The 144,179-nt window shown below is 41.8% G+C and overlaps 1 protein-coding gene and 2 long non-coding RNA genes across 9 annotated transcripts; 2 read left to right on the top strand and 1 right to left on the bottom strand.

The window, feature by feature from the left end:
* The first annotated feature begins 18,944 nt into the window (after positions 1–18,944).
* LOC104002687 (uncharacterized) lies at positions 18,945–21,187 on the top strand. The gene is made up of 4 exons (XR_010152642.1): positions 18,945–19,382; positions 19,490–19,791; positions 20,629–20,794; positions 20,983–21,187. It is a non-coding gene; the product is annotated as an uncharacterized LOC104002687 (long non-coding RNA).
* An 8,127-nt stretch (positions 21,188–29,314) lies between these two features.
* Positions 29,315–47,762, bottom strand: DYNLRB2 (dynein light chain roadblock-type 2). Of its 7 annotated transcripts, XR_010152641.1 has the most exons (7): positions 47,631–47,717; positions 45,358–45,433; positions 39,054–39,221; positions 38,087–38,191; positions 36,565–36,757; positions 33,808–34,615; positions 29,315–30,038 (listed from the first exon to the last, which is right to left on the bottom strand). XR_010152641.1 is itself a non-coding variant. In XM_511124.7 (4 exons), the coding sequence occupies exons 1-4, from the start codon at positions 47,631–47,633 to the stop codon at positions 38,148–38,150; spliced, it is 291 nt and encodes a 96-aa protein (XP_511124.2). In that variant the 5' UTR covers positions 47,634–47,717; the 3' UTR covers positions 38,062–38,147. The 7 variants fall into 7 exon arrangements, 3 of the variants coding, with proteins under 3 accessions (XP_511124.2, XP_003952941.1, XP_009429565.1); XR_008539833.2 differs by lacking the exon at positions 29,315–30,038 and having other exon boundaries at positions 32,538–34,615; positions 47,631–47,762; XR_008539834.2 differs by lacking the exon at positions 29,315–30,038 and having other exon boundaries at positions 32,538–34,615; positions 47,405–47,691.
* A 6-nt stretch (positions 47,763–47,768) lies between these two features.
* Positions 47,769–101,041, top strand: LOC104002686 (uncharacterized). The gene is made up of 4 exons (XR_675071.5): positions 47,769–47,880; positions 59,940–60,084; positions 96,083–96,278; positions 97,269–101,041. It is a non-coding gene; the product is annotated as an uncharacterized LOC104002686 (long non-coding RNA).
* The last annotated feature ends 43,138 nt before the right edge of the window (positions 101,042–144,179 follow it).

Raw genomic sequence — 144,179 nt, 5'->3', positions numbered from 1 at the left:
TAGTTTACATGACGGTTCACTCTGTGTTGTACAGTCTGTGGTTTTGACAAATATGTAATGTCATGTATCCATCATTATAGTATCATACAGAGTAGATTCACTGCCCTAAAAATGTCTCCGACGCTCTAGCCGTTCATCCTTACCTCTCTCCTCTGAAACCCCTGGCAACTTTTCTTTCTTTCTTTCTTTTTTTTTTTTTACTATTTCTATAGTTTTGCCTTTTCCAGAATTTCATGTAGTTGAAATCAAGCAGTATGTAGCTTTTTCAGATTGGCCTGTTTTGCTGAGCAATATGCATTTAACTTTTTCCATGTCTTCTTTGTCACTTTATTAAAAATTTCTTTTTATTGTTGAATAATATTCTATTGTATGGGAGGCCAGTTGTGGTGCTGCATGCCTGCAGTCCCAGCCATTCAGCAGGCTGAGGCAGGAGGATTGCTTGAGTCCAGGAGTTCAAGTATGCAGGGAGTTATGATCACACCACTACACTCCACCCTGGGTGACAGAGTGAGGCCCTGATGTAGAAAATAAAAAAACAAAGAAACTCTATTGTATTGATGTCCCATAATTTTTTATCCATTCACTTACTGGAGGATGTGTTGGTTGCTTCCAAGTTTCGGTAATCATGAACAAAGCTGCACATAAACATTCATGTGCAACTTTTTGCATGAACGTAAGTTTTCAACTCATTTGCATAAATACCTGGGAGTAGAAATACTGGGTAGTATGGCAGGACTATGTTTAGCTTTAGCTTCGTAAGACTGTTAAATTATCTTCCAAAGTAGCTGCACCATTTTACATTCCCACCAGCAATGAATGAGAATTCTTGTTGCTCCACATCCACATCAGCGTTTGGTCTTGTCAGTTTTTTGGATTATCATCATGGAGGCCGTTTTTAAATTTTTATTACTACAGGGGAAGCTCTCTCTTCCCCTTCCCATGTTTCTACTTCTGCTCTTAGTGTAGGAACCCCCACCAATGACTCAGAGGTGCTGGCAAGACAACTTGCACTTCTCTCTACTCCTTGTTCAAGTTTCTCCATGGGAGACGGGGGTGCCCCTCTGATCAGTGAGAGCCTGACATGCACTAGGCCTTGTTGACTGGGTCCCAGAGACAAAATACACATCTCTTCCCTTGGCTGGTGTGCACCCCTGGAGGGAGGGCTTCCATTCTTTATCTTTTCTGCCTGAATAAGAGGAATAAGAAGAGAAGGTGTACTTGGGAATGAAAGGTAGACAAGAGGTCCCATTATATTTTCTAGTCATGCTGTACAAGGGAGCTCAACTTGGAAGGTTGTGTGTCCATTAATCAATCCTGAGATCCCAATTTTTACCCTTTATATTTCTTAGCTGTGGAATGAGAGAGATTAGTTTCCCCCTCTTCTTCAACAATTCCCACATCATCACCACCAATAGCAGCAAAAACAATTGTTCCTAATACAGTTATAGTATTATTAACACAATGCAGCAACCAGCACCATTGTTGCCTATATGTAACATATCAGGTGCCATAGTCAGCATACCATCTGTAGTAGATGATGATTCCTCACAATGAACCCAAGGGTTATGTATCATGGCCCCCAAGGAACTTGGCTCTTGGCTCCAAGAGATCACACAGCCAGATAATGGCAGAATCATTCTTGGAAACCATCTGTATCTGAATCACAAGCCCATAGTAGTTCTGATAGCGCCTAGCTCAAGGTGGGGATGGGGTGGCCCCTGTACCTCGGAAGAAGTGAGGGAGAATTTGTCTCCCTCTTCAGCCCACTGTCCACTTTTACTCAGGACTCACTCAGAATAGTTTTCCCTGTCAGCTTCTGAATTTGATTGTTATCAAGGGAGAGAGAGATAATCAATTGAGTACCTTCCATACCCTGGGTGCCACACACTGACTTTTGTATCTGTTGTTTTGTTTAGTTTTTACAATCAAGCAGTTGGTTGGAGAATATTATGATCCTCCTTTTACAGATGAGGAAACTGAATTTCAAAGAGGTTAAGTAACTTTTCCAAATCCATTCCTAGTCTCAGCTAATAAATGGCAACTGCTGGGAATGGAGTATGGAGTCGTCTCATTTGAAAAACTATGATCTTTACACTTGGTTTTCTCATACACTTTGGTCACAGGATCCTTTCATGCTCTTAAAAGTGATTGAGCTGTAACCACTAATGAGTTATCAGATTTATGATCACCATTCCTGTCAACTTCCCCAATCAGACATCTTGTGCCTTCTCATGCTAGGACACACCACCACTGAGAAAGCACCCTTGCAAGTATTATCCCACCTGGGTATAATCGTGCCTCTAAATGAAACTTCTAATGTCCAGGAAATACAGAGGACAGAGAAATATGTTAAACAAAACTCCATCAATGCAATTAGTCAAACCTAGAATGTAGAAAACCACACAAAATATTTCAGCATTAGGTTTTATAACCAAATGAATTTGAAAGAAAAAAATATCAGTGGGATGGGATTACCTAGGAGGCATATCTACCAATTGCCATATAAGGACTACTTCGGATCCCAATTTAAATGAAAAACTGTGTATGTGTGTGTGTGCCAATCTGAAATATTGGAACAATGAATATTTCATGATATTAAGGAATTATTGTTAATTTTTAGGTGGTTAATCCTACTGTGGTTATACTTTAAAAAATATTCTTATATTTAAAAAATAAATATAATTAAGGATTCATGAAAAAAATGATTGAAGAACCCAAAGAGGTTTTATGTATATGAGTGGTATCTACTGATATTTAAGATATTAGAAATGTAATGAAGAAATTTTAAAAAGTATTAACTTACATAAATATAACAATAATAGACCCATTACATATTGACATGAATAACATTTTTATGAAAAACAACTGCATTTTCCAGAATAAAAAAGCAGTGAGAAGAGTGGCATTCTTTTGTATTTTTAAAAATCTTTTAAATGTCTGCTGTAATAGATGACAGGTGGATTTTATATCTGCTTCTGTATTCAATCTGTTGTGATATCACATATCATGTAGCTTCTGGAATATTCAACCAGACCCTCATGACAGTAAGAATGAAAAAAGTAAGCAATGCCTTAGTATTATTAATATGAAAATAGCCTTGACTTCACAGGCTCCCTGGAGGGGTCTTAGGGACCCCTAGAATTTCCCAGAAAATACTTTGAGAACTGCTGCTCCACACCATGCATCATCCAAGAGAGTGGTGTTGGACACACCACTTTTGGGGTTACAGTGGTTAGCACTATGATCCTAGACTGGTAGACTGGCAGTTAGGTAGTAATGGTGTGTCGACCAGACTTTTGACTCAGAACAAACTCACAGATACGGCTATTCCTGGTCCAAAATTCATTCGCAAGGAGTAAGAGAATCTGTGAGCTTGAGGAGTGCTGATGATAAAAGACAAAGTATAAGACATCTCAAAATCATCATCATGACTACAAGACATTGAGCAATTGCAAAGTACCTTACTGATCATATTTCCTCCAGTTTTTAGATGAAGTAGGAGAACCCCAGGTAACTGATTTGCCACTGTCACACCTGTGTTGATGAAAAGAGTCAAGCTCTGTGAAATATTTGAAGAGATTTATTCTGAGCCAAATATGAGTGACCCATGGCCCATGACGGAGCCCTCAGGAGATCCTGAGAACATATGCCAAAGGTGGTCGGGCTACAACGTGGTTTTATACATTTTAGGAAGACATAAGACATCAATTAATACATGTAAGCTGTACATCGGTTTGGTCCAGAATGGCGGAACAACTAGAAGTGAAAATGAGGGAGTGAGGGGGTGGGGTGAGGTGGTGGTGGTTGGGGTGGAGGGGTAGTTCCAGGTCATAGGTAGATCAAAGATCTTCTGATTGACAGTTGATGGAAAGAGTTAAGTTATTGTCTAAAGACTTGGAATCAATAGAAAGGAATGTCTGAGTTAAATAAGGGGTTGTGGAGACCAGGCTTTTATCATGCAGTTGAAGCTTCCAGGTAGTAGGCTTCAGAGAGAATAGATGTACATATTTCTTATCAGACTTAAAGAGTCTTTTCTATCAGTCTTAAGGTTTGTGTTGATATTAATACTGGTCAGCTGGGCCTGAATTCCAAAGGGAGGAGCATGTCCAACTCCTGCTTCCCATGATGGCCTGCATTAGTTTTTCAGGCTAACTTTAGAATGCCCTTGGCCAAGGGGAGGGGTCCGTTCAGATGGTTGAGGGGCTTAGAATTTTATTTTTAGTTTACACCTGGTACACAGCAGAGATGGGCGTGAGGCAGCAGGTGGGGAAACTTTTCTGCCTAGGTACAGCTTGGCTCCATCCCTTTACAGTCTCTGCTCTGGTTTTGTTGGTGTGGCTGCTCAGCAAATCATGAGATAAATGTGCAAAAGTCGTGGAATTGCAAGGTGTGGCTCTAGAAAGATTCAGTTTAGGGGTTTTTCTATGGCATTCCCTATAGACAATTTTGAAAAATACCCAGAAACAGCTCCATGCCTGGAAAGGAAATGCCAAAACCAGCCTGATTAAGACTGAAACTCCAGATGTCATCAAATTTCCAAACATGTGCATTTCTTGGTGGGTGACAAGCAGTAGCCTGGGTGCTGACTCACCAGGCTGGGATCCAAGTGGCTGGGGTTGTTTCCCACAAGAATGGTTCATCAGCTGGTTGCCATTGTGCCACTGCTGTGTTGGCTCTTCTCCGGCCCAGACAGTCCTCACCATTTCCGAAGGTCCACACTGAGGTCCACACTTCTTCATTTGAAGCACACGTAGGGCATGCACATCTGGCTTTGGAGCTCTTGGTTGGCAAATCAGCAGCTCATCCTCTGTCTAATGAACCCATGGGGTTGGGACACAGAGTTGAAGGGGTGAAGTTCTGCATCTGACCTTCCGTGAATCCTTTACCTTCTTATTGCTAAAGCATCGTTGAATTTTAATCTTTCTCTCAGGCTCCTATATCCAGTTAACAACCAAGTCCTTTGAAACCTGACTCCTCAACATTGTTCTTATCTATCCCTTCCTCTCATTCCTATCATGGTAGGTTCTTTCATTTTATCTCCTGATTCTCTCTCCTAGCTGGTCACCTACCCTTCAGTCTAATCCAGCATTTCCTAAACTTTACCTTTTTGATTTTGTCCACATCTCTCTCCCATCTGTAGTATTCAACCTTACACGTTTGTTTACATTGACTGCATTTATTATATAAAATCTAACATTGTACTGTCTACATAAACACCTGTAAAACATATACACATAAATTTTCTAAAAACTTAGCTAGTAAAATAAACCTGTGCACAACATAAAGACATAAAATACTGTGAAATATCTCCATTGGTGCATGGAACACTCTTTGGGAAACTCGAAACCCATTCTTTACTCTGCAGCTGGGGTGGTCTTTTTATTAATTTAAAATTTTTTATTATTAAATGTTTTTATTTTAATAGCTTTAGGGGTACAAGTGGTTTTTTGTTACGTGGATGAATTATACAGTAGTAAAGTCTGGGCTTTTAGTGTACTCATCTCCTGAGTAGTATGATGAGTACTTGGGTACCCATCACACTACTACATTGTGCCCGAAAGGTGATTTTTTTTCATCCTTTACCCCCCTCCCACCCTTCCTCCTTCTGAGTCTCTAATGTGATTATACCACTCTGCATGCTTTTGTGTACCCATAACTTAGCTCCCACTTATAAGTGAGAGCATGCGGTATTTGGTTTCCCATTCCTGAGTTACTTCACTTAGGATAATGGCCTCCAGTCCCATCCAAGTTGCTGCAAAAGACATTATTTCACTCTTTTTTTAAATGGCTGAGTAGTTTTCCTTGGTGTGTGTGTGTGTGTGTACACCACTTTCATATGGTATATACATACATATGTATATCCATGCCATATTTTCTTTATCCACTCATTGGTTGATGGACATTTAGGTTGATTCCCTATCTTTGCTACTGTGCATAGTGCTGTGATCAACATATGAGCAGATATCATTTTTATATAATGATTTCTTTTCCTTTGAGTAGATACCCAGTAGTGGGATTGCTGGATCAAATACCAGATCTACTTTCAGTTCTTTGAGAAATCCAGGAGTGGTCTTTTAAAAATGCAAATTTGAATACATTACTCTACAGATTAAAATCCATTGAAGGCTTTGTACCAGATTCAGTTTAAACACCATCCTGTATCTGAGCACTTGCGTTGCTTTCTAGCTGGGGCAGCCCTAGCAGCGTCTTATATTGTTCCCTAGTTTTATAGCCAGGTTGTTGAGGCAGCAGGTGGGGAAGCCAGGTAGTAGGCTTCAGAGAGAATAGATATACATGTTTCTTGTCAGACTTAAAGAGTCTTTTCTGTCAGTCTTAAGGTCTGTATTGATGTTAATGCTCGTCAGCTGGGCCTGAATTCCAAAGGGAGGAGCTTGCCTCTACTGTTGCTCCAAATCCCAGTTACTGTTAGGGTCTCTCCGGCCATGAGCCTGCATGGCCCACTTTTCTCCTGCTCAGGGGCTTCCTCCAGGTGCAAGACACTGCATGATCCACCTGGTGTTCCCACATGCCCAGTGCTTACACATCAGAAGTGCAGGAGTTAATCACCTATGGGGCAAATGTTGACCAATGCCTTACGGAAGCCTTGTATAAAGTCCCCTGTCTTCCCTCGCTTAGATGGATGTTTCAGAGATGCAATCTTTCTCACGTTCTCTGCAAAGATGCCTGGTAAAGCCAAAGTCATGAGCAGTTGGGTAATGACGTCCTTCTATTTGCTCCCAATGCCTCCCTTACTTACTCCCCCTTTCCCTCACTTCTACTTCCCAGGGATTGCACTCCCTGGAAAGCTTTACCCTCGGGCTCAGTTTCCTAGGGAACCACGGACTAGAAGTTCTCATTTTGAGGTCTTCATAGACCTCATCTCTTCTCATGATGCCACTCCTTCTTCTCCCTGTACTCAATGTTCCAACTTCTACAATCTACTCTTGGTTTCCCCTACCAGCCAGCAGTCCCATTCCTTTGTTTACACTGTGTCCTTGTCTTCAAAACCTATTAATACCTATTATTCTATCAAGACTTCACTCAGGGATCACCCCTCTCCCCCACCGCCAGGAGCCTTCCCTGATCCTCCTCCCCTCTCCACATAGAATTAATCATTCCTCTTCTTCACCCTGTTGTATTCTTCCAGAGTTCTCTGATAGCAGCTCCACTTGGTGCTTCGTTGCAGGTACTTAATTCATGCTCAAATGCAAGTTCCACATGGGAAGATATTTTTTGCATTTTGTACATTTTTGTGCCCATTTTTTGAATAAATGAATATCTGACCCTTTCAGCTATGCGACTATGTTTTGCACATCACAGTATCTCCAAACGCCATCCTAGGGCCTTTGTAGGGTGTACAGAGCAGAAGCTCAATACATATTTGATGAATGCATGAGTGAAATTTAGCCTAAATCATTGAGCATGTATTGAACAATCATCATGAGCAGAGATGCACCCCTCATGCTAACCATTTGCCTCAACAATGCACAAAGTTTCTCACAAAAAGCAGCCAGACGCTGCGGATGAGTCATTTCAAAACCAACCCAGTACTAAGAAGACAACCGCAAGCTTTGAGTTGCTACATGGCTGGCCAGAAGCTTGATCTTCTGAGTGTGAGTCCCAGCTGGGAAGCACAAACTATTGTGTTCACCCCAGGAGTCAGAAATGTCTGGGCCTGTCTAGAAGATGATGGGATGGCCTCATGGAGAGTCTTTGCTCAGGGTCTCCTGGGAAAGAAACATTGTGAAGGAAGATTGAATCCAGGCCAAAAGCTTGCTCCAAGAACAGAGGTCCATATCTGAGGAAGGCGCATCCCCACTGAACTCCTCCTAGAGCAAGGCAGCTATGGTAAAACCTGAGCACAGAACCAAAGAGCTGCTTCATATCAAAACTTGGTGAGGCGCTGCAAGCACAGAGCCGTGGTGTTTTTTAACCAGGGAAACAGGATGTAGCCCGAGTGGGGATAGGTACTTTCCCACCTGGGGTGGTTGTTGGAGCCCATGATGGCGTCAAGCTAGAGGACATAGTGCAGTGCAGTGGGGCTTTGGGAACAGCGATGGACGCTCCCACAGAGAGATGGCGCTGGAGTTGGTGAGCAGGAGTATATGGCAGGCTCCATGGACTACCTAAAAGGGGCTTGTTCTTGAGCTGATGTATGATGCCCCTGGTAGCATATAGTGGGGATAATGGGAAGATTAAGTCAGAGAAGGAAAGTTTTGGTATTGCTATTGCTATTTTATATTTTTATTGTTGTGTCAAATGACCGTAGGTTCTGACATATATATATAAACCATTGATAATTGATTTAATTATATAATTTATGTAAAGTCTTAACCCAATGTCTGTACATAGTAAATGCTCAATTGCTTTTAGCTATTATTATTATTAATGAAGGAGATAGTACTAATTCATCCAGGCTGCTATAACAAAATACCATAAACTGGGTAGCCTATAAGCCACTGAAATCCATTGCTCACAGTTCTAGAGGCTGGAAAGTCCAAGATCAAGGCACCAGTAGATTTTATGTCTGGTGAGAGCCTACTTTCTCAGATGGCACCTTCTCACTGCGTCCTAACATGGTGGAAGGAGCAGGGAGCTCTCTCAGGCCTATTTTATAAGGGCACTGATTCCATTCATGGCGGATTTGCCCTCATAACCTAATCAACTCCTAAAGGCCCTGCCTCCTAATACCATCACCTTGGCAGTTACGTTTCAACATAGGAATTTTAGGGGAACACAAAAATTCAGACCATAGCACCAGGGTCGGGGATAGAGAAATGGCTTTTGATTACAATTGCTCTGACCCCTGTTTTTATCTCTGGACTAATAATAGGGCCGGGGATCACATAGGCAATGTTTAAATATGTGTGTTGAAGTTATTGAAAAGAAGAAGGAGAGAGAGAGACTCAGAATAGAGACTTGCAGATTCTAGTTTCCATCTTGGTTCTACCCACATGGATTGAGTGTCACCATATGTCCCTGGGCTAGGCACTCTTGGCTTGCCGTTGTACTTAACCCTTGTGGAATTTTTCTGAGTCGCAATTTTTCCCTGTGAAAGATAGGGAAACTGAGGCTTGGGGACTGGAAGATATCTAGTAAGTCTTGCTCTCCTGTGAAATATAGGGAAATTGGCCGGGCACGGTAGCTCAAGCCTGTAATCCCAGCACTTTGGGAAGCTGGGGTGGGCGAATCACCTCAGATCGGGAGCTCGAGACCACCCTGACCACATGGAGAAACCCCATCTCTGCTAAAAATACAAAATTAGCCAGGCATGGTGGTGCATGCCTGTAATCCCTGCTACTCGGGAGGCTGAGGCAGGAGAATCGCTTGAACCCAGGAGGCGGAGGTTGCAGTGAGCCGAGATCATGCTATTGTACTACTCCTGTCTGGGCAACAAGAGTGAAATGCCTTCAAAAAAAAAAAAAGAAAAGGAAGGAAGGAAGAAGGAAAGAAAGAAAGAAAGAAAAGAAGGAAAGAATGAAAGAGAAAGAAAAAGAAAGAAAGAAAGAAAAAGAAGGAAAGAAAGAAAGAAAGAAAAAGAAATATAGGGAAACTGAGGGTTGGGGACTAGAAGATACCTGGGAAGCCTTCCTTTCCTGTTGTAAGAGGTGATGAAATGAAGACTCACCTGGGTAAAATCACCTGCCCAAGGTTTTGCTTACCTTATAGATGAAGGAACTGAGATACAGGAAGCTTAAGATGGTAGTCTGAGATCTTAGGCTGGTTAGAATCAGCAGCCAGTGCCAATATTTGAACATCCTCTCTGACTTCAAATTGCTTTATAGCCCACTCTTCTGTCTCACGCATGAGAAAGGCCTGGAGTGTCTTGGCCCCAGTGCAATGGAAACAAAAATGGAGGCAAAGTGGGTTTGGATCTGACCTCCCATCTGTGTCCCTGGCTTTCGGAAGCCCCCTGGCTTTCCCCAGCCAAGGGAAAAGACGCTCGGTGAGCTGGAGAAACGGTTTGGCTGAATGTTCTAAATTTAGAAGGGGACTTGGAGGCACCCTCAGTGGCTTTTGACTCGATCCCAAAGTTGAAGCCTGTTGGTGTTTTTCCTCTTTGGTTTCCCTGCGGGGCAGGAAAGCTGCTCTCTCTCAGGTTCCTAAGGGCTCAGTCACCAGCGCCAGGTTTATAAATACCCTCTCCCTTCCCTGGCAGCTCTCACCTCAGCAGATCATTGGTGATTTCAGAATTCCTTGTAGAGTCTTTACACTCTGATGCACCAGGGTGATAACCCGGGGAGGGTCTGTGGCAGGGGTGTACCAAGACCCTGAAGAGCTCATACCCACCTCGCTGTGGCCTTGCCGAGCAGTGCAAAACCGTGTGGGGAAGTAACACACTCCTTTGTCCCACTCAGGAAAAGGGCTTTGGAGGTTGGCACTGTGTGTCATTAAAGGGGAGAAAGAAAAGGTCATCGAGGGAGTGCTTGTGGGGTGCTGTATGTCGGGCCTGTGAAAAATGGTTCAATACTCGCTGATAACGTGAGCTAATATTGACTGTGGCTGGGTGCCAGCTCCACATGAGGCTTTTCCATGGACTACTGTATTGATGAACTCATATGCTTCCATGGATTCCCTACACTGATCCAGGGACAGAAATGGTTCTATTTTATGCGTGAGGCACTGAAGCCACAAGTGGTGGAGTTCTCCCAACCACTTAGCTGGTGCACGCAGGCATCCACATTTTCTCTCTTTCTACCATGCCATGTTGAGTCTGCTTATTGTGCCTAACTTGCAGCACACTTGGCAACTAGGCAACCTGAAAAGTTTTGAAGTTGTGTAGACTGGCATTCAAATCACAGCACTCCCACTTGTTCCTAAGAACCTGGGCAAATTCTCTAAACTTATCTGAGCCTCAGTTTTCTTATTTGTCAAATGGAAATGAGGTAGAGTCAATGTGAAGACTAACTGAGATTAAGACATTAACTTGAGAAGTAGTATGCCCTGAATAAATAGTAGTGAATAATAATAATAAAGCTAATATATATTCATTCCTTCATGTGTCAGGCTATGCTTTACATGTTTTATTTAATGATCTTAGCCATCTTAGGCAGACATGCTTTTATTAATTTTATTTTTCAAAAGAGAAATCTGAGGGTCAAAGAGGGTAAATGACTTGCCCATGGCTTCATAGCTAGTAAGTGGTGGAATGTGGATTTGAATCCAGAGAATGATTCCAAGTTCCTGTTCTTATTTCATCGATAGTGACTTTATCATCAACACTATCATTGTTCATCATTAGCTGCATCATTGTCTGTCATCATCACCATCACCACCATCATCACCATCACCATTGTCATTATCACCATCGTCATCACCACTGTTACCATCATCATCATCACCATCACTATAGTCATCACCATCTTCATCACTATCATCATCACCACTGTAGTCATCACCATAATCACCATCACTATAGTCATCACCATCTTCATCACCATTATCATCACCATCATCATCATCACCATCACTGTAGTCATCACTGTCTTCATCACCATCATCACCATCACTATAGTCATCACCATCTTCATCACCATCATCATCACCACTACAGTCATCACCATCTTCATCACCATCATCATCATCACCATCATCATCATCACCATCACTATAGTCATCATGATCTTCATCACCATCATCACCATCACTATAGTCATCACCATCTTCATCACCATCATCACCATCACTATAGTCATCACCATCTTCATCACCATCATCACCACCACTATAGTTATCACCATCTTCATCACCATCATCATCATCACCATCATCAACATCATCACCATCTTCGTCATTACTACCACCATGTTTATCACTATCATCACCACCACCATCACTACTGTCATTATTGCCACTTTCACTATCTTCATCATCACTGGCACCACCACCATAACGATCATCATCATCATTGCTATCATTATATGATTATTGCTATTCTTTAACTTGCCCTATTAGCCCAGGACCTCCTCCAGGGTAGGGATGGTGCCCACACCTGGCTTGGGCTTGGCTCACAATAGGGTCTCAGTATATATCTGTGGGTGGGCTGACTGACCTGTGACTGACTGGAAACATGAAAGGGGGATCCTCTGTGAACTCAGCTCATCCAAGAGGCTTCCTCACCCCTTAGCCCAGAGAAATGGAGGGCTGGTTGAACTGAAGGAATCATTGCAAAGGAGATGGTTAGCAAAAAGCCCACAGACTGAGTCCTACATTTTCCCTGCACTGTCCAATGTGGAAGACACTAGCCACATGTGACTTTAAGTACATAAATTCAATTGATTAAAATTAAATAAAATTGAACATCCTGTTCTGAAATTGTACTAACTCACACTTGTGGCTAGCAGCCACTACATTGAATAGCGTGAATATAGAACATTTGCATTGTCCAAAAGTTCTGTGGGACAATGCTGTTCTAGGAGGTCCTGATTTTAGTCCCATTGTGCCTGCTAAGTACACTCAATCTTTTCAGACCAAGAGGCTGGTCTGGGGCTTGGGACATATGCTTACTGTGGCCAACAGTCCCTAGTGGGATAGAGAAAGGAGGCAGAGAGAAGCCCCCCGTGGGCCCACCAGTCTTAGCACCATATTGCACAGTCACACTGGGCCTGAGGTGAAGTGGTTAAAGGCATCAGCTCTGAATCAGGGCTCAGAGCTGCCATTTCCCAGCTGTACAACTGTGACCACATTAACACACCTCACTGGGCCTCAATTTTCCCAGTTGTGAGATGGGTGTAATATGACTTTGCAGGGATTTCTGGGAAAATTGGATGAGCTGTATCTAAAGTACCTTTGCAGAACAGATGGGGAAGATGTGTTAATTCTCCTCCCTTCATAAGGGAAGAAGCCTAGGTATGTGTGTTGTGTGGGGGTGATCCTAGCCCCTGCCCCACTTCCAACAGGCTCAAAGACAGAGTGGCCCTATGCTCTGCAGTGGAATCCCCCTGCCCTCCCTGCAGCCCACTCTTTTATGTTTACAGGTTTGATTATTTCTGTGAGACAGAGGATCATGGGCCTTCACCAGCAAACCAAACACAGCACTTTCCCCAAAGGAGGGAGGACAAAGGGACATTGGGTGCAACAGTTCTGGCAGCTACAGGAATGGACTGCCTCCTGTCCCTCTCACCTTCTTGCCCCCCACCCTCAGTCTCCCTTGCTTGAGCTATGTGGCCGTTTCCGTAATAAAAATCAGCACCTCTGTGGCTCTGAATTTCAAACTCAGTAGTAACAATCACAGTCACAGCTACTGTTCACTGAGGTCAGTGTGCTAGGCCCTGTTGGAAGGCATTTACATACAATACTGCATAAACCCTTTGGCAGGACACATTATTGGCCCATTTCACAGATAAAGAAACGAGAGTTTCACTAACATGCCCAAGATTTCGTGGCAAATAAAAATGGCAGAGCAGGTCATAGAATTCAGGTCCATAGGAAGCCAAAGGCTGTGTTTTCCCGACCATTCCACATTTCCCATGGAGTCTAGAAGGTGGTATGTGTGAGAGTGATTGGCACAAAGTAAGAGCTTTATAACTGTGAGCACTGGTTGTGCCTGGGGTCAAAAGCCAGGCTTTGGGGTCAATTCGGCTTCGAAGGCGGGCCGTGTGTGGACTAGCAGTGGGATCTTGAACAAGTTGCTTAACATCTTCTAGAAGCTCCTTTGCTTTCAGTTTCATTCATTATCTGTGAAACGAAGGTGGTAATTAAACCTCATAATGCTGTTATGAGGATTCGGCAATGGAGCCTTATGTTTGACAGTGTTTGGCCCATGGTGAGTGTTCTGAGTCCATTAGCAACTTCTGCCTTTGTAGATGTTTAGGGAGCTCCTCTCTCTAAACCAGGGCTTCTCAACTGCAGCACTGCAGATAACTTTGGGCTGTACAATTCTCTATTGTGGGAGCTTATCCTGGGCATTGCAGGGCGTTTAGCAGCATCTTGGCCTCCACCCATTAAATGCCAGCTGGAGCAACCAAAATTATTTCCAGACATTGCCAAACTTACCCTGGGGGCTAAAGTCACCCACCCCTGTGAGAACCCCTGCCTTGGCCACACTCACTGCCAGATTCACTGAACAGGGTGCATGCACTGTTCATACTCTGGGTTTCCCTTCACTGAGTAGCAGACAAAGGCAGGGAGGCTCACGTGGCTGGGGGGCTGCAATCAGCCTGTGGTGGCCAGTGTTGTTGCCTTTGGAGGATTGGCACCCAGCTCACCATTTCAGCCAGCAATTATCTGAACAGAAGTGCTCTAATTGCCTGAGGATCGGGTTTCCTCTGGGGGTCATTTTTTTCAAGTCTCCTGTTGTTGTTTATTTATACTCATCCCAATGAAAAGCATGTGCTCAGCTGCATAGAGTGTTAATGACTGGTGGGTCGCTCCAGACAGCGCCTGGGGAGACGTCTGCAAATTCATCCTCCAGAGGTTTCTCATCCGCTGGATCTGCTGGCAGGGCCCTGGTGGGTCTGAGGTGGAGTGTGTGTGTGTGTATGTGCATGTGTGTGTGTATGTGCATATGTGTGTGTGTGTACACTGAGAAATAGGCGTTTGTTGCCTCTCTAAGTTTGCACTTGTAATAACACAAGCGTCTCCCCCAAGGAACTTTCTTTCTTCTTATCTGGCCACTAGACTGGGTCTCTGCCAGCTCAGACTTCCTACACCCCATGCCAGGCCCCTGCATCTTTCAACTTGATTCTTGGGGTGCTGAGACCCAAGGCAGTCCCAGCTGGCTCTCCCCCAGCAGGGGAGCTAACGCAGTTAATGAGGAAGACACACTTGTGTGTAGGACTTCATGGTGAACAAGCCACTTTCTCTTTGGTCATCATCATGATAAGGATATTAAATAAGTCATCTTTATTCAACACTGACTCTGCGCCAGCCACTATATAGGGCTGCGTTCCTCCTTTCATTCATTCATGCATGCATGCATTCCTTCATCCAAACTGATAAATATTGAGTGCTGCCATAGCCCAGCCATCATTCGAGTGCTGGGAGACTGAGAAACAACTGCCTCACTCCCCGCATCAACCACACAATTGTAGGCAAATAAATAAATAAATGAATAAGATAATTTCAGTTACTGATAAATGGTAGAGATGAAATAAACCAGGGGAACGTGATAGAGATTTGCCAAGGACAGAGGGGCTTTTTTTTTTTTTTTTTTTTTTTTAACATGCAGATGTCATCAGAGAAGACCTCAGACCAAGCCCTTAAGGACAAATGACAAGAAAATTCCTGGAAGAGAAACAGCCCAGAAAAATGCCTGGAGGTGGCAACATGGGTGAATTGCTCAGGGAAAAGAAAGACATCCAGGGTGTCTAGAGTCTAGAGAAGTGGGGGCAAGAGGGGGACATCGGAGGGAGGGTGTACTCAGAGAGACTAGGAACTGGACTTCTTCAGCCATGTTGAACAGTTGGAATTTTGTTCTAAGGACGATGGAAGCCATTGGAAGGTTTTCTTTGCCAAAGTGATGTGATGTGATAGAAGGTTTTATGAAGCCCACGTTGTCTACTGTGCAGAGAATGGAGTAACAGGCCAAGAGGAACCCTAGGGAGACCAGTTAAGAGGCAGAGACAGTGAAGAGGTGGGTGAGTTTCCCATTGCTGCTGTAACTAGCTTACCACAAATCTCATGTGGCTTAAAAAACACACACACCCATATTTATTATCCCATGGTTTTGTAGGTCAGAAATCTGACATGGGTCTCACTGGGTTAAAATCAAGGTGTCAGCAGGACTGTGTTCCTTCTGGAAGCTCCAAGGGAGAATCCATTCCTTGCCTTTCCCAGCTTCTAGAGGCTGCCTGCAGATGCAGGTTGTGACTTCTCGCTCATCTTGAAAAACAGAAATATAGCATTTTCAAATCTCCCTCCTCCTGTCTCTCTCTGTCTCTCCCTCATCATCACCTCTTCAGTAACTCTGACCCTCCTGCCTCCCTTTCCTAAGGAACCCTCTGATTACACTGGACTTGATATAGTTTGGATCTGTGAGCCTGCCCAAATCTCATATTGAAATGTAGTCCTGAGTGTTGGAGGTGGGGCCTGGTGGGAGGTGACTGGATCATGGGGGTGGATTGCTCATGAATGGGGACAGTACCATCCTCCTTGGTACTGTCCTCTCGATAGTGAGTGAATTCTCATGAGATCAGTTCATTTAAAAATAGGGAGCGTCTCCCTCTGGCTCTCTTGCTCCTGCTTTCGCCATGTGGGGCGCCTGCTCTCGATTTGCCTTCCACCATGAAGAGAAGCTTCCAGAAGCCTCCCCAGAAAGAGATGCTAGCATGCTTCATGTACAGCCTGCAGAACTGTGAGCCGATTAAACCTCTTTTTTTACAAATGACCCAGTCTCAGATGTTTCTTTATAGCATTTCAAGAATGGACTACCACCGGGCTCATCTAGACAACCAGGATAATCTCACTATTTCAAGGTCCTTAGCTTAATCACATCTTGACAGTCCCTGTTGCCATGTGAGGTCACCCAGTCACAGGTTTTGGAGATTTGGGTAGTGGGCACCTTTGGGGCCTATTATTCTGCTGATCCCGGGAAATGAGCCACGATGGAGGCTTGGATGGTGCCAGTGGGACTGGAGAGCGTCCACTGGGGATTTATTTTGAGGCAGAACCACAAAGACTTGCTGATGGAGGATGTGGGGCTGTGAAGGAAAGCCCAGAATGAAGAAGGTGCCCTTTACTGAGATGGGGAGAGAGGGCAGGCTTGAGTGGGGAGGAGAAGCTGATCAAGGGGTTTTGTGGCCATGATTATTTTGAGTTGCCCGCTGGAGAGTTGAGGGGACATGTCCAGCAGGCGGCTGGATGAACGAGCCTGGAGTCAAGGACAGAAGCTGGACTAGTGATGTGAGTGTGGGGATCTCCAGCCCAGAGGCAGGATGTAGCCACGGGACAGGATGAGAGCACCCATGATGTCAGGAAGAACAGAAGGTCATGGGCTTTCAAAGATGGAACCAAAGAGCAGAAGCCAGCAAAAGTATACACCACTCCTAAAACACAGATCTGACCTCATCACCCAATGCCTAGACACTTCTCTCCTCTCAGCAGTTAGTTTCAACATCAGCACTTGGGGATAGAGATGGTCCCCACCTTGAGTGAGTGCTCACTCTATGCCAAAAATAGTGCTAAATTCCTTACATACATTATTGCATTTCAGACCCCCTTTTTTCCCTTCCTCCTTCCCCATTTTGGGGGAAGCGTGGGAGTGATGGAAGTAGGTTGAGTGTGGAGGGTGGGAGTGATGGGGGTGGGGTTGAGTGTGGAGGGAGGGAGAGTGGGGTGGGGTTGAATGGGGAGAGTGGGAGTGGTGAGGGTGGGGTTGAGTGTGGAGGGTAGAAATGGTGAGGGTGTGATTGAGTGGGGAGGGTGGGATTGGTGGGGGTGGGGTTGAGTGTGGAGGGTGGAGTGGTGGGGGTGGGGTTGAGTGGGGAGGGTGGAATGATGGGTTGGGGTTGAATGGGAAGGGTGGAGTGGTGGGGGTGGGGTTGAGTGGGGAAGGTGGGAGTGGTGGGGGTGGGGTTGAGTGGGGAGGGTGGAGTGGTAGGGGTGAGATTGAGTGGGGAGGGTGGGAGTGATGGGGGTGGGGTTGAGTGGGGAGGATGGAGTGGTGGGGGTGAGATTGAGTGGGGAGGGTGGGAGTGGTGGGGGTGATATTGAGTGGGGAAGGTGGGCGTGGTGGGGTGGGGTTGAGTGTGGAGGGTGGGAATGGTGGGGGTGGGGTTGAGTAGGGAGGGTGGGAGTGGTGGGGGTGGAGTTGAGTGTGGAGGGTGGAATGGTGGCGTGGGGTTGAGTGTGGAGGGTGGAAGTGGTGGGGGTGGGTTGAGTGTGGAGGGTGAGAGTGGTGGGGGTGGGGTTGAGTGTGGACGGTGGAAGTGGTGGGGATGGGTTGAGTGTGGCGGGTGAGAGTGGTGGGGGTGGGGTTGATTGGGGAGGGTGGGAGTGGTGGGGGTGGGGCTGAGTGTGGAGGATGGAGTGGTGGGGGTGAGGTTGAGCGGGGAGGGTGGGAGTGGTGGGAGTGGGGTTGAGTGGGGAGGGTGGGAGTGGTGGGGGTGGTGTTGAGTTGGGAGGGTGGGAGGGTGGACTAGTGGGGGTGGACTTGAGTGGGGAGAGCAGGAAACCACTTAGCCTTTGTTGATTTTTCCAGCCAAGGCAGGAACTTTGTCTTTTTATTAAGATCAAAAGGAATGCATGAGGGGTGTGGACAAGGGCTGGCGGGCTGCAGGTGGAAAGTGCATGCAGTGGGAACATGCAGCCATGAGGTCCAGGGTGCATTTTAGAGAGGACGGGTTGGAGGTCATGGTATGGTCCGGAAGAAAGGTCAGGAACTGGAATCATGGTGTTAGTGGTTTAGAAAAGTGGTCCGATGCCAGAGGCTAAGTTACTTGGCTTGGTTCACACATCAGCAAGTTCAAACCGATTTCAGTTGTGCTCAAAGCCAATATGCTAAGTCACCATAATTTAACAACAGGTTTCCCCTCAAGGTATCATGACATTATTTTTTTGGGTCTCAACCAACCAGCATTTGTCAAAGAGAGATGGAGAGAGAGAGAATGAAAAGAAGGAAGAAGGAAGGAAGGAAAGAAGGAAGGAAGGAAGGAAGGAAATATAATAGAATAAAATCACAGTTTATTTCACGGAGTGAAGGAAGGGTTGCTGCGTGCAAATGTGTTTCTGTGCTGTATGCTTATCTGCAGATGGATGTACCGGGCTGTGATATGAAACCTATTTTTATGGCTGGTTGTGGCTCCTCTGAGCTGCTATTGGGTTTGCCCTCCACCCCCTCTCACGCTGACTCTGGGCCCTTCAAAATGAGTCATAGAGAGTCATTACCACTCCCCCCCACCCAACCCTGACTCTGCTGTACACCTCATGGTTTCTGATAATACAGCATTGTGAAGTCGGGGGAAGGCTGGCAGAGGGGCACAGTCTAGTCTGTGACCTGAGCCATCATGGTAGGGCGTCCAGGGTGAGGGGAGGGTGGTGTGAATCCCCAGTAATGCAGGTCCTTTCCAGGCCAGGCCCCTAGTCCCCAGGAGTGTGGGGATGCCTGAGGTCTACTACTGCCTTATCCAGAGCTGCCACCCCCGGCGATGACTCAGAGTTCCTGTGGCCCCAGCATCATCCCTCCATCCCTGGCTGCGAGGCCGGAGCAGAGTTGCAGACCTGAGAGGCCTTGAATTTGTTTGATATAGGACTTTGCCACCAGACAAAGTGCTTTGCCTGTGAGGTCTGGCTTGGCCTGGCCTCTGAGAAAGAACAAACACAGACCTCACTGGAAGGAACCTGGAGAACGGGAGAGGAGAGGCTGCTGCTGTCTGCCCTCCCAGCAGCAGATATAAAGACAATGGGCTTCTAAGTCCCCTAGAGTCCCAGCTGTGTAATTTAAGGCGAGTTCATCTCTCACCACCTCAGTTTCCTCATTTGCTGGCACCTGTCTTTCTCCTTCATAGCCATTGTCACTGTTGCAATGATATCAACAATGCTTACATTTCAGATGGATCCCCAGCTGGGTTGAAAGGAACGTCAAGACCCTTCCTTTCTTATGACCTATGTATCAACTCCCTTCTACCTTTCCTCCCTCCACTTGGAGCCAGTTCTAGTTGGTGAAATGTAGCCAGAGGTTCCTGGAAAGGCTTTCCTTCTCAAGTAAAACCTGGCTCAGAGAAAACCACTGGTCTCTTTCCTTTTCTTCCTCCTGACATGAACATGGGGCAGGAAGGAGCATGGAGAAGACAAGAACAAGGCTCTCAGAAGGAACTGGTGTGGCTGGAGCCATGACAACTGGTTGTGGAGGGGGTGAGGAGGGTGGGAGAGGTGGGAGTGTGGTTGAGTGGGGAGGGTGGGAGAGGTGGGGGTGTTGTTGAGTGGGGAGAATGGGAGAGGTGGGGTGTGGTTGAGTGGGGAGGGTGGGAGTGGTGGGGATGTGGTTGAGTGGGGAGGGTGGGAGAGGTGGGGGTGCGGTTGAGTGGGGAGGGTGGGAGAGGTGGGGGTGTAGTTGAGTGGGGAGAATGGGAGAGGTGGGGGTGTGGTTGAGTGGGGAGGGTGGGAGAGGTGGGGGTGTGGTTGAGTGGGGAGAATGGGAGAGGTGGGGGTGTGGTTGAGTAGGGAGGGTGGGAGAGGTAGGGGTGTGGTTGAGTGGGGAGAATGGGAGAGGTGGGGGTATGGTTGAGTGAGGAGGGTAGGAGAGGTGGGGGTGTGGTTGAGTGGGGAGAATGGGAGAGGTGGGGGTGTGGTTGAGTAGGGAGGGTGGGAGAGGTGGGGGTGTGGTTGAGTAGGGAGGGTGGGAGAGGTGGGGGTGTGGTTGAGTGGGGAGGGTGGGAGAGGTGGGGGTGTGGTTGAGTAGGGAGGGTGGGAGAGGTGGGGGTGTGGTTGAGTGGGGAGGGTGGGAGAGGTGGGGATGTGGTTGAGTGAGGAGGGTGGGAGAGGTGGGGGTGTGGTTGACTGGGGAGGGTGGCAGTGGTGGGGTGTGGCCTGGAGATACAGCAGCCACTTTGGGACCATGAGGATATTTGAAAGACGTGAAGAATAGAATGATAGAAGCACGTTTGTGACATTGTGACATACAGCAGACTGTATGCCCACCTTTCGATTTCTTACCTATTTAAACACTGAAATCTGGTCTTTTACTTGTAGGCAAATATAATTTCTGACCTATGTAATGATGTATGCACAAGAAGCCTCTCTTGAATGTATTAATTCAGCAAACAGTTATGGAGTCCTTACCATGTGCTAGTGGGACTTTGAAGATGAATCCAAATTTGGATCCTGGCCTGGAAAGGCTCAAAGCCCAATATGGGAGGTAAGAAATGTAGAATCCATATAACGATGGGGTCTCCCCGCCCCTTAAGATCTAGTTATGAGTAGCTGCAATTCCTGTGAATTCCAAGGTGGTTTCACCACCTCAAGTTCACCTTTAGATCTGACTTCTGGCTTCTTTTAGGAAGTTCCCATCTCTAAATCTCATCTCTGTTCCTTTATTTCTGCCAGCCTGGATACAAATGTGAAACTTATCTTCTTTTATTAACCAATCAACCACCTCCTGCCAAAACAACATCAGCAACAACAACAAAAAAAAACAAAAACAAAAACAAAAAGAACTCTGTGTACACAAGACCTTTGTTTCCACAGCAGACTTGGCTAAAGGTTTGGGCATGCATATGCATACCCCCAAAATTAAAAATGGAAAATTGAACACTTCTATCCTTCAAAGTTATTTGTTCTCTCCTACAGGGTCTCGCTTTTATCTCCGTTCTTCTCCCTGCACTCCCACCACCTTACTTACTCCCATGGCATGCTACATCCTTGAATAAATATGCCCAAGGCAGATGTGGTAATGAAGATTGGTTGAGAATTCTGAAGGCAGACGTCCCAGACGCCAATCACACAATTTTTCTGTGGCTCACTTTTCTTATCTGTGAAAAGGGAGCTAGTTACCACCAGCCCCAACCCCAATCCTCTCCCCGCCTCACAGAATGGGGAGAGGATTCAGTGGGCAGTCCCTGGCATAGGGGTCACAGGCTCTACGACACCAAATATCATTCATATTCTAGTTCTGTATTCTGTGTCCCCTATTGCCCCAAGATAAGTTCATTTAAAACAAAAAAGCTTCTATCTCAGGTAGAAAACCCATCATCACTAGGCATTGTCTTCCAGTGATTCTGAGCAGAAACAACGGGGAACGTATGTCTTCACTGTGACTCAGCGAGCAAAGAGATGGAGTCTTTTCCAAGAAGAAAGTGGGAGATTTGGGACCACTGACATATTTGGCCCACTGATTCCTTTCCCGTAGACCAACACATGTTCATCAAATTGAATCACTCTTATGGGGAACTTAATGGAACTCTAGTGCCCATTGCATTAGTTTTTGATGATGGAATTCTCTTTCTTTGTGAACTTGAATGTGAGGGGTCTGGCCACCCCTCTGAAACTTCTTTTTTGAGATAAAATCATGTAACATAAAATTCACCCTTTTAATTTGTACAATTCAGTGGTTTTTAGTGTATTTACAATGTCATGCCACCATCACCACAACCTAATTCCCAAACATTTTTATCTCCTTAAAAAGCAGCCACTCCCCATTCCCCCATCTGCAGCCCAGGGCAATCTCTAATCTATGTTCTGTCTCTGTGGCCTCTCAGAGACTTCTGGCACCAATCTCTCCAGTCCATGAGCTGGGAACTCCCTTTTTAGCAGATTTGGCCCTGACACCTGCCATCTTACCTTTGCTCCTGGACACCCAGATTGAATCTTCCCTAAAAACCAACTTCGCATTGTTTGCCCAATATTTGAACCTCCTTCCTATATTTGTGTAACTGCTCAACGTATGACTCCTTGTAGGAGGAGTCAGTGGCCATCTTTCTCTATTAAGGCTCAAGAAGATAGATTCATGCTTTCCCAGACTTCCTTGCAACGAGTCCTTAGATGGGTGTGCTAGGCTCAAGCTCAACCAGTGACTATGAATCTGGAGCCAGTGGCCTGAAAAGTCAGGGGTAGTGAAGAATCTTTGCTGTTAGTGTGGTGGTAGCAGTAGTAATGTCAAAGGCCTACTGGCAGCAGGGCTGTGGGCCCATGGCAGCGGGACCATGCTCAGTGGCACTAATGTCCGCATTGGGCTGGCTGATTCTGATTTTGGCTGTCTCTTAGACTCTCTTGCTCCTGGGCACTGTTTAAGCTGGTCCTCCAGCCTTCTTGGCTATTGAGTGAGCTAGATCGTATCTTTAAAATAGATTTCCTTTCAATTAAAATCATCCAGAGTTGGTTTCCATGCTTGCAGTCAAGGACCCCATCTGGAAGAAGTATTTTATGAGTAGAGTCTTAACCAGAACGGGTCATAGGGTTTTGCCTCAGAATACTGCAATTAACAGGGCACCATATTTTGAAGCTTGAACTCCCTCCCCCATGCTCTTCCTTATTCCTGTTGCAGTGCTGAGCTGGCCTCTTCTTCTGAGACCAGTACCTCAGCAGCAGGTGAACAAAGACAGAGATGGAGACTTAGGATCAAAGGCACTGAGTGCCTGACTAGGGGTCCCTCTGTGAGGCAGGAGAACAAGCCCCTCCTCTGTTTCTTTGAATTTCCTTGTTTAGAAACTGAATTTCTGGGCCAGGTGTGGTGGCTTACGCCTGTAACCCCCGCACTTTGGGAAGCTGAGGCGGGTGGATCACCTGAGGTCAGGTGTTTGAGACCAGCCTGGCCAACATGGCAAAACCCCATCTTTAATAAAAATAGAAAAAGCAGCCTGGCATGGTGGTGGGCGCCTGTAATCCCAGCTACTCAGGAGGCTGAGACAGGAGAATCGCTTGAACTTGGGAGGTGGAGGTTGCAGTGAGCTGAGGAGCTGAGATCGCACCGTTGCATTCCAGCCTAGGCGACAAGAGCAAAACTCCATCAAAAAAAAAAAAAAAAAAAAGAAAAGGAAAAGAAAGAAAGAAAGAAAAAAGAAAGAAAGAAGAAAGGAAGGAAGGAAGAAAGAAATAAAGTAATTGAGTTTCTGGCTGCTTGTTGTGGGTTGAATCATGTCCCCACAAAACACATGCGGAAGTCACACCCCCAGTATCTAAGAATCTGACCTTCTTTGGAAATAGGGTTGGTGCAGATGTAACTAGTTAGGATGAGGTCACACTGGAGTAGGGTGGGCTCTTAATCCAGTAGGGCTGGTGTCCTAGTAAGAAGAAGGAGGATGACACAAAGACACACAGGGAGAATGCCGTGTGACCCTGAGAGCAGAGGTTGGAGTGGTGCCGCTACAAGCTTGGGATTGCCGGCCACCACCAGAGCTAGAAAGATATAAGGAGGGATTTTAGCTTCAGGAACGATGAGGAGCATTTATGTTGTTTTAAGCCACCCAGTTTGCAGTAAAACTCAAGGAAACTAAAACATCTTTTGAATCCAAATTCCTGGCCATAGCTCTGCTTAACAGGACAGCCTTGGAAGCAGACAGAATGGGGTTTGAGTCTCAGCTCTGTTACCACCTGCTGCATGGGTTCGGAGGTAAGCTGTTTACCTCCTTGACATCTCCATTTCCTCATCTGCAAATCAAAGATGAACATAGCTTCTTCAAAGACTGTTAAACATTTAGAGGAGTGCATGGCACATAAACGGCAACTATTAATATGAAAGAACTGCTTCCTGTCAGTGTCTGGCCCTGATGGTCGCTTCCTGTTGAGGGAAACAAGTCTAAAACCTGCTCTTAGAATACAGATCAGTGCCACGGATTATTCAGTTACAATGAATTTTCTTTTTTTAAGAAAAGAGATAATTCCGCGTTTGCTATGTTTTTCCTTCCTATTTTTAACATCTATCTGTACTTTTAGATTATGGTGCAGGTAGCCCTCTTTCCCAGGAAAAGTGGGTGCTTCACAAGGGGTGCCCACTGTTGCCCAAGGACAGAGCCTCCTCCAGCCATCCAGGGTAGAATGGGAGAGGGTGCAGGTGCTGCCCAGGCCAGTAATCTAGCTGCCGATCTGGGGACACTCAAAGCAGCTGGTGGCTTTAATATCCGCTCTTCACAGCTTCATCTCCACTCGAGATGGCTGTGCTGATTGTAATGCAATAAAGCTGGAGTTTTGCGGGGAGAATGCTGTCCCTGGTTATTTCATTTAGAAGCCATCGTAATACTCTTCAGGGAGAGATAAGAGTGATTTAAGTAATTCAGGACTCCAGGAGTCCAGGACATTTATGGCTCCTTCTAACCCTGGGGAATTTTATGATTTGAGGCCTGTGGCCACAGAGCAAAGCCAGCCTGCTGTTGATATGGGGAACAGATTTAACAGGTGTGAGCACCTGTCGGTGCCAGGTGATTTTTACACAACTATCCATGTTTACCTTGCAACAACCTTTAGGGAACATCGGGCCAGGTACCCTAGAAGTGGACCCTGTATAAAGATTCCTATGGACGGGCGCGGTGGCTCATGCCTGTAATCGCAGCACTTTGGAAGGCTGAGGCAGGCGGATCACCTGAAGTCAGGAGTTTGAGACCAGCCTGGCCAACCTGGTGAAACCCTGTCTCTATTAAAAATACAAAAAGTAGCTGGGCATTGTGGCAGGTGTCTGTAATCCCAGCTACTCGGGAGGCTGAGACAGGAGAATTGCTTGAATCTGGGAGGTGGAGGTTGCAGTGAGCTGAGATCATGCCGCTGCATTCCAGCCTGGGCAACAGAGACAGACGCTGTCTCAAAAAAACAAAAAAGAAAACAAAACAAAAAAATCCTGTGCATGTGACTTATTAAGGAGGAACTCCCAGGGAAAACTGGCAGAGGAGAGGGGGAGAGGGGTGAAAAGAGAGAAGCCCAGGAAGAGTGTGATTTCAGGCCGAGACCTGTGGAGGGAAGCTTGAGTTTGCTCCTGCAGGGGAACCCTGGAGCATACAGTGCACCTGCCCTGGATGCCAGAAAGCTGGAGTTCCATACCCCTGCACCCAACAGTCACTGGCTCTGGGCCTTGAGGCTCAGCATAAATAAACTCCCAGGCACCTGTGGTTCCCATCTGTGCCTGTAAAAGGCTTTAGCAACCCAAGGGCAGTTGGATGCAAAAATACCCAAGGCCAGCAGATGAATATTGAGCAGGAATAAACAGAATACAAGGACATCTGGGTGGAAGTCACCAGTGCCTGCACATGGAACTATGAAGATCACCATTTTTCAGATTAAGAAACTGAGGCTCACATTGTGAAATAGCACTCTCTGGAAAGGTGAGTGGCCGGGTCTGGATTTGAACCTATGATTCCAGAGTGTTTGTTCTTTCCACTGCGATTGCTGGATTGCTGGTATCTGGGGACCAGTGGCTGAAAGCATTGACTTCTCTGGTTTCTTTTTTCTGTTAAAAATATTTATGTTAGTTTTTATGCCTAAAAAAGCAATGAATAGCAACGAGAACCAGTGATTTATGGCTCAAGCATAATATGGACAAATCTCACTAGAGTTCTGATGATTGAAAGAAGCCAGACACAAAAGAGTGAGATTCTCTTTATACCAAGTACACACACACACACAGAGAAAAAATTCTTCTCTGGTGATAAAAGTCAGGCTCTTGGTGACTCTTGGGGGTGGGCATTAGGGACCGAAAGGGAGCCCCAAATGTACCTTTTTGGAGCTGGTCATGTGTAGGGTCTTGATTTGGGTGTTGGGTTCACGAATAGGTTCAGTTTGTTAAAATTACTCAGGCTAGGTACTTAAGTGATGTGTGCTCTTTATATGCATGTCATGTCTCAATACAAATTTAAATTGAAGAAAAAAAGTGTAAAGGTGGAAAGGGAGAAGATAAAATTGGGCATAATCCCACTCATGCAGAAATCACTGTCATTAGCTGGGCATGATGGTGGGTGCCTGTAATCCCAGCTACTTGGGAGGCTGAGGTGGGAGAATCACTTAAACCTGGGAGGTGGAGGTTGCAGTGAGCTGAGATCCTGCCATTGCACTCACTTCAGCCTGGGTGACAGAGCGAGACTCTGCCCACCCCCACAAAAAAGAAATCACTATGATTAATGTTGTCTTGATGTATATCTTGTAAAATGTTCCCATGTGTGCACACACACACAAACATGCCCACAAACACATGTGAGGGAGTTTCTGGCTATGTTGGAGGTGATTATCCTAACCTTGAGGGTGGAACATCTTGTCTTCTGTATTGACAGGAATAGAAAGTACACCAGGTCAGTGGTCTGGGAAGAGCTGGAAAGGGATAGGTCCAAGAGAACCCAGATGTCCCGAGGATCTGGAAGGTGGAGCTCCCAGTGATGAGTGTTTTCATTTAAAGCGTGTGTCCCTATTTGCATCCCCACCACTGCCGATGTGGATTGTGGCCACATTCACAATTCGTTTACTCTTTTATTCAACAGACATTTGCTGAGCACAGACGAAGTGCAGATACTGAACAATGCACAGGGTCTGGGGAGACAGATAGTGAGAAATAAGGCTTAGTTTCTGAACTCAAGAAGCTTTGAATCAAACAGTGCAGCTCTGAGCAAGATACTGCCCTCATAGGAACCTCGTTTTCCTTATCAGAAAAATGGGATTAATAAGGCCTGCCAGGCTAGGTAATTTTGAAATCAAGTGGGGTGACATTCATAAATAACTAGAACAAAGCATGGACTCCTTGACTCTACACTGCATTGCACACATGCTCTAGGAACCTGGTTTGAGCCCAGGTTGTGTTCACACTGGGATCCAGGCACATCTAGCCGATGACTAAGCTGTCTCTATCAGAAATATGTTTGCATGCATGTTTAGGAGCTCCCAGGAAAGAACTCACCCTAAGTGAAGAGGAAGTCATGACAAGCAGGCTTAACTCGGTAAGACCAACTTCTCTGAGTGGAAGAACCATTCTGATTAGAGAATGAGGTCTATACCTAGGAAACTTTCTGGAATGTGAAAACTCAAAGAGTAGACTTCCCAAGGTGCCCAAACAGGACTTCTATCTTCTAATTCCAGACGGACCTTGCAGGTGGCAATCGTGCATGGGAGGACATGGTGGTGGCAGGTGAGTGGGGTTGTATCCTCTAGTTCAGTGGTTCCTGTAGGAAGTGTCTGTGATGTTCAGAACTCAGTAGTTCTGGAAGGAATGGCATTGTCCTGTGGACATGTGAGTGCCAAGGGAAGAGGGTTGGAGGAGGTGTAGGGGAAGGTCATGGAGATGCCACATGGAAAATGTGTGGACTGGCTCACTGGCAGCCTGAGGCTCCCCTGGGAACTCACAAATGCTTGGGGGCATGAAACCTGGCTGGGGAATCAGGATTCCCTACTTTGGGTGGATTTTACAGGAGTCTGCTTTCTCTTTCTTTTAGTCAGGATGGGGGCATACCTTGACTTATATACAATAACCCTTTTCTCTCAGGGTTCCTGACTGTGGCTGTGGGTGGCCTGGACTTGGCAGTGGAGGGAGATTCATTCAGAGAAGAGGGATGGAGCTGCTATGTTCACCCACTTTCCCAATTATAGCCCCTCTCCTCCAGGGCATTTGCTGGGGGTGGGGGGTGGCGGAATAAAGTCCCCTGACTTGGAGTAGTGCTTCTCAAAGTTTAATGGGAATGAGAAAATCCTAGGAATCTGGTTAAATGCAGATTCTGACTCAGTAGGTCTGGGATAGGGCCTAGGATTCTGCATTTCTGACCATCTCCCAAGTGGTGCTGGTGCTGCTCTTCCCTGACCACACTTGGAAAAGAAAGACAGGAGAAGTGATAATCGGAATCCTGGGAATCTGGATTCTTAAGTACCAGGATTTTAAAGTATCATAACTTGCTGTTATGATCTGGCAAGTGTGGAAAACCCTGGAATAGATCATCTTGAAAAATAAGCTGAGATTTGAAAGGGTGTTTTTAATTCAAGTTTTTATGAAGTATCTACTTGGTGCTGGTTAGATCTGGGAGGGGCTTGGGACACTGTCCAGGTATGAGTGCTATGTGACTTTTCATTAAATAAAATCTGTGGGTTTTGGTGGGAGAAAATGCAGGGAGAAGATAGATCCTTGTTTGTAAGTCATTTCCAGATGTGAAGAGAGATGGGGAACCCACACAACTAACTGATTTTGCAGGAGGTGACCATGGTGGTAATTTCAGACACCTCTAAAGAAAGAATGAAGTCATCAGACTTGATGAGGGGAGTAAAGCTGGAAGGATCTAGGGTGGCCTGACAGTATCAAAACTTTCAAAAGGCCATCCCAGTTCTGACTTTAACCATTGCAAATGCAGAATTTGTATTGCTTAGTTCAGTGGTTTCCTAAGTCTGCTTGTATAGCCCTGGGGTTCCATGAGACTCTGGTGAGGACCACTGCGTGTTAAGTGTGGAGTGGCCAAGGGCAGGATGAGAGAATGGCATGGAAAAGGAGCCCCGTCCTGCTTCATGGAGAGGAGCTTTGCTGGCCTTTGATCAAGGTTCTGTGTGAGCAAAGGCTACTGTTTCCTAAAGCAAGGTTTGAAAAACCACTTGCCTAGAGCATGCCCTCCTTTGGGGTTCCTTCTGTCCAGATAGTGCTTTCTCTCTTCTTTCCACCGTAAACTCCTATTCCCCCTTTATAGTCCAGCTCAGGTGTGTCTGTCCTAATGCAGCTTTCCTTAAACACCATGCACACCAGCAGTCCTTTTTCTGCGTTTCCACTGTCCCTCATACTTCATGTGCTGCTATTAACTTACTGTATTGAACATGTACATCTCTGCATGCCTATTTCCCTTATTACACCAAGAGCTCCTTTAGGCGGACCTGACGTCACCCATGTCTGTTCATGGGCATAAAGTGTGCCTGGCTTAAAGCAATTATGGTTAAATGCTTGCAGAATGGGATGCCACCTGGTTAATGGTTCTCTGATTAAGAAGCACACCTTCTTTCCGTTAGAGCCTTAGATGGAGCCAGCGTTTTTATTAATTCAAGATTTCATAAATGGTTAATAATCTCTCTTTGCCTCTCCTGGAAATTGCCAGGTTTGGCAAGAATAGGTAAACATGTCCAATAATATCCCCTTTCCTGTCCTCCTGCCCTCACTGACGGTGTTGTGCTTTTAATTTTTTTTCTTGGCGATACTAGACATTTACTTTCCTCCACTTCCCCTGAGATATGATCGGATACCCAGTGCAAAGGTTCAGAGTTGGTGAACAACTTAAAGCTCATATTGAATAAAAGATCTGGCTGCCGGCACCATTTGGGGCATTGCAGTCTGATGATTCTTTTCCCAGAGATGTGGGACTTACTGATACAGGCCTCCCATTTATGCTCCCCAAAGGGTGCAGCTGAGATGGCTGGAGCCTGTTCTGAGAAGCCGGGCCTTCTGCTCTCCTGGCATTGATCAGGAGGCTCCAGATATTTCCTTGAGGCTATTCAAGAAGCAGAAAGTTGTGCAGGAGCAGATACAGAAGGAGGCCTGTGAGAGTCAGTGACCTGCCTTGATTCATTTTGCAATGTGAATTGAGAACTTCAAGCTTTGAAGCTGCTAATTAATTGGTCAGGATCCTGTCTTGAGTATTTTTAGGAGATTTAGCTAACTCTGTCTTCTTCAAAGGCACTGATTACCTTGCTGGACCTTTTTTGCAACCAATCTTGTGATCCAGGGAGCAGTGTTCCTAAAGTAGGAAAATAGGATGGGGATAAACATTGATCATTTAACCCTCAGACACTGGGCACCCACCATGTGCTAGATTTTTCTGCCAGGTACTGGGATAAGAATAAGGCAATGCAGAAGCTTAATGGACTGTCAAAAGCACAACCAGGCCGGGCGTGGTCGCTCACGCCTGTAATCCCACCACTTTGGGAGGCCGAGGCGGGTGTGTCACGAGCTCAGGAGATCGAGACCATCTTGGCTAACACGGTGAAACCCCGTCTCTACTAAAAATACAAAAAATTAGCCGGGCGTGGTGGTGGGCGCCTGTAGTCCCAGCTACTCAGGAGGCTGAGGCAGGAGAATGGTGTGAACCCAGGAGGCGGAGCTTGCAGTGAGATGAGATCGCGCCACTGCACTCCAGCCTGGGTGGCAGAGCGAGACTCAGTCTCAAAAAAAAAAAAAAAAAAAAAAAAAAAAAAAAAAAAAGCACAACCAATTCACCTTCTCTTGATTGTTGAGTCAATGTAGTTAGTCAATACAGACCAGAAAATCAGTCTGATGGATTGAATTAGTCAACCAATCTAGACAAAATAGAAAAGCTGGCTATATGTATAGGCAGAATGGGGACAGGGGAAGAAGGAATGTTTCAAACTGGTTATAAGTATAGACAGTGGGAGGAGGATAAATCATAGAACAAACTAGTTTTATGTGTAGACATAATGGGATAAAGTGTAGGCTTGGTGAACACACAGAATAGTAGATGTATTCTCGATGGGAAAGTTAATCCTTTTGGCAATTCCAGATATGAGGATGTTCCATGAATGGAATGGTGATCTGAAATCCTGTTGATCCATATGGATGGTTGGTTGCTGGAGATCTGAGGGGCTTTGATGAAAAGATTAGGAGTAACTTCTCTATCAGGTGAACCCCATCAGATATTGTTAAGTGTCAAAATTATGATATTGATTATATTTACAGTGATAACATAACAGCCATGGTGGTCATCTCTCAGCACTTATTGGTTCTCCAGATAGCATTGATGATGGTGATGATGATAATAGCAATAATTGTTGAACATCTACAAAATGTCAGATGCTTTCTATGATTTTTTTTTAGTCTCCTAACAACCTACAGTGCAGGATTCACGGCCAGTATTTTACAGGTAAGGATTCTGAGGTCAGAGAGGTTAATTTCCTTGCCAACTGTCTGGTGAATACGCCACGTAAAGGAGTGGCTACCAGTGTGTGCTGGAGTCAAGTATTGGGGTTTGGGTGCCTCCTTTGACATTTAAGAGCTTGACTGACCTTGGGCAATCTGTGAAACTTTTCTATGCCTTGGTGTTCTTATCTGTAAAATGAGACTGTTGTGAGGATTTAATGTGCCTGTCACATAGTAAATGATCAACAAATGTTAGCTGTTGCCGCTGCTGTTCTTCTTGTTATTTTTACTATTGATGGCCGGGCTGTGAGCCAAAGACAGACCTGTCTGGCTATAAAAAAGTGTCCTTTCTTCTGTACCTCACTGCCTTCTGGAAACAGGGGAGAGTAGGAAGTCAGGTTATTCCATACTGTACTTTATCCCTTTTTTCTAGTGTGTGGATCTCCACCACTCCAGACGCTCTCGGACACCAGGAGTGCTGCTTCGGAAATGCACCTGCCCAGAGTCCAGGTGGCCCATTCTTTTTGTAGCCAATGACAAAGGCAGATGCCACTCATCAGGTGGAAATAAACTAAAGTCTCTGCTCCCCAGTGAGAGTGACACCTCAGTGTCTCTCTGTTCCCCAGAGTCCACCTCCTGACAGGCCCATTAGTGCCCTGTCCTCCTGACTGGCCATATTGGAAGCTAGGGAGGGAGTGACCATGACCCCATTGCTCAGAGCCTCTGATTAATGCTCACTTCCTGAGCTGGCTGTGCTTCCTCCACTGTGTCTGATTAAAACAGCCAGGGGCGACCCAAATATAGCCCAAAATTGTTGGTTAAAGTCTTTTTGGTTTCAGGCAACAGAAACCTACTCTGGCAGTGTACACAAAATGGAAGACTTATTGTAAGACCTCAGGGCTGCCACATAGAATCCAAGTGCCAAAATGCAGCTGAGGACCAGAAAACTGCAGGGAGCCCCTGGAAGGAACACTGTACCTCTCGTTCCATGTCACAATGCACAACTGCAGCATTCTTTTCTTCTCAGAACTGCTTTTTTCTGCTACTCCCATGTGGAGCACACGGCTACCCCCAGCACCTGTGTTTTCCTGCACAGGTCAAGCCACATGGAAATTTTCTCTCTGTCTTCCACATCTAAATACTAAGGAAACATCTCTCATTGGCCTCACGTGGACCACGTCTTTACCACTGACCAACCTGATGAAACTGCATTTGCATATTACACATCAATATGAATTATAGTTGGGAATGTGGAAATGCTAACCAAATGAAAAGGAAAGGGATTACACAAAACTGTGCCCCACAGGATCACCACTCTGTAAACCTATTAATATTTACAATTAAAGATGAGAAGAGGCCGCAGTGAGATGCATTAAATGGCTTGTATTGTGGTAAACTTGTATTTTGCCGCTATTGCTATTATTAATAACAGTAATTGGCATGTATGCTGTCCTGTAGAGTTCAGAATTCAAGGCTGCTGTGGGTGGACATTCTTCACATTTGTAGACAGGAAAACTGAGGTTCAAAGTTGTTGACTCCGCTAGTAAGTCATAGAGTCAGACCCCAGATGTCATGTTCTCTCAGCTGTATCGTATTGTGTCTCAAGTTGTAAAGTTGACCAAAGAGAGAGAATTTTAAAATCAATTCTGTTTGTGGCAGGAGTGTTCTAGGCTGGTGACATCTATAGAGGGAGTCTTGAAACCATATATGGTGAAGGGAAATACAGAATGGAGGTTTCCTGGGGTAAGAAGCCAGGAGGAAGTAAGAAGATTCAGTGTTCTCTTCTATGGGTTCAAGGAATGGCTGGGTGCACGGCTAACCCTCTATGTCAAATCTTGGATAAGAAACATACCAGAGAAGACTTTGAACCTTATGTAGTCCAAACTGCTCAGGGAATGCCTGAGTTTCCATTATTAGAGATGCTTTTATGTTAAGGGAGCCTTCTAGCCCTATGATTCTCAGGATTTGAGAGACCAACTTATATTTGTAAGTCCCCCATTAGAAGAGATTATACCTCTCTGAAAACTGTTATGCCCCACATATGATCCATGTTTTCCTGTCTTTTTGTTTGTTTGTTTTGTTTTGAGACAGAGTTTCGCTCTTGTTGCCCAGGCTGGAGTGCAATGGTTCACTGCAACTTCTGCCTCCTTGGTTCAAGCAATTCTCCAGCCTCAGCCTCCTGAGTAGCTGGGATTATAGTCGCCTGCCACCACACCCAGCTAATTTTTGTATTTTTAGTAGAAACGGGGTTTTACCATGTTGGCAGGGCTGGTAACTCCTGACCTCAGGTGATCCATCTGCCTCGGCCTCCCAAAGTGCTGGGATTACAGGCATGAGATACCGCGCCCGGCCTTTCTTGTCTTTTTTTTTCAACAAAGAATATAAGACCAAATATTGGTTGAATGAATATCTATAGGCATTTCACCTACACATGTGATAGTTTCCATTTCAAGGACATTATATTATTTTCTAACATGAAAAGAGTGGAGATATTTTGCCCCATATCAAACACAAATTGGGGATAATTGTAATTTTTCAAAGACCAAGAGGGGAGACAAAGTGTCCAGCCTTAGTCTGTAGTAATTTTGGCTTTAGAAGAGAATAGGTAATGTATTTCAAAAGCCAGAACATACCCAGTAAAAGGGTCTGCAGGAGGCACCGCTCTGGAGATCTACGTGGGTTCCCGCTCATCCTCTACTGGGATAGTCCAGCTGTTCAGAGATGAAGATTTGGGAGCTCATAATGCTAATGATGTATAAATTCATTTTCAGCTATTTTATTAAGCTGGTCTTTCCAGGTTCATTATCATTAATATTTATGGTTGCAATATGTTCCTCCAGAGACTCTGCAAATAGCTCTTCTATTGTTCAGGTAAAATTTATAGCAAGTTAGGCTAAGAGGGAGCACTATATGAACCCAGGCTTGCACTTCCCATAGGAATTGAAAGCTTTGCTGATGGTTTTGGATGGGTGTGAATCTTCAGTCTATAGGTCCAGCCATCTTTTAGATATAGGTCATTAACTATGCTGTTATGAATCCAAGAGGGAATATGAAGTTGTATGTACCAGAAGGGAGAGAGGTGTGGTGCAAACTTCCTGAGGTCACATCCTCCTTTGTTGTAAGTGGCTCTGGCAAATTCTTCCTTTTGCTGCCACGGTCTCTGCCCCAACAAAGCCTCACAGTTTCCTCTGGATGCAAAGGTACAGGCAGGACTGTGACACAACTACTGTGAGTTTCCTGCCCAGTGGGATAGAAGTGTCTTCCTCCCCTGAAGAGTCCACATAGAGTTCTGGCACTTGTAGCCATGCCATCTGCACCTGCCAGAGATTTCACACTGCTATGTTGCAAATAGGGCTTGAAATTTCTGGCTGTGTCAGGAGGAAGGAAATGGCTTTACCACTTAGCCATGCATCTGATGACAAGCTCTGGGTGGGCAGGAAACTATGGGAAGAAGACAGATTTGGGTGTTAGAATCAAATGTTACCTCTGGAACACTTTAAAACGATGAGCTATTCTGTGCCTCCTAAAAACAATTTCTGGGGATGGTATGGAGGGTTCTTTCAAGGGCATGAGCCCCTGATAATGTCATAAGTGCCAGTTCGATAAGCACGGCCAGACCAATACAAGTCCACATACCTGATGTCTTAAAGACACCTGACACCAGGCTCAGGTGAAATCCTCACCTGTAAAACCAAAGGGTCAGATAGATGATCTCTATGGTTCTTTCCAGGTGTGATGATTTGAGACTCTAAAAAGAATGGATTTCCCTTCACTAGTGTATTTCCTTGTCATTTAGATTCTAGCAAGACCTTGTTTATGTTGGAAACTGTTAGCAGATGCCGAAGCTGTCCAGGGCTGAGTGAGTACCATGTTACTCAGGCTTCACTGCGCTGAAGGAAGAGGTTGAGATGAGGGCAGTCACTCACCTGTGATGAAGACCCACTCTGCAGCTTCATTTCCTGTCATTACAGACAGTGCCTGGGCCCAATCAGGAGGGGCTTATGGGGAATGGGGGGCAGGTGGCACTGGGGTCTCTAGGGAGAGCAAATACAAATTGGATACCACCTAGAGGTCGTGAAATGGAGAATAAGTTTCTAAGAACAGCTAAAAAACGAAAGAGACATGACAACCAAATGCAACATGTGACCCTTGATAGGCCCTTAGACTTTTTTTTAAAAAAAGCTATAAAGAACATTATTGGGACCACTGTGTCAATTTGAATATGATTGCATGTTATATGATATTATTGCATTAATATTAAACTTCTTAAGTATGAAATTGGTGTGGTGGTTATGTAAGAGGATTCTTTAATTTTGGAGAAATACCTGCTATTATAGTATCTGCAGCTTTTATATGCTATGTGTGTGTGCATATATATCTATATCTATATATAATATGTACTTACAGAGAGAGATGAAGCAAATGTCATAAAATATTAACAGTTGGTGAATGTAGGTGAAACTTGTATGGTGTTCCTTGTGCTATTCTTTCTAATCTTCCGTAAGTCTGAAGTCTTTTAAAATAAAAAGTATGGGAAAATGGCCCCAAAGTCAGCTATGTGCCATGGCATAGCTTCCTATCCTACAATCCTTCTGGGTTTATTCATCCCATAGGTTAAGGCAGACACACTCCTGTTATACTTTGGGCTCATCTCCTTATTTGCTCTGTTCTCTCTGCAGACAGAGTCAGCAACCTCCTTATAATTGTGTGGCTTGATGATGTGAGGAACATCAGAGTTATCCCTAAAACTCATTTATATGTGTCTTGGGCTACTCCTCCTCAGCACCCAAGTAACAGCCATTTTTGAGTGACGGCAACAGTGTCGGCAAAAGCAAACATTTGTTGAATATTCACTGTGTGCCAGATATTTTATCTGTATCAGTTCGCCTGATTCTCATAAACAAACCTCCGTTAGGTTCTCTTATCACCCTGTTTTATATATGAGGCGATGAGGCTCCTACTGCTGACAAGCAGTGGAGCCAGAATTTGAAGAATATAGGGCCAGTGACTCTAAAACCTGCATTCCTGACCACGATTGAGCATGTCTCGGCCTGCAGCTTCATTGCAACTACCTAGACAACATTTGCAAAATTTACACGTGCAGGCACTGCTCCCAGGAGTACGGAGTTATGCAGTGGGGCTCAGACATCTGTTGCATACAAAGGTTTGGCTGTTTGGCTTCAGTCTCCCTTGTCTCCCTCAGCCTTGGGTAAGTTCCGTCCATGACCTGTCTCCTCTCCCATCACCACTTGGGAGAGTAAATCCCTTTAACCTTAGGGATTTGGTGTGGCTCTTCCTTTCTGCTGATACCACCGTCTGTCTGGGTTGGCTCTGATAGTCTCACAGGGTACAAGTTGGGGCCAGTGGTGTGGCTGAACTAATAAACTTACCAGGCATCATTCTCATACTTGGCTTCACGTGGAGCTGTGGCAGAAGCTTAGGTGAAAGTGCCTGTGGACCCTTGCGTTGGGTAACCTGTGCCTCCTGTCAAGAATCTTCTGGGTAAGGAGGACAGAGGCACAAGGAGGAGGAGCAGGCTTCAGCTGTATCTGCAATGTTTCATTTCTTATTTTTTGGATGAATCTCAAGAGAATGATGCAGAGGGAAAAAGTCAATCCCTAAAGGTTACATACTGTATTTTTCCGCTTACTTTTTTTTTTGAGGAGGACAGAGTCTAACTCTGTTGTTGCTCAGGCTGGAGTGAAGTGGTGCAATCTCAGCTCACTGCAACCTCCACCTCCCAGGTTCAAACAATTCTCCTGCCTCAGCCTCCCGAGTAGCTGGGATTACAGGCACGCGCCACGATGACTGGCTAGTTTTTGTATTTTTAGTTGGGATGGGGTTTCACCATGTTGGTCAGGCTGGTCTCGAACTCCTGATCTCAGGTCATCTGCTTGCCTCAGCCTCCCAAAATGCTGAGATTACAGGCGGGAGCCACTGTGCCTGGCCTACATAACATTTTTGATATTAAAAAATTATATAAACGGAGGACAGCTTAGTGGCTGTCAGGGGTCAAGGGTTGGAGGGAGGTGCTACCAAAGGGCATCTGAGGAATACTGCTGAGATATTCTGTATCTTGATTGAGTCACTGTCAATTTCCTGGTTGTGATACTGTCCTAGGGTTTTGGAGGATGTTGCAACAGGGGGAAACTGTATAAAGGGCACACAGAATCACTATATTGTTTCTGAAAATTTCACATGAAACTTCAGTTATCTCAAAATGCAAAGTTTAGTTGGAATAAAAGAGGATATAAAGCAAATGTGGCAAAATATTAATATCTCTTCTCTATGGGTTTGGGGTGCATGGAAATCTATTAGATTTGTTATATTATTTTCATGATTTTCTGAATGTTTGCAACATCCAGTAAAAAGAAACCCCTCTGGAGTTACCTACTCAGCCTTGTATGTATGAAACCTTGCCTAAGACTCATTCCTGGTCCCCTCAGACTGGTGTGCTAGAAGCACAAGTCCGAGGGATGGAGGAGCTGCTTAGGTTGGCACTGATCCCAGTGGGAACCATGCTTCTGACTCCCTACTGTCCTTATTTAACCTGGGAAACCACTGAACACTCTTTGAGTATTGAGACTTTCTACTCTCCTTATAGCTCCCACAATGGTCTACTGAATCTCCTTGGTATACCATAGAAATGGGCGAAATTCTACTTCTGTACTTGATGACAGCTACTTCTAGACTAAAATAATTATCACAAGGAGCGCTGTCTTACTAGAATCCTTGGTTTTGTGTATTATAAGACAATAGAGACATATATACCAGAATTCACTTATTGTATCACTAAAGTACAACTTCAAAATATAATCAAAAGGGACTAAATGAGACATGCAGGACAGTTTAGATATAGAAATAGAAAAGAATGTTTGAAGGGTCAGTTAGATTGAAATAGAATTTTAATACTCATGAGAGAGCCAAGTGTTTCCAACCCAGTGTCGCTTAAACAGCCTTGGCCATCGCAGGTCTATTCACATGGATTCTGAATGACGATCAGAAGATATTCCTTATCTATGGAGAGATGGACAAAATGAATTCACCCTTAATTTAAATTTATTCAAGGAATATTTCAACTAGTCTGCTTTTTTCTTCAAAACATCACAGGGACCTTGTGCAGACAGATGGTTTCCCACCCTATCTGCACGTATGAATTACCTGTTCAGTCTTTAGAAAATACCCATTTCCTAGGGCCTCAGAGATTCTGATTTCATTGGTTTGGGGTGCAGTCCCAGGAATGGAAAAAATTTTAAAAAGTCCTCCAAGTGATTTGATGTGTAGCCAGGGTGAGGACACTGGTGTAGGAAAAAACTTTATTCAGTTTATAGGCAATTCTGATTTGATGGATTTGCTGTTACAGAGGTTTGTTCTAGATTAGTTTAGTGGCATAGGTCCCATTGTACAGTCATTTTGTAACATTGCGAACCTAATTCCTTCAGGGAAAGGAGTGTTTCTGTGGCTGATGTCTTCTGGTAGACCTGGGGGATGTACTTTCCTCACAGGCATGGTTTAAGAACCTACAGGCCTTGGGTTCACTGCCTACTTTATCCCCAGGACAGGGAACATTTCTCCCATTCTGCAGAGTCTGTATGCTAAGTTTGCTGAAAATGAGACGTACATTTTCTAAATTTTTTCATTACTAATAATAAATGCAAGTGGGCAAAATTCAACCTGTTCAAAAGTCATGGGTCATATTAATTGCTAATTTCATACAATTTTTTGGTTCGGATTTTTACATTCAAACATCATTTTGTAATAGAAGAAGATTATGTTTTATATTGTATACTAAAATCTGTACTTACCATTCATAGAAACAAGGCTTTTAATCTAGCAAATTGGAAAGATGATTTAACTAGGAAATGAAATGCCAAATTACCTGGAGCTACCATGATTTCATGTTTCTTTGATCTGATCCTAAGAAAAGTCAGGTCGTTCTGAGGATCAATATCACGAACTGTGCTTTTGGCTTTCATTGTCAGGTGATGAAGAAGGCCTGCATATTGAACAGTTGTTGAGTTGTCCAAGGTTGTTCGGATGGGAATACCTATTATGAAATTTAATTTTGGTTAATATTTTTTCTGATTAGAAAAGTAATAAGTACATTGTGGAAGTATTGGAAAACACTGATAGTTGTAAAGAAGAGAAAAACGTGATGGCTTATCCCTCTCTGGTAACAATTTTAGTTTATTTCCCTCAAATCCTTTTGTCACTACGTAGATTTTTAAGTATAGTTGTGTGAAACTATATTTACAAACTTGACTGTTGCTTTTTTCTTCATAAAATTATAACATACAAGTTGTCCTTGTTGACAATGTCATCCACATTATTTTTAATAACTGCATACTTCACTATTTTATGGACATATAATCAATCTCCTATTGTTTGGTCATTTGGTACCTTACATTTTTTATAGCTAATGGGGTGATGATGAACGTTTTTGTGCATAAATCTTTCAGAAGCCATTAACTGACTACTTGAGTACTAAGTTAACATATTTTTATATGAAATGCACTCCCCCGAACATCTTGTCTATAGTGAGTCTGCTCTGAAGTTCTTGATCTGTGACATGGTGTTAGTCTTCTTCCCTGAGGCCACAAACATAAAGGGATATCACTGCACATGCTAGAGGGTACATCAAAAGGGACTCCTCACACAGTATTTCACAAATCTTAAGTTTTATGTTAGAAAATGTGGTAATAAGGATATTGTAGTTTTGCTGTGCATTCCGTGGTTTGCACCCATTTTTGGCTTTATCACTATTAAATTTGGCTACTTGGGTGCTCTATTTTTTTTTTTTTTTTTTTTGAGACGGAGTCTTGCTGTTGTAGGCCCCCCAGGCTGGAGTGCGACGGCATGATCTTGGCTCATTGCAACCTCTGCCTCCTGGGTTCCAGCAATTCTCCTGCCTCAGCTTCCCGAGTAGCTGAGATTAGAGGCACCCACCACCACGCCCGGCTAATTGTTGTATTTTTAGTAGAGACAGGGTTTCACCATGTTGGTTAGGCTGAACTCCTGACCTCAGGTAATCCACCCGCCTCATGCCTCCCACAGTGCTGGGTTTACAGGCGTGAGCCACCATGCCCAGTCTGCTCTATTGTTCTGTTACATGAGTTTAAAACAGAAACTATTAAGTGGAAAATTCTAGCCAGAAGAATATGCAAGTGTAATTCAATTCAGTTGAAATCAATCTAACTCAACTTGGAACACCCAGCATTAATGCCTATTATTTACGAGGCACTGTGCTAGGTATTTTATATATATCGTATCTAATCCAAGATAGCCTTCATATTATTTTAAGAACTACTAGATAGCCAGGGATTTGATTTGCAAATGTGCTTTTATTTTAGGAGGAGATATGAAGATGAATTTGGAATTGCTATCAAATTCCTTAGGTATCCGTATTAAGGGCACTCAAGAAATGAGCCTAACATGGCTCCTGGTTTCCTTCAGAGAATGTAGGTCCAGAAACGATTAAACGAGACAAGCGCTTTCAAGAGTGGAGGAGTGTTACAAACTTAGGATTTTACCAGGTTTTCATAAAAATCTTGAAGACCATCAATTTTGACTTTGAAGACTGATTTCTCTTTCTTTTAAGATAACTGCTATGTCCAGAATGTTTTGCTAAACAGTATGAGGATAATATTTACAGGAAAACCTATTCAATAAATAAAGCATCATAAAAACCTTGCTAATCTTTCATTGTGATTTGTGGGCCACTTTTTCTCTGGAAGGCAGTCAGCTGTCTTGCATACTTGAAGGTCACAAAGCGTGGATCTTTAACAAGCAGAAAATGGAAATGTAGCAAGCATGCAACCTTTGATGGGAACTTTTTGACGAGCAGTTTTATTTTGCATCCTAAGTAGTGACTACCTACTAAGGGTGCAATGCTCAGTAGGAAAACAAGAAATACAACCAGAATAAATTATTTAAAATGTAGATGACAGGATTATGAATCAGATGCTCAGGTCTATTTAGTCTGTTCATGATCCAAGTCAATAAATAAAACAGCTAGCCTTTTTGAATAATAAGTGTGCACGGTGGAAACACATGGAGTTTTTCATATCCGCCATACACACTTGGAAAAAATCAAACAACAAATATTTATTGAACTCTTGCTTGGCACCATGTGAGGTAATTTAAAAAATTATTGAGAAGTAATTTTAGCACATGGTATAAAATTTACCCACTTCCCTTCTGAGAAACAACCACTGGTTTCTTAGAAGCCTTCTAGAGACATTCTAGGTCTATTCAAGAATGTATGTGTTTGTGTTTGTAATCTTCATCTTAATGATACCATTGTCTATTCTGTACTTTGATTTTTAAATTTAATACTCTTTGGAAATTGTTTGATTCAGTACACATAAGTCACTCATCAGTGACTGAATAACAGTTGGTTGAATGGGTGTTTTGTAATATACTTAATATGTCCTGCTGATGAGCATTTAGGCTGTTCCCAATCTTTTACTTTTGTAAACAAGGCTACAGAATATGTCCTTGGTCATCTCATTTCACATTTATACATTTATATATATGTGTAGGATAAATTCCTAAAATGAAGCTCCTAGAACAAAGAGCATGTGCATTCTAAAATCTGATGGCACTACTTTACAATATGACTCCCTGTGATCCTAGTAAGCCGGCACCCATTATTTCAATTTGTCATCTTCAACTGCACATTTGTGCTTTGGTTGATAGATTGTATTTCAAAATAAAAGGAATTGGCTGGATGGCTGTTACAATCTAATGAAACTCAAATGATAGATTGTTAGAAATGTCAGGAATATTTAAAATTAAGAGCCTGTAGAAATCAGACTTATATACATAAGAAAATACGACAGATCTGACTGCCTGGGTGACAAATATACATATTTGCCAGCATCTAATTCAATGATCAGTGTTGCAATATTGTAAACAATGAATGGTTTTATAAATGAGAAACCAATGCTAACAAAAATCTACTCTAATAAAAACGTGTAGCATTGGGCTAAATTGGGAAGACTACTTTACGGTCATCAATAGGAAGTCTGTGTTTCAGTAACAGTGAAACCGAAGGACTATATATAAAATGGCATATGATGATATCTAAATGAATAAGCATGGTAGAAGTCTGACCTAACCACAAATATAATCTGAAAATGCTAAAATGATTTGCCTTGATTTAGCAGACCAAAACCGCTAGTAGAAAACAAGAATACATAAAACACCATCTTAGTTAAATATTTTGGTATTAAATTTCATGGGACTTCCCAAAGCTGAAAAGCTACAAAGCTGCACTGACCTAAATGACGCTTTCATCTAAAATTGAGTAGGTTGTTGAAATTGAGTATTTTATTACATTCTGGTCACGTAGCTTACACCATATGCCATTAATAAACATCCTTGTTATATACTCTGGTTATTAACAATCCAACCATAAAAATAAGCCCCTCATTTATATTTTAGGGAAAAAAGGTTAATTTGGCTTTCAGGTAAAAACTCTTAAGTACCCAGAAACCTTGAAAAGTGTCCTGAATCCTAATACAAACTTATCCTAGTAGAGGTTAATTAGAAGTTAATGGGTATTGAAGGCTGGGCGTGGTGGCTCACGCCTGTAATCCCAGCACTTTGGGAGGCCGAGGCGGGTGGATCACGAGGTCAGGAGATCGAAACCATGGTGAAACCCCATCTCTACTAAAAAAAAAACAACAACAAAAAACTAGCCAGGCATGGTGGCGGGTGCCTGTAGTCCCAGCTACTTGGGAGGCTGAGGCAGGAGAATGGCGTGAACCAGGGAGGCAGAGCTTGCAGTGAGCTGAGATCTTGCCACTGCACTCCAGCCTGGATGACAGAGAGAGACTCTGTCTCAAAAAAAAAAAAAAAAAAAGAAGCTAATGGGTACTGAAAATAATATTTTGTTGCCTTCGGATAAGAGAAGTGTTAATTGAGGAACCTGAGGAAAATAAAGTGAAAATCACTTTTCATCTCACTACCCAGGGTGATCACTGTAACATATCCCTACCCTTCCTTCCCTATTTATTTGAAGTATATGTGTGCACCTGGCCATAGATAGGATTAGAACATGCAGGTGACCGCTTTGTTCTCTGCTTTTTTCATCTAATAGTGTGAGTAGTTTCCCAAGACACTAAATAGTCTTCAACCTTTTAAATAGAGTAATGTTCATCAAGTAAAATTACAGTTACTTTAAAAATTCCCCTACTGTTAGGATACATTTATTTACTTATTTGTTCTGTTTATTTATTTATTGCTATTATATATGATGCCTCAGTGAGTATCCTCATACCTAAATATTTTCTTCATCACTCTTTAGGATAAATTGCTAGGAGTAAAATTGTAGATCAAAGGGGGTGAATATTTTTCAGACCTTTGAGGCATATCACCAGGATTACCTACTTTAGACCAAGATCTTCCAAAGAATCACATTAGATGAGTGGTTCTGGCTGTCACAGGTGAATGCACCTGCACAGGGTTGAAGAGTGTCCCCCTAGACCCCCAAAATCCCCAAATTCAAGTTCAATATAAACCTCAGAAGGTGGCCTTATTTGGAAACGGGTCTTTGCAGATATAATTAGTTAAGATGAGGTCACATTGGATTCGGGTAGGCCCTAATCCAATAACTGGGGTTCTTATAATGAAACAGACAAACAGACACAAAGATGAGAATGCTACGTGATGATGGAGGCAGAGATTGGAGTGATGTGTCTATAGGCTAAGGAACACTAAAGATTGACAACTACCAGAAGCTAGGAAGAGGTAAGGAATGGTCCTCCCACAGAGTCTTCAGAGACAGCATGAGCCTTCGGACATCTTGATTTCAACTTCTAACCTCCAGAACTGGAAGAGAATACGTTTCTGTTGTTTTAAGTTAACAGGCATGTTGTAGTTTGTTACTGTAGCCAAAGGAAACTAACACACCACCTCTATGAAATCACATGGACGGCTCATCTTTGGAGCCGTGGCAGAGTGTATGCAAATACCTGGAAATAAAATCAATGCAACCAGATCCACGTACTAGGGCTGGAATGCTTCCTGGAAATATTACGCATAGTTGGTAACTTACCTGTAAGGCAGATCTTAAATCCTCTCTTCCCCCTGATTATTCAAGCTCGAAAATTTATTATGTTCTATTATCTCTCTCACTCATTTGGCCTTGAGTTGCTAGTTATAAAACAAATGTTTTATCTGTATAAATGAATTAAAAATCCTCACATTCTCATAACTATTTAATTACTATCAAGTATTGGGTATTATGCCAAGCACTCAACAATTATTGTCTCATTTAACAATGAAAACCCCCAGTAAAATAGGTTATTGTGCATACTTAGTGGTAAGGAGTTGTAGTTCAGAATTTAAGCAGACTTTCAGTTGGTAGTTGCTTAATAAATATTTACTGATGGATTTTTCCAAGGCACTGAGTTGGTAATAGGCCAATTCCATGGTTGCACCACAAATTATGTAAAGTAGCTACTCTTATTTTAACTAATGCTCTGGAATTTCTGGCACCCCTTTCCCTTACAAATGTCTGAATTAGCAAAGAAACTAGCAGGAACTCTTAAGAGGTTGCCACCATAGCTGAGCGTGGAGCAATGTGCCAAAGTAAATGTGATGTGGATTCTTAACAAGGATTGTGCAGCAAGAGCAAGTTTCTGGTAAGTCTACAGATTTCATAGTTGGAAATATATAGGGCCTTCTTATGCTATATCCACAAAGACTATATTATAAATGATATCGTTAATTCTCAAAGATTTTTAAATAAAATATGTTCAAGGAACAAGTTCCATTTAAAATAAAGACTGAAATTCTGTATGGTTCATAATGTTGAAACACAAACAAACTACCAACAATGATATTCTCCCTATCTTCTATATGATAGTTTTATTGGCACTTCTGAAATGTTGGAAGAGAATTACCAAAGCTTTAAAAAGTAAACAATGTATAGTGCTTCTTAGGAGTATATAGACATTTTTAGACATGTCTTATTCATATTTATGTCCCCAGATCTTAGCAGAGTGTTTGGCATATAACAGATACTCAATAGATGTTTGGTAAGTGAATGCCAGAGCTAAAATATATAAATATATTTTTGATGTCAAATTCGAAGATGTTTGTCTTAAGGACTAACACGGCAAACAGGTTCCTGGTTGGCTTCTGTGTGTCAAGAAGACAGCCTGTGATATATTTACCTTCTGCATTTACAACCATAGTTCCAATAACCCCTTTATGACTCTGGATCCTCTTTAAGGTTTCCTCCACCTCTGCCTGAAAGAGACCAGGAAGATAATTAACGAAAAGGGCCCTGTGGTAACTTCAACCCTAAGGACAATAATGTTTAGAAAGATACCTACTCTCCTATCTCCTTAACCTAAGGTGCCAGGTGTGATAATCTCAGATTTTTAAAAGACAGCTTTGAAATTGTCAAGTCCCACATAAATACCTACGTAAGACCTCCTGGATACAATCCTGACGAATCTCTTGGCTTGAACCCTTGTAGAGACAGAGAGCTTACTGCCTCACAGGAGTTCACTCCATTTTTATCTGTTTCCATTTACTAGAAAAGTATTCTTTACATTGCATGGAAACTTGTCCCAGATTATCTTTCATTCATTGACCCTGCTGTATTCAAATGAAAATTTCTTTTCTACATTATAGTGCTTTAAATATTTATAGAGCTATATCATGGCCTCCCTCTGTCTAAAAGTATTCCTTATTGAGAAATCTTATTTTCATGAATGTGACCTAATCAGTTGAGATGATTAAATTTAAAGGATAGTCTATAAAAACAAAGTATTCCAGGATTCTAGGATTTTCTTGATAACTATAGCTTGCGTCTCAGTGCAAGCTGAATGTTCAACTATGAGTGATTATTCTGGAATCTATTATTGTGTTTTAAACTCATTCGGAATCTTATGTGTAGAGTGTATTGTATGTTTTCTTCCCCTCTAGAAAACTCAAAGACAAGAATGATCTTTTCCAAACCTGCAAATTTTTCATGACTGAGCAATCACTGGATATTTTGAATTCTGCAAATTCTCTTGATGAGGGTTTGCTATATTCTTTTTTCCTCAGTATTTCACAGGTGAACATTTTGTTACTTCAAGATAGTTTTCCTTTGTACTTGGTATGGGCAGGAGCACTGATTTTCTCTATTTCAGCATCAGAGCCAATGTTTTCTTGACTTTCGGCATTTGTGTACTAGATTCATGATTCTTGCCATTATGAATGCCATGTATACTATTTATCTAGGTGTTCTTTAAATTATCTCACTGCTAAAAGCTTAAATAAATGCATTTTAAGAGGAAACCGTATGTCACTACCACAAATGGAAACCTGACGTTATTCCTCATAAATAGAAATAACTGTAAAATGAACAAAATGAACAAAATGAAGAGAGAGCCTATCATTAAATTCTACTGCAATGAAAGCTCTGAGCCTGAGGCCTGCTCTTCGGATGAAAAAATGGAAATTTCCAAATGACCGTGGTATTAAGGACCTAATAGCAACAGAAATTTTCTCCTGTATGTAGTCTGAAGGTTGAACAAAATGGAAGAGGAATAACTTTCTCACGATGTGATTCACTCTTATTTAGCATTTCTCGGCCATCTTATGTAGCAACGAATGTTTGCATCTGACTTTGAGAAACACTACACTAAACCGTAAGCGTTGAACAGGGGATCAATAATTCACTGCATTTTGGGCAATCTTTAAGACGATGTCCACAGCTTCTTACAGCCACTGTGTCCTCATTTATCTTTCTCCCTTTACGTATCTCCCAAACTCCTTTCTTTTCTTTCCCTAGCCTTTCCATTTCTCCACCCAGTTGTTTCTCTTCTCATGATTTGTAAGTGCTCCTAGTATAATTTCTTAATGCCCATCTCCAATCCCCGTTTCATTCTTCTCTTAACGCCCTTTGCTTTCCACAGTCTCTACTTTTTTTTTTTCTTACCTCTTTTTCTGGGGGGAAGGGGGGCGGGTCTCCCATCACTTCTTTCCTTTTTTTTTATTTCCCTTTCTTCTTTCTCAGTATCTTCCCTTCTCACCCTTCCATTCCCTTGCTTTCCCTGTCCCACCTCTTCCTTCTCTCTAAGGGTCTGATTTTTTTTCCTCTCCATCTCGGCCTCCCGCCCCCTCTTTGGAAACTTTCCTGGCTCCCCGGATTTCTCACTCCCCTGAGCATTCTTCATCCTCTCAATCTCTCTCTTCCCTTTCTCAACATCACCCCTCCCTATGTACCATCCCCGCGAAATCAATTCCCAAGACAGCTTCCACTCATCTAGACATCTTCTTGCCCCTTTCCAAGGTCTCCCTCTCGCCCCTCCAGGAAGATCCTGGAGCCACCAGCCTCCGCCGCGGCCCCTGGACCGCCCGTGCCTGGGTGGGCCCCAGAAGCTGGGTGCGAAGGTCCTTGCCGGTCGGCGTGCTTGGAACGGCGGGGCGTGGACGGAGACCCCAGATTTACCATCGCGGAGGCCGCGAAACTCTGGGCTCAGGCCGGCGGCACAGCCTCCCGGGATGTCAACAACGCTACCCGCCGTTGCTAGGAGACAAAGAAGGAAGTGGCCCCACGGAAGCGTCAGGGCTGCGCCTGCGCGCTCGCGAGTCGGCTTTTTCGCCCTGACCGCGCTCCTGATGCCTCCCGGCCGCCGTAGGCGAAGGTTCGCGGAAGAGGGGAGCAGACGCTCGCCTGAGGTTCGCCCAGTCCTGGAGCGGTGGGTCCCGGGAGGGAAGAGGGAAGTGGGTCAGGCTCCCGGCCTGTGTTTGTCCATTCATTCATTCATTGAGGCACGAATTAATGTAATAACCACTTATTCGTTCAAAAACTGCTGATTCACCACCCACCAGGTGCCAGGGAGACGGACAAAATGCACCAAACAAAATGCATGAAACAGTACTGGAAGCAGTAATGTCCACGTGTGATACTTGCCCTGGAGCAAGTAAGGAGGGGACAGGACCATCTGACTTCGGGGTTGGGCTGCTCTAGGGGTTTGGTGATAGTCTTAGCTGCCTGTGACCGTCCATTAGTACTGCCCTGTTCAGGGCAGATACTGTTCGCTCGCCTCCCAGTAGTTTTTATATTGAAGAAAAATATATCAGAGCATCAAATAGTACAACCTTATGTACTTAAAAAAATTACTTTCTATCTGTCTACTCTGAGATCAGTAGAGTAAGCACAGTTGCACATTTTATGTTCTCACCTAGTTATAGCACCCTCTTCCTGTTCTCAACTCCGTTGAAGAGTTGCTACTTGTCAGTATTTCTGTTAGTTGTCAGTATCCATTAGGATCTGTATTTTTGCCATTTTAAAAATCAACAGTTCTGAGTTACTAAAAAATTGCAAGTGGTAGTTCTGGAGGTTCTATACGTTGCCATAGAAGAGCATCTCATTGGGTGTTTAAGGAACTGTTGGAGGAAACACGTTAAAGATCAGTTAGGAATGGTGAGAAGTCACTTGACCTTTTGAGGGACATTGATAATATCCTTATAGCCTAGGAGGAAAAGAGCCACTATTGTACGAAGAAGCACAGCAGGAAAATTTTATGGCTGGAGTCATGTTATGACTTCCTGAGGTTAGAGGAGGACAAATATTGATTACAAAATACAAGCTGTAAGTTGGGAATGCATCTTCATAGGGACCATGCCATAACAACTTCCTGTAATACTGATTCTGTTTGTGCATCCATTTCCAGAAAGTAGTCTCACACTAAACAAGGCATGCATCGTGCTAGGAATGTCAACTGGATTCTGAATGGTCCATGTTAGGGGTGCTCTGGGACAGTTTTGAACTCATTGGCAGGCTTGGACTCGATGATCCATTTCAACTCCACATCTGTCATTTTATTATATTAACTACAGAAATACTCTGAGAAACTGTAGTTCTGCTCTAATTTTTGTTGAGGTGTGGGTGATTCTGATCACTGTAGTTCTCTCCTTTTTTTCCCTCCAAGAAATCTGTATATCTCAGAAAGCCAGTTCACTATTAATAGCCAAAGAATCCCGCTTGACTCTCAACACCCGGTACTCCAACAAAGTTGCTTTGGAAAGGACTGCTATAGCTGTGGGGAAGGAGTCTGAGTCTGGTGCGTGCGTGTGCGTGTGCATTTGTGTGCTTGTGTGTGTATGCATGCATGTGTGTACAGATCTGGCTCTTACCTGATTGACTATAGCTACCATTTTGCAGTAATACAAATAATAGGTCTTTACAGAAATACTGGCTGAGTTGAATGAAGACTGATTCTTGGGTTCTCTGGGTGTTTCTGATCAAGGAGATTCCACTTGATTGTGTAGCCGTTTGTTTTTCTTACAAAAATCAGTGACAGTGCACCATGTGTGATATGTCAATCAGCTTTAATGAAGGAACCAACTGCATATGCATGGAGTGTGAATTTCCTTGTTTCTGGAGTCAGGATGTCAAGCTCATTCAATAGCTGACAGCTGTAATTAGAGCAAAGAACGATTCTAGCATAAAACGCACTGACGGGAGAACCCAACTGCTGAAAAAGAAATAAGAAGTAGCCAAACTGACTTCCAACCAACAGTCAAGTTTGACTCTGTGCACAGAAAATCAATGAGGAGAACTTGAGCCATTTCCCCCTTATCAATTTTTCACTTCTAATTATTCCTTGGAGGTAGCTCGGTTTAATTTTCATGCCTTTTTTGGACCTGTAATGAATATCCAGAGCTGTGCTATATAAAGTGTCTTTGCAATGTCTTACATGTTTCCTACCCCATCCCCAATATATGTGAATTCCCCTTTTACCCTCTCCTCTTTCTCCCATCCACTCGGCCTTTCTTTTTGACTCACAATAAGTGCTAAATAACTTTGAACGTAAGTGAAAATATTAGTGAATAATACTTTTTGCAAGTACTCTGACTTAACCCCAAAAGTGATGCATGCAGAGACCAAGTCCACTATTTTTCACATATAATTTTGTTAGAAGGAGATGATTTTCTTCTGGGAGTCTCTCTTACTGTTTGATACTTTGCTACTGCTCTCTGGTTAGCTTGAAGAAATCCAGATAACTTAATGATCTTGAGTTTTTTTTTTTGGTATTTTCTATACCAACCCATATAGCTATCTTTGGCATTCTTGGCAGTTGGCAAATATTTATGAACTGGGCTGTAGAATAAATTTTGTGCGCATTTTCTCATAAGGTAAGGCATTGTTTGTCACTTACCAGAACTTCTCCTGGTATTCTACTGTTTTCCCTCCAGAAAATAGACACTACATTCTTCTAACATGTTCACAGGCCAGGCGTGGTGGCTTACATCTGTAACCCCAGTGTTTTGGGAGCTGAGGCAGGAGGATTGCTTAAGGCCGGTAGTTTGAGAACAGCCTGGGCAACAAAGCAAGACATAATTTCTACTAAAAATCAAAAAAAAAAAAAAAAAAAAGGCTGGGCGTGGTGGTACATGCCTGTAGTCCCAGCTACTTGGGAGGCTGAGGCAAGAGGATCACTTGAGGCTGGGAGTTTGAGGTTGCAGTGAGCCACAATCACACCACTCTCACCAGCCTGGGTGACAGAGTGAGACTTGTCTCAAATAAAAAAAGTACAATAAAATAATAAAATAAAATACTCCTTAATACTAGGGCATAATTAGAAGATACCAGTAATATCAATAAGTATTTCCTAAAACTGACCCAATGTCATAGAATTGCAGTATTATAGATTTTAAGTTTCAGAAAATCAGTCATTTTCTTCTTCTTAGGACAAAGGCACCCTCTGGGGTGACTCCTTTCAAGACCTAAGTGTAATAGAAGTATTTGCTTTCCATAAGGGAATCCTTCCTGTTGAAATTAAGTGTTTTCCTAGAGCACAGGATTTGGAGTTGTGTGCATGTGGGGTTGACATTTCTAGGCATATTTCCTTCAATAAAAAAAACAGCATCAGCTTCTTCATTTATAAAGTAAGAAAGATAGTATCTACCTTAGAAGGTTGAGATGCAAGGTTTAAATATTATGTGGGTGAAATGTCTGGCTCATACCAGGTGACCAGTGTGGATCATTTAACCATGTTTCTTTCTTCTGTCTTTTCTTTGGTCCATCTTTCCTCCTTCCCTGCATTCCTTCCCTCCTCTCTCCCTCCTTCTCATCTTTTCTCTAACCTTTCCTCCCCATTTCCTTCCCCCATTTCCTTCTTGTCTCCCTTCTTCACTATCCTCTCCTCAACCTCTCTTCCTTCTTACCCTCCCTAGGAAAAATTTCTGTAATTCATATTGTTGACGTTGTCACTAAAGAACATCTTTCCCTTTCTCTTTGTAGACAACCTGTTATTAATTTAGAACTTTCATCTGTTTCATCTACCTCTAATCCCATTTTAACATAATTCCCATTTTTATACTTCTAGCTCCAGCAAGCAGTTCCCATCTTGGTGTACTGCACATCATAGGTATTCTCAGTATCTTATGGTTGAGGGTAAACCGTAAATATTTCCTGGTCGATTAACTTTGTTCAAAGATGAAGAAAGGAAGGCCTGAGGGGAGCAATAAAATGTCATGCTCTTTATGTACCTCTCCTTTTCTCAGATAATCCAGTCTTGAGGTCTCTGATCTATTTAGTTTCAAAATTACTTTGATTGGGAAGTGTAACACATAAAAAAGTAAGGTGCACAAAACAAATGTACAGGGGGTGAGTTACCATGAAGTGAACACCTAAGCCCCTAAACCAGGTTAAAATAAATAGAACACTGTTCACACCCAAGAAACTTCTACTTGGCCAGTCCCAATCATTATTCCCACTCTGCCTGCAAATTTAGTTGTCTGACTTCTAACAGTATAATTTAGTTTGCCTCATTTAAAATTACATAAATGGAATTACCTGGTATGTAATCTTTTGTTTTGGGCACAATTTTACTCAGCATTGTGTGTATGATAGTCATCTATGTTGTGTGCAGTTGTGGTTTCTTCATTTTTATTGCTGTGTAGTGCTCACTTTTAGAAAACACTACATTTATTTATACTTTTACTGCTGAGAGATATTTTCGTTGTTTCTAGGTTTTGGCTATTATGAATAATGCTGCCAAAGCATTCTTTAACATGTCATTTGGTGCACATAGGCATGCGTTTGTTTCAGGTATATATATATGTATATATATATGCAGGAGTGGAATTGCTGAGTCATAGAGTATGATCCATTATCACACGCTGTCAAACTGTTTTCCACTGTGGTTGTGCCAGTATGCCAGTGTACCTCACACTGTAGTGCAAGATAATTTCTTTTGGTCTACAGCCTTGCCAATAATTAATATTGTCATGCTTTTAGATTTTAGCCATTTTGGTACATGTAAAGTAGTGTCTTATGTGGCTTTAATTTGCATCTCCTTGATTACTGATAAGACTGATCACTTTTTCCCCCACATAATTATTAACTTATATTTTTTGGATTTTGTGTGTATGTGTGTGCGCGTGCATGTGTGTGTGCCCTGTGGTACCAGATTTTTGATGATTATATGTATATGTCTACGTTTACATAAATACCTACAGCTACACTTACATCTATCTATTACAAATCTGTTCTACTCTGTGGTTTACATTTTATTCTCTTAATTGTGTCTCTCAATTGTGCATACCTATATGGATGCTTGGTGTGTAGCAAAAGTGGCGCTGCAGTCCAGTGGGGGAAACGTGTTTTTTTCAATATATGACACTGTGTCAGTATGATATCCATGAGAAAATAAATGAAACATCTTCATTACCTTGGGCTATGGAAAGCTTTCTTAAACAAGATACCAAAGTACTAATCCCATAAAAGAATTAATTACTGGAATATATAATAATTAAGAAATTAGAGGTGTCTTTGTCCTAATAAGAATAAAATGATTGATTTTCTGAAACTTTATAATACTGCAATTCTATGACTTTGGGTCAGTTATGGGAAATACTTATTGATATCACTGGCACCCTCTAATTATGCCCTAAAAATTACCCAATCTTAGGTATTCCCTTATAGCAACACAAACCAGACTAATACAGGGACCTTATTCTCTGAGCAGAGGGGCATTGGTTTCAAGAGTGTGTGGCAAACTTCACTGTTTTTTTCTGTGTTCTCTTACCACTGGACCTCGACACAGATACAATTACAGAATGTGGCAGAGTTGGGTAAAGTCTCAGCATTCTGGCCTGAGGATTAACAAGAAAAGCCCCAGAGAATTTGAAACTATCAGGGGATTCACAGTGAGGGAATTGCTCAGGAAGGCAACCCCATGAAGTTGTTTTTGGACTCCCAGACTTACCCCTGACTGAGCATATGTGTTTCTGATCCCAGACAATATATCAAAGACTTTGAGAATAGAACTGTGGTATAGACCACTGCACAAGTCCGAGACTGCTGACTGGGTAGAATAAACATGGATCAGATCCAATATTTCTTCAAATTCTTGGAAAGTGGAACCTACACTGAAACCATAAGTCACAGAAGGCTGGTCAGAGCTTGGAGCCAGAACCAAATTGGATTGATTTCTGGCAAAAACAGAAATACCAACATTCTTTATGGGATTTAAATAAAACTCAGCATTTCATTACCTAATATTCAAAGTGTTCAGTATACAACCCCAAATCACTTGATATACAAAAGTCCAGAAAAAAACTTTTTTAAGAGAAGGGAATCAATAGACTCTCTTGTGATGTGAGATGACACAGATTTTAGAATTATCTGGCAAAGACTTTAAAATAACTATAATCAAAGTAGTCCAGGAAGTAAGGACAAACGTTCTTGAAACAAATGGAAAGATAGAAAATCTCAGGTAGGAAATAGATGATGTAAATATATTTTGTAAAGAAGGAGCAAATGGAGGTTTTAGAACTGACAAAATAACAAACGAAAACCTCACTGGGTGAGCTAAACAGCAGACTGGAGATGTTAGAGGAAGGAGTCAATGAGCTTGAAAACAGATCAAAAGAAACTATCCAATATGAGCAAAAGAGAGGAAAAGCAAACCCTCAAGGAACTGTGAAAAATCTCCAAAATCTAAGATTTGTCATCAGTGTCTCAGAGGGAGAAGAGAAATAGGGTAGTGCAGAAAAAAATTTGAATAGGTAATAGTTAAATTTTAAAAATGTATCTTAAAAGATACAAATCTATAGGTTCAAGGAGCTCAGTGAATCCCAAAGAGGATAAACAAAAATGAATTTATATCCAAATACATCATAATCAAAATGCTAAAATCTGAAGATAAAGAAAAAGTTTGAAAGCAGTCACAGAAAAATGAAGTATTATTTATAGAGAAATGATTTTGATTTATACAAGCATGATTCCTGGTCATAAACCTTGGAGGGGAACTATCTGTTTAAAGAGCTGAGAGAAAATATTGTCGACCCAATTTTCTATATACAGCAAAAATACCCTTCAGTAATAAAGGGAGAAATAAAGACTTTTTTTTGTTTTGTTTTGTTTTTGAGTCACAGTCTTGCTCTGTCGCCCAGACTGGAGTGCAGTGGCGTGATCTCGGCTCACTGCAAACTCCGCCTCCTGGGTTCACGCCATTCTCCTGCCTCAGCCTCCCGAGTAGCTGGGACTACCCGTGCCCGCCACCACGCCCGGCTCATTTTTTGTATTTTTAGTAGAGATGGGGTTTCACCGTGTTAGCCAGGATGGTCTCAATCTCCTGAGCTCGTGATCTGCCTGCCTTGGCCTCCCAAAGTGCTGGGATTAAAGGCATGAGCCACCGTGCTCGACCAAGACATTCTTAGATGAAGGAAAATTTAGTACCAGCAAACATGCACTTAAAAAAACATTAAATGATTTCTTAAGACAGAAGTGAAATGATATGAGAGGGAAACATACAACACTAGAAATGAAGGAAGAAGAAACTAAAAATGTAAGTATAATACACTAGGGGTCAGCAAACTATAGCCCATGTACCAAATTCAGCTCACCATCCATTTTGATTAATATAATTTAATTGGAACACAGTTATGCTTATTTGGCTATGTGTTGTTTTTGGCCGTTTTCGTTCTATAAGCACAGAGTTGAATAGTTGTGACAGACACTGTATGGTCTGCAAAGCCTAAAATATTTATTATCTGGCCCTTAGCAGAAAAAGTTTGCTGAATCCTGTAATAGACTGTTACTCGCTTGAATTCTCTAAAATGTGTTTGATGGTTGAAAAAGGTTATAGCATTTTTGGGGGTTTTGAAAGAATGTAAATGTAATGTGTAAGGTAACTACAAGTAAAGGGAGGGTGAAGAGACTAATCTAAGGGTAAGTTTCCTACATTTCAATTGAAGTGGTCAGGTATTGGTTTTAAGTAGATTGTGACAAATGAGCTATATAATCTCTTGGGCAATCAATAAGAAAAATTACAAACTGATATAGTAAAAAGGTGAAGTAGATAAATTATCATATGAAAAATTGTTTGGGCAACCCAAAAGGGAAAAGGGCAAACAGTAGAATGGTAAATAGATGGAACAATCAAATCCTGATACATCAATAATTATATATATATCACATAAGCAGACTCATTAAAAGATAGAGATTGTCAGCATGAATTAAGAAACCAAAAATGATCAGTGATTTCTGTTTCTGTAAAGATGAAGTAGACATGCTTCTGCCTATTGTTTCCCCTAATTATACCTAATAACTCTGAAGATTATATACAAACAGAAGAGATTGAGATAACCAGACAGATTGGCTAGGGACCTTGGGATCCAAGGAATGACACGCTCATAAGTTACTTGAGATTTCTTTTTGTCACATATATCCTAGACTAGGATATCTTGCACAAGGAGCTGGCAGCCCAGAAATGTCAACAGGCACAGAAAGATTTTAAAAGTCCCAATGAAAGCGTACCTTTTCTACCCAAAGGATCAACAAACATCCAGCCTAAAAAGATGGAAACTCTCAGAAAACAACCACTCGACTCCAGCCAAACACCACAGAAAAAAACCATCAAAGCCCAAGAGGAGAATATAGATTTCCACTCTCATATTGCCATCATTCCCTCCATCCTCTGTCATAGTATTGCCAGAGAAGAATGAGTAGGGAGTTGGGACTTTCGTCCCTGTTGGGTGTTAACTAGTTGCCCTCTCCCCCAGCAGCTTCAGTAAAGATAATGTGGGAACCCAATCTGCCACTTCCACCACGCCCTAGCCTGTTAACAATAACATTAAGTATAAATAGTCTAAATACACCAATACAAAGACAGAGGTCATCAGAGAGCATTAGAACAAACAGGACTGAACTATATATCATCTACATGAAACTCATTTAAAAATATAATAATATTGGCAGGCAGAAAATAACAAGATGAAAAAAATGTTGTGTAAACATTAATCCAAAGAAAGTGAGTGACTACATAAATACCAGATAAATAGACTTCAGAGGAAAGAAAATTACCAGAGACAGAGAGAACCATTATAGATTGATAAGATGATCAGTCCACCAAGAAGACATAGCAAACCTAAAAATTAAAATGTATGCACAAAACGATAGAGCTGCAAAATATTTAAAGCAAAAGGTGATAGAGTTGAAAGAAGAAACAGACACTTCCTCAATGATAGTTGAAGAATTCAACATCCCTCTGTCAACAATTGATAGAAAAACCAGACAGAAAAATCACCAAGGATAGAGAACTTAATATCATCAACCAACAGAATTTAATTGACATTTATAGAACACTCCCACCAACGTCAGTAGAAGACGTATCCTTTTCAAGTGCCCAAAGAACATATACAACAAGATAGGCCACATCCTGGACTGTAAGACAAACCTTAACAAATTTAAAAGAATGGAAATTATACAGAGTGTGTTCTCAGACTACAGTGGATTCAAGATAGAGATCAATAACAGAAAGATAATAGGAATATCTGCAAAGACCTGAAAACTAACCAACACATTTCTAAATAATTCTAGTTGAAAGAGGCAGTCTCAAGAGAAATTTTTTAAATACAGTGAACTGAAAGACAATGAAATAAGATGTATCAAATTTGTGGAACCCAACTAAAGCAGTTAGAGGGAAAAATTATACATGCTCTCATTAGAAAATATGAAAAGTCTTAATCTGAACTCTCACTTCAAGAAACTTGGAAAAGAAAAGCAAAATAAATTGAGTTCATATTTAAAAGTTCCCTGTATTAGTCAGGGTTCTCTAGAGGGACAGAACTAATAGGTTAGATGTATATATAAAGGGGAGTTAATTAAGGAGTATTGAGTCACATCATCCCAAGTTGAGGTCCCACAATAGGCCGTATGCAATCTGAGGAGTAAGGCAGCCAGTTGGAGTCCCAAAGCTGAAGAACTAGAGTCTGAAGTTCGAGGGCAGGAAGCATCCAGCATGGGAGGAAGATGTAGGCCAGAAGACTAAACCAGTCTTGTCTTTCGACGTTCTTCTGCTTGCTTTTATTCTGGTGACATTGGCAGCTGATTAGATTGTGCCCACCCAGATTGAGGGTGGGTCTGCTTTTGCCAGTCCACCGACTCAAATGTTAATCTCCTTTGGCAACATCCTCACAGACACACCCAGGAACAATACTTTGCATCCTTCAATCCAATCAAGTTGACACTCAATATTAACCATTACAAGTCCACCCATTGTCAACTTGAACCCATATACATCTCCTAAAATCATACATAATCTTCAAATAAAGACAGAAATAAGGTCATAATTATGCCTAACATAATCATAAATGTGCCTAACAGCTATCCTTTGTACAACTGGAAATGCATCAATCCCCAACTCAAATGCTATTACATAAAGTTAACAATACTTAAATGCTGATATGAAGTCAATAAATCTTACATCACATGATAAAGGAAAAAGAAAGGAAATAAAATGAGTATGAAGAAAGGTATTTTCTTAGTATAAGTATACATATGCACAAACATGTTCTTAACAAAATAAGAAGGAAATACTCATGACAATTACAGTCCTCGTTTTTAGCAACTGGTCACATGGTCATAGCTGGTATTGGTGACTAACGGACTAAAACATTCCCCAAAAGAAATCTCCACTGGGGACTCACTAAATAATTCCACCAAATATATGAACAAGAATTAACATCGTTTCTATACAATCTCTTTCAGAAAATAGAAGAAGGGGGATAACTTCCCAATTCATTTCATGATTTTATAAAGTTAGCATTACCCTGGTCTTCAAATCAGATAAAGACAGTACACACACTGAAAAGGAAAGAAAAAGAAAAGAAAAGTGTGGTGGTGAGAGTTTGAGAGTTCTTAGACTTGGCACCAAAAATACAATTCATAAAAGGAAAAATTTATAAATTAGACTTTATCAAAGTTAAAACTTTTGCTCTTCAAGAGACCATCTTAAGGGAATAATAGACAAGCTGCAGACTGGGAGCAAATATTTGCACATCATGTGTCTGACTAAGGACTACTATCTGGGATAATTAAGGAACTCTCAAAACTTAACAGTAAAAACAACAAAAACAGCAGCAACAACAACAACACGATCCAGTTCGAAAATGGGCAAAAGACAGGTAGAAACTTTCCACTGAAGAAGATATACAGATGGTAAATAAGCACCCCAAAAGATACTCAACATCGTTAGCCATTGGGGTAATGCCAATTAAAATGGTGGGAGTGTTCTATAAATGTCAATTAAATTCTGTTGCATGATGATATTGTTAAGTTCTCTATCGTTGGTGATTTTTCTGTCTGGTTTTTCTATCAATTGTTGAGAAAGGGATGTTGAATTCTTCACCTATCATCAAGGATGTGTCTGTTCTTTCAGTTCTATCACTTTTTGCTTTAAATATTTTGCAGCTCTATCTTTTCGTGCATACATTGCAGTTGTACTATGCGTGGTTTTCTTTGTATTTATCCTGCTTGGGGTTTGTTGTGTTTCTTGAAAAATGTGACTTGATGTCTTTTGTATGGGAAAATTCTCGTGCTGTGTGTTGCCAGTTTCCAGTAATTAAAAATGTGCTTTTATGAATGAATAAAGGCTACGAGTCTTTTCTAAGAGAGTCGACTGAGACATGTTTACTTACCATGTTCTGCATGTATATTTTCATCTATACAATTGTAAGTATGAAAAAAAAAACAGAGCAACTGTATGTGCCATTTTCCTTGTATTTCACTCTAAATGATCACTAACTGGTTCTCATGCTCAGGATCCACTGATTATCATTTAACATATGCTGGGCCAATTTTTCTCTAAATTTTATTTCCTAATTGAAGTAAACATTTGTCAGGGTGAAGACAGTGAAACAATGTCCTCCAATCTTTAAAACCTAAAGGTATTGGATAGTGGATAGTATGGCAGTCTGCTGCTCTTCTATAAACACTAATCTCTTATTTTTTGTTTCCTGGGCCTAGTTTTCCAAGCACTTCCATGTGTTCTGTCTCACTTGCCTTATAATGTCCCTTTGAATTTGTCAAGCTTGGCTCCGTTTTGCACATGTTGTGTCTGAGGCAAAGAAACCAAATGATGGAATAAGGATCCAGAGTGGTAAATCTCATTTCACCCCATTCTGGAACTTTCTCCATGATAGTTCTGCTTCTGTCTTGGAGTGCCTGTTGTATATCCTCCAAGTTATCTAGATGGCTCTATGCTATTCTCATTCCAAAATATAGCCTGTCATGGACACGACAAGTGGCCGAGCAAGAAACAAGGCTGAGCTCCCTTGTCCTCCTTCTGTGTTGTTCTGCCAACTGCATACAAGAGGGAAGAGGACGTTGTTACCTGACTGGCAAAAGGAAGGAGTTACATCTCCTTCCCAGGGAGGATGCTGCCTTGTAATGTCACACCAGACATTCCAGCATGATCCGATCCCTTTTGTAAATCTATTTGGTTGACTTCTTCTCTTGCAGCTGACTCAGAAATTGGAATGAGTTGTCTGTGGATCCTGTAAGGAGCCTGGACGTGGTGAAGAGAATGCCTTGACCATCAGGAGACGGCTTAGCTTGTTGAATCTTGATCACTTCTTCTGACCGCTTTGGATCTTAAAAGAACAAGGTAAGAGTGGAAGCAAAATGGTGGATGCTGAGGCACATGCTTGGAAGGCAAATAAATGGAGACTATGAATAGAACATTAGAGTCCCTCCCAAGATAAAGCAGACTTATATGGGACAGTCATTCCTTCTACTATATATATATGTGTGTGTGTGTGTGTGTGTATATATATATGTATATATATATATATACATATATATATATATATATTTTTTTTTGAGATGGAGTCTTGCTCTGTTGCCCAGGCTGGAGTGCAGTGGCATGATCTCGGCTCACTGCAACCTCTGCCTCCCGGGTTCATGCCATTCTCCTGCCTCAGCCTCCCGAGTAGCTGGGACTACGGGCGCCCCCCACCATGCCCGGCTAATTTTTTGTATTTTTAGTAGAGATGGGGTTTCACCGTGTTAGCCAGGATGGTCTTGATCTCCTGACCTCGTGATCCCCCTGTCTCGGCCTCCCAAAGTGCTGGGATTACAGGTGTGAGCCACCGCGCCCGGCCTCCTTCAACAATATTGATGGAATATTTGAGGCAGAATCGTGGGGGTGAAGGGAATACAACCATAAATAAGATAAAAATATCCCTTGCTTGCACGGTGCCTACAGTCTTGTGGGGGATATGGTTAATGAACAAACAGTTGCAAAACTGCACACAAAGTTTCCCAATGGGAGAAGTTTAGGTTGCAAATGGTGCACATAGAAGGTCATCCTAACCCAGCATGAGGTGATACTAGAAGGAATCCTGGACTGGTGCTATCTAAGCTGAGATCCAAAGGAGGTTCGGACACTAGTTAGGTGAGTAGGTGTAGGGGTGGAACAGAGGGAAAAGCAGGTGCAAGAAAAGTTTGATGTTTCAAAAAACTAAAGTTACTGCAGTTTGATGTGACTTCAGCTATGACTTTAGCATACAGATTGGGGAAAAAACTTCTCTAGGCAAAACCTAGTATTATTTTGGTAAACTGTGCTCAAGTGCCTTACCTGAAATTCGGAGCATGCGCATGAATGGACCTGCCGCCTTTCCTTTACTAGTGTGCTCAGGTAGGAACCCCAGCTTCATATATGGAGGCCAGAAAGTACAGGTTAAGGCAGACTTCTGCATTTGCTGCACTGACTGGCAAAATACTGACTCAGCACCCCCGCCTCGCTGAGGCAGACAGTGCCCTCAAGTGGAAATGAAGATGAGCGGTACTTTTGTGCCTCATTAGCCCCAATTTGTATATGCAGTAAATGTGCTGTTTTGTTTTGTTATGTTTTGTTTTTGTTTTTGTTTTTGCCATTCCCCTTTGAAGCTGCAGTCAGCTGATGGTCAGCAAAGTCTGCTGAAATTCTGAAACCAAATAATATAAGGAGTGTTTTCATTTCTATGAAGAGCTGATTTGTTTTATTATCTAAATTTTAATCCAAGGAAGTTTTCAGGTTGAGAGGTTGAGAAAAATTATAAAAGATAACAGAAGAAAGGATGGGAAATAATAAAAAAGAAAAATGTTTTGTCATTTCTCTTTCAATTCCATCTCCAGAACATTAGTTCAGCTTTGGCTAGTGGAAGGGAACTAGTAAGTGGATCTTCTGATATAAACAATGTTAACAATGGAAAGTTAATTTCTTCTCAACATCTCTAACTACACTTTGGGCAGTAGCTCAGGAACATAACTCTGAAGTGCTATCAAATGTGCAGTCGGCCTGGGCACTCATGTGTTTGGGATCAAGACAGAAAAAGGAGGTGTGTGTTAGAGAGAGGATGCCTGTGTCTCACGTTGTAATGTCCCAAGACCTGGGCTGCTCCCGTAGTTGCCCAGTTTCATCTCCTATGCCAGGGGGAAAATTGACATCTTTTGCCAAAATACATTGTGATTTTGAGGTTATTCAATTTCATTTAGCTATTTTGTAAATATTTCAAGATTTAAGAATATGCTGAATAGAATTAAAATGCTTTCGGTGACACAAGGTGCTGAAATGGAGTAGCTACTGCTCTTTGTCTCTAAGTAAGAAGGCAAGTTTGGGGAAATGACCTGTGTTACTCCTCACAGGCCTCTAGGTGGTGCTGCTGTGACAGCTATTGGCTTTACCGTTTCTTTTTAGCGCTTAACTATCAAACCAAATATTTAACTTATTAAATGTCTTACACTTATGGTTAATTGCTAATATAATACTATTGATAATTTATACCATCACATTTACATTAGATTCTCCTAATAATGAGCCTATATTCATAAATTGCACAACAGAGTAATTTTAAGGGTTGGAATAAATGTAGGTCTCTGGTTATTATTTAATAAAGTCAAAAACTTTCACGTGTGGCTGAATTTTACCACATACATTAAAACTAACTACATAATTAGCTTTTCCTTACCTCTACTTGCATTGGGTAAAATAGTACTTCGTACACAGTAGGAGCCAAATTAATGTTTATTAAAGGACTTAATTCTTTTTTGAGTTTCCCTTTCTACTATTCATTGAGGATGAGATAACTACTGGATTAAGTTTTTTAAAACGCTGGTCAGACATTGCTGCTTATCTCGGCTAATAACAACAACGGGAGGCCATTTTTTCTTTATTTCTGAAAATGGCCTGAAGAATATATATAAAATCACTTCTTTATTTTAAAAGCAAATTGGTTCTTGAGGTTGGTTCTATTGAAATGCAAGAATGGTATGAAAAAGAGCGTTTGATAATTGCTCAAATCTTAATCAAGATTTTATTAAAATCAATATTTGATGGGCTGCTCAATTTAATTAAACTAAACCACAGAGAAATGAGGAATAAATGAGCTTGAAAATCAATCACAGGATGAGGTATGTTTCTTTTTGTTAGTTTAATATATGAAATGTTGTGTTAAGCAATTGCTGACCATGGGAGAAGCAAACAAAATCACCACTTCGCTTTAGACAACATGAGCCCACATTTTGTGCCAGGCACTGTGCTAAACACAGTCTACATGTGCCTTAATTAATTTTGAAACAAAATCCCGTGAGGTCGGTCTCCTCCGTTTATGATTCAGGCCCAGGTGTGAGCCAGGATGGCTGTTCCAGGTCATTCCATTGATAAATGGCAGAGTTAGCTGTAAATATAATGACCAAGCCTTTCCTACTACCTCAAATTGTTCACAAACAGGAAGAAAAAGCGCAGTTAATGATTAAGTTTAGAGAAGGGCATTGGTGATAATTTTCTTCCTTAAAAAAGTGTAGCTTTATAGGTAAGTAATTAGAGGGGGCAGGGGACCCAAATTAAAAAGCGTGAGTGTTGACTTAGAAGCTCTGAGTCCCAAGATGGCAAAAGACAGGAGGGAGGTGGGAGGTGTTATTTTTCTGGATAGACATAGAATATAGTTATTTGCCATATAATTTATGCTTATTGAGAGTGGCAGAGATTTATGGTGTTAGTAACAAAGTGTTTTAATTGGGATTAGCTAATGAAAAAGTGGCAGAACTGGCAAGGGAGAAGGTAGGAAAATGTGATTTGAGCTGAGGTGTTTCTTCTCATGGGATGCTAACAAAAGAGTTAGTGTTACGCACCGGGGCACGAATCATACTTTTAATTAGGCCTTCAGAGTTTGTGCCTGCATTCTTGGTTCTAAGGAGTCTTAAGTCACCCAAAGAATCAACTCTAGGAAAGTAATGATATTCTCGTTAAATATCTCTGGCAATGAGAATGAAATTGCAGCTTTCTAAAAATAAAAAAACTACCTCATTTTTATTCACTGCTTCTTTGGTGCGATGGAAATTAAAGATCAACAACAATCACACCCACACAATTGTGCAGCTTCCCTACACTCCAGGCTGAGAAGAATTTGTTTCTCAAGCCACTGCTTCCTAAACTTTAGTCATTCATGTTTCATGTTTATAATTTTTGCTATCTCCCTGCACCTCTTATATTACTTAAAATTTTTATTAAAAATGGCTCATTAAAAAATTAAAATTAAGTACATTTATTTTAGAAAAAATACGTAAGTGGGAAGCTAGAGTCACTTGCCCTAAGAAGGGTATTTGTGAAAAGAAACAATGAAATCAAAACAGTGTTATTGAATTTTAACTTCAGGAAAGTGTCCAGAGGTCTTAAAGACATACTTTCACCACACTGAGACTTCTTTGATCATAACTGAGCCATAAAAGAAAAGACTTGAAAAGGGAATAATTGTCTCATTATGTGAATCACTTTTTATCCAACAATGTGTCTATTTGCCATCTAAAATTACATTTTCTAATCAAAGCTTCATCCTCCAAACATATGTCTTTGTTTGCTGGTCATAGGAATCTCTCACCCCTCACCTTTTTAACTCTCCAACTTCCAACTTCTCCCAGTGGTATTTAAATCTCGCCTTCTACCCATCTAATTCCATTTACCTTGTGTCTAAACATTTAGAGGATCCTGTTAAGCAAACACATTGGAGATGGAGGCCGATTACAAAATGAGCTTCTATTATTGGTTAATACAACTTTTCTTCATATATGCTGTTTGAGATCATGTTTTCTCTAATAAGATATGATACATTTCCAACTGTAATAAAAGTATGTCTCTTTACTACTCCTGACCTTAATACACCCCCTTACCCTTCTTGAGGCAACAACCGCTGGCTGTCATCCTGTTTCATATATTCTTCCAGAGATAGTTTGTGTATGTGCAAGTCTACTTGAATCTATACGACTCTCCCGAAATTTCACCCACGGAAGCACACTCTGCATGTCATGCTACACTTAATTTTTTTAAACGCAACAATTTTTTTAGTATATAGTTTCATATTAGTATATACAGCACTAGTCTCTTCTTTTGAATACTGTATAGAGGTATTCTATGCATGTACCCAATTCCCCTTTGATGGACACTTGGTTATTACTCTTTCTTCTACAAACAATGCTGCAATATCCTTGTGTAATTATCTTTGGGCCCATAATGACCATTAAGAAATAAATACATCTAATGCTGAGCAGTGCTCACTGAAATGGATGGAATTCTAATTATTAGAATTGGACAGGGCAGACACAATTGTATCTCTTTCATGAGTACTGGTTTTCTCTTCATTTTTTTTTCACCCATAATATTAATTTGTATTTGTTGTGGCGCCCTGCACATTACCAGGCATTCCGATTTCCACATGAAGTTATAGGCTCTGAGTTATGCTTGTTACATTTGTCTAATACTATTAATTCTTCCTCCTCATGATCTCTTTTGAAATTAGTTGTATAATTTCATGCTTAATTCCTCTCTCTAGTAGTGGATGAAAAGCTCCAGGAGGCTGGAAAAGGACTATAGTTGTCTTGGGCACTGCTGTGTCTCTGTCACCTAGTGAGCATCTGATATACCATAGTTCTTTGGTAAACATTCACAGATGAAGGAATGAAAAACATACGCATTAAATTTAGTTTGTTTGCTTGTTATGGACTGAATTTATCTCCCCACCCCTGAACCCATATGTTGAAGCTCAAACCCCCAGTGTGACTGGATTTGGAGAGACGGCCTTTAAGGAAATAATAAAGGTTAAACGAGATCATATGGGTGGGGCTTTAATCCAGTAGGACTGGTGTCCTTATAAAAAGGGGAAGAGATACCAGAGATCTGTATTCCTCCACCATATGAGGACGCAGTGAGTAGGTGTCCATCTACAGGCTAAGAAGAGAGGCCTCACCAGAAACCAACTTGCCAGCACCTTGATGTTGAACTTCTAGCCTCCAGAACTATGAGAAAATAAATTTCTGTTATTTAAGCTACCCAATCGGTGGTATTCTGCTATAGCAGCATTAGCAGACTAATACACTACTAAATACCCCAAAAGGCTAATATAGGTATTGAACGACTAAATGGATAAAATGTACATTACAAGTAGAAAAAATTAGCTCTCACCTTATACTCACTGGGCATTACTCATTGACTAAGGTTATTGTGGAGCTGAGGATGGCTTTGTGTTCTTTGCATTTTTTTCTCCACATTTGTTCCTGCATTTCTGGTGACAGAGATGCTGGCATCTAACCTATCCTCACAATTAAGCATCGTTGCATGTAATATTTTGAAAACCAGGCATCTGACTTCTTAATTCAGAACAACTGCTGGAAATATGGGGGCCATTTTTTTTCTTAACTTCTATTTTAGGCTCACGGGTACATGTGCAGGATGTGCAGCTTTGTTATGTAGGTAAATGTGTGTCATGGGGGTTGATTGTACAGATTATTTCATCACCCTGGTTATAAGCCTTATATCCATTAATTATTTTTCCTGCTTCTCTCCCTCTTCCCAACCTCCACCCTCTGACAGGCCCCAGTGTGTGTTGTTCCCCTCTATGTGGGGGACCATTCTTAGTATGGACAGTTGACAACACAATCCTTTTGTAGATAGGGAACTTTATTTTGATTGGGATGTGCTGGAGGGTTGCCTTTCTCCTGGTTTTGTTGGTGGTTTTAGCATTTGGTATGAATGGCTCTCCTTCTAGCTACTTGTCATGGTGGGGAGATAGCCTTATTGATTGACAAGAGTTCCCATAGTATTATGGCAATATCCTGACTTCCTCTAGTTCATTCTTCATGTATTCATTCATTCATCTACTTTTTCAAGATATGCTCATAAGGTGCCTCATTCTTGTAACTGCTGGAGATATGATGATGATGACACACATTCTGTCTTCAAGAAGTCCGTAAAAAAGTGGGAAAAAGATGTGACTGCAGATAAAGACCATGTGAAGGACTCTCTACACAAGGCATTTGCTTAAGTGCCGAAGGGCCTAGAAGAGAGAGTGACCAGTGTCCAAAACCCTTTGTGAATTGAATTCACATACAGTGCCTGATTTGATTCTCAGAGCACCCAGTTGGCTGGTTTTTGGTGGTTTTTTAAAGTATCGTAAGACAAATGCTCCAGTTGCCAGCAAGTTCTACTTCATCATGCTATTATAGGCTTCTGTGAATAGGAAAAATACACCACCATCAAGAAGCAAGCAGCTTGCTTGTGTTTCAGAGGAACCACCTGTGGAAGAATGTTTTCTTGTATTAAAACTGGTATTGCCATGTTCCCTTCTAGAATGTCTAAGTGCCACCCTTCTGAAGGTGTTTAGTTCAAGAGTTTCCATTTTCATATTAAGTTTCTATGTCCATACCTAGTGGGATGAAGATGGTGGTGTATGGATTTTCTCTCTTACAACATTTTTTGTCCCTTATCTATACATCTTTTCCCTAAATATTCAGCAAGATTTGAAGCTGTTAAAAAATCCTAAACTTCTCCAACTGTAGGAAAGATAACTGGAATATTATTTTAAGAGCAAATACATGTACATTCCTAATGTTGCTCGAATGGGAATTATCAAGAAGAAGAAGAAGAAGAAAAAAAAAAGGAAAACAAACCCATGAGAGTTTGGGTTGCTATTTCTGACCAAGTTTGAATTGGGAAATACCAGGAGTCCCATAGGAAATCTTATCTCACCGGAAGACGATCATGGTCTCTTGGCCAAAGAATGGGTATGCATTTTTGTGTAAATAAAACTTGCAGACTCAGACAGAGGGCTGGTCTACCTTGCAGCTTAGCATGCCATTTATTATCATTCACAACGTGGTGTTAGATGCTCAGCTTTAAAAAGAAATGACTTTTCAGCAGTATTTTTACCCTTGACAGTATATAGGGAGAGCTCTGTGTTGTATATTAATAAGAGCTTTCACAACTTGCTTTGAATGATCTTTGAAATGTGTCTGGAAGAAGAGTGAATGAACTATGCCCAAAGTGTGCTCTATTATTTATTACTCAGGAGCCTTTCCATCTGAGACATAGGCTGAAATTAAAGGCACCAAGTACCTGTCTTTACTAACTCAATGTTCTTAAAATTTCCGTTCCCTGTGTACTCATGCCACCTGCAAAGGATTCCAGGATTTGATGCTTCATCAGACTCAGTTGTTTTTTTTTTTTTTTTTTTTTGAGACGGAGTCTCACTCTGTCGCCCAGGCAGGAGTGCAGTGGCGCGATCTCAGCTCACTGCAAGCTCCGCCTCCCAGGTTCACGCCATTGTCCTGCCTCAGCCTCCCGAGTAGCTGAGACTACAGGCGCCCGCCACCACACCCGGCTAATTTTTTGTATTTTTAGTAGAGATGGGGTTTCACCGTGTTAGCCAGATGGTCTCGATCTCCTGAGCTCCTTATCTGCCCGTCTCGGCCTCCCAAAGTGCTAGGATTACAGGCGTGAGCCACCGCGGCAGGCCAAGCGTCAGTTTTTTAATGAAAATTGTATTTTAATATCTGTATTTTAAAATGCCCCACTCCTTCTGTGGATTTACAGGTCTCAGAGCACACCATGCTCTGCAAACAGTTAGCAAACATGCTTGGGAGCCGTTCCTCCTAAACTCATTTCTCTCCATTTTCTCAGATGGGAAACTCTTACTTATCCTACAAAACCTAGTTCAAATGTTACTTCCTCATGTGCCCTCCCTGACTGTCCCAGGCAGTTAGTTGACTAACTGTGCCCCGTTATCCTTTCCATATACCTTTATCACATACATTCTCAATGCAGGTAATATTGCCCCCAAGGGGCACCAACTGGTTATTTGGAGAGGGGAATAAAAAGATTATTTTTATGTATAAAATGTAGATATATGTAATATATAAACAGATACACAGTATATAAAATTTCATGGTAGGAAGAGATTAGGAAAAAGATATCTAAAATGGCTCTTCTTGTGGTAATCATGAAAAAAGGTTGGGAAATACCTGCTTTATCATAATATTTGCCTCTTGTATGGCAGTTAACACCGTGTATTAGACTGTGAATCTCTTACAAGTTAGAAAACCATGGTTTTGAAGCCCCAGCCCCTAGCACGTAGTTGGCATGTGTATTAGCATTCACTAGTTATTAATATCTACTTGAAGGACATAATGATTGAGATGTTTGCTTCCAAGCATGATTGCTGCACACCAGAAACTCCTGCAAAAATTGTTTTTAATGTCACTTGCTGGGATCTAAGTCCAGAAATTCTACCTCAGTGGATCTGGAGTAGGGACTGGTTCTATGTATTTTTAAACACTACCCAGGTGATGGGATTTAGAAATTGTTGCTCCAGCCCAATAATTTTTTTTCTTTTCTTTTGAAAATGTCTCCATTTATAAAAACCAAAACCAAGATCAAAATAGGTGTTTTATTCATGTGTTGGTATTTCCTGTGCTGGTCAGACCACAGAACACCAGTTTCCATTCAGGAAACCATTTTCTAAAGGAACATCAGCAGGCTCAGGCATTTCCAGAAAAGCTCAATGACACGAGCTTTTCTATTTGGTGAGAATTTTAGACCAGAGGATTATGTGAACGTGGCAAGCAGCATGGTCTGGCTTTGTGGTGTGGCTTAACCCCAGGAAGTTCCTGGGCAGGGTTTCTTTTGCTAACCTTCTGGGCAAAATGGACAGATATGAAAGGTGAGGTCGTTTTGTGATTGAATGAATGTCTAGGGACTGGTTAATGGGTGCATGAGAGGGCGATTTCTACTGGCAAGACCTGAATTCTTTCTTTAGTCCTGTCCTGGAAAAAAAAAATCATTTTAGTGATTTGAATGGCTCTGTGGGAGACACATTTATTAAATCTATGGATTGCACATACCAAAGAGGAGTAACAAATGCATAGAAACGCAATTCTTCAGCAACTACTCAGTAGGTTAGATCAGAGGTTCTCAACCGTTTTAGACCCAACACCCTCTTTCTATGAAATATTTTGAAGTGCCACTTTCATTATTGTGAACTGAATGTCTCAGCCACCTAGACATGTAATTTCCAAACTTTAATATAAAGCCCTAAATGTAGTATAAAGGAGAAATGAAGGGCATTAAAAAATAAAATCACACTAGGAAATAATGACACACGATTGGTTCTGCCATAATACTTGTTTCGGAAATGCAAATTAATTATAGCACGACTGATACAGGAAGGAACAAATAAACATTTCCGTTTGCTTATGCATGATTTCTTTCATGAGCAACACGAGGTGAACAGAGGAAACTGCAGCCAGCTGAGTCCACTTGCATACGACTCAAACATCTTCCAGCAACCTCAGTTTTTTGCATCTGGTGAGCCGTACCCATCTGCAGCTGGTGTTACACCCTTTCTTCTCATTCAGACAACTCTTCTTTCCACAGAAAGGTGCAGCCTCTGAGTGACTCTCCACAGTAACTCACAAGCTGTGCGTTTCCATGGCCCACAGGTACACAAGCAAACTTTTGGTCTTTTTCAAGGTAAAGTACCATGTGCGTTGTAGTACTTATATATTTCTTAACCATTTAACATCTGTAAAACCATGCAACCATTTTTATTTGTTTCTTTAAATGTGTCAATATTGAAGTTTTTGAATGTTATGCCGCGTGATTTTGCATAGCGAAGTGATTTGTAGGAATGCATATATTATATTATATCAGAACTGATTGTACTTAGATGCTTGCCTCTGATGTAATGAATTAGTTTGAATTTAAGAGAAAACAGTATTCAATTGAATATTGTTGACACTTTTTCTTTATATTTGACATTTTGAAATAAAAATTTAACAGGTATATTATTAATGGTAAAAACTGCAGTTACTTTTGTTCCAACCTAATAGGACCTATGCATAGAATTATCTTAGTGGAGCGGCTCAAATGTGGATCAAAGCAGTTGAGCTACTCTGGTGACTCATATACCAGTAGTTCCACTGTTGTAAATGTGTGATTTTTCTAAATGATGAATAACTTCTGAAGTTCTGAGCAAAACAAAGTATACTTTTCCCTTCATTTACACAACGGTCGCTTTCCTGGGGAATTCATTTACATTAGCCCCATGCAAAAAATACCTATATTTATAAGTAAAATGAGATCAGCTTCTGGTCATTTTTATACGTATGTATAGGGATTGGCATGTGGGAATGGGAAGTGAGACAGTTCTCTTATCCACTATGCAATATCCAAGCCCCTGCTCACTAAATGCCACAGTGTCCCCTCCCCCTTATGTGACAACCCAAACTGCCCCCACACATTTCCAGCATGTCCTCTGGTGAACCATTGGCCTGTAGCAATGGACTTCTAAGCTATAATTAGGATCAACATAAATTTCTTAGCTTAAGAAAATAACTGCAGAAAACAGAATGGAGAGAATGATTAAGCACAAGAAAGGCTAAGAAGAGTTCAGAGACTTTTGTGGACGGCAAATGAAGTATTAGTAAATAATGTTAAGAGAGCTAATGTCCTTAGGCTGATTGGAAGAAGTACAATAACTGGATCAGTGCTGTCTAATAGAAATACAATGTGAATACATATGTAATATTAAATTTTCTGGGAAGCAAATTAAAAAAGATAAGAAATAGGCGAAATGACTTGAATATATTTTATTTAAAACAACATACAGAAAATATTATTGTTTTGAGATGTAATCGATATAAAAAGTGTATTAATCAGATCCTTAATTTTTTTTTTCTTCACTAAGTCTTTCAAAATCCGGGAGTATTTGCTCACAGTATAGCTCACATTTCAAGTGCCCATGGGTTCTGTCTTGCTCCTGGGCAAGTCTTATTTGGTTATCACAGCCCTTAAAAATGGAGTTCTGTGTTTTCTAGGATGCTGCTGAGGGTGGGATGAGAAGTCCCAACTCAAACTGTCTTAAACAATGAAAACATTTGTTCTCATACAGAAATTAAAGTTAGGGTATGCTCTAGGACTGGTTGGTTCAGCGATTCGTGGCATCATCAAGGATGCAGGTGCCTTCCATGTTTCCATCCTGATTTTCTCGACACGGGGCCTGCTCCTCAGGGTTGTAAGGTGGTGGTCAGTGGCAAGATGGCGGCTCATGCTTCTTTGTTTGTGTCCAACAGCAGGGATGAAGACATTTTTCCCTAAAATATGAAATATCCATTCTTTCTTTCAGTCATATTGGGCAAACATGCCATGTCTCGACTGACTTATACAAATCATCTGGGTCAGAATATTGGATCCCTTCTTGTGATTGATGCAAGAATGGCTTTGGCTGGGCATTTTCTTTTCATTTACTCACCATGAGGCACACTATTTCTTGTTGTCTTGTACTTGCTTTCTTTATTCAGTTACTCTACGTTTCTGTCCCTGGAAGTGTTTGAGTTTGTGGCTGCCTCTTAAACACAGGCTCCAATCATTGTTGACGGAGCCACACATGCAACATTGCATTAAATTTTGATGTGAGAGGATTTAAGAGAATGAGAGGAGGTTTAAAGGAGAGAGCTAAAGTGAAAAGGGAATTGACATCATGTCGTATGAGGAAAGTTGAAGGGAATGGCCTTGTAAACCTATGAGAAGTGGAGGGCTTGTGGGTGGGATAGAATACCCTCATCTTATCAATGAGGGTATGTCTACTTGTAGCAGTTCTGTGCTCCATCAAATTAGCTGCTTCAGCCGGGTGTGGTGGCTCATGCCTGTAATCCCAGCACTTTGGGAGGCTCAGGCGGGCAAATCACCTGATGTCAGGAGTTCGAGACCAGTCTGGCCAACATGGTGAAACCCCTCTCTACTAAAAATATCAAAATTAGCTGGGAGTGGTGGCGAGCGCCTGTAATTCCAGTTACTCAGGAGGCTGAGGCAGGAGAATTGCTGAACTTGGGAGGCGGAGGTTGCAGTGAGCTGACATGGCGCCACTACATTCCAGCCTGGGTGACAGAGCAAGACTCTGTCTCAAAACAAACAAACAAACAAACAAACAAACAAAAACCAGAAAAGAAAAAGATTAGCAAATTAGCCGTCTCTAATTTGTTCTGGATCTGGAAGCCAGATAATGAAACTTGTTAGAATAACAAATGGGCTGTGAATGAGAGGCTGAGGTGCTGTCCTATGAATGTAGTGTTTATATATTAATTCATGAACTGGGTTACCCCTTGCCCACCTCTCTCAACTCACTCCTTTTTGAGATATGTATTTGAGGCCTTAAGCTTAGTTCTGGGTAGGCTTCTATATATTAATTCATGAACTGGGTTACCCCTTGCCCACCTCTCTCAACTCACTCCTTTTTGAGATATGTATTTGAGGCCTTAAGCTTAGTTCTGGGTAGGCTTCTAACACATCACCTTGTTTCTGTCTCAAGACCTTTTCATTTTCTCTTCCCTCTGTCTAGAATGCTGAATAACAAGAAAGGTCATCAAAGACATGATGAAATATTTTTAGATATTTTGAAGATAAGCCTCAAAAGTGTCTCTCTTACTTACATCCTATTGGCCACATGGTTCTAATCTAACTCCAAGGGAATCTGGGAAATGTAGTTTTTTGTGTACCCCGAAAGAAGAAACACATAGCATTACCTCTGCGATGTGATCCTTGGCGGCCAGTCTCAACAAGGGTTCATTTTTGACCAACGCCAGTAGAGTTCAAGAGAATCTCTTCCTTGAAGGAATAGTTCTCTATCATCTCCAAGTTTTAGCGCCACCCACGCAACACTATAGCCACGCACATGAAGGGAATATGTTCCGAAAAGGAGCTAAATCAACTAGCTAGTGCATCTTCACCCTTTGATGTGGGAGACTTGTGTTCATTTCCCTAGGGCACCCTTAACATCTTGCACCACTATGTGTAACCCCTACGGAATCCAGACATTAATAGTTCTTTGGGCAATTCACAATCAAATGAATAGCCAAGTTATAGTAAATAGGGAGAAAGTAGAAATCCTTCTAAGTCAAAGGGAGTGTAGGCCATTACTATGTTATAGAAGGAATTTCAGGACAGAGGGATGAACTATTCCTCAACCCCAGAGCAGTTATAATAGTTAACACTGGCCATGTGCTCACTGTGAGCCATGCCTTGTGTGAACATATTCCACAAATTACTTTACAATTCCTACAACAAACATCTGAGGGAGTATTCTTATTCCCATTCTACATATGAATACATTGAGACCTCCAGAGGTCAAGTGACATTCTGAAGTCATGTGATAGTGAATGGTGGTGTGTAATTCCAACCCAGCTCTCTGGGTCCAGAGCCAATATGTTACACTCTAATGACTCTGGACCCTGTGAAGTTAAATTCAGAAACCTGAGATTGTGCTGCTCCTCAAACTATGATTGATGTCATCCTATGAAATAAAGAGCAAGTTTGGGACTCCTGCCTAATGACCTTGTGGAACTGATCAGTGTCACATGATCCTAATCATGTACAGCAGAGACACACATGTACATGTATAATCTCAATGCTCTAAAGTCAGGTGTGCCATTGGGCAGTACACAATCAATTGTCAAACACATGGCACTAGCAATTGAGTGTTAAGCTGTCTCTACAAGGTATAAATAAGAACGTGGAAAGAAAGAAGTTTGCTAGATACAGGATGCCAGCTGTAATTTCAAGAAAATGTTGATTGCATGTTTTAGGAACTATTCCACAAAGCCTTGCTCCAGTACAGATTTTCCTTGTAAGGTAGCATGAAAAAAAGAGAGAGAAATTTTTATTTTTATTTGGTGTTTATTGTTTCTTCGTCAGCAGCTGTGCCGATGTGGTGTTGATTATGCAGAGAAGAATTATTTTGATTATTGACAGTTGGCATTCTTCTCATAATTTGGAGTTCTTCATCTCAGAATTGTTTCCTCACCTCCTCTCCTGTCTGCACATGAATAAAAATTTAAAAGCACTTGCCAGGATTCTTACCCAAGGCAGCTGTTAGGAGGACTGTAGTTGAAAGTTCAGTTGCAATTTGATGTAAACCTCTCCTTGCCGTTTGTTCCTTTCTGTGAGCCTGACTTCAGAGCAATGGAGCTTGCGTGGTTCATCACCAGCATCTGAAAGACCTCCCCACAAGGAAAAAGCTGTGCTCTGTGTTATGGCTTCATCCCGCTGCAACCTTATCTGCTGGCTGTGTGCCCCTCTCTCCCAGCAGCGTTCATTCGGAAATGTGCTTCAACGGGTTACCCGTCAGGGTTGGCTCACACGAATACTCTGTGCTACTTTCTGTATTTTTTTCTTAGAAAAAAGACTGCTTAGAAAAACAAAAACAAAAGTGATCTGTAGATCCCCTTTCAGGTGATTTTCTTTTGCCTTTTTTTCTTTTCTTTTTCTTTTAAGACAGGGTCTCACTCTGTTGCCCAGGCTGGAGTGTAGTGGCACAATCACGGCTCACTGCAGCCTTGAACTCCTGGGCTCAAGCGATCCTTCAGGTGATTTTTTAAGTGGTATATGTAACAGAGTTCTTTGGCTCCTTGTCTTGCATCTCCTTGATCTAATTCTCTTTCAACTTCAGGTGAGACACACCTCAAATGACAGAATCCCACCTCAAGCTTTCTCTCCTGGGGAGTTAACCCCCCTGGGGCTAACCCTTCACAAAGGGGGGATGGAAGCCAGTGGAAAAGTACCCAGCTTTTCCTCCTTTACCTACTGTTCAGAGATCCCAGAAGAATCAAACCCTGGTGTCTGCAGCAGTGAGCCTGTGTGTTTCCTTATCTCGGCTTTTCCTACTTCTCTGGATCATCTCCCAAACAAGCAAATCATGCATCTAAGTCCTTGTACTTATGCTCTGCTTCTGGGGAGACGCAAAATAAAACAGTTAAAAAAAATTTCCCCCGAGTTAATTTGCTTTTGCTTTCTCCTTTCCCAGATCTTATCTATTTTTATTGTTTTGGAGTAAGTATGAAAATGTATTCTTTTGGCTGGGCGCAGTGGCTCACGCCTGTAATCCCAGGACTTTGGGAGGCTGAGGCGGGTGGATCATCTGAGGACGGGAGTTTGAGACCAGCTTGGCCAATGTGGTGAAACCCCATCTCTACCAAAAATACAAAAATTAGCCAGGCATGGTGGTGCATGCCTGTAATCTCAGCTACTCGGGAGGCTGAGGCAGGAGAATCGCTTGAGCTCAGGAGGCGGAGGTTGCAGGGAGCCAAGATCGCGCCACCGTGCTCCAGCCTGGGTGACAGAATGAGACTCTGTCTCTAAAAAAAAAAAAAAAAAAAAGAAAATGTATCTTCAAAAAAAAAATAGGGGTAATATAGGTACATCAACTATAAACATATATACATACATATATATTCTATGTTAAAGAATAAAATATATAATGAATATATTTATTTTTAACATGAAAACTGTCTCTTTGTAGAGACAGTACATTATGGGCAGTACTCTGTCATGGGTCAGACAGACCTGGCATGGAGGAGTGGCTCCGTGGTATCCTAAGCTAGTGAACTTGAGACAGTTATTCACCCTCCCTAGGCCTTAGTTCTGTGTCCCCTGTAAGACAGAGGAAGCATTTTTATGGGATTGTGATGCGTATTAATTGACAGTGTGCATGTAGCTTGCTAGCCTGGTGCTGAGCATTTAGCAAGCACCTAGCACATTTCAGTGATTTACATAAAAAACGAAAGTCTCCAGTAAGGCACACATACCCCGTACTCTGTGTGGGAGGAGGAGGGGATAGAAAACCAGTGAGTCTGCTGTGTATCCTTCTAGAATTTTTCTGTGTTTATACACACATTCTTTAAAAGTGCATATGTATATGTTGTTTCATATAGTTTACTTTCTCTTTTATGCGTGTGGGACCATAGTATACATACTCTTCTGTAAGTTGACGTTTGTTTTAAACAAATAACACATTGTGGACATTCTCCTGGATCAGAATATATGCATTTATTGCATTAAAAAAATGGCTGCATGGTCTTCCTCTGCATGAATGAATCCATTTGTGATGGTTAATTGTATGTGTCAACTTAATTGGGCCACGGGGTTTGACATTTGGTCAGCATTATTCTGGATGCTTCCGGGAGGGTGTTTTTGGATGAGTTGAACATTTACATTGATAGACTGAGTAAAGCAGGTTGCCCCAATGTGGGTGAGCCTCATCCAATCAGTTGAAGGCCTGAATAGAACAAAATAGCTGAGAAAATGTCCTCCTGCCTGACTGCATGAAGCTGGGACATCAGTGTTTTCCTGCCTTTGGCTTGAACGGAAGCCTGGGCTCTTGAACTGAAACATTGGGTTTTGAGCCTGCTGATGTTTGGACTGGAAATACACTATCAGCTCCTCGTTCTTAGGCCTTAGGACTGGGACTGGAACTAAACCCTTGGCTTTCCTGGTCCTCTAGTGTGATAACTGCAGATCTTGGGACTTGTCAGTGTCTATAATTGCATGAACGAATTCCTTATAATAAATACTTCCCACCCTATACACACACACACAATATATATATATATATATATATATATATATATATATATATATGCATATTGTATATATACAAATATAAATATATACTGTATATGTATATATACACACACACACATATATTTTGTGCGTACATATATACACACTATATATAGGTTCTATTGGTTCTGTTTCTCTGATGAACTCTCATTAATACACCACTGCTTTACCCTTTCCCCTGTTCATGTACATCTAGGTTGTCTCCAAGCTTTCAATATTTCTAAAATACCAACGACATTTTTGCACATTTCTCTTCTTGGCCTCTGGGATGAACCTGGAAGTGGCATTATTCATTTTAAAATACAATTCTGGGCCGGGCACGGTGGCTCACGCCTGTAATCCCAGCACTTTGGGAGGCTGAGGCAGGCAGATCACGAGGTCAGGAGATCGAGACCATCCTGGCTAACATGGTGAAACCCCGTCTCTACTAAAAATACAGAAAAATTAGCCGGGCATGGTAGTGGGTGCCTGTAGTCCCAGCTACTCGGGAGGCTGAGGCAGGAGAATGGCATGAATCAGGGAGGCAGAGGTTGCAGTGAGCCGAGATCGCGCCACTGCACTCCAGCCTGGGTGAGAGCGAGACTCCGTTAAAAAAGAAAAAGAAAAGATAAAAAATAAAAATAAAAAAAAATACAATTCTGGACTTTTCGTCCTTCATGAGACTTTCCTGGACTGTTCTAATGGGATTACACACCAACCTTCCCATTTCCTGAAGTTCTTCTATTATCTGTAAATGGCACTTGCTTAGCAGCCAGGCACACAGCTTCTGTCACCACTGTTTCTGTACCTTTGCCTTTGGTTTAAATTCTGAAATGTAACTTAAACTTTTACAAATTTATGCCTTTTTCTCCCAAATTAGTTCACTAGGTCTCTGGAAACAAAATGCTCTGCTTCTCTGCATTTTAATCTAGACCAGTGGTCTTCAGCTGTTGGTGATGTTGCCTCCCGGGGACATTTGGCAATATCTGGAGACATTTTTGATTGTTACCACTGGAAGTGCTCATTGTCTAGTGGGTCGAGGCCAAGGATGCTGCAAAACATCCTACAATGCACAGAATAGAATTATTATTGAGAATAATTATTCTTGATAATGAAAGAACTATCATTATAGAACTGTGAGTTTATCCTTTCAATCTTGTTAGTTTTTTCAGCTTTACTGAGGTATAATTAAGAAATAAAAATTGTACATATTCAAGGTTTAAAAAAAAAGGCTATCTGACCCCAAATGTCAGTAGTGTTGAGGTTGTGAAGCCCTGATTTAGAGTACAAAAAGCAGGTTTATTAAACTGTGTTCTAGAGGGTTCTAGGGCACTTTTGGGGCTGCTACAGGCAGGTAGGCATGTGGAGTTTGGGTCCTTTCGTAAAGAGAAATGCTAAGATAGCCACCAAAGATTTCCATCCCCTTTCTATTCGATCCAACACTGATCTAGTTAGTGTGTGAAGGGAATTTGCAGATGTAATTCAAATCCCAAGTCAGGTGACCTTAAGATACCAACATTATGCACAGGATCCTGCCCCACTAAGGGGAACACTTTGAAAGCAGAGTTTCCTTTGGCTGGTAGCAGAAGAGGAAGTCAGAGACGTTAGGAACATGAGAAGGATTTGACGCACCATTGCTGCTTTGGATTTTGAGGAAGCCACGTGAGAAGGAAGGTGGGTGGTTTCTAGGAGCAGAGAGCGACCACATGCTGACAGCCAGCAAGGAAACGGAGACACCATTCTTGTAATCATAAGGTACTGAATTCTACCTACAGCCTGAACAAGTGTGGAAGGGGACCCTTCTCCAGAGTCTCCAGATAAGTGCCCAGCCTGGCCAACAACTTGATTTTGGCTTTTGAGACCCAAAGCAGAGACTCTAACCAAGTCCCCCTGCAATTGTGACTTACAGAACTGTGAGCTAGTTAATGGGTGTTGGTTTAAGCAGCTAAATTAGTGTCAACTTTTTATAGACAACAGTAAACTAATGTGGAGCCCAACCCCTGGTTTATCCACAGAAGCTCCTTTTTATATTATTATCTGTTTCATATACCGGGTTAAAAATGGGGATCTTTTTGCTTCTTAAATAATTGATTTAGTAATTAGCTGAGCTTATTCTTGAGAAGAGATGGTGTAACATGCATGGTGTGGTGCTTAACCACTAGGCTTTTGGCATTAGACAGAGGTAGGTTTGGACTCCGTCTTGCCACATACTATTATGTGACTCTTCTGTGAGTCTCAGTTTTCCCATCTGTAAAACGGGGCAAAAACTCCCTGTCCCATAGAGTTGTGATCTGAATCATAAATTGATGTAAAATGCTTAGCAGCAAGGTTGGCTTATATAAAATGCTCAGTAAAAGCAACATATTAGTGTGAATCAGGGTTACCAGCATGAGTTCTGCTGGGAGACTGAGCTGAATAACAGAATAACTAGCAGAGTCCTGGAGTTTAATGTCTTACAAAGATATTCTGAACATCTTGCTTTTGGTCATTGCCCTCTGTCTTTCAAATGTTGAATGCATGACTATGAAGCATTGCTGGCTTATTGGAAAATGAAGTAAATATACAAAAAAAATGAGGACGTATCTCTGAAGGAATTTTCTTACCATCTGCATTTCCTTCTTTCCTTCACAGACATTGTTAATCTTTTTTGATATGTCGGTAGTTTTCCAAAATCATCCATGATGAATTGAAAGTCCATAGGACTTCAGGACTGGGGTAATATTAAGCATTTCTTTTGTGTCTGGTCCCATTCTTAGAGATGTAATCCTCACACCAATTCTATGAGGTAGGTCCTGCCATCCCTGTTACTCAGATAAGACAGGGTAGGTAACTCATGGAATGTAATACAGATAATAATCGGCAGGGCCAAGATTCACACGGAGGCAGTCTGACTCCTGGACCTGTCACCTTAAACCACTGTGCATTAATATCATGGAGAAGGATGTTTAGGGGAGGCATTGTGCTGAGAACAGCTGGTGTGAGAGGAATTCTGGCCATTGTAGCAAGGAGAAGGAGGGGTCTTGGGTGGTCAAATGGTGACTGAACCCATGAAGAGAAGCCTATTTTCCAGGATGTCCAAGACAAGTAGCAGGAGGTACCGCACTGTCCCCAAGAAATCCAGCTGGAAGACCCAAGACATGGTCCCAGCCCTGCTAATTACCAACTGCATAGATATGGGCAAGACATTAAATCCCTCTGGACGTTAGAAACTTCATCTGAAAGGCCGGGCATGATGGCTCACGCCTGTTATCCCAGCACTTTGGAAGGCTGAGGTGGGTGGATCACTTGAGCTCAGTTGAGGAGTTCAAGACTAGCCTGGGCAACGTGGTGAAACCCCGTATCTGCAAAAAATACGAAAAATTAGCCAGGTGTGGCGGTGCACACCTGTAGTCCCAGCTGCTTGGGAGGCTAAGGTGGGAGGATTGCTTGAGCCCAGGAGGTTGAGGCTACAGTGAGCTGAGATCATGCCACTGCACTCCAGCCTGGGTAACAGAGTAAAACCCTGTCTCAAAAAAAAAAAAAAAAAAAAAAGGATACTTCATCTGAAAAATGGGAATAATCAGATTCTCCCAGCATCTTTCAAAGACTTACTGTGAGTATCACATAGTAATGCATGCCAACATGCTTCAGAACACACAAAATACACACGTGCTGTAATAATCACATTAACAAAATTCTATCAGCTGAAATTCTGGGCTCTGGGTTTTATCTGGTCCTTAGCATACTCCTTTGATAAATTTGGACTTTCTGTGGGTCTTGAGAAGGGTAAACTCAAGGCCGGGGGAGCTGGTGAGATGTCTGTGGTCCTGTCATAGAGACTCTTTGACTCTCTTAATCCACCAGGGATCTTCCTATTCCCACCAGCACCTTTAAATAGACTGGTCTGCTTGGGCTTCATCTCCCTTTTTGGTTTCCAGGCTCACAGACTACCATTTAAGGACATGGTCTCCAAGGATGTCGTGGTGATGCAGGATCAAGTCCCTCATGGGAGGATGACAATCCTGGCTCTAAAGCTGACCCCGGGGGAGCTCTTGGCAGCATGTTCTTTGGAACTGTTTGTGCCTCCTCCGAAGATACTAGACAACTATGAGTCAAATTAAAATGCTTCCTTTGCAACATCCAAGTCTTTCTACATAGTGTTTCTGAAGTTTATAGACAGATTAACCAAAGCCAAAACTCTGCATGTGATTTTACTTCAAAATCACTTTGTCCTGTAGATGTCTCATATCGAGCATTAGGAAGAGGCTTGAGCATGAGTTATCCAAGGAAGATATAACTTAAAAGGGAACCATCTACAGTGTGGAATTTCCCAGCTCCTCTCCCACCTGGAAATAAAAGAAGATTCCTAGTTCTGGATATTCTGAACAGAGGGTCTTCAGGATTGAGGGGCCTCTTCCTCTATTTTGATCTGCAAAACTCAGCCTGAGCTACTATGGCTCTCGGGGAGCAGTTATTCAAACCCATCCTCTGTGAATTTCACAAGTATAAAGAAATGACAATGCACTGAAACAAACTAGATATCAGGCATCTGTTCTATTTCATTCCCCCCTTTTCCATTTTCTTCTCCTCCATCCCATTCTATGTCATTCTGGGCAATTGTATTTTATTACTAGCCATTCTATTCTATGCCATCCCATCACATTTGAACTTCTGACCTTTTTATTCTGTATTGTTCTGGCCTATTCTATTCCATTTTGCAGCCAAGAAAATTTATGTATTTTTGCTAAATTTTTTAGCATAAATATGCCAAAATTTTGCATGGGATATACCCATACCAAAAATTGTTGTTCATCTGAAATTCAAATTTAACTGGGCATCCTACATTATTTCTGGCAGAATTAAGGCAGAAGAGCCTTAATTCTGGACCTGCAGTATGTGTAGTATTTCCAGGACTAGGAAGCTGACCTTAGCCTTATGCAGACTCTCAGTAAACACTACAATGTGCCTGAATTGTTTTTCACCTGTTACTTGCACCTGACAGGCAGCCAAGCCTAAAACTAGAGTACTATGAAGAGGCAAACAGGAGATGGGGAGATAGAGAGAGGAGGTACAAGGAGGTCTTAAAACTGATTTGACTGAATGGTAAAGGGAAAATTATTGAGAAAAAAAATCAAACCCACTAATCAACAGTGTTGAAATTAGCTGTGCTGTGTAGGGTCAGAACCTGTCTTTATTTAAATTTTTCATCTTTTGTTCATCATGGATGTTTTGCAGTAATTTTTACTTTAAAAATATTGCATTAACAACCTGGGAAACATGTGAAACCCTGTCTCTAAAAAACAAATACAAAAAATAGCTGGGTGCAGTGGTGCACGCCTATAGTCCCAGCTACTTAGCAGGCTGAGCTGGGAGGATTGCTTAAGCCCAGGAGGCAGAGGTAGGTTGCATTGTGAGTGGTGATTGCCACTGCACTCCGGCCTGGGTGACAGAATGAGACCCTGTCTCAAAACAAAACAAAACAAAACAAAACAAAACAAAACAAAATAGCATTAAATGTTGTTCGTCTTGATTATTAAGCTTTTTGATGTCTCCTTAAATTTTGCATCCTTGTCCTAATTATGCTTGTTGCACTTAACAGAATGTAGATTCTGCCGGGGGCGGGTGATAATACCCATTGGTGTGGGTCCTATGGAGAGCATAATTATCTGGGTGACGTACCTCTTGTTGGAGCATTCTGTGTTAGATGTTTCCTTGTTGAAGTCTCTGAAAATTTCTTTAATCTTAGTCATCACCTTTTCTAATTGTGTCTGCTGGCATCTTTCTAACAATCCCATCTCTGTCCCATTGTGACTACTGTGTACTTCCTGACTTCACTTTCCCTTATGGGTACCATAAGGAGAAAAATAGTTCCTACTTCATGGAGTTATTTTGTTTTTTATTTTTTATTTTCTTTTAGTAGAGAGGGGGTTTCACCATGTTGGCCAGGCTGGTCTCAAACTCCTGACCTCAGGTGATCCACCCACCTCCACCCTCCAAAATGCTGGGATTACAGGTAGAGGCACCGCATCTGGCCTCATGAAGTTATTTTAATGATTTAATGGGATTACTACCTAAAGCACATAATCCTCATATGTGGTAAATGGGAAACAACCAATAAATGTTATAATAGTAATAATTAACATTTGTCTAATTTGATGCTCCAGGCAACTGTGTGATATGGACACAATGTTTACCCTCATTTCACAGATGAGAAAGTAGGGTACAGAGTGGGAGGGTGGTTCGTGCAATGTAACTCAACTAGTGCATGGGAGTAGAAGCCAGACTTTCTGAGTCCAAGTCCATTTCCCATTCCAACATACCACACCAAGATCATTAGCAGCCTAAAAGACCAAATGTGGAGACGTGGAAGCTTCTGGAAGGTTCTGGAATTTAAGGTAACATTCTTCTTCCTGGCCCCACACTGGAATATTATTTGTAGAATAGTTCTAATTGTCTTGGATTTATAGCACATCACTATGCCAATAGCTTTTGATTGAGCTTTCAGACTTGATGTGTGTGTTTAAAGATCTAATGTCAACCTCAACTAAGCATTAACTTAATGCATTTATTAAACATTGTGTATAGAATATAATCATGGTGAAAAAATTCTCATATTGCTGCATTTTAGAAGCAATACATTTTCCTGTAGGGAAAAAGTGATTGAAATTTATAGAGACCCCACCTTTAAATAAAATTTGGGGAGAAGATCAGTGAGACTCATCAGAATCTTCTAGTTGGCAAGAGATCACTTCCTGGAAGGTGTATGGTTGTACGTAAAGTGCTTGGCAGTTTACTTAGAAAACACTGGTATCAGCAATGTGCTAAGGAAGATTCAAGGGTTAAATCCTTGTTTTTCTTTGTAGTTATTTATTAGACTATATTTATTAATGGTACAAATCCCATAGTAAATTAAGATAAATTGCAGTCTATATTTGAAAACTGAAAGCCACCAACGATCCAAAAAAACTGAAAAGTGAATAAAGGCAGTATCTGCTTTCAGATTTATTTCCCAACAGTCCCTCTTTAATGTTGGCTGTGATGTGTGCCTTGACATCTTTTTGTTTGTTTTTCCTCTGAGAGTCAGTTATCCTGGGAATAAAATATGTTTGTGAGAGGCAGTCTAGTGGCATGCTTTAGGCTGTGGGCTTTATACTGAACTGAGTTTGAGTGTCAACTCTACTAATTCCAGCTGTATGAGCCTGGGCATGTTCCTTAAGCACTTAGAGTCTAAGCACTTGGATAATAGTGGTATCTCCTTCATGATGTTCTTAAAAAATTAAGTGAGATAATGCATGTAAAGTGCTTAGGGCCATGCCTTACCGACATTAAGTGGTCAATAAATGTTAGTTATTAGTTGGGAAATAGGAATAATGTAATCCTCTTAAGGATATTTTGAGGATTCATTGAGATACTTATAAAGCATTTAGGTCACTACCTGACCCACAGTCAGCACTACTCAATAAGTGTTCATCGTTGACATGGTTGTTTTTGTTTTTACATGTTATTTGTAAAATGTGGATAATGTAATTAACTTAGTATCGTTCTGAAGACTAATAGAGATAATGAGTGTGAAGTATTCAGCTCTGTGCCTGTCACAGAGTAAGAACCAAATTAATGTTAATCTCCTTAAGGACAAGAACTGTGCTTTTATGTCATTTTTTTCCCCAGCACCCTGGTTCAGTGCTTGACACATAGAAAGTGTCCAATAAATATTTTATAAATAATTGAATGAATAGCTGTGTTATTAATTATATTCTCTTCTATCCCAAATGAAATAGGAGGTCTTGGAAAAAATTCCTGTTCTTCTTTAGAATCTGTTGACCCCTGGAAAATGGAGAATAAAATAAACCTGAGAACACAGGATGTTCCCAAACTCTGAGATCATCGTCATAATCCCCTACATTAGAAAGGTCTTTATGGTTCACAAAGAACTTTCACATCCATTATGTCATTCAACATAAAAAAATAAAACAGGCGAGAAATATCCTTAGGGTCAGCCTGGACATGGAGCTCAGTCTCTCACGAATGATTTAAAATCCACTCTGTCTTGTTGCAGATATTGCTTATAGAAAACTTCAGGCACAGAAATGCTACCCAGCTTGATTTAGCTTAAAGAAACCTTTTGTGACCTTATAAATAAACATGGTCCAGCAGGAACACTAGCGGAATTTCAGAATTTTGAAGATGAGCTGAGAGAATTTGCTCAGGAATAGGACATATTAAAACAATCTCTACCAAAGGAGTGAAAACAATAAAGAGATTGACTCAGAAGAGGACAAAAAGGACAGTGCCACTTACTGGCGAGCAATGAGTGCCTTACTCATTATAACTGTTGACTGTGTAACAATAATGTTTGGGAACATTGCAATCCCTACAGCAGGCTTATAATGATGCTCATTTACTCATATGGATAGAAGGCCTGACATAAACTCTGATTGCTCATGGAAAGAGCTTCTTATCCTTAAAATATGCTCTCAAAATTGGCCTGGGCAAGGCTGATAATAGACATTTTTATGAATATAAATATCAGCTTTTAAATATCTGTCCTCTGATATAATGCTGTGTGTTCATGCAAGTGTTGGGTGAATGTGTTTTGACCTTATGTCCAGAGTGAGTGGGTTAGGCCAGTTGATTAATTAAGGGAGTTATAGAAAGACAGAGACAAGGGCTCTATTGGTCAAAGTCCCAGCAAGGAAATGATGGTCCAAATGGAGGTTCAGACGGTTCAAGGGCAGGGAGTTTATTGACTGAGATATGGGCAGCCTTACAAAAATGAACAATGGATGATGAGTGAAGTCCCTAGAGATGGGCAATGATAAGAAGCCATTTCAATGCCTCGGTGTACATAGCATTATGGAAACGCAGAGACAACTGGAAATGTGGGAGAGGAGCACCTGGAAGGACCTGTGATCATGGAGAGACACAGATTCTCTCAGAGATATGGTGAAGCAGGGAAGAAACACTCTGGCCTCTCTCTTTGCCCACTTTCTGATCTCCTACAGGTAACTCGCATTGTTCAAACCCAACTGTCTGCCGGCAGGCAAGGTGATATGGTTTGGCTGTGTCCCCACTTAAATCTCATCTTGAGATTTATGTCATGGGAGGGACCAGGTGGAGATAATTGAATCATGGGGGTGTGGGTTCTCCCATCCTGTTCCTGTGATAGTGAGTTAGTTCTCACGAGATCTGATGGTTTTATAAGGGGCTTCCCCCTTCACTGGACACTCATTCTTCTCCTTCCTGCTGCCATGTGAAGAAGCACATGTTTGCTTTCCCTTCTACGGTGGTTGTAAGTTTCTTGGGGCCTCCCCAGCCCTGCAGAACTGGGAGTCAATTAAACCTCTTTTCTTTATAAATTACCCAGTCTTGGACAATTCTTTACAGCAGCATTAAGAATGGACTAATACACAAGGGAACATGGGAGATGTAGTGTTCTGGGGTGTCCAGGGCACAGAACACAGCAGAAAAGGTTGAGGATGGATCCAGGTGGGGGAAGAACAAGGACTACTTATTTTGCTCACTGACTTCCTCCCTGAAGCCTTGCCTGCAATCTTACTTCTTTGTTCTTTGCTTGTATCACCCTATGTGTATGATGTTTTTCTTTCTCTTTCCTGATGGCCTGGGAGCTTTTTGAGGGTAAGAATGCTATCTTATTTCTACTTGGATGCTCAGCCTGGCACCTAAGGAATGTGTCAGGATATTAATCAAACGACAGGATAACTTGGGGCATCCATTCATTAGAGTTCATGGAGAAGCTAAGCAGGGCTCAACAAACTTTTTCTGTAGAAAACTAGGTAGCAAATATTTTAGTCTTTGCAGGCCATACCATCTTCATTGCAACCTCTCAACTCTGCCTTTGCAGAGTAGAAGCAACCATAGACAAAATGCAAATGAATAAGTATTTCTGTGTGCCAATAAAACTTTATTTACAAAATAGGCTGTGGGCCAAATCCATAGGTCATAGTTTGCTGACCCCTGGAACAAAGTCTCAAAACCATCAGAAAATGGTTTGTGTGTTGAGTCCATCATAAACATAGTCTTCTACCTATAGATACCACCATAAGCAGTGGTGTCTTCATTAAATCTTTTCGGTGAGGATCTGCCTCCACTTGATTTCTGCCCTAGGTATGACATAAGTTGAAGCAAATGTCCCAACTCAGTGTTAGCATACACCAGGGTAAACTTTGGTGGAGGCCTTTAACACACTTGAAGTGAGAAAATAAATAATTCAGTGTTGTACATAAATGATTGAAGCCAATCCCAGTAGTACATGTGCACGTGCACAAGTGTGTGTGTTGTGTTGTTTGTCTTGAGTGAAAGGGCAACATGAGAATTATGTGTGGACCATATGGGCACAGCCTGAAGGCATGCAATCTATCTCACAGTTAAGCCACCAGACTTTGAAGTGCATATGAGCCCTGGTCAAAACTTTAGACAATTTCAGATAGGAGCGGGATGAGGGGCCATCTTGTTTATGGAAATAAAGCCTGCCTGAATGAAGACAAACAGAGGCCATATATTCAGAGCTTGATATAGAAAGGAGTCAGCTTCTAACACTTACAGTTGGCAGAGACTCAAAGGCAGGCAGGGAAGTGGGAAAGCTTTATAGTAAAAAAAAAAACAAACGTGAAAGCTTTGGGTGTAGCCTGATTGGAGGCTGTGGCATGGGGAAGCTGGAGGCGGCTAACTAGAAGAAAGGCATACTATATGAAAGGCAACATATTTTTAGCTTTCTTTGGTTGGTTCTGAGTTGGAAGCAGAGCCAAAAATTAAGGAAGCTTTGTGTTACTGACCAAGCTTTTGTTTTGGGTTGATTGCTGCAGAGTTTGGGATTTCGCTTCCTGGGATGCTGCGGAGGTTGTGGATCAGTGTTCTATTATCATATATGGTCTGGTCGTTGTCTGTTTGTACGTTCATTCTCTCACATTATACTGGTTACTGCTGACTCTTTCCTGGCTCTGCCACCTCCTGGTTGATGTTAAAACAGGAAGAGCATCTTTGGGTCTGCATCAATTTACACAGGCCATGGTGACCTTTCCTAGTCCAGGCTCCATGCATGCAGCCATGCCAGTGAGGAGAGCAGGTGACTCAAAATGAATCTGTAGCTACCTGATTATCACAACACTCAGTGTCACCCAGAGAAGCTATGGCCCGATTCTCCGTAAAACCCAGCCTTTTCTATAAATCTCAAATTATTCCCTTAATGACTGATTTGGCTGTGTTCTCACCCAAATCTCATCTTGAATATCTCCCATAATTCGCATTGCTGTGGGAGGGACTGGTGGGAGATAACTGAATCGTGGTGGCAGTTTCCCCCATACTGTTTTCGTGGTAGTGAATAAGTCTCATGAGACCTGATGGTTTTACAAGGGGAAACCCCTTTCACTTGGCTCTCACTCTTCTGTTGTGTGCCACCACGTGAGATGTGCCTTTCACCTTCCTCCATGATTGTGAGGCCACATGGAACTGTAAGTCCATTAAACTTCTTTCTTTTGTAAATTGCCCAGTCTCCAGGTACGTCTTTATCAGCGGTGTGAAAATGGACTAATACAATGACCTCATCCTTAGCATCCTTTAATCTCCTTTCACATCCTTTCCAGGTCACCCTGTTAGGTGGACCCACCCAGATCACATTTGAATTCTTCTCTGGTTTCTGTTTATTTCCTTTGCTTATGATTTTTCTCATTATAGTTTTATCATCATAAGGGACAGCCTGAAGCCAGGATGTCCCATTATAGAGTGCACCCGATGAACACAGGGATACCACCCAGGCTGAAACAGACGTAGGCAGGTTCCTTCTGTGTTCCAAATTTTTCTCTCATGAGTGGTTAAAAGATTGCAAACCTTTTCACAGGTCTGTCTGTTTTCTCTTCTTGCTTCAGTTCTTCTTTTTCTACAATGTTTATCTTTCTTTCCTCAACATTTAGCTGGATTGTCCAGTTTGTCATAAATTTGCCAAATTACTGGATGCCTTTCTCTTCTTCTAAAATAAAATATACAACCCTCTGAATTTTATTTCTATCATTGCTTCTCTCTCAACGGACACTACCTTCTTGCCTGTGAAGCAAATAAGCCCTGCAGGCAGTTCATTTTTTGTGTCTGTACATTTGCTCACCTGAGTAAAATGATACAATTCTTTTTCATAGACTTGCAGATCTCTGGAGCAGAAAGGGATCTCTGAGGTCAGGGAGGCTAATATTCTCCAAATGTGGTACGTAGTTCCCTGGGAGTATGCAAGATGCTGTTAGCTAAGCATTTCAAATAATTCTAGTTGTTTTATATTTACTTAAATCTTATTAGTAAAAATATATGATGGGTACATTAAACTGCATGAGTTCATAAATATTGTCTAGGATAAGGCTGAAGCAGATGGTGCCTTGGAAACTGATTGTACTCAGTACATATGAATTAGAAGTGTTGTCAGGTAATACCTGGATATGACACCTATCATGAAAATAGTCTGTAGACATACAGATCTGCTCCAATATCCTCAGTGTGACACATGAGGAAACTGAGGCTCTGGACACGGAAATGGTTTTTCCAAGACATCAGCTTTACACAAGCAGGACTAGGGTTATATCGTCACTGCCCAGATTCCCAGTGTTCTTTTATTCAGTTTTCAAAGATCTCTTTTTGGCAACTGTGAGTTCAACTCAAGAATGGATACCATGATCAAGCCCTCAGAAGGCCCCTCTGGGATGAATTTTCAAAAGCACAAGAAATTGGACAAAAGCCTATTCTATCTACATGGCGAATTACCTGAAAAAGTTTCATTTTCAAAGACAAAAACTGGCCATTTACTTGATCTAGAACAACTGAAACTTCACTGGATAACAAGGTAAATGAATGCATCACACTGTTCACCAAAGTGGAGGCCTACAAGCTGCTGGTTGCTCCCAGTAATGGGAGATTCGGAAGGCAGTTAATGGGTTAGTATAGTTTTTATTGTGAAAGCAAACTAAATTAAACTGATAGTTTTAATTAAATTTGAATTGGCTGTGATTTTACTCAGTTTTAAAGGCCACTTGAGACACTAGCATTGCACTTAAAATCTAGTGTTGTAATTAGTGACATCTACATTTATTATAATGGTTACGGCACTTTATTGAATTTATTCAGGAGTAAACAAAAGCTCAGCATCTAAAGAGCTTGTATTCCAGGATAGGTTGGCTTTGGAAGCCTGTTTTGTCTCTGTTAGAACATCAGGTGATGATGCTGATCTTGAAACAGGAGGTTTATGGTTTAGCCATCTAGCCACAGGCTCGGACCTTGGGCTACCTCAAGGCTGAGCCATCCGCAAACATTGTAATTATACTTTTGCTGTGATCTTTGTCTGGAAAATCCAAATTTGGTGCATGTTAAGCATCCCCCACTATCCCAATACCTCTGGATTTCAAGGTCCATGTAATGGACTGAATGTTTTTGTTCCCTCCAAATTCATATGTTGGAACCCTACCTCCCAATGGGTTGTTGGAACCATAACTCCCAATGGAATATTGGAACCCTACCTCCCAATGGGATGTTGGAACCCTGCCTCCCAGTGGGATGGTATTAGGAGGAAGGGCCTTTGGGAGGTGCTTGGGTTTAGATGAAGTCATGAGGCAGAGCCCCCATAATGGGATTAGTGTCTTTCTAAGAAGACAAAGAGACTAGAGCTAATTCTCTGCCATGAGAGGATAGAGCAAAGCGTCATCTACAAGCCAGGAAGAGGGCCTACACCAGGAACCCAATTGGCTGGCACCTTGATCCTGCACTTCCCAGTCTTCAGAACTGTGAGAAATAAATTTCTGTTGTCTAAGCCACCTAGTATTTCCTGTTATAGCTTCTCAAACTAGAATAGTCCACCACAAGTCTAGATTTGGAGACAGTCAAGCAGCTATTAATTTGATCTGGAAATCTGAAGAGCTGCAAGGTAGTCCCAGAAAATGTTTGCAAGGGAAGCTGCTGGCTTCCTGGGAGGGCAGTGTCTTGGTGGCTCCATTTTTATCAGTTCCAGGCAAAATTAGAATCTGAAACAATGGTTCTCATCACTTTGGTGTGTGCAGTATCACCTGAGAGAGGGGCTTGTTAAAAAGAATCTCCAGGGCCTCATTTTGAGAAATTCTCATTTAGGATGTGGAAGGTAGGAAAAAGACAAATTAACTGCTTTTTCCTGCTATACTCTCGCTCTCAACACAGAAAAGTTCTGATACTGGATGTGTAGTTTTTTTTTCCTACACATCAATTCAATTCTCCAACAGACATCAACTGGATGTCCTACAATTCAATTTAATTTGGGCACTCTCTACCTGGACTTTGAGTCAGATACCACAGGTTAAGGGCTGAGTCCCACAAAACTGTCCCCCATTTCGGGGGCCTCTTCATCTTCTGTCCAACTGGCTGTCAATTTGAGGTTCCCTTGATTCTCTTGTCAGGTTTGATCATTTGTTAGAGTGACTCGCAGAACTCAGTAAAGTGCTTTGCTTACATTTACTGATTTATTACAAAGCATCTGGATGAACAGTTAGATGAAAGAGATGGCATAGGGGAAGGTATATGGCAAGGGGTGCAGTGCTTTAATGCCCTCTCCTGGCATGCCACCCTCCTATCACTGTGACGTGTTCAGCAGCCTGGGATCTCTGAAGCTTGTAGCTCAGGGATTTTTAAGGAAGTTTCATCACCTAGGCACGATTACTTACTATCTCAATCTCCAGCCTCTCTCCTCCTCCAGGAGGATGAAGCATGGGGCTGGAAGCTCTGAGTCTCTAATCATGGGTTGGTCTTTCTGGTGACCAGCCCCCACCCAGACACTCACCAGTAGTCACCTCATTAGAACAAAAGACTCTCCTACCACCCAGGAATTTCCAAGGGATTTGGGAGGTCTTTGTTAGAAACCAGGTCAAAGACCAAATATGGAATAAAAGATTCTCCTAGCACCCTGATTGCTCAGGAAATTTCGGGGCTTTAGGAGCTCTGTGCCAGGAACCAGGGGCAGAGACCAAATATATATTTCATATTGTATCACAACATCATGGTAGGTGCATGGGCAAAACTTCTTTTTGCAAAACTCTAGTCTGAAGCATTAATTCAGTCTAGTGGAATCCTCAAAAAAAATCAGCTGAGAAACAGGAATAGGAGTACCTTCTCAAAACAGGAACAGGAATCCCTTCTCAGAGGGTCACCATGTTCTATACTTTGTTGGGAGGTCCATATGAGGACAGTCTGTTAAAAATTATTTGATGAGAGTGAGATTAAAGCATGAACTATATTTTAATCACATATGACTAAATACTTATAAAAATAATACAGGATGATATAACGTAAAAAATGAATTACTCTTAGTCCATTTAATCCCTCTTCCCAGAGGCAGCAGTTCACTGTTTGGTATGTTATTCGTCCGGATCTTTCCCTCTTTGTTTATAAGCATAGATACTTCCCTAGTAGATTTTCCCTCATTTTGTTCTGACTTCTGAGGGATTTTTTCTACTTTGTCTTTTAATGGTCTTGGGTTATTCCTTTGACATAACATCCCATTCTTATTTTATGGATATAAATACTTTCCCAATGTCTTCAAAATAGTGTTTAGTTTTTTTCCCTCTTTTTGGGGGTACTATCTCTGGTTTTCTCTGTTAGCACATTTCTTGCTTATCTTGGTCTTTCTCTGGCAAGCTGCAGCCATTTCTCAAATGCCTGTTGATTCTCACTCATTCATATGTAAGAACAAGGCAATAGGAAGCTTAGGGATGGTTGATGAATGAGTTTCTCTGTAGGTACAATGGGCTGGAATCTGGACATTTTGCTTTGGGTCCCCTACTGCCAGCATGCAGAGTGCTTTCCTCAGGGATGTCCACATTTACACTCACCCTAGCTGCCCCAACTTTCTCCATTTTTTCAATTTCTGTGTAAGAAGACTCCATGTTGCTCTTGTTTTTTTCTTGCGGTTGTCTTTATTGCAGGCAAACACCTGCTTTTAGGACATTCTGAACATGCAGGGAGGGAAGCTTCTCCTCCGCAGGCAGAACTCAATTAACCCCACTTTCCTCCTTCCTGTTCTCATTTCCATCCTGGTGTTCAGGAGTTCCAAGCCTCACTGGAGTTTTCTTCTTTTGAGACTGAATGGTCAAAACTCAGTATTTTTCAAGACAGTGACACATGTACTTACTAAAATTAAAAGAAGTTGAATGTTAACAAACAACAAATATTAGGAAAACAAACCTGGGTACTTCAGTAGTGACCAAGACTTGGGACACTGCCACATTATTCAGATGAATTTCAGGCTTGAATCTGTGTCTGTAAAGAAGAGTGAGCTTTGATTAAAGCTGACACAAATCTGAATTGTTTCCACCTGAGTCCTTCAATTCAAACCCATATTCTTGGAATCTATGGAACCTGAGATTACTTAATAAGAATCAACAAAACAATCAAATTACAAAGAAAAATCCCAAACACGATGAACATGGACACAACAGGAAAAAGTTAGATGTAATTTCTTTTTAATCAATACAAATAAAATTACTCTTATTCTTATTGTCAGTGTAGATCTGTGGAGAATTGAACACCAATTTCTGAATTCCACTATTTTGTTCACAATAGTTATAATAGTAAAAAGTATTCAGATCTTGATAGGGCCTTATAGATTAATTGGAACACACTCCTAATTGTATAGAGAGGGAAATGAAGGAAACCATATTGGAAAGAGGTTAAAAATTTAGGCTTTAGGCTGGGTGCGGTGGCTCATGCCTGTAATCCCAGCACTTTGGGAGGCTGAGGCGGGTGGATCACCTGAGATCAAGAGTTTGAGACCAGCGTGACCAACATGGTGAAACCGCATCTCTACTAAAAAAAAAAAGACAAAAATTAGCTAGGCATGGTGGCAGATGCCTGTAATCCCAGCTACTTGGGAGGCTGAGGCAGGAGAATCGCTTGAACTCAGAGGCAGAGGTTGCAGTAAGCTGAGATTGCAACACTGCACTCCAGCCTGGGTAACAGAGCGAGACTCTGTCTCAATTTAAAAAAAAAAAAAATTGGGCTTTAAATTTAGGTAGACCTGATTTCTCATCTGCTTTGGCCTGGAGGTGACACCATTTCTTCTGCTCAGAGTCTACTAGTCAGAACTGATCACATGACCCTATCCTAACTGCAGGACAGTTTGGAAAATGTGGGACTGTACATAGACTATTTGGTGAACACTAACTCTCTTTGCAGAATCACCACCATTATTATCAGATTCAAAGAGATGAGTACCTGTTGTTTAGGTTTATGGTAACTTTTGTTTAGGCCTACAGTTATTGGTGGAATTAGGACTAGAAGAAAGATAAGAGGTTTGAGCCACAGTTGAGGGCCCTATTTGTAAAAGCCTTTCAGTTTACATGTGGTGAAACTTAGGTTCCCAGAGACGGAGCAAGCTTTTCAAGATGTGGGATGAATTTTAGGAGCAGAAATGAATCTTGCTCTTTTTGCTCTTTTTACTTAACCACACTACCTCTTTCTCCTCTCCTGAAGATTTCTGTACTACCATTTCACAATTATTTCTGTGATGTTTTTCCTCCAAATTACTGAATTGTTTATTATCACCTAGAAAGAATAAGTCTTTCAATGAAATGTATGAGCATGTAAATTTTATGATAATGAGAAACATTTCCTCCTAAAACTAGGATTGAGCATCTGGAAACATAAAACACACATTAAAATGACTGAAGAGACCCCCTCCCCCAAGTCAAAGTAATTAAAGTTTCGTTGCAAAGATTTGTGTGAAGATCAGGAAATGCTTAAGTTCCGTAATAACGAAGTCTTGTCGTAATGACAAAAGGGTCTTCTAACATGGAAATGCCATTGATACTTCATTGTGGAAGAGCATTCTTCTAGAACTATGATTGTGAACTATGAGGTATCCATAAAATTATGTGAAGTAGGTAGGCACTATCTCCAAACTGTGTTGGACTTCCATTTTGGTGGACTAAAAATGGCCTCAGATTCTTTGACATATTTCCCATTGAGGCGTGGGGTCCCATTGAGAGGACTGACCCCATGGCTTCTTTGACCAACAAAATAATGTAGAGGTGACACTGTGCCAGTTTCCAGGCCCAGGCTTAGGTAACCTCCACTTCCTGTCTTTCAAAATACTTGTTCTGGGAAACTTAAGCCTTCACATTGACAGGCTCAAGAGTATGTGGAGAGAGAGGGGTTTTACTATAACTAGCTTTCCAATCATTCCCGCCAAGCACCAGATGTGCCCGGGAAGAAATCATCTTGGAAGTAGATGGAGATGGAGTAGATGGAGACATCCTGGTTGTCCTACCTAAGTCTAGAGGATCAGAGACAAACTGCCTGGCTATGCTGTTTTTGAATTCCTAGCCATCAAAACTGTGAGCAAAATAAAATGATTGTTTAAGCTGGGACCTGCTGGGGTGCCTTGTTACACAGCAATTGGTAACTGATACAACTGTCCCATATGGTTCCTACCTGGTTATGAGGGCAAGCTTGGTTTTCAATCTCACCTCCATGACTTAGAATCCATGTGACCTCAGCCTGATTACTTAAATTCTCCCTGTTTCAGTTTCTTCCTCTATAAAATTAGGATACTGAGATTTACCTCATAAGATAGTTGCGAGGACTAAACACATGAATTACTGTAAAGTTCTTAGCACATTATTCAATGAATATTTATTTAATAGTTTTATTTGTTTTTTGAGGCTCTACTGTGTGCCAGGTACTGTTCTAGGCTCTAGAGGTTTGTGTCAAAAAAATAGGCAAAAAGTGATCCCCCCGCCATCTTGAAATTAATTTCCAGTTAAATGTTATTATTCTATGTACATTTAAAATAAACAGATAAGTAAAATCCAGAACTCACAGAATCCAGGGCCTTTCTACATCTGTAGAACTCAACATACATCAGTCAAATATGTGTTTCCTTACCACAATTCTGCACAGCCCCACCCCACTTTTTTATGTGAATAATGTTTGATTGTAGGGATGATGGTGACTTCTGGTGACAACCAAGAACAGGCTTCAGAAAGAAAGCAGCTGTGTAGCTATGGCCAAACTGAACTTCTTGAGTCAGTGTCCTCGCTTGTAAAATGGACAATTCTACTGAAGGAAATTGAAGGTCTTACCGACTCCATCCAAGGAATTGACAAGAGATCCGCAAGAAGGTTGCATAGAGTGAGGTAAGAGCCCATTTTCTGTTGATGAAGCTGAGGGGTTTAGAGCGCTGGGGCTGGTATTTTCTAAACTTCAAATTTGTATCTGTGGCCTAATATGGACAAGTTCAGGTTCAGGGGCAATAGGAAAGTGTATTTAAAATGTGACTTGGAAAAGATAAGGCAAGTGGCTGCCATGTTGCTGAGTTATTTGTATGTAGAACACAATGTTCCCATCAGTGGGAGGCTTCTCCCTGACTCTCACACTCACACGTCCAGCAAACATCACTCTCTCTCCATCTCTTTTTCAAATCCACATTCCTTTTCTACCATGACAGCCACTCTGATTGACTGTGGTCACTGATACTTCTGCTTGGAGCTTCATGCTCTTACCCATGAATACTTACTGTGCAACTGTCGAGTGCTGCACGTACACAGGTGACAGTAATGCACCAAGAGAGGCTTAATTGCACCAACGGAGGTTTTTTCAGGATTATGTGAGAGCTTGGGAAAGAGGATCTTCACCCAGACGAGGAGGCTCTGAACAGGGTTCAAGGGCAACTGTTGTTTCTGTCTCTCCAGTACCCCTTTCTTCTCTTTGCCGGTAATGAACCTCTTTCTTGTGAAGAATAAAGCCTGCATGTTCTGAGTGGGGCTGACTCAGAAACCCCTGGGAACAACAGTAGGCATGTGACCCACACCAATAAATGTCTCCCTGGGAATTTTATGACGTAGCCATTGGCAGAGACTCATTTAGCCAGGGTTGCTAATGGGATGGAGTGTAAATTTGGGGTGGCCACTGGCCATCTTTCTTATCATTTGGAGAAAGTCTGCCTGTGAATGGAACATATTCTAGAAAAGATGGAGAGACACTTCCCCACATCAATCTAAGGTCATTGAAGGTTTGTTGCAAAGATTTATGTCAAAATCAAAAAATATACTCTTATATTTTAGGGTGGATTTTAATAGCGTAATAGTGTAATAGTGTAACAGACTAGCATTGCTCTTCTGTTACAGTGAGAACACTGTCTTGAACTGCTGGGACATCTGCCTAAGAATGAAACCCAAGAACAGAGGAAAGCAGACCTAGGAGAAGGAGGGAAAGACAACGTCCCAATAATAGCATTCAAGCTTCTGGATCCAACCATGTCTGCTGCCGGACATTAGTCCTGGTACTTCTTGTTACATGATCCAGTGAATGGCTCCTCGTGCCCTCCTCTCCCCATATGTTTCCTCCTTTTTTTGCTTAAGGTAGTTTGAGGTAGATTTCCATTGTCTGCAAGTACAGAAAGATTTCTGGAGTAGATAGCACCTCAGCTGCATCTTGAAGGATGAATAGGAAATTCTCAGGAGAAACAGGGATGGAACTGAGGTGAGTAAGACTTTTTGGGCAGAAGGAACATATAAACAGCTTAGGGAGAAATATTCTAAGTGAAATATTTATATAAAATAACTATACGATGGGCATTTCCATGGGCTCAGGCTTCTCACTTAGAAAAATACTCTTGGCTCTCTATAGCTGTGAGTTCCACGTCTGTGGATTCAAACAACTGAGGATTGAAATATTGGGGGAAAAAGGATGGTTGTGTATGTACTGAATATTTGTGGATTTTTTGTCCTTGTCATTGTCCCCAAACAATACAGTATAGCAACTGTTTACATAGCATTGACACTGCATTGGGTATAAGTAATCTAGAGATGATTTAAAGTATGCAGGAGGATGTGCACAGGTTATATGCAAATCTATGTTTTTTAAATTATACTTTAAGTTCTGGGGTACATGTGCAGAACGTTCAGGTTTGTTACATAGGTATACACGTGCTATGGTGGTTTGCTGCACCCATCAACCCGTCATCTACCTTGGTATTTCTCCTAATGCTCTCTGTCCCCTAGCTCCCCACCCCCCGACAGGCCCCGGTGTGTGATGTCCCCCTCCCTGTGTCTATGTGTTCTCTTTGTTCAACTCCCACTTATGAGTGAGAACATGCAGTGTTTGGTTTTCTGTTCTTGTGTTAGTTTGCTGAGAGTGATGGTTTCCAGCTCCATCCATCTCCCTGTAAAGGACATGAACTCATCCTTTTTTATGGCTGCATAATACTATGCTATTTTATATCAGGGACTTGAGCAGCTGTGGAGTCTGGTATCCATGGCAGGGTCCTGGAACCAATCCCCAGTGGATACTGAGGGATGACTGTACAGCTATAGAGTGGCCAACATTCATTTGTAAACAGTACCCATGAGCCTGTGTCTTTCTGAGTGAAATCTGTGAGCAATAATGAATTGGGAAAATACTAGCTTGTTATGTAGATTCAGTTGCTTTCTGCTTTTATGAAGTTCTAAGTGTAGTAGTCACAGGATCAGCGACAGAAATGCTACCTTTAAGAAGAATTTCAATGTAATCTATTGGGGCATGCTCACAGAAGTTAGGAAATCAATCATGTTTACTTTGTGTTCTTATTTGTTTAGAATGGCTGATAAATAAGCTTTTTCTGTGTAATTGCTTATGAATAATGGAACTATTTTCAGTGGATCCCTGCCATTTTACAAAAAACAAACAAACAAAAAAACAAAAACAAATACTAATCAGTTTTTTTTTTTTTACCAATACTTATACTAAATGTAATGCACCTGAAATTAAAATGACTCATTTACATGGCTTGATCAGTGATGACTGAAGCCATAAGCAATTTGAATACATCACTCTCCTTCCTTCAAGTGAATCCTTTTTTCCTCTTCTCTCCTACTGAGTAGATTTACCCATCCTTTAATGCTCATTTCCAATTCTACTTGCTCCAAATAGTTGCTTCTGAATACTACAACAGAATCAAGCCCCAGAACGTATTCTCTTCTGAAAACATGCTTAAGTTTACGAAACACCCTAAGTACTACCTGTTGGCTCGTTATGAAATTAATTTGAATTACAACTGAAGTTGGGTTCAAGGTCTACTTGGATGTAGTGTGTGGGGCTTGGGGAGTTTAATCCCCATGTCTCATGTTTTGATTGCAGATCAGATTCTGTATATAACTCCCTAGGAATCCCATCAATATTCTTCAGCCCTTTATGAAAGGTGTTTCCAGGCATTGTAGTTTCTTGAGATGTTAATAAGTAATATGCAAAAATGGCTTTTTGATGAAATACAAATATGTTTGAGGGAAATTTTGCATTCAGTGGGTCTCCATAATGCAGGACTTATCAGAGCCTTTAATATACTTTTATTTCTTTCCAAAAGGCAGATATGGTACAAAGCACTTCACATATTATCTACTGGCCCATTTCCCATAGGAATACTAAATTCCTTGGTTTTCTAGGCAAAACTGTGTTTTTTTTTTCTGTCTTTGCTCACTAAGTGACTTCTAGAAATATCTTTCCATTGCAGATACCCATTTCACTTGGGCGGCAGAGTATCTCAGGCATCTAATTTTATAATAAGAAATGATTTTGACCCAAGAGACCATGCAGGTCTGCTGTGACCTTCCAGTTCTTGCTCTTTCTTTAAGATGTGTCAGCAATTAACATTGAAGGAATTTATTTCACTGAGTACTGTATGTTACAACTTCATCTACTAGAAAGGTCCTTTTTTCCTCCTCAAATCTTAGTCCAAAAAGAGGCCAACTGTTTTTGCCTGCTGAATACTTCCAGTCATATTTGAATATAAGAATAGTTTTTAAATATATAATTCACCACGCCTACCCCTACGTCTATGTATGCTAAGAGTTGTGCTCATTTTAAGGTGATTTCATGAAAAGTGATTTCTGTCCCTGTATTTCGAGATGCCTGGAAAGACTGTTCATATCCTCTTTCATCCTTAGAACTGGAAGCTCTGGGAGTCATGATGTAGTAAGGCTTTGAGCTTTGGAGCAAACCCAACTTGAATTTGAATACCCACTCTGTTTCTTACTAACCTTATGGGTTTGGGATAGTCTTTTACCTTTCTGAATCTCATTCTCTTCATCTACAAGATTAGTATGTTAGTACTGGCAACATAAAAAAATGGAGATGAATCTCCAAGCAAAGGATTTATTTTGGAATAATATATGAGAAGTAGGATTGCAATTTGAGAAACATAAACCAGAGCAGCCCCTAGATGTGTCTGAAGAACAAAGGGAAAGGCTGGGGTTGTACTGGAGGAAAGGAAGAAGGTTATGTAAATTATTTTGAAAGGAAATTCATTGGTGGCTTACAGGAGCTGGCAGGTTCTGACTGGTGAGCGGTAGCAGTTACTAGGTAAAATTTGCAGTCATAAAGTTGTAGCTGGCTGCTGTGGTTTTGGATTGGGCTGGCGAGATAATTCCTGGAGTAGGTGTTTGTGACCTGAGTGTTTTTCCCTCTGGCTCCCATACTCTATTTTAGTTGGGTGTGACCAAAATGACTCCATTTTGCATAATCAGTTTTCACAGCACCCACCCACCTCATCATAAAGTTGTGGTCTTCCTATGCGCTCATCTTTGCAAGCTGAAATACAAGATGATGGATATGGTTTGACTCGATGTCCCCACCCAAATCTCAGGTTGAATTGTAATCCCCACGTGTTGGGGGCGGGACCTGGTAAGAGGTAATTGGACACATGGGGGTGGTTTACCCCATGCTCTTCTCAGGAGAATGAGTGGGTTCTCACGAGATCTGATGGTTTAAAAGTGTGTGGCAGTTCCCCATTCTCTCTCTGTCTCTCTCCTGCCACCATGTATGATGTGCCTTGTTCTTCCTTTGCCTTCCACCATGACTGTAAGTTTTCTGAGGCCTCCCCAGCCATGTGGAACTGTGAGTCAATTAAAGCTATTTTTTAAATAAATTACCCAGTCTTAGGTAGTTCTTTATAGCAGTGTGAAAACGAACTAATGCAATCATCCAGTGCCAAGTTATTACCCCGAGTCCACCTGTTCCCCACATTGTTTGAAATTGTGCTTACATCTGCACATGAAACTTCTTTTTTCCATACCAGTGTGTCCTCTCTGTTCAATTCAGTACTCAGACCTTTCGTGGCTCTCTTATTGCCAGTTTTTTTGTACACATGATGTCCACAAGCTGTAGATATCATATAGATATTTCAGAATCTCTCAGGTCAATTATGGCCTGAGATAAAATCTTGTGTATTTTGCTGAAGTGAGTTAACACTGTCTGAAGCTGCGTCATATATTCTTTTCTAAGATGCACTTTGAAACAGCCTTAACTACAAAAACAACAACAACAACAAAACAATTGAAATGTATTTTCTTAGTCTTTATCCAAAGTGACACAAACCAATTCCTAATCTGATCCATTTTTTTTTTGTTTTGAGAAATTTATTATAGCTTTCATTATGGAAAAATTCAAACACACAAAATAGAGATAATATAATAAAGTCTTACGTGCCCAGCACCCAGCCTCAACAATGGCCGATTTGTAAGCAATCTTGTTTCATTTAGATCTTCTACTTCTTCCTCACCATTAAATTATTTTGGGACAAAGCTGAGACATCTCATCATTTCATCTATGACTATTTTAATATGTACATTTCTAAATGATAAAGGCATCTTGTAAGTATATAATTAAAACGCAAGCATCACAACTAAAGATTAAAAAGAATTTTGTAATATGTGAACCATTTTGAATGGAGGAAAAAGACAAAAAAGTGTGTAGGAGTTGAGGTTAATTACTGAGACTCTGTGGACTGATAAAATAATGACCTGAAAGCCTTGAACAATGTATGATCTTGATCTTCACCCCCATCTGCAGATTAGAAGAATCTGGAAAATTCTAAATCTTGAAAAGAAAAGAAGTAACGTCTATGGAGGGACCACGTAGTATTTCCGAGCCTGTGGATGGGGTATGTGGTTTGTGCCCACCCCACCCCCAGCAAAGGTTACAGGGAGCTGAACATTTCTGGAGACTTATAGACATACTTGCTGGGTTCCCCTGAGCTGCAGTTATTTTTTTTTAAGTGGGGTCTTGCTCTGTTGCCCAGGCTGGGGTGCAGCGGCATGTTCACAGCTCACTGAAGCCTTGACATTCCTGGCTCAAGCGATCCTCCTGTCTCAGCCTCCTGAGTAGCTGGGACCACAGGCAAGCACTACCACACCTGGCTAATTTTATTTATTTTTTATAGAGATAGGGGTCTCACTATGTTGCCCAGGCTGGCCTTGAACTCCTGGGCTCAAGCAATCCTCTCACCTTGGCCTCACAGAGCGCTGGGACTACAGGTGTGAGCCACCGCACCCAGCCTGAGCTGCAACTTTTGACCCTCTCTCCAATGTTAGTCATCACTGTATCATGGATAGAAGGTGATTTCTTCTATTTTAGAATCAATAGGGTTGCTGCAGTATGGATTTTAGACTCAAATGGGAGAACTGGTATGTTTATGATATTATTATTCCTCCAGGAACTAGCAACAAGGTAAAAAGGAAGCTCTTCAAAATATGTCCTAAGTGTGCTACTGAGGACCAGTAAGTATACCCAAGTGGCAACATTTCCTATCAAAACGTGGCAGAATTTCTTTTTTTAGAAAAGTGCTAAGTTAATTAGCACCTTATAGGACCTTGTTATGGCTCAGAACGACTTTACATCTGTTGATAATTTAATCATTATAAATGTGACACAAGGAAATTGAGCTTCACGTTCTGTTACATAATGTAAATTGACAGTCAGTGAATGCTGCTCAATAGCTTGATGTTATTAATAAGGTTGTTTCTTAAGCTCATAACAAATATCAAGTTGTTTTCTCAGTAGGTTAAGAAAATAGATTCAACACTTGACAGTTTTGAGATGTGACATTGCCCAGGGCATGTCTGTTATGCTTTCAGAATTTGTAGGCTGCTGATAGAGATCATATGGGCGCTGATCTCTGTTCGAGGTCAGGAAGGTTCTAGAAGCACATCCTATAGGGCAGGACAAAGAGCCCTCCAGCCACTGCTCTCCCAGACTGTCTTTAGCTATTGACAAGGGGTGAGGGAAGGGTCCTGTTCTGCTCACAAGGACTTCTGCCTGGGAAGTGTGGGGATACATCTGAGGTCTCACCATGTGGTGTGAAGGAAGGAGTGCTTTGTGAACAAAGCCACAGGCTGGCCTCCTCCTGTGCACCCACAGCCTTTCATAATCAGGTCCTGGGATCCTCTCTGATCAGAACATTTTGAGAGACACCCCTGGGCCTGGTGTCCCAGAAGAGCAGCACAGGGAGGGAAGGAACGTACAATGCCAAAACAGCATGAACCACATCCCCACTCTGAGTGCCAGCCCAGGCAACTGGTGCAAACTCACGGAGTCAGCCTGCATGGCCAGCTCTGTGCTGCCTTGGGAGGGCACCTTGTCTCTTTCTCTTCCCACAATGTTGTCCTTAATCCTCAATGTTGCGTGGAGCCATTGGCTTCTCTCGATCCATCATTACATTTTTTTCCGTTCAGATATCCCATTGTAGGTAAATGAGGCAAGGCTCCCCACCTCTTCTAGGTGGGGTAGAAGTGTGCTCAGAGTTAGTACAAAACCAAAATTGACAAGCAAATGAAAACCAAAAACAAGTCAACAACAAAAACACAGAGAAGGCAAGGGCTTTAGGTTAGCAGCAAGGATCATAACAGCAAAAGATTTGGGTTGGATGGAACAGAAAGATTGTCCGGTTTTGCAGGCTTCTCAGGGGACTCAGTGATGGAGACTGAAGGAGTCTTAGGGAAAGGATCTGACATCAGGAGGACTGGACCTGCAGAGGGGGTATCTGAGCCCAGAGCACTCCATTTTTGGAGAGTGGGGATTGGAGCACCTGCCCTGGTGGATGGAGGTTCCCAACTGAAATACTGGGGGCAGAAAGCCTTAGGGAGGTGACAGGTAAACCTCTAAGAGGCCAGCATGGGGCTGACTCTGGCAGCCCAAGGAAAGGGACAGGACCCCGAGGGGGTCCTGGACACTGATTACCATGGAAGCAAATGTGTCCACAGCTTGGTCGTAAGGTGGGAAGGGTAAGTCAATCGCGAAGCACGTGTGAGGTGTGGCTGCTAAGTGATCAAACGATGGAAAATGGACTGCAAATCTAGCTGGTTTTGTGTTCTCGAATAAGAAATTGCCTAATTTGAACTATATGTTTTTTTTTCTTCTTAGTACATAAATACATGGTAATGATAGAAAACCAGAAACTTTCATGATAAAAATAAAGAAAATATAAACAAAATCCCCCTCAAATTTCTAGTATATACAGATAAATCACTATTGTAACTTGATATAGGTTCTTTCTCTCCCTCTTTCTTTCTTCCTTCCCTTTTTTATCTCCTCTCATTGGGCATGTGTGTAAATATATATATGTGTATATATATATATATAAATAAATAAATATAATATAAACATATACTACATTTCATTTTGTATCATAATTTTCTTCCTTAATATTGAAGACACCTTTTTATGTGTCTGCACATTATTTTTGATAGCTGAATAGTATTCACTGTGTTAGTGTATTCAGTCTTCATTGTCTAACAGTTGACATGATGCTCTAATATTTTTTTGCTCAGGACAGCAGGACATTGGGGGATTATATTCCCTGAGGTGTACCTCTAAAGTAGTGAGCCTGTGAGGTCTACTGGGGAAGAAATGAGGAAGGCTTCCAGAGACATAGACTCGGAGTGGGAAGGAAACGTGGTTGAGGTTTTGGAAAATTTTGATCTAGTTTCATTTTGTGTCATTTATAACCACCTCACCCTTGGGTGGTTCAGCCTCTATGTGACAGTGGCTAGGAATCTTCTGTGTCTGAAAGCCACCGATGAGCTTATGAAATATCCATCTGATATGGTTTGACTGTGTCCCCACCCAAATTTCATCTTGAATTGCAGCTCCCATTATCCCCATGCGTCAAGGGAGGAACCAGGTGGGAGGTAATTGAATCGTGGGGGTGGTCACCCCCATGCTGCTGTTCTTGTCATAGTGAGTGAGTCTCACAAGATATGATGGTTTCATCAAGGGCAGTTCCTCTGCACATCCTCTCTTGCCTGCTGCCATGTAAGACTTGACTTTGCTCTTCCTTCACTTTCTGCCATGGTTGTGAGGCCTCCCCAGCCATGCTGAACTGAGTCATTTAAACCTCTTCCCTTTGTAAATTACCCAGTCTTGGGTATGTCTTTATTAGCAGTATGAGAACAGACTAATACACCATCGTAAAATATTTTTCTATGCAATGATCCAGAATCTGCTTTAGAACATGAGATCTGGAGTCTGACAGACTGAGTCTACAGTCCTGGACAAACGTCCTAACCTTTCAGGCCGTCAGTTTTCCACATCTGTAAAATAGGTATGATAAAAGAATGTGCCTCAGACAGTTGCTAGGAATATTAAACAAGATAAGGCATGTGAAGCATGTGACAGAGCTCAATAAATCTCAGCCATGATCACAATAATGGCTGTATGTTATCACAACACAGCATATATTTGGCCCCTGCTATGTGATAGCCCCGTGGCACATAAAGGTGCTGCCTGTGTCATGGCCTCTCAGTCTACTCTTGTTGACCCTAATTCCCTTGTTTTTCAGAGGATAGCAGTTCATGTCCTTCACCCCACCCAGCTCTCTTCCCTCCATTCTTACCCATTTTGAATGGCTTTAAGATCTTCTCTTCATCTTCTCCATCCCCTCTGCAGCTCTCCAAAGACCTGCTTTAGTGACATGATGCCCAGTAGGTTCCTCATTGAGTATACAGGGGTCTTCCCTTCCTAGAGCCTCTATTCCATTTCAGCCTCAGGAGACATAGGTGGAGGAACGTCTCTGTGCAGATGAATTCTGTTTAAAAAGAAGCAAATGTGAAACATAAGGTGTTTTGATGTTCAATATCACTTGCTTCCTGCTTCCGTCTTACGGACACATTTTGATGGAATTATCAGTATAAGAACATTCTGAAAGTGGAAATTACACACTGAACTTCTTGAGGGCAGAGACTGTACCTTGCTCTTTTTTATTTTTTATTTTTTATTTTTTGTCTCTCTAGCTCAGGGAAGGCACTATTATATTTACTGTGTATCAAGCTCTTACTAGGTGCCAGCTGCCATACAAAGTACCTTAAATGCACTTTAAATTTTCCAGTAACCCCATGAAGTAAGTTATTTTACCATTACCACTTGAACTGTTGGGGAAACTTGGAACTCAGAGAGATTAGGCAAAATATTCAAAGTCACACAGTTGTTAAGGTTTGGGATTTTAGCAGGCCAATAAATAAGAATATTTTCCTGTTATCACAAATTCAAAATTAATTGACAGATAGATATAGGAGTGAAACAGATAAAGTCTAAAATATTGCCTTTAGTATTTTAAAGCTGGCTAGAAAATATGGTCATAGATTTATGGCCAGCGGGGCTTGTTGATGCCTTCTTCTTATTTCTTTCCTTCTCATGAGTTAAGATTTTATGAAAGGCCAACCAAGGTACAAAAGAAAGTTACAGATTGAAGAGCAGGTGACTGCCCCACATTGATTTGGGTAAGGGGTGGGACATGGGGAGTGGGAAAGAGAGGGGTCGGCTGTGGAGACAAAAGGATATGAATTATTATTCATATTTCCAAAGAAAGTTTATAATTTACATGATTTCCACTTAAATAAATAGATCATCTTATTCCATTTTGAGCTTATTTGCATTAAGTAGATTGGCTTTACCTAAATAGATTGGCTTTACCTAATCACCAAGCACGGACCAATAAGCCCCCACTTTCCGAGCTCACTCCTTTATGGGCAGCACAAGAAGCTGAGACCCTTATCCACAGAAGATTCTTTGCCAAGGAGACACAATTCCAGGGGAAGGAGTGTCCTCCACCAATCCTCCATGCAGACTTGGACCCAAACCCTTCTGACTTCAGGGTGTTTCTATTTTTCAAAAGGCTTCTCTGTTTCTCAATAGTTGGTTTACTGAATGACTTTGATTTCCTCTTCAGAATATGTTAGAAATGAAATTACAAAAAAAAAAAATCTTCTTTGGAGACTTTTTCACACATCAGGACTTTTAAGAAAATTTAAATACTTAGTATATCTTTGATTGGCAGAATTCCTGCTCTTCACACAATGTGTAACTGTGCCAGCAACCCAAACTGTTTTGACAATGCATGTAACTGGAGCTACTTGCTAAAAACTATTAAGTGATCAACAAGGTTAACAGATTTTCTAGGTTTTCCTTTTCTGACAAGCCATCTTGTCCAGCTTGCTTTCTTTCTCTCATTGGAATAGATTAGACAGAATGGTGTCTCATCTCTAATTAAATTCTCATCTTTGCCCAACTGTTTCAAAGGGCAACTGTCTTAAACCTTTGAACTTTATTTGTAATACAAAACTTCAATTAGATAACGGACAATAATTAGCAGATCTTTTATCTTTGGGTATAATTAAATCTTTAGGAAGGGACATTTTAATCAATGAAATGTAATGACAAGTTCATAAATTAATTAATCCCACCAATGGAGACTTGGCAGTAATCAATGGATCTTTAAAGAGGGGCAGGGTGAGGGGACATAGCTGTGGGAATAGAGATGCTCAGTTCAGTTTGGTGTAAAGATTCTCATTTATTAAGGATTAGCTGGCTCAAAGGATGATCTATTTATTTAAGGGGAAATCATGTAAAATATTAACTTTTAATGGGAGGGAAACCTTCTTCTTGCAAGTTTTTGCTTTTGAAACTTTCTTGTTAGAGATCTCAACTAAGATTAGAGCTGCCAATGTATATTCATACCCTCCTGAAACTGCTTGCCCATATACTGATTGGGTAGCTAGACTGAATTAGAGAGAAAGCAAAACCGAAGTTGACCACCAGTGGATGTTTCAAGTATTTTCGTCTAAAACAGGAGTTAGCAAACTTTGATCTGCTTGCCAAATCTGGCCCATTGCCTATTTCTGTAGATAAAGTTTTATTAGAACACAGCCACACCCATTTGTTTCTGTGTTGTCCATCACCATTTCATATTTCACAGGCAGAGTCAAATAAATACCCAGAGAGACTATGTGATCCACAGAGGCTCAAATGTATACTATCTGACCCTTTTTTTGGAAAATATTTGTCAGTCCCTGCTCTAAAACATTGAGGAGTTTGGTAAAATCTAAAGTCAATATAGCACTATGTAGACAGAGTTTATTGTAAGACTATGAGTTAAGTACTTAAAATATGAGGTTCTGTGGCTGTAATAGCCTCCTAATCAGGTTCCTGGTATTCACGTTTGCCCCATCTATCTGGGCAAAAAGAAAGGGAAGACTGATTTGTATGGCAGTGGAGTGGGGAAAACTGGAACATGCAAAGGCCCTGTGGCAGAAGGGCATGCAGCTCATTAAAGGGGTAGATGGAAGGTCCCAATAGCTTAGAGAGCAGAGTGAGAGGGACAGGCTGGGTTTATTGGCCAGAGGTTCAGCAGATCAACTAGTACCCAAAAGCCCATTATATTAGTTTCACTGCATAAATCCAACTACTTCTCCTTTCCTCAATTTACAGCCTTTCAAGAACTTCACATCTCTGTAAGATAAAATCCCACAGCCTTAGCTGGGAGCCAGAGCAAGCTTGTTTGGGGCAGGGGAGGGAGTTTTGGAGGTTGGAGGGTGACAGGAAAGAGGAACTTGGAGATGGGAGAGCTGGTGGAGTTTGCAGGGATCCCTCCCATCTCTGCCTCTGTCTTCACATGGCTTCTCCTCTGTCTGTGTCCAATCTCCCTCTTCTTTTTCTTCGAAGAACACCAATCATTGGATTGAGGGCCCATCCTAAATCCAGAATGATTTCACATTGAGATCCTTAATTATATCTGCAGAGACCCTTATTTTCAAATAAGATCTCATTCATAGGCACTGGAGGGTTAGGATATGGACATATATTTTTGGGGGTCATAATTTAACCCTCCACCAAACAGAGGATACATGATCTGCTTTTTCATTTAAGACCAATGCATGCTTTCTTTGGGTAAAAGATTGGACCAAAAAGGCACAAGTATGGAACCAGGGGAGTCCGCTGAGAGGTGGCGGCAACCTTCCAGATGCAAAATGACAAATACTGCTTCAACACAGTGGCTGTGTGGCAGGCAGGGTTTGGGGTAGGTAGGAGTCACTGCTTAGTTGGGATCTATCTATGGCCTGTGAGAAATTAACCAAGGTGGGTCTTTTGCAGACTCGGATGATTTTTTTCTATCCTCCCACCTCCTTTGAAAGGGTATGCAAAGAGAAGGGCTCAGAAGATCAAGGAGACACTAGCTTAGGGAAGGATTAGACCCAGCACATGGAAGATGCTCAATATATGCTCAACATAGCTGGTAGAATAAACGCAAGCAGGGGAATTATTCAGCATAGTTCTTCTCTGACTGTGTTTGCTTTGGGGCAAGGTTGCAGGTCTCCCTTTTCCAAGATGTTTTGAAAAATAATAATACCCATTTGAATGGGGCTTAGAGTTCCTTGGCAGGAAGACATTGAACTCTTGCAAATATTACTATTATTTCTGGAGCCAAATTTAGCAAGGACGGCTCTGCCTTTAATTACTGGTTGATGCTGAGTTGTACAGGCAAATGATTACATGCACAATTAGTTGTTCCCACAAGTAGCCAATTATGGGAACGATTATTTAAGAAAATTGTGGCTCCTGCTGAAGGGACTTTACATCGTAGCCCCAAAATACATTTCCGTATAAAAGTTCCTTTATTGCTTGTATTATTATTTTTTCCTATCTCCTGGGCTGCAAGAGAAACAGCCCTTGTGGTCTCATTTGTGGGGAGAGAGAACTGTAGAAAACCTGGCCTTTGGGGTACTGTGAGACTCAACAAAGAGTGGAGTTTGGAGTTGGAAGCTCTCCTAGGTCTCCCTCCAGAGACCATGTCTTAACCCCAAAGATGGAATCTGGAAAAAAATTTAGGATTCTGGATGGTTGATAAGGGAATCTCCTAGAGGCATGCAGTGACCTACAACTCAGCCCTATGTGACTGTTAACTCAATTTTTGCTTGTGCCTATCAATACAGTTTTCTCTGCCTCTTGGTAACTGCACTTCTTACCTAGACCACCTCCCATACCTGAGCATTGCTGACTCCTCCATGCATCCAGGTTGGCATAAAATCATAAGCTTGTAGAACCAGATGGGTCATAGACATTGCCTTGTCTGTCTGACTCATTTCAGAGATGGTACAATCGAGACCCAGTGAAGCAAAGGACTCACCTGGTGGTCCAGCTGAACCATGACCCCCTCTTGCCTGTCTCCAAAGCCCTGGCTCTTTGCACAAGGTCATGCTGGCTGCTGAGGGCACCGGCTATGGGACAGTGCAACCGTCAGCATGTTGTGACTGTTACCATCTAGGGGCAGGCCGATGTCTTCCTCTACGTCTGATACACGCTAGGAACCATGCGGACACAGAGTTGGAAGGAACTCCGGAGAACCTTCTAGTTTAGACCTCTTTTTCTATCTAAGTGGAATTTTGAAATATATTTACCTAAGATGACTCTTTCCCTTTGAATATTTGTCATGACGTAGACCTTAAAACCTCCAAGATTCAACCTGACCTCGCTCAAGTAGGAGAAACCATATATTCAAATGCCACTGTTTGGGTTGTTACATATATACCCTGTTTCCTGCCCCCAACTAGAAAGCATGCTTTTGAGTTATTGTGTTAACTAGTATTCTAGTATTGCTCAATAGTCAGTTTTTTTTTAATTGTATGCACAGTGCCATCTACTATTCTACCTTAATGTGTTATCTTACATGATTGGCCTCAATTGTTCAATACTCTGCACTAGTGTTTTATATTCACACCCTTACCAAGGCCACATGATGGGTGACATTTACTTTCTGACACCTTGAATTTGGGTTTAGCAATGTGATTTGCTTTGGCTGAAGGGTTGCTGGCGTAAGTGCTGTGAGCAGAGCTTTAGAAAATGCTTGCACACTTGGGCATGCCCTTTTGTGATCCAGTGACCCAGCGAGAAAAAACATGCCAAGGGCAGTTGCTGGGCCTTCATCCCTGAGCCTGAGAATGAGGCTGTGGAACACAGGCCACTCCCTGGAATAAAAAACCTGTGGATTAGACTTCGAATGCCTCTGCAGCCCAGCTCCCACATCCTGGAGTATAGCCCAGCCCAGATGAGTTGAAGCTGATTTGTGTATCTATGAAAATAAGAATAGGCCTGGTGTGGTGACTTACGCCTGTAATCCCAGCACTTTGGGAGGCCGAGGTGGGTGGATCACCTGAGGTCAGGAGTTCGAGACCAGCCTGGCCAACATGGTAAAACCTCATGTCTACTAAAAATACAAAAATTAGCTGGGCATGGTGGCACACACCTGTAATCCCAGCTACTTGGGAGGCTGAGGCAGGAGAATAGCTTGAACCTGGGAGGCGGAGGTTGCCGTGAGCCAAGATTGCGCCACTGCATTCTAGCCTGGGCAACAGAGTGAGACTCTGTCTCAAAAAAAAAAAAAAAAAAAAAAGAATATATGATTGCTGTTTTAAGCCACTGAGTGCTAGATTGGTTTGTTATGTAGAATTGTTTTGCCAATAGCTGACTGATGTATTCCATATTGCATTTTGATTAACATTGAAGGGGATTAACATTTAGACGATGTCTAAAAGAGACTGGGAGAATAGGAATTAACAGCATAGATGGGGTGGGCAATGTTTGAAAAAAATGTATCCAGTATATTTGGAACGAGGCAGTCAAAATGCTATGGATCTACAATTTACTCAATTTTAAGATATTCTAGGGGTTTTCCACAAAAGTAAATTTAAGACAATATTTTTGAAAATAAAGGCCTCATGGAATAAACCAAGGAATGCATGAATCAGAATTTTCCAGCCTGTGTGAGAGGTTATAATACATGGACTATATCCTTAGTCACCCCATTCCTCAGCCACCTTCTGAGCAGCCAGAATGAAGGAATGGATGGATAATTGGGACGTGGCCATTCTTTCATGTTAGCTTCATTGCAAATATCTCTCTGCGCAAGAAAAGTACCCTTTGAGCTGTTTTGGGAGAGTAAAAATACAATAGGTAGTTAAAATCCAGCTGTCATTTGTTTTTCTCAAAAATGAAAGAAACAGCTAGCCACATTTTATACTTTTCAACTGGACATCTGATAAACTCATGTCTGGCAAGATTCGACAGCATTTTTGTGTTACCTTTCAAAGGCCACCTAGTGATCTTTGCTAAGTAAGGTGAACGTGACACATGGCTCCACTAACTGCTCTCATTGGCTGTGTAGGGTTCTATGCTTTTTCTGGAATCACCAGGTCAACTTCTGAAAAGATAGGCTCTTCTCTTTATCAGAATGAAAATGCAATTTGTTCCTCTGAGGACCATAGCTCAAGCCCTCCTTTTCCTATGACATGAAAACCTTTTGGTTCTGGAGATGACGGAATTAAAGGATGTGGTTTCTTTCTCGCTAGTTGTTTTATTGGTTCTCTGCGTTGTGAGTGATAAAAGCACATTTTATGGTGGCTGTAAGGGGATCCTGGGAATTGTAGGCAGAACTAAGCTCCAGGATGGGTGCTATGACAAAACACAGAAAATGAGCATCGATTTTTTTTTTTCCCTTCTGGAAACAAGAAACTTGGATTTCAAGTGCCAACAGAATTCCTGAAAGACTCCAAAATGAACCAGAACACCACTGGCTTCAGAGTCCAGGTCTTTACTCTGCCACTAGCTTCCTGAATAACCTTGGCCAAGTCACTCATCTCCTAGAGGATTCAATTTCCTTCTCTGCATAATGAGAACAATGATCTCTCCCTCAGCAAGACTGGACTCCAAGTCTGAACTATGTGTATGGAAAGCTCTCTCTCTATTTTTTTTTTTTTTTTGAGACAGAGTCTCACTCTGTCACCCAGGCTGGAGTGCAGTGGTGCGATCTTGGCTCACTGCAACCTCTTTTGCCTGGGTTCAAGTGATTCTCATGCCTCAGCCTTTTGAACAGCTGGGATTACAGGCATGCGCCACCACGCCTGGCTAATTTTTGTATTTTTAGTAAAGATGAGGTTTCACCATGTTGGTCAGGCTGGTCTCGAACTCCTGACTTCAAGTGATCCACCTTTCTCGGCCTCTCAAAGTGCTAGGATTACAGGCTTGAGCCACTGTACAACACTGAGAATTTTTTGTTTTTGTTTTTTGTTTGTTTGTTTGCTTTTTTTTGACAGGGTCTTGCTCCATCACCCAGCTAGAGTGTGGTGGTGCAGTCACAGCTCTCTTCAGCCTCAAACTCCTGGACTCAGGTGATCCTCCTGCCTCAGCCTCCCCAGTAGCTGGGACTACAGGCATGCATCACCACATCCAGCTAACTTTAAAAAAAATTTGTTTGTAGAGTCGAGGTCTTGCCATGTTGCCCAGGCTGGTCTTGAGTTCCTGGTCTCAAGCCAGCCTCACGCCTTGGCCTCCCAAAGTGCTGGGATCATGGGTGCGAGCCAGCATAGCCCACCAAGAAAATGTTTGAGTTGACTGGAATGACTCTGAGGCTGCTGCTTTAAACCTGAGCTTCCTCTTCGATAAAGTGGATTAATTTGTTTCTAACTCATGAAAATTAAATGGAGATGAAATGAGCTAGTTAATTAAATGAGGATTATTGCACTATTAGGACAAACAGAATAATGGTCCCCCAAAGATGTTCCCATCTTAATCTCCAGAACCTATGAAAATGTTAGCTTACATAACAAAGGGGAATAAAGATTTCAGGTGGAATTAAGGTTGCTAATCAGCTGACCTTGAGATAGATTATCCTGGGCCATCCAGGTGGGCTCAATGTAAGAGATGGGAGATTATTCTGGAGTATCCGAGTGAGTCCAGTGTGAGAGATAGGAGATTATCCTGGACCATCCAGGTGGGCCCAATGTAATAAGGGTCTTTATAAGTGGAAGAAGGAAGGGAAAGAGAGAGCCTGCGAGATCTTACTGTGTGAGGTCTTGGCTCAGTGTTGCTGGCTTTAAAGATGGATGGAGGGTCAAGAGAAGGAATGCAGGTAACTTCTAGAATTGAAAAGGAAAGGCAATGATTCTCCCTTAGAGTCTCCAGAGTGAATGCAGTCCTGCCCATACCTTGATTTTATCCTGGTAAGATTCATTTTCGATTTCTGACCTGTAGAACTGTAAGATAATAAGTGTGTATTGTTTTTAGCTACCATAATTAGAAAACTAATATGCCTTGTCAGCCCTCAGGGAGTGTCCGTCATTACTGCAGTGACCATTGCCGTTCCTTTTATAACTAAAAGTGATTTTTATACTAATAGTCTCATCGAGTTTTAAATTACATTTCTGTTGGCCAGATGTATTTTCAATTGGTTGTTTTGAAGCAGTTTTGAAGGAGAATGCATGGATGATATTGTTTCTGAGATGATATGGCTTCTGATAATTTCTTCTTGTGGTTTACCCAATAAAATAATTGAGTTATAACCATTCCCCTGTCAAAGCTATAGATATTTCTTCATTGTTTTTTGGTATTTCATACACAGCAGAGGAAAAGTCTGATACCTGCCTTAATTTTGGTTTCATCATAGTCGCTTTTTTCCCTTGCTTGGATTCTTATAGAACTCATTTTATAATTTTTGTTGTTGAAACATTTGCTAAGATCAATCTGATTGAAGAACTTTTCATGGATATTACTCGGAGTTCATACTAATCTTATCGGCATCATCAATATCTATCTCCCCATCCCCACCGGCCAAGTAAACTCTAACTATGACTTAGATAATGTTTTTTACTCCAGTTGTTCTTGTTGCTTTTTCAGGAAACCCTAATTCCTGGGTTGGATTCCTGGTTATTGTCTTGAAATTGTCATCTAGTTCCAGTTCTGACATTTTAGATGGAAATTAAAAAATTGACATGAACAGTCCCTGCTTTCAGGGACACAGTCATCATTTCTAGTTTGTGGAGACTACACCTGTAGGAAACCATGAGTCACCTCTAGACCTGCTGGTACTTACGTCCTGTGATGTTGTTTTCTGGGTCTCCAAACATCCAGTCAATAGCGGGAGGTGAGTCTGGTCTGGGAGAGCCTCACTGGGTGTCTTAAACAGCAGTGTGGACACAAGAGAAAGACGTTATTTTTGTTTGCTTTTTGGTATAGACTTTGCTTTTCTGAACGACGGGGGCCCATAGTGAGAGAAGTTTCTATCCATACTCAGAAGAGAAGCTTTGCACTGTTTCCTACAGCATGGGATACCTATCAAATGTGCTTTTCCTTTTCTATTCCTTTAGCCATGTAGATAGGTGAAATTTATCAGAGTTATTGTCACTTGGCTAACTTCATTTTGCAGGATTTAAAATTTTCATGTTTTCTCTATAAATATTTTGTGAAGTTGGGAGAAGCTGGATCAAGATTTCCCAGGAGGATATTCTTAGGAACGTTTACCATGTTTGTTACCTGAATCAGGCATTATTCCAAATGTAATACATTTGGAATTGGAGATACTATTTCAATTTTAAAACTGAAGAACCCCAAATTCAGAGAAATAAAACAAGTTGCCTAGGCTCGCACAACAAATAACATGGCTCAGCTGGGGTTTGAAACCAAGTATTTTTGACTTCTAGATCTTTTCTTTGCCCCACAATGTAATCTTTTTTTTTCATGGAATGAAGCCTTTGGCCTTTTCTCACCTTCATGAATAAACATGAATATTGAGAATGAAGTACAAAATGGCATTTGCAGCTGCTTTGGGGGAACATGAGCATCATTCATACTTGCTGACACCTCTCATTAACTCATCAATCAACATTTTGAACAGCTATCCCCTGTCATATCTGTAGTGTAAAATTTAATTGAAATTCTACTTATAGATAGATATCTAGCAGATAAACATCCATATATGTGTCAAAAGGTATATACAAAATATTCACAGCAGCACTAATGGTAATAACCCTGAAGTGGAAACAGCCCAAATGCCATCAGCAATAGGATGGATAAACAGATCATGCTATATTCACATAATGGAATACAATGCGGGAATGAAAATGAACTACCATGATATGAAACAACATGGAAAAATCTCACATAGTATTGAGTGATAAAACCAGACCAGTAAGATTCCATTCATATCAATTATTTATTTACTTATTTATTTTTTTAGACAGAGTTTCACTCTTGTTGCCCAGGCTGGTGTGCAATGGTGCTATCTTTGCTCACTGCAACCTCTGCCTCCTGGGTTCAAGTGATTCTCCTGCCTCAGCCTCCCAAGTAGCTAGGATTACACGCATGCACCACCATGCCCAGCTAATTTTATTTTATTTTTTTTAGTAGAGATGGGGTTTCACCATATTGGCCAGGCTAGTCTTGAACTCCTGACCTCAGGTGATCCGTCCGTCTCAGCCTCCCAAAGTGCTGGGATTACAGGTGTGAGCTACTGCACCTGGCTTATTTATATCAATTTTTCTTTTTTTTGATGCAGTCTTGCTCTATCACCCAGGCTGTAGGGCAGTGGCGCGAACTCTATGCACTGCAACCTCCGCCTCCCGGGTTCAAGCGATTCTCTTGCCTCAGCCCCCCAGAGTAGCTGGGATTACAGGTGCATACCACCATGCCCAGCTGGTTTTTGTATTTTTTAGTAGAGATGGGGTTTCACCATGTTGGCCAGGCTGGTCTTGAACTCCTGACTTCAGGGGATCCTCCCGCCTCAGCCTCCCAAAGTGCTGGGATTATAGTCACAAGCCATCCCACCCGGCCCTATATCCATTTTTAAAAAAGAGGCAAAACTAACCCATGGTGGTAGAAGTCACAACAGCCATTACTTTTGTAGAAAGGAAGGACAATAACAGATAGTACAGAAATGGCTTTTTGGTGGTGTTAATGTTCTGTATCTTGAATTGGGTGTTTTTATACATAGGTATTCACTTGTGATTTCTGAACTTTTCTTTTTTTATATTAAACTTCAATAAAAAGGAGATAAAATCCAAGAGACTCGTTTGAATTTTATTTGACTTTCAGCAACATTTAACTTTATTGAATACCCATTTTTTTTTTCTTAATGTGGCTCTTTGCTTGGCTTCCCCAATGCCATCCCCATCTTCCTCTCTGATCACTATTTTTGTCTCTTGCTGGGTCCTCCTCCTCTACCTATATTTTAAAAACTCTTTATTTTGACTTACAAGAAAGTTGCAAAAGTTTTACAAGGGAATTTCTATCTGCCCTTCGTCTATCTTCCTGGAATGTTAGCATTCTACATAGCCATAGTATAATTTTTAAAACCAGGAAATTAGTATTGACACTCATAACTGATCTGCAGATCTTATTCAAATTTCTTCAGTTGGTTCACTCTTGTCTTTTGCCTGGTTCAGACTTCATTCCGGGATTACACATTGCATTTAGTCATCATGTCATCTTAATATTCTCCAATCTGGGACAATTCTTCCGTCTTTCTTTGTATTTCATGACTTTGACAGACTTGAAGAGTACCCACTTGTTATTTTGTAGTGTGTCCTTTATTTTGGGTTTTGCTGATGTTTGCTTTAGTTTAGACTGAGGTTATGCACTTTTGGCAAGGAAATCACAGAAGTGATGCTGTGTCCTTCTCAGTGCATCAAATCAGGAGGCACATGATGTTACTATGTCTCATTGTTGTGAGATGAATTTTGATTATTTGGTTAAGGTAGCATCGACTTTAAAATGACTATTTCCCCTTTGTAATTAATAATTACCTCGGGGGAAGATTCTTTGAGATTATGCAAATATCCTGTTTTGAATCATACTTTTACCCCCTAATTTCAGCATCTGCTGTTGATTGTACCTGCCTTTTAAATATGAGAGTCCCTTAGGGCTTGGTCCCAGACCGTCTTGTGGTTCTCCTTCCTCCATAGGAAAGCTCATGCACTCCACAGCTTCAGGTATGATCTAAATGCTGCTAACACCTGCAGCTGCATCTCCAGGCCAATCTCCATGTTTGAGAACTCCACGTGGATGCACCCCAGCCACCCCTTTTCCCCCTCACTGCCAAGCTCATCTTGTGATCCCTGACACATGGTTCCTCCCACCCTACTCCTCTGCATGGTTATTCCCACCCTGCTCCTTCTTGAGGCTTCTCCATTTCATCACCTGTAATGACCTGCACCTAGTTACTCGTGTTAGAAAGCTGGGAGTTACCTTTGACAAACTTCTCATCTTCATTCCCTACATTCAGTTCACCACCAATATCTGTTGACTCTGTCTTTTTAATCTTCACATTTCTTCCCATGTCCACAGCCAATACCTAGTCTGCGTCACAGTCGTGTCCACCCTGGACTATTGCTTTACCTTGTAACTGATCCCTTGGTTCTTAGTATTTTCCTTCTAAGATGCTTTTTATGAGGCATCTAATGCAGTTCTATTTATACCTTTTTTTTTTTTTTTTTTTTTTTTTTTGAGATGGAGTTTCGCTCTTGTTGCGCAGGCTGGAGTGCAGTGGCGCGATCTCAGTTCACTGCAACCTTCGCCTCCTGGGTTCGAGTGATTCTCCTGCCTCAGCCTCCCAAGTAGCTGGGATTACAGGCACCCACCACTATGCCTGGCTAATTTTTGTATTTTTAGTAAATATGCGGTTTCACCATGTTGGCCAGGCTAGTCTGGAACTCCTGACCTCAGGTGATCCACCCACCTTGGCCTCCCAAAGCGCTGGAAATACAGGCGTGAGCCACTACACCGGGCCTATTCCTCATTTTTATTATGTAGGAATTGTCATGGAAATTGTGGTGACCCATACTTTGAGTTGTTATACAGCTATTGTAAATAATGAGCTAGTTATATACTAGGGGGACTTGGGAAAATTGAATGACTGACTGAATGAATGAATGAGAGGGAAGCAGAAGAACTTTCTGTTTCCTGGTATTCACAGCTCCAGGGGTACCTTGCCCAGGACTGGGACTAAGGGAGGCAAGTGAAGCACTTGGTCCAAATGCAAAATTTAAGGGGTCATGAAAAACACTCAATAGTGAAGATAATATTTTAATGCAATCTTTAAAAAATTTAATGCCAAAAAAATCCATGTTCAACAAAACATCAACATTTAAATAAAGACAGGGTCTTAAGATCATCACTCACCTCACCCTAACCCTGGCCCTCTCATTGTTAATGGAAGAATTCAGCTCATCAAATTGGGGTCACTTAGAACAGGACTTCACTAGGAGAGAGGGAGTGACTTTGCCCTTAAAGAGATGGTTGGCAATGTCTGGAGATATTTTGGGGTGTGATAACTGAGGGGGAGAGATATGCTACTGACATTTACTGGGTCGAGGCCAAGGATGCTACTAACACCCCACAGTACACCACACAGCCTCCCATGGCAAAGAATGATCTGGCCAAGGTTGAGAAGCCCTGCCTTACACATACTTATAAAATATTGCATCCTTGTCTTTAAAAGGTTTGCATAAGTGGAAAGAATATATCAAGAAAAGTTTGACAGAGTAGTAAACAATCTATGAGCAATAGGGATATTCTTTTTAATTTTTTTTCTGTTGAAATAGAGTCTGGGGAGTCTATAAAGAACTATCATGTTATTTCTACTTCTCAGGTGTTGAATTTCCCACTTCACACAAGTGTGCTGGGCTGAAGGAAGACCAGGGACTCAGTGGTCCAGGAGATCTGTCCCTGCATCTTACTGGAGAGTGACCACCCTCTACCCACTCCCAGCATGACTGAGGTTGAGAAACAGGCTTCCTCGGGAAGAGCCAATCAAAGGCCATTGATTGACTTGTTTCTTAGAAAACAGGACTCCCGCTCAAGTGAATATGGAGTGACTGGTTTTTGGAGAAATGGTTCTCTAAAAACAGAGCCTGTCTTTTGTTGTCCTTGTTTTGGCTTATTTATTTTACTTCCTGCCCATCTTCTTGGTTCATAACACCATCTCTTCCTCTTCTTGCTATTTTAGTCTTAGGAGAGGGAACAGTTTTCCCCTGTTGCTGATCCCAAGGGGCACCCCATTCTGTGTTTGTTCCCGGATCCCTGCCCATGCCTTGTATGTCATCTTGTTATTAAGGCCTCTTGTTTGTCATTTGAGCATCTGGGTTGAATTTTCTTGCTGCAAACATCCTGATAGACGAACCCCTCTTCCAAGCTATGGCGACTCCTCTAATTTTATTTCCTGATCAGCCCATGTTTTTCTGTTATCTTACTTGCACTTCCAACTAGGCTGAGTTCTCCATGTCATTAGTGGGTGACCACGGGCAGGGCTCTGCGATTCCATATGTCTTTGCTTTATAATCTGGTAAACCAAGGTCATAATTATATGGCCTCTCTACCTCACAGGGAAAAGTCCAGCTATCTAAAGAAATCACATGTGCCAGAAAACTGTAAGGCACTACACAAGGCAAAGCTCCTATTACCCTTCTCATTTCTGCACATTTACACCAGGTTATCACATCTGCTTTTGGAATCCCTCCCCCGTGAATCTTTAGTGATGTAGGAAGGAGGCCATTCTTCTTACATTTGGAAGACAGATTCCAAGGCAATGTCACCTTGAGGTAGGTTGGAAAAGAGGCTAAATCCTGGAAATAGTACACATGTGTCCTTGGCACAGTTCTTCCAAGGGCCAGAGTGTTGAAATCTCTTGGTTATTCATTAATATAACAGGCATATTTACTGATGAGCTCGCATGACCTGGCCCACGGATATGTATCCTGGTGCGTTAATCCACTCGGGCTGCCATGACAAAATACCATAGACTGGGTGGCTTAAACAACAAAAATTTATTTCTCACAGTTCTGGAAGTCCAAGATCAAGGTCCAGCATGGCTGGTTTTCAGAGAAGTCCCTCTTCTTGGCTGGCAGACAGTTGCTTTCTTGATATGTCTTTGCACGGTAGAAAGAGAAAGAGTTCTGGTCATTTCTTCTTTCTTTTTTTTTTTTTTTTTGATGGAGTCTCGCTCTGTCGCCTAGGCTGGAGTGCAGTGGCGTGATCTTGGCTCACTGCAAGCTCTGCCTCCCGGGTTCATGCCATTCTCCTGCCTCAGCCTCCCGAGTAGCTGGGACTACAGATGCCCGCCACCACGCCTATTTATTTTTATTTTTATTTTTGTATTTTCAGTAGAGACAGGGTTTCACTGTGTTAGCCAGGGTGGTCTCAATCTCCTGACCTCATGATCCGACCGCCTTGGCCTCCCAAAGTGCTGGGGTTACAGGAGTGAGCCACCGCACCCATTCGGTCATTTCTTCTTATAAGTGTGCTAATCCCATCATGTGGGCACCACCACCATAACCTCATCCAAAAGAAGTAGTTCCAAAGGCCCCATCTCCAAATACCATCATACTGGGGATTAGGGCTTCAACATACAAACTTTGGGGGACACAGTTTAGCTAGGGCACCTGTGGGCTGGGTATCTCATCACCTGGGGAACTTGCTAAAGTGCCAATTCTCACACCCACCCAGGGATTCTGACTCGGTATGTTTAGGGTAGGGTGAGATATTTTTGTATTTCAATATACATGCTGTGTGTATCCAGTGTAGCTGGTTTCTGGAGCATCATGTAAGAAACTGTAGAAGTAACTTCAGGGCATGAGACTCGAGTTAGACAGGCTTGTGTTTTAATTTTGGCTGTCATCCTAGCTACCTGGGTGACCTAGCCCAGGATACTCTGCGTTGTTTCCGAGGGACTTAGTTTGTTCATCTGAAAAATGGAGATAGTACTAGCACCTTACCTCCTCTGGGGTTGCTATGAGGGTTAATTTTAAGCAACTCTTTAATTATTCATTAAGTATTAGTTCATTAATTATTAATTATTCATTAATGCATGCAGAGTGCCTCGCAAATCTTAAGTGCTTTTTATTTGCAGCCATTGTCACCAACATCCAGAACGTAATCCATGACCTCTATCTTGGTCCTCTTTTTGCACCCGAAAGGATCTGTGCTTGGGTCAAGGACCGGTCCCTCCTGATGCCAAGTGAGGGAATGCTTTGCTGTCCCCAGGAGCGCCTACATTTGGTGGTGACGACCCTTAACACACTGCCATTTCTCTCCCTTAGCCACAGATCAGACAAAATGGGACTGGGCCAGGTTTTGCCTACCATGCTGTCCATAAAGGCACGGTTGACTTCTGTTTTCCAAATTTCAAATTTCTTCTTGGTAAGTTAACTTCGTGCCCTCGTGAGACAATGGGCGGGAAGTGTAGCTCATCTCTCCTGGAGCCACAAGATGGCGCTGTTTCCTTTGTCATGGCCCGGCGTCCACCCGCATCCCTGCGGTTTCAGGGCCTGGGCGCCCTGCTCTCACGGCCAGGTCTCCCCGACAGGCAGAGGGCTCTGTCAGATCACGGAGTCCCCATCTTTGGGATGAGGGTAGGACAGTACAGTTTCTTAGTGTTAACCTAATGCCCCTGTAGAGCATAATCAGGGTTGACCAAAGGAAAGGCTTTCCTTACTTCTAAACAGCTAAGCTGTCGTTTGCCCACAGTTAGGTCTGTTTTTGGAGAACTGTGCCCTGTGGCGCACAGAAATCAAACAACTGAGACTTGGGCTTTCCTTGACTTTCATTTCTTTCTTTCTTATGTAAATGTACCCATTAGTGGCTTTTTGATAGATGAACTCACAACAATTACCCTCCATAACATGAATGCAAAACACCTTCCCCACGATATTTGAAGTGCAAAGAGAATGGCCTGAGAGCAGAAACAGGCTGTAGGCAGCATCCTCTGATTCCTTACAGAGACAGGATACCAGGATTCACCCCTAGCCACCTTCGAGGTAATTCTCCACAACTTACCTGATACTGACAGCTGCAGGTTGCACGCCTTTAGAACCGCTCACTTCTCAGTGCTGTTTGCGTCCACCTTTGCTCATGGTATATGGACAGGGACTATTTGTTCAGAAACCCCAAGTTAGGTCTTTATCTCTTCTCTCCTGCATTGACTGCCACGCATTTTTGTGCAGGTGTCTTCTGTAATTAACTGCAGAGGATAGCACAATCGTTAGCATAACGTTAGGCATCAGGCCGGGGATGGTGGCTCACGACAGTAATGCCAGCGCTTTGGGAGGTTGAGGTAGGAGGATCACTTGAGCCCAGGAGTTCAAGACCAGCCTGGGCAACATGGTGAAACCCCATCTCTAGAAAAAATAGGAAAATTAGCCAGGCGTTGTGGTCTGCGGCTGTAGTCCCAGTTACTTGGGAGGCTGAGGTAGGAGGATCGCTTCAGCCCAGGAAGTCGAGGCTCCATTGAGCTGTGATTGTGCCACTGCATTCCAGCCTGTGTGATAGAGACTGCATCTCAAAACAAAAACAAAAAACCAAATACCCCCATTTGGCATCAGCTGGTATGGCTTTGAGGCCTGGCCTTCTCATTTCTTTCCTCTGTGTTCTGGTTAAGCGACTTAATCACTCTGACCCCAAGTTGCCCTGTCTATAAAATGGTAATAATAACTATGTACATGTTAGATTTTTGTGATATATAAATGAGATAATATAGGTGAGGCACTAGGAACGATGTCTGGCATACTTAGTAGAAAATTTTATTATGTGACTTAGCTTTGTCAAATGGTCCCTAGAAGAGGGCAGCTCAAGGAAGGGATGGAGGAAGAAGAGACAAGAGGTCTAAGTGACACCCTTGGAATGGATCTCAAGATCAATCAAGATATAGACACGATTTAGAGTAAAGCAATAATACTGAGCTTCTTGAGGGCATCTGGACTGGAACCATGAGGCTGGGGCAGCCAGCCACTCAATCTCATTTTAGATACTGCTGGTGAGCATACAAGTTGACCCTTTAATGAAAATGCTATCTTTAGGGCATGTGTATGTATGAGTGTGTGTGTGCAAGTATTCATATGTGTGTTTTTCTTTCTCCTTCTCACCCCACATTCTCTGTCCTTGGCATTCATAATTACTCATCATCCTCCATTGTACTTCCCTGCCTTTCCCCCATGCTGCTCTCTCTGCCAAATCATCTCTCTTCTCTCCCAGGATCATCTCTCTCTTTCTCCCAATTTGCAAGGCCAGGTCCAACATGGCCCTGTTCTGAGGTCTTTCCCAAGCTGCCACCGTTCCTTGCTCTCTTCTCTATACTACTTTAGCCAGCCCTATACCTCCATCCCTCCAGGAGCAAATGCCTCCTTGAATTTTGTCCCCTAGGTGCTGTTACCTTTCTCCTGGCTCAACTGCAATTAGAGGATTTTAGAATTAAATTACAGGGTAGTAGAAATAATACCACTAAGTATAATGCATTTTTAATGCAAAACCAAAACCAAAACACCCAAACATGACATACATTCCACCTCTTTCTTCATCTAATCCGCATTCCCACACCCTTTTTTGGAATGGGAAGGGGGCATTTACCATTATCTATTTCCAATCCTTCCTTGCAGACTTTTTGCTATTGCATTTTTGTGTGTGCCTGTGTCTGTTTATCCTTGGATCTGTAGTACTTTTTACACACCCTGACGACAACATGATTGCATGATGTTGAGTGTTCTATGTCCATATCTGTCTTACCCAATAGGCTACAAGCTATTAAAGGTCACCAACTGCATTTTATTAATCTTTTTATCTCCAGGAACCAACACCGAGGCAGGCACAAAAAGAGTGTGTTTCCATAGGTAGCTGCGTAGAAAACAAGTGTGGTTGAGTGTGCGCACATGGGTGTGAGGTGGGAAGAAACAGAAAATCACAGAGGAAGGTTTAATTGGAGTGTCATTTCCCCTTGTTGGCTGAAATTCCCAGAAGACATCTTGGATCTCTGCAGAAGCTGCAAGAAAGGGCAAGGTTGGAGTGAGCAGCTGAGCAGAACATTGAGTTAAGTGCAGGCACTGATCCTTGAAAGGCCTGGCCCATCCAGGGAGAGAGGGCGACTCAGAGGGTGCAGGATGTGCATCTGCAAAACCCCCCGGCTGGAGCTGCGCATTAAGATTTGCTTGGTCATTAAGATTCAAGGGGAGAAGCAGGGTCTCCCTGCCTGTCAGGTGCCTGTTGAGAATAGGCTGTGTCAGTACGGATCTGAACACTATGAAGGACTTAGGAGCTACATCTCAAAACCCAGTGGGGGAAAATAGTGCAAAATGGCTTTTGTTATTAGAGGTGTATTTTATTGCCTGAGTTTGGAAGGCTGTTTGCAGGTGGGAAATGTGTTCTCCAGGATCTTCTCCACAGGTGGAGCAGGTCTTCTGTATTTCCAGCCTGTCTCCTTCCCTATTAATCATTCTGGTTCTCTCATCCTGTGCAGATGTCATGGGCCTCTCTATTTGAAGACTTTATCGGTGTTTATCTTGTAGCTTTTAATAAATCATTTGCTGATGGTGTGTGATCCAGGGTGTTTTACATGAGTAAACGCCACCCTGGCCTCACCTTGCTGCATTCCTGTGACATGTCAGTGTGACGTCTGTTCTGGCTCCCTCCCTGAAACTGGAGCTGGAAAAAGGGAGTGAAATTGCTGTCTCAAAAAGCTTGTTTTGGGACAAGGGTGAACTTCACTTAATCTAATTATCTATAGTCATTATTGTATCAGAGGATGCACATTAAAGCAGAAACAGTTGCTGCAAGAGGCTAGCACAGACCATGGAAAAGAAATTTGCTCTTCAGTGAGGGATGCACTTCAATCTGTCTCCTGCCCTCTTGACTCTTTTTGGTTTATGGTATGTTCTAAACCAGGGAGTGGCAAACTATTCTTGGGCCACCAGCCCGCCTCCTGCTCTGTAAATAAAGCTTTATCGGAACACAACCACAGCTACTTGTTCACGTATTATCGACGGTTGCTTTTCCAGGTATAATAGCAGCATTGAGTAGTTGTGACCCTCTGGCCTGCAAAGCCTAAAATAATTATCATCTGCCCTTTTACAGAAAACTTGTGTGGGCCCCTGTTCTAGACATTTCACAGTTACCATCAGTGGGTGGTGGTGCCCTGTCTGTGTCCTAGGGGTCCTCCAATCTGTGCCACAATTCTGAAGAAAAAAGTGTCAGGGACAATAGTACTTATGCCCATGTGAATGTCTACATGCACACATATGTGTATATGTGTTTATAATGTATAGGTGTGTGCCTGGGTGCAGGGGGGAAATCTTGAAGGGTGTACACCAAGCATGTGAACAGCAGCCATCTGGGTGGCAGGATTCTGTGTTATCTTTCTCACGAGTGTATATTTTCGATGTTTTCTGCAATTACTGTATGTTTTGTATATGGCAGCAGCAACAACAATGACACAATCCTTCCTTCTTGTGTTACCTGATTTTCCCTGTATGGTTGGTGACAGTGAAGTTATGTTCCCATAATGAAATTGAGCAGGGAAAATGTCCTTTGTAGTTGAGAACTTAAGAAGCATTTGGTGACATCTGAGCACATGATCCCTCCTCCCCTGACACAAGGAGAATGAGCAATTATAGCTGTTTTGACATTAAATTTGAAAACAAAATGAATTTACATATGTACATACACACATCTACATGCATTTGTAAGTGTATATATAGAATTTCCTTTTTATTTCCCCTTTCCTGTGCAACATTTCTCTAGTTTCTCTTCATTTATTATAATTACTTTTGGTAGCCTACAGACGCCAGTTGTAAGTCAATGGCTTTGGAAAAAATAAGAAAATCTTTACAAAATATTTTTTGAAGAGCATGCATTCCTTCATAAGTTAGCAGCTACAGAAAGTAAAGACCACGTTTGCTTGCTCCTGGGAAATTTGCATCTGGGAATTCTTTGGAAACTGGACAAGGTCCCTTAAACTGTCTGTTCCTTGCTGCATGAACACTACATCAGGCACAACGGAAAATGGAAACCTAACTGCCTTTCCATGTTTTCTTTCTTTTTTTCTTAAATGCAAGCTTTGAAGGATCAGAGTCATGAGGACCAGCCAGGATTTGGGCTTGTTCCTGCCTCCCAAGTCAGCATAGCTGGGTGCAGAGATGGGTCAGGTGGTTCTTAAAACAGGTGCCTGAGGGCTGCCCTGGGAGACTTGTACATTTAGGGGTGGGCAAGAATACTGCTTGTATTAGTCTGTTTCCAAACTGCTATAAAGAACCACTTGAGATGGGGTAATTTATAAAGGAAAGAGGTTTGACTCAGTTCTGCATGGCTGGGGAGGCCTCAGGAAACTTATGATCATGGTGGAAGGTGAAGGGGAAGCAAACACCTTATTCACATGGCGGCAAGAAAGAGAGAATGAAGAAGTGTCTCACTTTTAAACCATCAGATCTCGTGAGAACTCACTCTGTATCATGAGAACAGCATGGGGGAAACTGCCCCCCATGAGCCAATCACTTCCCACCAGGTCCCTCCCTTGATAAGTGGGGATTACAATTTGAGGTGAGATTTGGGCGGAGACACGGAGGCAAACCCTATCACTGCTCATACTCCTTAATCTTTATTCAATTTGTTCTCCCTTTGTAAGACTCCAAAGAGAGTCCTGACTCCACAGCTACAGGTATGGCCAAGTGGTGCTGGCTGGTTGTGCAGAGGAGCTTGGTTTGATTCAGAATCTGCTTCCCTAAACCATTTGGATCTGTGAGGGTCCTGACATGAGCTGTGCCTCTCTCTCAGTGCAAATGAATAGGTACACATTGGCAACTCTGCATCCCAGGATATCATTCCACAGCAGGGAGACTCATCTGGCAGAGGCCCTGGTTTAACAGACATACTGGCAGGAAACAGAGCTAGGGTGTCCTCTCTCTCTCTCTGGATTCTGGCAAGAGTTGAAGAGGATCAGAGTAATGGATGTAGAAGGTTTTAAGCAACCCAACTGATGCCCTTTTAGATTGATTAGTTCATTTTCTAATAGACTCCCTTTTGTTTGAGCACCCTCTCTATGCCAGCTTTGGTGACAGATGGGACCTTTTTATCCCTCACCACTTCCTAACCCCACATTCGGGTCCCCAGGTTTATTCTGTTCCTCTACACTTTTGTCAAATAATCTCCTTTCCTCTATCTGAGGATGCCATCCCTTCTCTGACCTTATCTCTAATTATTCAAAACCAAGTTCTAGATTTGGGTGTCATGTCTTTGTCTTCCAGGAATCTTCCCTAAAGCCACCTGTTCTGGGGTCAAAGCCAGATACCAGTTGTAAGTCAATAGCTTTGGAAAAAAATGAAACCTTTAAAAAATACTTTTTGAAGAGCATGCATTCATTCATAAGTCAGCAGCTACAGAAAGTACAGACCATTTGCTTTCTCCTGGGAATTTCCTGGAGACCAGACAAGGACACTTAAACCCTCTGTTCTTTGCTACATGAACACTGAGTCAGGCACAGTTGAAAATGAAAGTCATTATTTCCCTCCATGACATGCTCTCATGGGTTCCTCTCCATGCCCCGCCAGAGTTCTGGGCTGTAATGATAGTCTTTCCACAGAAACTGTGTGCCTGGAAGAGGTAGGAGAACAAGAAAGAAGAAAGAGACAGAACAACTTGTGATTGCCATATATTAGACTCTTGTCATACATTTTACTTTCCGTTTAACCAACCAAAGAAGCCTGTGATGAAGTATTTATTCCTCTATCTTACTGACGAAGAAAGTCATAGTGATGTAAAACCATTTAGTCCAGAGTGATTCACAGTATGGCTGAGGTTAGAACCATCTCTACCCGACTTTCAGGCTCATGGCCTTCCTTTTAGGTCACATTTGTTTCTGGTGCTTAACAGAGGGAGGGAGGAATAAGGAGGGCTGAAGGAGGATAGTTCAGGAGGAAGTCAGGCACATGAAGACATGCCAATTTATGTGATCATGTGTCGTGCTAGGAGGATGTGATAGGGACGGTGTTGGTGACGTAGAGAAGTGTTCAGCTCTGCCCAGCAGATCCCTGAGTGGGGGGTCATAGTGCTCAGAGATGGGGAACAGCAGGAAAACCTTCAAAGAAGGAGTAATACAAACATGGAGGAATTGCTTATACTTTCAATTTCCAATTGAAAATGAAAAAGCAGAGTATGTTTTGTTATTTTTTTTCACCTGGAAGTTTACTGAGAAATAAAAATAGTCTTGGTGTCTTCTGATTCCAAATTCTGAGTTTCAGAGGCAGGGAGAATGTTCCCTTCTGTTGGCAGTGGGGATGGTGACAGTCCCAGATATTGGTATGAGCCCCAAGGCCCTAATAAAGATTTGCTCCCTGGTTTTCCTGCCAGGTCTGATACGCTTCCATTTCCCAATCGAAAACATACTTAATTGCGACAGGCTTTTGGCAGGGATGAGGTATTCACCAGGTTCAAATCATCACACTGGAAACAGAAGAGTCAATATTCCAGTTTAAAGAGTTGAGCTCAACCTCTCTTGGAAGAGCCCTCCCTGGTCCTCCACCCACCTTTCCCTGAGGACTTGATTCTCTCAACTGGAATTGTCATCTCTTTATCACACCAGGGCGCTTGTGAGGCCATTATGTGGGATTTCTGGAATGAAGTTCTTATTGGAAGCAGCAGCTTCCTCCCCTATCCTCCTCCTCCAGGAACCTGTGGAATGTGATTTTCCATTTGAGAATCTAATCTGCATTTGGCTGGAGTGTTCCTCTTTACTGGGGACTGTATTCTGCAGGTCTTCATTCAACTTCCTTAAGAAAGCCCATTGCTTCTGTTGTTTTGGCTGTGTGTATGGGCAGAATTGTGAATTGAGCTGATTATCTGAAAAATGTAGGCTCCAAAGCTTTCAGCTCTGTGTGTCTAGAAAACTGAGCCAATGATAAAGTGTTCGAGCTAGAGGCTTGCAACCACTTTAATCAACCACCTTGTCATGTTACAGATGGGGATACTGAGGCTCTGAGGGAGGTAGGTATTTAATCAGCAGCTCACAGAAAATTGCTAGTTTATTCTATATTAGAAGCTTGGCCTCTGTTTCCAAGTCTGTTCCTGGCCCCTTCCTTTCTCCTTGGGTCCTTGTATCACTCTTGCAAACATTTTCCCTTCAGGTCTGTCTGACTTGGTGAGTTGGGACTCCAGGGTACAAGTATTCTGGGGGATTTTGTCCTTTTCTGGCTAATTTTTGTGTCAGGGCATGGAATGAAACAACCCAAGCCAGACTCCAAGTTCCAGGTACATCACAAGAGGCTGCACGAAAGAGTCTGGAGTTTGAACCAGGGAAGACTTGGGCATGAGCAACAATGAGGACTATGAGGCTAGGGTCAGGTCACTTCCCTTTTCTGACATCTTGGTTTTCTCATCAGTACCTTGGTTTTCTCATCAGTACCTTCCTGGTGGGAGAGTTGTAAGGCATAAATGAGAGAATTTGGGAAATGCTTGGCACCATTGTGCTTGCTCCATACATGTTGGCTACCTCTCTTCCAATTTCGAGATTTCTGAAACCTTGGGAGTGTAATAATGAAACTGCCTTTGCAAAAATTATGGCAGTAGGAGAAATTTGACATAGCAGACTCTATGCTTCTAACCTCACAAGCTAACTCCTTTTGCCTACTCCTAGGCATGGGCTAACTTAACTATGGGAGAAATGTAGTTTACAGTTTAACCTTAAGGATGATAATAGCTCTTCCCAAAACTAGCCCCTTCTTGTTTGTGGACCCACTTTTGTAAAACCAATGGAAGGCCACAAGATTAGAATTATGGGATGGGCCTGAATTTGGCTAAGACATCTGCATAGTTAAATGATAACTTGTCATTGCTTCCTATTTGTTGACTGCTGAGGTGTCACATGGCTGGTGGTCACAAGATTTGTAAGTTCCGTAATTGCCCCTATAGATAACATTGCTATTGTAAAACCAAAGACTGGTGTTTGAGATATTTTTCAGACCTTGCCTTCTGGTAGAAAAAGCAATGTCACCCTGACCAGTGACCCCTACCCAGGAACTGAGTCAGCGCACAAAGACAGCTCTGACACTCCTATGATTCCATCCTCAACCAACCAGAAGCACCCATTCCCTACTTTCCTGCCCACGAAATTATCCTTAAAAAACCCTAGCTTCTGAGCTCTTGGGGAGGTGGATCTGAGAAATATCTCTCCTCCTGTTGTGCAGCTGCCTTGCAACAATTAAACTCTTTCTTGACTGCAACAGTATTATCTCAGTGAATTGGCTTTATCTATGTGGCAGGCAAGAATCCATGGGGTGGTTACAATAAGACAGAGAAAAAAGGGGAAAGGGGATATATGTTGAGCATCTACTGTGTGCTATGTTGTATGCTGTTGGAATAATCTTGTAATTAACCCTGGGGTGTTCTTCAGAGTAGAAGGAAGGAGTGGTAAAATCTTTCTCTAAAAGCTTTTATGTTTGGCTAATCATGTACACAAATAGAGTCCATGAGAATGTTAAAACAGGTCTTGAAGTTGGTCCAAATTATATATTCCAACCCTAACCAAGGCCAAGACAGTGAAGATGAAAGAGTGGCTGCTCAACTGGCTGTCTCATCCCTCCACAGAAGCTTGGAGACACTTAGGTTTCCCTGTGTGCTTTAACCTGTTTGCTTGTGTCCACTTGCTCCCAATTCAGCTCAGCCTTTGGCATGGGTAGCCAGTGAGGCACTAGATGGCTGTTGGGTGGGCAAGGTGGGAGGAGTGTGTCACAATTAACCTCTTCTTAGCACACTTGGCATAAGTGCTTGTGTCCAAAGAACCTTTCTCTCTCTTTCTACCTTAAGCTTCAATGCCAAAGACTATGATAGCGGAGGGAAGGGAGAGGAAACAAAACCTGTGGTCCGTTCCCCATGTCACTACACGTGACCTCATTTAGAACCCATGAGAGATTTATAGATGAGGAAAGTGAGATTCACTGAGCTTCCACAACTTGCCCAAGGCCACATGGATAGAGTTGAATTTTGAATGTGTATATATATATTTTTTTACTTCTTATTTTAAAGGCTGCATCTTTGTCTTAGCAACCCAGCCTTAGCTTTGGATTTCCATAGACCTGTGTTTGAATGTTATGTCATTTTGAACAAGCCGAGTTTGTATTTGGAAAATCAAATCCAGTGAGAATGCCTGTATGCTTTACATCTTTGTGTTAGTTGGCTTGGGCTGGTCTAACAAAATACCACAGAGTAGGTGGTTTAAACAACAAAAATATATTTTCTTGGAGTCTTGAAGGCTGGAAAGTCCAAGATGAAGGTTTTGGCAGAGTTCAGTTTCTGGTGAGGACTTTCTTCCTGGCTGACAGACAGCCCCCTTCTTGCTGCATCCTCACATGGCGAAGAGAGAGAGCCCTAGTGTTTCTTTCCCTTTTATAGCGCACCACTTCTATCAGAGCAGGGGTTCCCCCTTATGACCTCACTTAACTTTTTTTTTTTTTTTTTTTGGAGATAGAACTTCACTCTTGTCACCCAAGCTGGAGTGCAGTGGCACGATCTAGGCTCACTGCAATCACTGCAACCACTGTCTCCCAGGTTTAAGCAATTCTTCTGCCTCAGCTTCCAGAGTAGCTGGGATTACACGTGCAGCCAACACGCCTGGCTAAATTTTGTATTTTTAGTAGAGATGGGGTTTCACCATGTTGGCCAGGCTGGTATTGAACTCCTGACCTCAGGTGATCCGACCGCGTCAGCCTCCCAAAGTGCTGGGATTACAGGTGTGAGCCACCAAGTCCTGCTGACCTCACTTAACTTTAATCACTTATTTAAAGGCTCTATCTCCAGTATAGACATGTGTGGGGTCAGGGCTTCAACGTATGAATTTTAGAGGGACACAAACATTTAGTCTATACAATCTTTATGTTGGGAGTTCAGAGAATTAGACATGATGTTAGATTATAGATTTTGATCACAGCCTTCTTAAGGGTTATGAAGCCCAGCTACAAAAAGGGGATGGCAGGGAGAGAGAGTTGGTGAAAGCATTTTCAGGAAAGGCAAGTCTTATCTGAGGCATTTTCCCCTGATTTTGTTTCACCATCGGGAAGCCCAGACCCATTGTCTTGCTCCATTCACTTCTGGCTCTGTTTTTATTCTCCTGACTTGATTTTGCAATTTGTAAGTAAAGGAGTTAGCACTACTTTGGAATATGCTAAATGATGTGAATGTTGCCTATTATTCTCCTATCTTGTTATAATGCACTTATTAGTGCAGTTAACTAAATACTTCCAGATCTCCCCCAGCCCCATTCTCGGAGCAAGGTAGCTAGCATTTCTAGCCCACCATGAGTTATGTGTCGTTATGTAACTTGCTTTGGCCAATGAGATAGGAATGGAGTTGATGCACGTCATTGCAGGTAGAAGCTTTAAGAGCCAGTACGCGATCTAGCCACCTAACTTTTCCCTCACTCATTACAACCAGCAAGCTCCAGACGGTCCTACGGGAAGAACAGAGTCCCCAGCCATAGACATGTAGCATGAGCAGGAAATAAATCTTATTGTTTCAGTTCACTGAGACTCTGGGCTGGTTTGTTACTGGAGCATAACCTAGTTTATCCTGGCCAGTTCTCTGCCGCAGACTCAACATGTCCTCCTGTCTACACTATGAGCCTGAAATCATTCAGCACCTGAGGATTATGTGCCGCCTGGTTTATCAGAGTTATCTTAATGAGGCTATCTACCAGTTATTGAGAACTCCTCATTTATAAGTTGTGGGCTTTGGGCTTTGACTTCCATTATCTCATTGAAGGCATAGGATAACTTTGTTAAGTAGGTGCTACTCTTCCACTTTGCATAAGAGGATACTAAGAATCTTAGTGTTGAAAGTATGTTGCAACAACAGACACAACTAGGAAGTGAGTTAGGTCTCAAGCTCAGATTCTTCCAACTCAAAATCTCGTAGGGTTCTCATGATGGTACACTGCTTTTTTCCTCTTCTCAGGTGTGTGCTGGTGCTTAGACCTCTGCATCAGGGCTTGAACTATCAGCTAATCAAAGACTATAAATCATCTAGTCCAAGGGTTGGCAATCTATGACCTGTGGCCCAAATCTGGTCTGCTGCCTGCATTTATAAATAAAGTTTTATTGGCACATAGCCATTCATTTCCCTGTTATCTATGGCTGCTTTTGCGCTCCAGCGGAGGAGTTGAACAGTTGCAGCAGAGACTCTCTGGCCCACAAAACCTAAGGTATTTGCTATCTGACCCTTGGCAGAAAAGGTGTACTGACCCCTGATTTAGACTATGCTTCATTTGAAAAATTAGGAAACTGAGACCCAGAGAAGTGCACATGTATTAAAATAGAGAATTACTTTAATGCAAATCTATGGATAATGAACCATTAGGCATAAAAAAAATTCAGGGTTTATATGAATAGTCACTCTAAAATTATATAATTTTAACTTCTCTCTGCATGAAGAGAGTGTTTGTGCTTTTCTCAAAGTTAATATATTATTTTTCAATAACCCTAATAGAGATGAAAAATTTTTAAAAATCCACTTCTGAATTCGTTTGCAATGAATTCTACTAATATTAGTTGGGACCATATGCCATTTATGGCATCGTCCCTATTTCAGTTCGTTTGTCCTTATATCATGAGCATTTCCCATGTCATTAACATTTTTCATATATGTAATTACTGATGGTTGCATAACATTCTGCTCTATAAAAATGCCATGATTTATATAATCATTACAATATTTTTAGATTTTTGTTTTACATTGTACTGTATCTTTATCTATAAATCTGTCTACGTTTCTATATTTTTTTCTTGGCATAGATTCCTAGAAGTAGAATTCCTGGCCAAAGCATAGAGTGTTTTAACGGTCTTGATTTATTTTATAAATTTCTTTTCAAAAGGATTGTCTAACTTATATTCTGCCTTGAGAAGGAAGATGTTTGTCTTACTATACTCTCTGAAGTATATTGTTACAGTTTAAGTCTTTCCTATGACAATATGTAAATATTTTATTTTTGTTTTAATCAGCGTTTATCACCATTCAAGATGAATTTTTTTCATTTGAGATGATTTATATTTTATTTTCTGAAAAGACTCCATTCTAATTATTTGCCCTTTTGTTGAGAATTCAAAATACTGTTAGAACTTCCCTTGATCTACTTATTAAGTAGTTTTGTTGATCAGTCCTACTATTGTCGTTTGTTATTTATTTATTTTTTTTTGAGATGGCATCTTGCTTTGTTGCCCAGGCTGGAGTGCAGTGGCATGATCCCGCTTCACTGCAACCTCCACCTCCTGGGTTCAGGCGATTCTCCTGCCTCAGCCTCCCAAGTAGCTGGGATTACAGGCGTGCACCACCACACTTGGTTAATTTTTGTGTTTTTTGTAGAGACATGGTTTCACCATGTTGGCCAGGCTGGTTTCAAGCTCCTGACCTCAGGCGATCTGCCTGCCTTGGCCTCCCAAAGTGCTGGGATTACAGGCATGAGCCACTGAGCTCTGCCTGTTAATGTTTTAAAATTGGGTTGAAATGGTCCTTTCTGACCATAACCCTCAACTCCATCCCATCCTGTTCCTTCATCCTCCTATAAGTGTGATTTTGCCATTGTAATGATCTGGTTTCCTCACCTCAATCCTGCTCCCTCAGGCTAGTAAGTTCCTATGCAAACTGCAAAGCACCGTGTATATGGATGTTGTTATTGCTTAACCATGACCCCGTGTGTAGCCACTTCAGCATCACCTTAACAGTCTTATTGCCTTGACCTTTCATTGCTTCCCTCTGGCCAATCTCAAATCTCCAATAAACCCATCTAATGTTTTTGGTGTCAGAACACTTCTAGAAAGAGTGTTGAAAATGCAATCATTCAACGCACTTATTTGACACATACTCTTCGAGCATCTACTATGTGGCTAGCACCATTCCAAGGGTTTGGTTTATGCCCGTAAAAAAGACCACTGCTGTCACAGAGCTTGCATTCTATGGAGAGATACAGTAATGAGTAAACATAATAAATCAGTATATTAATTATAAGTGCTGTAAAAAAAGAAAAAGCAAAGAAAAAGTAGAGCAAAAGGTAGTGGAACAGTGTTTGCGGTATTCAGTGGCCCAGTCAGGTTAGTTTTCAGTAAAAAACTGAAATTTGAGCAAAGACTTAAGGCTGATAAAGGGAATAGATGTGTGATATCTAGAGGAAGAGCATTTCAGGTGAAGAAAGTGGCCCTATGCTGGCCTTAAGGTGGGCATATCTGGTGTGTCCAAGGGTCAGTAGGAGGCCAGTGGCTAGAGTGCAGCAATAGTGAGGAAAGATGATAGAAGATAAAGGCCAAGAGCTTAAGAAAGAGTCTAGACCATGTAAGGTTAGTCCAAAAAGTATGAATTTTACTCTGTGTGAAGCAGGAGGGGTGAGAATGATCACAGCATCTTGGATATGGGAATGGCTCGATTTAACTCAGGTTTTAAAAGGACCACTCATGTTGCTATAGTGAGGAGATTCTGTAGAGGTACACAGATAGAAGTTGTACAACTATTGAAGTACTGGTGTGGAGTTGAGGGTAGCTTGGTTCAGGGTGGTGGCTCAGTAGTGAAGGTGGGGAGATGTGATCAGATTGTAGATACATTTTGAAGGTATAGCCAACTAGATCTGCTGCTAGACTGGATATAAGTTCTTAGAGAAAGGGAGAAATCAAGAATGACTCCAAGGTTTTTGACATGAACAACTGGTAGGATGAGGCTGTCATCAACGGAGATGGAGAAGATGATGGGAGTAGCAGGCTTTGGGGTTAAAGTTTGGGAGTTGCTTTTGGACACATTGTATGTGAGATGTCTAGTTAGGGTTTTAGGCGTGGATGTTGAGTAAGCAGTGTAGGGTGGGTTTCAAGAGGAAGGTCTGAGCTAGAAATATAAAGTTGGGGGGACACTAGGATAGATAGTATTTAAAGACATTGGAGTGTATGAGATCCCAAGGGAGTGAGTGCAGCTAGAGAATGACTAGCTCCTCTGCAGTTTACTGTACTCTGGTATCAGTTGGATTCTGTGTGCAGATTACTAATTCTTTTGCCTGTTCCTTGACTTGTTAGCTCTGTGCTGTTTAATCTGGATTTTGACTCCTGCCAAGAGTTACAGGGAAGACTATATGATGCTGCATGCTCTTTATCTTTCTGAAGCTTGTATATGATTTTAAGAACTCAGAAAAAAAGTTTATTTGAAAATTAATTCTCTTAGAGTAGCATGCACATCCATTTTTTAAAGGAAAAGACAATCTTTTAAAGAAAATTTATGCTTTTTCTAGGATTCCTGTAACCTCTCTAAGTTGGTCAAAGCTTGTAGGTTAGGAGTACTAAGGTGGAACATTAGGGACGTGAACTCATTCATTCCCCATAGCAGAAGAAAGCCCTGGGTTAACACTTTTCATTTTTTCATCTCACTTGACTGTAGAACTTTTGATTGTTTCTCAAATCAAATCTTTCTCCCTTATGACATTTCTAACACAACATAGACTCTGAAAGAATATTCCAAGGAATGAATTAACATGGTATGGGCCATGGCAGTACCCTTATAATAAATGTGTGGTTCCCTATGGTGACGGTGCTCTTTGGATGTGTGATTTTTGGGATCCATTGGTTAAAAATACAGTTTCAGGACTTCATACTTACATTTAGTATGACTTAATTTATCTTTGCAATTTTCACAGTCATATATGCATTAAAATTTTAGCCTCTCATATAGAATACCCATCAGCAAAAGAGGGCAGAAGCCAAGAGATCTAGGAAATACTGTATCCCACTTAGAAGAGTAATGAGGAGAAGGCCCGAGATGGAGCTGGGTTATGTTACGACCACACCATTTGCTTACATGGAAACAGAAGGATGAAAAGTTCCCATAGGGAGATAATCTGGGGAGAAAGACTTTGATACATTTTTGAGACACTAGAAATACTTAAGGATTTTATAAAGACAAATAGTTGGAGAAGAATAGAAAGGCAATTAAAAACTCCATGAAAAACAAAAAGCTATACAGGCAGAGCAATGTTATTATTATGCTCTACTTAGCTTGATAAATCACTCCTACAGAGAAAGCCTTGTTTTTAATCATACAGCAAGATCCTTTTAGAGCAAAGTATGTTCTCAGGGTAAACCAACATTTTTTGAGCATCCATTGTGTGTCAATGCCTTCTTGAACATAATCACCTTTTATGAAATACTAACAGCTTCCCTCTGTGATAACTATTTTCCATTTTACAGTGGCAAAATGGAAATATTTTGTGTTTTACAGTGATAACAACTCAAACAGAGAAGATAAGAAACTGGACCCAAATTGTGAAGCCACTTAGTAGCACATCTGGATTCAAACCCAATCTGCATGCTTTGAAAGCCCCTATTTTCTTCTACCTGTGCTGTGCTCTTTCCCAAGGTTTGGGCAGAACAGTTACAGAAATGACTGTCAACCACTTAAGTACTATAGGAATAATCAGCACTTTAGTAATAAATATTGATTAACAATGATATAAATAGTAACCAAAGCTACCCAAAATGAATGCACAGTTCACAACCCTAGCTGATGTATATAAATTAATGATTAACCAATTATTCCACTATAGTAATATTGAAGATAGCATTTATTACAGTCTTGATATCAATGGTTCTCAACTGGGGGAGATTTTGCCCCAACAGAACATTTGGCAGTGACTGGAGGAGGACTCCTGGCACCTAGTGGATGGAGATCAGGGATGCTGTCAAACATCATGCAATGCATGAGACAGCCCCCATCCCCACACAAAAAACTGTCTAGCTTTGAGTGTCAGTAACAATGAGGTCAAGAAGTCCTCCCCTAAATAAAGAGTATATGGAGAGAAAGGCAACAAATGCAACTTGATTAATATGTGGACTCTTTATTCTTTTTTCCTCCAAAAGATAATTGAGTTTTTTGAGTGAATATATGTTTTCTGATCTTATTTAGCAGTGCTTTGATATGAAAACAAGCTATTTATACTAATGTGGATAAATTAACTACCTACTGATCTCCTGTCAAGGCTCAGTTATTTATAAAGTGTGTTGGCAAGAGGTCTGTGTATCCTCAGCATGTGGTAGGTTGTGTATACATATAGGCTGCTGCTGTCTGTGTGTGCACGTGGGTGTGCGTGTGTGTGCATATGTGTGTGCTCTTGCTGGTTTTGATGGGAAGTATAACCTGGGTTTTGAAAAAAGATGCCCTCCCACTACTTCCAACCTTAAGCATTCACTTCTTCCCATTAAGATTTCCCTTGCAACTTGGCTCTTTTAAACTCCCATCTTGTGCATTCTCTCTTCTAATCTAATACCTCTGCGTACATATCTAAACATGATCAGTGACAGTTTTCGCTGCGGGGTGAGGCTTTTACTGACAAGGCCAGTGAGCGCTGATTTGAGACCAGCCATTGTGAGTGACTTCAGCTGTCTCTTCAAGTGACATCTAGCTACTTGAGAAAGGAGTGATGACGAAAGTTCTTTGGACAGAAAACTTTCGCTGACAAGAAGGTGACAGGTCCTTGCACAGCTGGTCTCTGATATGCCTCAGAACGGGCCCACAGAGTGACTAATTTGAGCTTTGCAGTAGCTGGGAGGAAGTACAGGGCCCATGCATGCTGAGAGCTTGAAGAAGTCTGTAAGACAGGCTGGCAGTGGACACGGGCTGGAGGAACCCATTGTTGGTGGGCAAAGGCCAGGAAACTTCGTTTGTTTAGAACATGAGAACATTGAACATATTCATGGTGAGTGGATATTTTGCCTGTCCAGAAACAATTCTTGTCCTGGAAATGGTACCTTTTCTTTCTTTAGCAATTCAGCCCATCTCTCTTCTCATTTGGTTGGGACTGTCCCAGGCTTCCTAGTTCCAGGGATCAGCCAATAAACCCCATCCCCTTCATCACAGCAATTGGTTCAGGGAGGGGTAGGTGACCCAAGCGACTCAATGAGACTAAATTGTGACTTGTGCCACAATTAGTGGGTAAGAGGTGCCCTTTTTTCCTGCAGTCACCAAGCTGTGGCTATAAATGTGGATTTTCTAGTAACCACTGTGTGAAACAAGTTAGAGAATGAACTAACTGGGAGAGAAATATAGAGGTAAGAAATGGAGAGAAGAAGCATTCCAGTCCTAATGAAATTATTGGAGCCTCCAATCAGCTATGTTTGAACACCCATCTTTCTGGACTTTTTCATTACACAAAAGAATACATTATTGTTTCCCCTATAGCTGATGTAAATAGATTTTGCAACACAATGATTCCTGATCAATACAAATAGCTCCATTTTTGAGTGCCTGCTATATGCTAGAAACTGTATATCCATTAGGCCATTTACCCTCACAACAACTTTGTAAAGTAGACAGTTCTCATGTCCTCATTTAGATTTGAGAAAACCTGACACTTGGGGAGATTAGGTAATAATACCCAAGGGCAGGCAGTTAGTAAGGGTGGCACTATAAAGCAAGTTCTGTCTTATAAACGTTGCAGGTCCATTTTCTGTGGAAAGAAAGTGAAGCATTGAAGTCAGACTGTCTGGCCTTGAATCTTTTTTTTTTCTTTTCTTTTTTTCTTTTTTGAGATGGAGTCTCGCTCTGTTGCCCAGGCTGGAGTGCAGTGGCGTGATCTCTGCTCACTGCAAACTCCGCCTCCTGGGTTCACGCCATTCTCCTGCCTCAGCCTCCCTAGTAGCTGTGACTACAGGCACCCGCCACCATGCCTGGCTAATTTTGTTTGTACTTTGTAATAGAGATGGGGTTTCATCGTGTTAGTCAGGATGATCTCGATCTCCTGACCTCATGATCCGCCTGTCTTGGCCTCCCAAAGTGCTGGGATTACAGGCTTGAGCCACGTGCTGGCCTGAATCTTTTTCTTAACACTTCTTTGCTATGTGCCATTTATAGGAAACTAACTTTCCTGTACCTGGACTTTTTCATCTGCACAATGGAGATTATAAATAATTTGTCTATCTCGGGATAAATGTGAAGATGTGAGAAGATGCACATAAAGTATTTGAAACAATGACTGAAACTCAATAAACAGTCAACACACATTACCTATCATTGTTTTCTGCGTCCAGGAAAGAGCTAGGGTGGCTATTTTGGGGTCAAGACCTATCAGGCTGTGCTCACTTAGAAAGGGCACCCCAAGATCCCTGAACACTTATGCTGATTGACTAGACCTAAAATTAACTATCCTGTTGATATTGGAGAAGTCTTAAAAATAACGAGTGTTTTAACTATGTAACACATCATGTTTCATTTATTCATTTGTTGCATAAGTGTTTATGGAGTGACTACTCAATGCCAGATGTTGAGTTGGATCCAGACATGAATAGATCAGAGCGTTCCCTGCAAGAAGGGAAGAAATTGAAGCACAAATAATATTGATAGTATAGGGAAAGTGTTGTGTACTGTAAGAAAGATGAAGTAAAATACTGTAGAGCCTCAGAGGAGGGAGAGGGGTTTAAAAAGAAGGACAAAATGAATGGTTTTAGGAAACAGATGTTGAACAGGCAAGATTTCCATGTGTGCAGTTATAGTGTTATAAGAAAGAGAAAAGCGTGAGCCAAGCCACCAGGACGTATGAGTCATACTTCTATGTCCTCTTCCAAGGGCAAGGGGGTTTATACAACTCATTGCCCCAATACCATGAGCAGGCTCTGTAATGGTAGCAGTAAGTCCAGTAACGAGGTCATAGTGATGTGCTGAAGGATTAGATAATCATTAGAGTTCACTTAGAGTTTACTGCATTTAATGGTCTGTTCATCAGCTCATCGAGACATGGGAACAAAGCCCATCTAAGCTAGCTTGGCCCAATACAAAGGAACGGAAAGCTGGCTATATGTACTGATTTCTTTCATTGATATCCCTTTAATTTGTATGGGGGCCTTACATTCTAACACTCTCTGGTGTGTCCATATAATGGGCCTTGTCCTGTATTTTCTTTCTCAGTAGGATTAGAAAGTTGTCTTGGCTCATTCACATATGCTTTTTCCTAGCATTATTCACTCTTCCTAGGGATATAAGACTGTCTCTGTTCATTCATCCTCCATTCTCACTACTTTCCCTCCCTACCACTGAGGACCCATCATTTCCTCTTCCTGGACCAGAGCATCTTTTCTGTTTCCATGCTGAAGCCAGTATGCTCTCTATGCTACAACCAAAGTCTCACCAATCGTATTTAAAAGGGCTGGCTGGGGCGGGGGGAATAAATGAGGGTTAGGGCCCTTGGAGAACCAGGGACTCCATAGTAGTCAGTAGTTGAATGTGGTTTAAATGTTGGAGCATATTGAGTAATGGTTAAGAGGTAAGATTGAAAGATAGTGGCCAGATGGCAGAGGGCCTTGAATGTTAGACAAGGGAATTTCAATGATATGTTCCCAGTGCATGAATCCTTTGAATATTTTGAGCATCAGAGTACCATGTTCATCTAACCATTTGGAAAAGATCATTGTGGCAGCAGTGTGGCAGGCAGGGTGATGAAGGTATGAAACTAGAGGTAGGACAATTAGCTGGAAGGCAGTCACAATTGTCTTGGTGTTGAGAAGACATTGATGATGTCTTCTCAAGGGATGGAAAGGAAGGGAAGATGTGGGAGATACTGTGATGAAGAGGAGCCCCGCCAGAGCACCCTCTTCTGCTGGGTGTCTTTCTGATCAATGTGGGAATATCCATAATGGTTAAAAGGTGGTAGATTTTGAATATTCAGAGAAAGAAGTCATGTTGAACCTAGCCCTGTCTCAACAGAGCAACTCATTTTTCCATGATACAAGAACCAGAAACAGCATCCCCTTCTGGCGAGAGGGGTGAAGGGTGCAGCCATTTTATTATGTTTGTTGGGATTCCTCATCCCTGATTCTACTCCATGTGCAGGTTGGTTGAACTCAGGCCATTTGACCTAGAAATGTCTCTTCCTTGTGACTTCCTCTCTGTGTGCAGCTCCAGATGATCTTAGGTGATTTATTTAGTATCTCTGTTGCTTTGTTTATTCTTTTAAAAAGTGAGCAATTGAACTTGATTTGTAGGATTTTTGAGGAGTAAATAAAAAACATCCATATGAAAGCATTTAATAGAGTGCCTGGCTTATAGTAGATACTTACTAATAAGAAATTGTTTTTTCTCTTGTAATCATGGTAAGGGAGCAAAACAAAATAAGCCATTATTCTTGACCTCTAAGGGCTTATGATCTAATAAGAAAAATAAGGGAAAGCAATATGGAACAAGACAAGATGGTGTCTCATTTAAGGGCAGGGTTTTCTAAGATGGGCCATATGTCCTTGTGGGCCAAGAGACTGGTAGAAAATGAAAACTTCAAAGAAAAAGAAGGATCAAGTTAGGCGTTGAAGCATGGTAAGGGTCTGGAAATACAGAAGAGATGGAAGATAGTTCCCGTCCAGAGGGTGCAAATGAATGTGAGGTCTGATTCTGACTCTCCTGACTTGGGTAGAGCGAGCCAGGAGGTGAGTGTGGTTTCAGGATGTGGAAGAGCACTGGGCTGGCCATCCAGAGTCCCAGGTTCAAGTCCCGGCTCAACCTTCAAATAGCTCTGTGACATTATTCAAGTGCCGTCGCTTCTCTGGACTTTACCTGCCTCATCCAACAAAGGGGGCTACAAATATTTGTTCTACGAGGATAAAAGGAGATAACAAATGTGAAAACAACAAGTAAAACACAGAATCCTGTGCACTTTTGAGTTGTGTGATTATATTTGACCACCAACTTTGCAGGAACACAAATAATTGGAAAGGATTCTTGTGCTCACCATGGGAAGGGACAGAATTTACTGCAGAGAGCATTAATTTGCATCACTCTGACTTTCGTTGTGCATGGTACTCCAGTGGTGTGAGGATACAAAGATGAATAAGGTCGATCTTGGCCTCTGAGAAGCTCTTTGTCTAGTAGAAGAGACACACAGGTGACAATTAAATACAACACAGTGCGAACAGTGGCTATACTGGATCCATGTCAAGGGTCCATATCTAGGATGGAGGAGGGAATAATTGATCCTGTTGGCAGGAGATAGAAAATAATCAGAGAAAGTTTCACAGAAGATAGTATTTCAGCTGGATTTTGAAGGATGAATAGTATTTCATGAAGCTGAAAAAAAGTATTAAGAATATTCTGCATTGTCCAATACATTAGCACTAGCCACCTGTGATTACTAAAGTAGCCACTTCAAATGTGGCTAGCAGTCTGAATGGAGATATGCTCTTAGTATAAAATACACACTAGATTTTAAAGACTTAGTGTCAGAAAAAGGAATATAAAGTGTTTCCTTAATAATGCTTTTATGTCGATTGATTATATGTTGAAAAGCTAATATTTTGGGTATGTTGGGTTAACTAAAATATACCATTGAGGTTGATTTTTTTGATGTGACTATTAGAACATTTAAAATTACATGTGTCTCTTCTATTTGTGGC

This window comes from Pan troglodytes, chromosome 18, assembly GCF_028858775.2.
Source record: "Pan troglodytes isolate AG18354 chromosome 18, NHGRI_mPanTro3-v2.0_pri, whole genome shotgun sequence".
NCBI lineage: Eukaryota > Metazoa > Chordata > Mammalia > Primates > Hominidae > Pan > Pan troglodytes.
The sequence above is the reverse complement of the archived record's forward strand: the minus strand, read 5'-3'. Positions and strand labels throughout refer to the sequence as shown.

Bases quoted from the DNA above. Each gene is read 5' to 3' on its own strand.
- DYNLRB2 (XM_009431290.4), bottom strand. From the start codon at position 47,153: ATGGGAGACCCGCCCCCCTTCCCCCCAGAAAAAGAG. The intron at 39,222-45,357 runs GTAAATATATCA...ATTTCATAATAG, and splicing joins TATGGTTGTAAATGCAGAAG to GTATTCCCATCCGAACAACC. The intron at 38,192-39,053 runs GTAATTTGGCAT...ATCTCTCCATAG, and splicing joins TGAAATCATGGTAGCTCCAG to ATAAGGAATATCTTCTGATC.